This window comes from Myiozetetes cayanensis, unplaced genomic scaffold, assembly GCF_022539395.1.
Source record: "Myiozetetes cayanensis isolate MyiCay16 unplaced genomic scaffold, myiCay2020 scf4, whole genome shotgun sequence".
NCBI lineage: Eukaryota > Metazoa > Chordata > Aves > Passeriformes > Tyrannidae > Myiozetetes > Myiozetetes cayanensis.
The window spans coordinates 34,389,827-34,534,005 of record NW_026087631.1 but is presented as its reverse complement, the minus strand read 5'-3'; positions in this window follow the sequence as shown (position 1 = coordinate 34,534,005).

Below are 144,179 nucleotides of genomic sequence, written 5' to 3'. Positions count from 1 at the left end.
TCTTGCTCTGTGTTGGCCTTCAGGGCTGGGCCTACCCCCCTCCTGGGCTAAGACTGGAGGCTGGGGGTTACCCAGGCCCTGAAGGTTTTCTCTTCCATGGACTTGCAAAGGGACACTTGCTTACCATGAATCTTCACCACAGGGTCACAGGGGATAATGGTTTATGAGTCCACCCCTGTTTCCCTATGGAGGTCCCTCCCCACGGGAGAGGTCTTGAATAGACCTCTCCAACATGGGTCTAGCATGGATCCCACACATGGATTCCAACATCCCTACCCAAGCCATTTTTTGCTCCAGCGTAGGTCTTGTCTCTCTCAGAGTCACAAATCTTCAGCACTAGCAGCATGGATCTCTCACTGAGATCCCAAGCTTACCTGAGCTGTCTTTGCTCTGGCGTAAGCCTCATCCCTTTCAGTGTCATAAATCTTCAGCAGGGCTCTGCCTCATTTCAGTCCCTCTCATGAAGTCTCGGCTTCCTGGTACACCCACAAGCTCCTCTGTGAGCCTCATGGAGGTCTCCTCACTCCAACAATCTTCCAAAGGTAGCAGGGATTTATTTTTTCAGTCTTTTCCCTGCTGAAGGGAGAGAGCAAAAGGAGAAAGAAGCAGACCCCACCTCGGAGTTTCTCTTCTCTCTCCTCCAGCTGCCAGCGTTGACCTTGGACACTTTGTTATCTCCCTGCTGGAATTTTGCAGTGGTTTCTGTCTAAGCAGTCAGTCTTTTAAAGTTTTTTTCCTTCACTCTCTTATATGAGAGAAGGGGGGCTTCAGTGCCACACCTGCCCCCGGCCCAGGGCCGGGGGAGGAGGGGGCCTTGGCCCCCACTCCTACATGACTGCTGCTTCTAATTTCAACTGCGCCACCAACTTTCTCTTCCATTTTCTTAAATATGTAATTAGCAAAGGTGTTATTGGAATTTATGATTGGGTTTTTGTCTGGAAATCCACCTGGACAAAACCATCCTCAGTCCCAGGGGATGGTTGGCTGGGCAAAATCATGACATTTATCTTCTACTGCTACATATAACACCTTTTTTGTTAAGAGAAAAGAGCCCAAATAGTTGATTGAGAACAGTCTCTTCCTTCTCTGGCACCACTGTACAAGACTTTTCAAGTTACTTACACTTAATTTTTTTTCCCATGCTAGAAGTTTTGATACTTTCAAAGAGTACAATTGCATATATTTTCGTAGTGAGTCCTTTATGCTTTGCAATTCCTCTATTAATGAACAAAAATATCTTCAGAAAATGCACAGGGCATGGGAAAAAGTGACTTTATTCTTTGTTGTGGAACAACTTTTCCCTTTGATTATCACAGTGAACTTCCTGCCTCTGCACTGGGGTGTTAAGGAGCTCTTTTTGTAGAACCTCCGTTAGCTGGTAACCACATCATGCACAACACTGTGGATGTGCTAAATCTGCATTGCATTTATGGTTCACTTTGTAGTGTGACAAATACTGTAAGTGAAATCTAAAGCCTTTTCAGTCTTCTGCTACTGCTTCTGTCTTTGGTATGGAGTGTATTTATTGAAGACTCAGTTATGGTATTTGGGAATGGAAGTTAGTGAAGAGTGTGGGGTTTGCTATCCAAGCTCACATTCAAATGCTCTTGTGGCTCAGTTTTGTGTCTTTGCCCTCAAAACCCAAACCCTTGAAGGCACAGGTGAAGTTGGGTATGTATTTGGTAAAGTACTTTCTCAAAAAAGAGAGCTTAGAAAAGGATGGACAGCCCATGCTCAAAGGAAGGTTAACAGCTTCCTATTCCTACAAAAAGGGTAAAGTTTCCCCCTCCCACCTCACTGCTCCTGAACACCTCAAACTGGCAAATAATTCTGTAATAACTTGTGCAGAAATGAAACTTCCTCTTTACCACATGCAATAAATGGGCTGTTTTGGCCTAGTGCCTGAAGCTTTACATTTATTATTTAAAAGAAACTGTCCCATCTTAGGTAAGTGAGGGTGATTTCTATTGCCCATCTCTTTTGAATATTTTTAATTGCTGATGTTGTGTTGATGAATTTCACAATATGTTGCTTTGATGTGTCCACCTCTGGGGTCCCCAGCACAGGAAGGACATGAAGCTGTTGGCTGGAACTGGTTGAGCTTTAAGGTTCCTTCCAACCCAAATCATTCTATGATCCTATGATAAATATGAAAACACTTTTGTCTTTTTTAGCATTCAATAATCCCTTACTGTATTCTTTCTAACAGGTTTTGCAGAGATTGTTATGGTTCAGATTCCCCAAACTTGCTGTCTGCTTGGAATAGGACGTGCAGCATTCAAAATATTAAGCTTTGACTAATATTTGTCGACTGCATTTCAGAACATAACCCCTTTAAATTCTCAGAACTCTTTAGCACCTCGTAGTCCAAAATCAACAGGCTATTGGCCCTTCAATGCTTAATTTGAAAGCCAATGCTGTAAGTTCGTTAAAATCTGGGGAGATGCAATGAGTCACAAGAATAAGTAGTACTTGGAATTTGTTAAACGGTCATTAAAAGTTATTTGATATGAACATTAATATTTTCTTTGAGTTATTTAATATGCAGACTTCAGGATAATATCAACCAAGAAGTAAATGTGACACTGAAAGAGATTTATTCTTCCAATAATGGAAAAATCTTCTGGCAAGGTATATGTGGGGAACAGAGGCTTAGAATTGAGATAGATGGCAAAAAGAAAGAAGAGTAAAATATTTACTTTCTTTGGGGGTTTCCGTTAGCCAACCCTATGCCAGCTAAGTGCAATGACAGTAGGATCAGGTGCACTGTCTTTTAAACCAAGCTTCAACAATGTTGAAGTTCCAGGTGGATGATGCTTTTTCTCCTTTAATGAAAGGAAAGGTAGAATTTGTTGTGGAAGAAAAATAACTTTAACTCAAAGGAACTTGGAAAAAATTTTGAAAATCTTCAGGAACTTAGCATGACATTTTCAAAATAGTTTTTACCTTTTTCAGAGATACCAAGAAACTTTATTCCCCTTTCTGGGAATTTTTATTGCCCAGTATTATATTTGAAACTGATTTCAACCACCACAATAACAACTGATGATGAAAACTTTTATGCAGAACATGGCACAACTTGCCAGATTTTGAATGAAAGTGACTGTGGTGTGTAGAGTAATTTCAACCTAGTGGAGTAAATATATTCAGAAATTAAAGAAGATACAATAAAAAACCCAAAACCTGATTACAAGGCAACTTGTATTTTCATTTGGCTTCATTTTAGTGAGACCAAATTACTTGACCTTCTCAGTGATGAATGTCACTTCCTACACTTTCCCTCCTATCTCACAGTGTCCATCTGCACCATGTTAGGAGGAATTTCGTGTAGTTTTGGCAGTGTGCTTAGAAAAATTTTCAGCTATAAGTAGAGAATTCAACAGCATGTCAATAAACAAGGATAATACTTTTCCTGCACATGCTCTCTCTCCAGTGTAAAGGTGACATTTTTCTTTGCCGCTGTTTTTATGGATGGGAAAAGAAGATTTTGAATTAAAATGGGATGTGCTAATTTAATAAATCTGTCCTTATCTTCAAAAGATAGTATTTATGTTTCAGACAAGCTTGTGAAGATTAATTTAATCGAGTCTGCACATTACTTTAAGATTCTTGGGAAAGTGAGTGATAGAAATGCAGAAAAATACTAAATAATGTGGGGTTTATGCCAAGGTGAAAAAGAACTGTAGAAGTGACTTTAAAAGAAGAGTCTTTTTGTTTAATACTGTTGTATTTACTGACATTTAATCTATTTTTCTAGTGAGTTTGCAAGTCAGTCTCTGGCATAGGATGGTGGGGTAGGATTTCCTGAAGTTCAGTTTCCACTATCAACACATATATCAAAGTATAAATTACAGTTTAGGAAACTGCTTGGGCTGAGATATTTATCTTTAAAGCAGATAATCCTGGCCAGGATACTTTAAAAGTTTTCTCTGGCCTTCCAATGTGGGAAAAAGAAATTGAGAGTGAAATGAGAAGAGACAGACCTTACGGAGGTGGAGAGGCTGTCAGTGCATCATGGACCAGAAAATGATGACAGCTGAAAATCCCTTCTGAATATCTGAGGATGGTGAAAGTCTGGGTAAATGAGCCCCTTGTGGGACTCAATGTCATGATTTTTGAGCAGGAATCTGCAGTCAGTATCTGTACTATGTTCTGTATCTTTCCCCTGAGGTGGGCTGGACTCAGTACCTGATTATTAAGCATTATTAGGATTAATTTTTTGTTATGTTTCTGGAGATTTACAAATAAGTTTTCCTAATTTTCTAGTTTGAAAGGCCAGTTGATGTGACAGCATGAAGGGCATGGCACAGTTGCTACATGGCTGTGCAGGTTGAAGATGATTTAAGGTTCAGTGAGAGACTGCAGAACATCCCATTTTACTGCAAACTCCAGGGAATAATTTTGATTTCTACTTTGAAGGGGAGAAAAAATGACATTATCTGAGGCTAAAAGGTAATACCTAATAAGAATGGTGTACTACAGTAGTAGTTCTGAAAATGTACTCAAAGCAAACAAAAAAACCCCAAACCCAACCCAACTCAAAAAAAAAAAAAAAAAACCCAAACAAAAAACCCACCACCACAACCAAAACTCCCCCAAAACTCCCAAAGCAACAAAAAGGGGAAACTGGTAACGTTTTGTGTCTAGATAACAAGTTATATTAATGTTGGTAAAGAGTTTTTCTTCCTGCGTGCCACTATAATGGTCTTAAGAAAGTCTGAGAACCACTACTTGTTATTTAATAAACATCCCTTCTTCCTCTTTTCCACTGATTTAAATTAAATAATTCTGTTCCAAGACCTTTCCTCCTGATTTATGCTGGGCTAAGCAAGAAATAACGAAGTCAAGATTTTGGTGAAACATATGAAATGTAAACTGTTGACTGTTTTCTCCTAGATAAGCCTGAGAGGTCTGGAGGTTATCAAGGGGGTGGTTGGACTATGTAGAAGACAAGGCTGGGAGAGTCAGGGTTGACCTGGACCTTACCTGGAATTTTTTTTTTTTCTTGTTGTTGTTGTTTTATTTTATTTTTTAAAAAAATTTATTCTAATGAAATTAAATAATTTAAGTTTATTCCTTTTTTGGAGGCTGGACAAGACTGTTGAAGTCCAAGTGACCTGTAAGAAGTTACTTTCTGCAGTTCTATGGAGAGAATCAGCATATGCAGTATAAAAGGTGTAAAAGTTAAGGACTCTCTGCCAGATGCCTGCAGCCTCATCAGCCCTGAACGTACCTGAAATTGCTTTCCACTTTGTTGCAGGTGATTACTTTTACTTTTAAATATTAATAATTATTAAGAATCAATCTGACTGCAATATACTATCCTAACTTTGTATTGAGAGTATATTAAAATGATTTTTTTTCATTGTAAAGATATCCCCTGATCATTATTATCTAATCAATACTGAGTGAAAGTAAGTGAAAAATTATAACTGTTTTAAAACACATAAAGTATCTCTTTTAAATAAGAGATAAAAAAATATATACAATTACCATTTGTAAGGTTTGCCACCAGTTTATTCATCTGCAACTTGCATTTTTTATCTCTTTCTGAGGGTATAGAAGTAGAATAGTAAGTTTTTATTCTTCTCGGGCAGACTTACCTCTTTCAGAATTTAAAATAAAATATGATATAGTATTTATATAAAATATATAATATAACAATTATATATCAATATTTTATACAAATACATAATAAATTACTGTCTACTCTTTATATGGATCCGAATCATGGGTCATTCACTGCCATCACTTGCACCTCTTAGAATGCTTCCATCAGCACTGCCTCCATAAAATCCTAAACATCCACTGGATGGATTATGTGACCAACACGTCTGTCCTTGAACAGGCAGCAGTCACGAGCATTGAGGCCATGCTGCTGAGAACACAGCTGTGCTGGGCAGGGCACGTCTCCAGGATGCAGGACTACCGCCTCCCTAAGATTGTGCTCTATGGGGAACTTGCCACTGGCTGCCGCAAGAGAGGAGCCCCAAAGACGAGATCCAAGGACTGCCTGGAACAATCCCTCAGCCTTGGCCATATTGATCACCACCATTGGTCTACCCTGGCCTCCAGTCGGGAGGCCTGGAGACACACCATCTATAACGCTGCTGCTGCTTTTGAGAACACACACAGGATCACTCTCGAGGAGAAAAGACAACGCAGAAAGAATCGTGTCTTGTCGATATCACCTGGGGAGTCTTTCTGCTGTGCCTTCTGCAACCAGACTTGTCTATCTCGCATTGGCCTTTTTAGCCATCAGCGCACTTGTAGCAAGTGTGGGTAGAGCCCTTCTCAAATCTTCATTTGCGAAGCCTAGCCATGATGATGACGACATAATAAATAATATATAAAATATAAATATATTACACAAATAAATATATAAATACAATATAGTATTTAAAACATTAAAAAAATTAATTTGCGGAGTCTGTGCATCAGCAATAAGAATGATATGCCTGTGCTTTGCCATGCAACCTCCTCGACACCCTGCAATCCTAATTCTGCAATGATGTGTCTGTTGTGAAGACAAAAAGCAGGACTGTGCTACAGGGAGTGAGAAGAATCTGATGACCTGGAGCCAGTCAAATCTGCAGAGGCTTTGAGGATGAGCTCTGCATGAGCCAGGAGCACCACTTAACAAAGCATAAATTAAAGCTTGGGAGAGATCAGTTTATTAAATGTGTAAAGCGTCTGCAGTTCCTGTTTTAAAAAGCACTTTAACACCTATAAAAATGAGGCATGTCTCAAAGCAAGATCTGATGGCTTTTGAAGGTTCATAAATTTTGGTAACAATGCACCTTTGAGTGCAGATGAACTTAAACTGTACATACAGGATAAAGAATTCCATTAAAAATTCAGTACCCATAGATGGCAAAAGAGAACCATTTTTTTATAGGTAATTTGAATGTTTTGAATTCAAATTACCTATAAAATTGCAATTTCCCTGATCGTTGAGTTCAGTTTACTTCTACAAGCAATTGCAATTTTTTGACGTGCTAGAGGGAAGGCTGAGGCATCCTTCTCTGCCAGGGTGGTGAGGCCCTGGTTGCCCAGAGAAGCTGTGGCTGCCTCATCCCTGGAAGTGTCCAAGGCCAGGTTGGATGGGTCTTGCAGCACCTGGAGATAGTGGAAGGTGTCCCTGCCCAAGGCAGGGGGGTGGAATGGTCTTTTCCAACCCAAACTATTCTATGATATTAAGTGGAAAGTCATGTTTCCTATATAGTAGTATATTAGTGTGGCAGTAATCTTCAAAGACTGCTCTACCACTCTAATAAGAGCTTCTGACAGTCTACACTGGCATGTTGGCTTGCAGGTGAATCTCATGTAAGCAATCTAAAAATGGTGGTTACAATCATTTGGCCTGTGCTTTGCTTTTCAGTCCTGTGAAATTATCATGATTTCTGTTTTCTACTCATCAGTTTTGCTGATGTGAAAGTTACACTGATGCTATCTGAACTTGTGTGGTATAAAATTGGCCACATAAGAGCAGAATCAAGATTTGCTTATTATTATTTGGCACTCTTTGATGCAAATAGATGCAGTTTGAAAGGGCAGATATGTTCTGTCATCTAAATCTAAGGTATTTGAGCTATTGGCCCTGCAATAATACCTCTGGATAGCTTTCTTTACAGGGGTAATTATAAAATTCCTGTTGTGCATGGGTGGGAAATGACTTTTTTATTATTTTATAAGGTTACATGTGTACATATATGTAAATAAACATACAATACACGCACACAGTTTATCTACAGGTGGACAAGAAGCTCAAGGGTACTTTTTTGAGCAAACCCGCCAATAGTCTACCCTTTCCTTATGTACGTGAAGGAGACAGATAACATGCATGTCTTCTTTTGATTTGTTAGGAAAGGATTGTTTCTAATAGAAATAGAGGAGTGGGATATTAAATATTTTCCTTCAGCTACTCCCACCTAGCAGCTTATTTTGTTTACAACAAATAAATGAATTAATAATGAGAACACCTGGAATGAAAAATCAGCAGGTTTAAAACAAAACAAATAAATCAAAATCTGTTCTTTACTAAATGATATTCAGTTTGCTTGCTCTGTGAATAAGCTTTAGATCTCAGCAGTGCAAACAACTCAGTGTGAGTATGATTTTTCTTTCTACTGCAGGCTTTGGATTCACCTTCACTAATTTGCCTACTACTTGGGAAGAGAAAATGGTTTCAATGCATTGTTCCTGCTTGCTCAACATTTAGCTCTAGAATATACAAAACCCTGCAAAAAAATGGAGGAGGAGCTGGGGAAAAATCACTCTTTTCTGGATTTATAACTAAAAAGTAGCCTTAATGTTGGTTGTTGGTCATTGCTGGGTATTCCTCTGGATGCTAGACTTTATCACCTAAGATAAATCAGACTGAAACATAATTTGCAGTAATGTAATTTGCTATGTACATATAAATGCTGTCTGTGTGCAGCTCATGTGGATTATGCCAGAACCAGTCCAACTACAGTGATCCAGCCCAGCTGGGAAGTGCCATTTCCTGGCTGTGCAAATCCATTAAAACTGGAATGACTTGGAAGGGAGGGAGGTGATCCTTTCCTCTGCCCAGCTGCACAAGGGATAACGACTTCTCAGGGATGTGGTAAGAGTTAAATCATTACATTTCCACCAAGTTTCAAAATTTTTGGAATGAGACTCGGTGTAGGAGTGAAAACAGAGTCAGTGTCACAGTGTCCAAGTCCGACAGCTCAGAGAGAGCCAAACAGGAAAAATCTTTGGAGTCGGTCATTGTGAGTGTGCTCTGGACCCTGGAGATCCTGGTTTTAACATTAATGTGTTTACTTTGCGGTAGTTTATGTCTCAGGTACCAGTGGAGAATTAGCAAAGAGGAAAAGCAATGTACGTGTACCTTCCCTAATACATAGACACGTAATTAATCATTTTATACAAACTGAGGAAATCGCAGGCAGAAGGTGTACTTACAGCAACAGGAAATGGGCCATTTTGAGAGGTCTTAGTTGTGTTTTTTTCGGCGTGTGTGTGGTGGCTTTGAACGAGGAAGGGTTATTATATTAATAACTCAGGAAACAGTAAATAAATATAATAATGTGAGACAGTTAATCTGAATTTTAGTGCCAGGGCTTAAGTCCAGGTTCATTGAATAACACAGGAAATTCAACTCTTTGCAGAGAAAGCTTATTTCAGTGTTTCTGTCTGGAAGTGAAGGTTGATGGGCACACAGGGTTGCTGGTTTGGGCAACACAGAGGGGTTTAGTTGGCAGCTGAGAGGGGTCCCTGCCCTTCCACCCACCAAAGCTCCCACCAGGACCTGTGTAAGCCATGGAAGTGGTACAAAGACTAAGGGTTCTGTAGGAGTTTCTCAGCTGAGGGTTATTTCACTTTCCAGGAGGGGAAGACCAATGGGAAGAGAAATCTGGCCTCTGCTTCTCCCAAATGTGGCCTGGACCCTTCTCTGTTGCAGAAAAACTCATAAAATTACTCAGTTATTAAATGTTATTTATACAAATATTTTAAGGTCTGTGATAACAACACCTACTGTCAGCCACTCTTGTTCACACGCTTGCCACAAGAATGGTGAATGTTTGATGTACAAGCTCAAAACTGGGGTTTATCACACTTCGTTTCCTACGGGTGTGATGCTTTTATTGGTCATTTTCTATTGTACAACACAGCAGAAGATGGAACTTGTTGTAAGAGACCCACCTGTAATGTTCAACATGAATGAGTGTTAGCTAGAGCTAGTCAATTCTGAAAGCTGCTCACAAGTGCAATTAAACTCTTTAAAGCAATGACTTCCTAGGGAATAAGCTGATTTAAAGACCAAAATGATTTTACACTCCCTCCTCCTATTTAAGAAGTATCCTTCTTAAATGTGTGTATTTCCTTATCTTAAATGTGTGTATTTCATATCCTTTCCAGGCTGCTCCTTATCCAATGCTTCTTGTGTAATCTGTTACTCTTCAATGTCTTTACACTGAGATTTGTAGAGTAATTTGTGTGCATACTTCAAGGTGTTCTCAAGTATTTACCCAGTGAGGAACATTCAGATGTTTTATTATTTTGGCATGTTCTAAAGTTCCGTAATGTAATGAGGATCCTGAAAATAATAGGCATGACGTAGTAACTAAGAGTAGTAAAAAACCACTAGAGACTAATATGGCTCCCTTAATAAAATGGTGTGATAAAGATTTTGTGAAATATTTAATATCTTGCAAACATCTCATTAAAATACAGGTGCTAAAATGAGAAAGGCAATCGGCTTTAACCTTTAACCTTTAACCTTTTAGTATGCATTTACTGCAGTTTCATCAATATTTTCTCCTCATGGTTTTGTCAATAAATTACATATTTCTTTCTCCTCTGAATTCTTTTGAATCAACTGTCCTTATATCCAGTTTGAGTTTTTTGGTTGTTTTTATTGGGGTTTGTTTGTCTGTTTGTTTTATTTGATGCTTTTCTAAGAGCAAAAATTGCGTTTGCCTTCCCTCCTTTTTTGAAATTCTTGGTCATCTCAGAGTCCTTGTGTTTCCTGTGACAAAGTGCTGCAAAAAGAGTGGTGATGTGATGGTTTTGATCTAGGCCTTCCTGGTGACCAGTTTGTAACCAAGGAAGTGGCCAAGTACCCAGTATTCCATACGATTTTTACGTAAACCAAGGTATAAATAAGTTAGAGATTGAAGACCTCTTCTCTTCTGGCGAGGTTTGGGAACAGTGGGTCCTTGCGTTGGTCTCGTTTGTCTAAGGCTGAGGCCTGCAGCATCCACTGTCCTGCCACGTGGAGGTTTCGGGGAGTGCTGGTCGTGTCTGCCAATCCTTTCTAAGGGATGTGGTGAGATCTGTTTTGCTAGTTATTATTATAATTCTTGAGTTTGATAGCGTATACCTGTTTGGTGTCCCTTTTTGTCCCCTTTTGTCCCTCTTTTTTCCCCCTTTCCCTCTTTGGGGAGTGGATTCCCTTTTACTGAGTATATAGCATCTTAACTGTATATAACTGTAATTTACGTAAATATATATATTTTTATATAAGCAGCTTGACTTTGGGTTCTTTAATTTTTATGGGTTTGGGTTTTTTTTCCTTTGCCCTAAGGGAAGAAAGGAGGGGGGAAGGGGGCTACTGTCTTGACTTTCGGGCATTTGGCAGGGAGCCAGGTCCAAACTATCACAGATTTTTGATTGCCCGTATGGGGAGATTGTTCTGGTTATCCCGGTTTGTTTTGGAACAGTTACCGGGAAAACTGCCAAGAGAGGCTTGTTTATATAAACAAACCTATTGTTTAAGAACAGAGAGAAAGAATAATATAACAATGGCTATTCTAACTACTTGTTTCATTGTACTAGCTATATTTGTGCCTGTTTTGGGCTATCCTGTAGCAAAACACCCAACTGGGGATGAATGGGAGGAGTATGTCCCTTTCTTTGATTGGGATGAAGGGAAGGAGTATTTCACTTTCCTTGACTGGAATGAATGGGAGTAGTATTTCACTTTCCTCAATTTTGACATCAAAGGCCTGCTAAAGGAGATCCCTATCATTACAATTGGCTCCAATTTTTACTTAAATTGTTTAGTGACAATCCTAGTACTTGTGAAGGCGATGAAAGAGTTATTTAAAACTGGAAGAATGGTGGTGTGTTGCTTTCTGTGTTGTAAAAAAGGTCAGACTTCACTGGAACTTTGGGAAGGGTCTTGGGAAGGCCAGTTTCTGGATGGCAAGGAGCATGGGTAAATTTTGGCAAACTGGTAGGGCGTGTGACACCTCCCATTGTTTGGGACTTCACACCAGAACAAGTGCCTAATCCTGACGAGATGGCATGTTGTTTAGTTGAAGGGTGTCTTTCATACGATGACCCAAATACGCAGCTCCTTGCTTTATGCTGGGGTCTAGTGACAGCTTATGGAGCTGCCTTAGATCACTATCAAAAGCCTAGGGCAGAGGCAGAAAGTCAAACTATGTTTCCTGAAACAAATGATGCCCCTATTGAGTCCACAGACGTCGAGATCCAGACTCAACCTGAAGTCAGCACCATCTCTATTGAGTCAACTGAGTGTGGAACACAAACTCAACCTGAAATCAGCACCGTCTCTGTTAAACTGACTGAATGTGGAACACAAACGCAACCTGAAATCAGCACCGTCTCTGTTAAACTGACTGAATGTGGAACACAGACTCAATCCGAAGTCAGTGCCGTCTCTGTTAAACTGACTGAGTGTGGAACACAGACTCAATCCGAAGTCAGTGCCGTCTCTGTTAAACTGACTGAATGTGGAACACAGACTCAGACCGAAGTCAGTGCCGTTTCTGTTAAGCTGACTGAGTGTGGAACACAAACTCAACCTGAAGTCAGCGCCGTCTCCGTTAATTCAACTGAGCATGGAACACAGACCCAACCTGAAGTCAGCGCCATCTCTATTAAGTCGATTGAATGTGGGACTCAGACTCAATTTGAAGTCAGCATAGCTTCTGCTAAATCTATTGAAACTGGAGTCCATACCGTAGATCTCGTGGACACTGGAACTCAAACTATGACATCTAATGTTAAGGCTACAAAGGAGATGAAGACCCAAACTACCAACCTGAGAATCACTATTGCCCCCCTAACTAAGAAGAAGATATGGATAATGGATAATGCAGAAGCTACAGGCCTAGTTCCACAATTAAGGCATATAAAAGGAGAAGAAGAGGAAGGAGAAGAAGAAGAAGAAGAAGAGGGAGCAAAGGGACTTGCCATTCCCATGGAACCTGTCCCGTCCAGCTATGTAGTGGACGAATGGACGGTTGCAAAAGAGGAAGAAGCAGCAGCGAGAGAAGAAGTGCGCCCAAAAGAATTAAGAGCGCACCCAAAGGAAAAGGGAGCACACCTAAAGAAAGAAGGAGCGGCAGCACAGATGGCCAATAAAACACCAAAGACAAGGCTGACACCCAAATATTCTCTTCCTGACTTTCCAGCGAAGGATGCAGAAGAATGGTTGAGACCTTCATCCCTGAAGGGGATGTCTGAAGGACTACTCTCTACCTCCACCTCGTGGGCTTAGACGATGGAGTAGAAGTCGATCCCCACTACATGCTCAGTCTCTGCCTTCACATGAGAGAGGCAGGGAGAGAGAGAAAGTGGTTCCACGAAGAAGCGTCCGAAAGGAAGTGGAAATGGTTCCACGTAGGAAAGACCCTTATTCTGGAACAGCAGTTGTGTGAACGAGTGAGGTACTACGAACAATGAATGCAGCAGAGCTCTGAGATCTATGATGGGATTACAACCGCCGGTCTGGTGAACAAATTCTCACCTGGCTGGTATGATGTTAGGATAATGGAGCCAGAAGCCACTTGTTAGAGGGTCAAGAAGCACAGTAACTAGGATCCCTCGCTCAAGACCGTGAAATAGAACAAGAAATCTCAAGAGAGACATACAATCTCAATCTCTGGCTCCGAATCCTCCATGCTGTGAGGGAAAAATACCCATTTAAAGAATACTTAATGAGTTCTCCGAAAAAGTGGACGAGTGCAGAAGAAGGCGTCCAATACTTACGAGAATTAGCTATGCTGGAACTCATTTATTGCAACCCTGATTATTATGACTGTTTAGAACCAGAGAAAATTTCGTGTACAGAACCGATGTAGAGGCAAGGGATTAAAGGTGCCCCTGCATCATACTTCAACTGCTTAATAGCAGTATATAATACAAAAATGGATGAACCGACTGTGGACACCATGTGTTCATGGATACGGACCATAGCAGAAAATTTGGAAAAATCCTCCAATGCCTGACTCCGACCTACCCACCCTAGGGAAGCATTGGAGAGACCCTATGAATATTTCAGATATGAAGATGACTATAGGGATAGAAATGATAGAGTCTATGTAGACTATAAAGACTATAGAAATAGACTAATAAAATGGTTTTGACCAAGATTTTGACCTCGATCTTGGTCCCAGCCTCGTTCACGGTCTATTTTCTTAGCACACAGAAGGAGAGGAAACCCCAGACGGAGATCACATAATCAACTGTGGTCCTATCTGCTCAGCAAAGGAAAAAACATGAAGAAGTGGGATGGTGAACCCACTTCCAAACTCGAGGCCAGAGTAAGAGTTACAACAAAAGGAAAACAACAAAAAGGTTGTCTACGTGGTTGATGCAGATGCTCTGCAACCTCTGAAACACGAAAAGATGGAAATCCACTTTGACAATAACAAGAAGACCTCTAAGAAGGCAAAGTCAAAGTCGGACGATAAATACTCAGATCAAAACCAATAGAGGGGCCCTACCTTCTGCCAGGAGAAGGATAGGGACCAAGAAGATAATAAGGTTTACTGAGTTGTGTGGATTCAATGGCCTGGCACATCGGATCCTCAGAGATACCGAGCTTTAGTGGATATTGGTGCCCAGTGTACTTTAATGCCATCGAAGCATAAGAGTATGGAGACTGTTTCTATTTCTGGAGTGACCGGAGGGTCTCAAGAGTTGTCAGTAGTAGAGGCCGATATGAGCTTGTCAGGAAACCAATGGCAAAAGCATTCCATTGTGACGGGACCAGAAGCCCCTTGCATTCTTGGTATAGACTACCTAAAAAGAGGATACTTCAAAGACCCAAAAGGGTACCGATGGGCTTTCGGTATAGCCACAGTGATTGAAAAAAAGTCCAAGCAATTTTCTACCCTATCTGGCCTCTCAGAAAACCCTTCTGTTGTAGGACTACTCCGAGTCAAAGATCAGCAAGTGCCTATAGCCACTGCAACTGTACACAGGCAACAGTACAGGACAAACCGAGATGCTGTGATCCCCATTCACAAGATGATCAGGAAGTTAGAGAGTCAAGGGGTAGTCAGCAGAACACACTCACCCTTCAATAGCCCTATCTGGCCTATACATAAATCTGATGGAGAATAAAGACTGACAGTGGACTATCGTGGCTTGAATGAAGTCACACCACCATTGAGTGCTGCTGTACCAGAAATGTTGGAGCTCCAGTATGAGCTGGAGTCCAAGACAGCAAAGTGGTACGCCACTACTGATATTGCTAATGGGTTTTTCTCCATTCCCTTGGCAGCAGAGTGCAGGTCACAGTTTACTTTCACCTGGAGGGGTGTGCAGTTCACCTGGAATCGACTGCCCCAGGGGTGGAAGCACAGTCCAACCATTTGTCATGGGCTGATCCAGACCACCCTAGAAAAGAGTAAGACCCCAGAGCACCTGCAGTACATCAATGACATCATCTTATGGAGGAACACAGCAAAAGAAGGTTTTGAAAAAGGACAAAAGATCATCCAGATTCTCCTTGAGACCGGTTTTGCCATCAAGAGAAATAAAGTCGAGGGACCTGCCAGAGAAATCCAGTTCCTAGGGGTAAAATAGCAAGATGGACGTCGACAGATTCCAACAGACATCATCAATAAGATCATAGCAATGGCTCCACCGACAAACAAGAAAGAAACCCAAGCTTTTCTGGGAACCATAGGCTTCTGGAGGATGCACATCCCTGAGTACAACCAAATTGTAAGCCCTCTTTACTTTGTGACCTGTAAAAAGAACAACTTCCAGTAGAGTCCTGAATAATAACAGGCTTTCAGGCAAATCAAGCAAGAGATTGCACATGCCGTGACTCTTGGCCCAGTCGGGACGGGACCAGACGTAAAGAGTGTACTTTACTCTACAGTTGGAGATAAAAGTCCCTCCTGAAGCCTCTGGCAAAAAGTGCCTGGCGAGATGCGAGGGCGACCACTTGGTTTCTGGAGCCGAAACCACAAAAGTTCTGAGGCAAATTACACCCCTATGGAAAAAGAAATCTTAGCAACATATGAAGGTATACGAGCAGCCTCAGAAGTGATTGGTACCGAAACACAACTCTTCCTGGCACCTCGATTACCAGTGCTGAGCTGGATGTTCAAGAGTAAGGTGCCCTCTACACATCATGCCACTGATGCCACGTGGAGCAAGTGGATGGCTTTAATTTCGCAATATGTCTGAATGGGAAACTCGAATTGCCCTAGAATTTTGGAAATTATAACCAATTGGCCCGAAAGTGGGAACTTCAGTCTGGCGGACAAAGAGAAGGAAGAGAAAGTGAGTTGAGCTGAAGAAGCTCCGCCATATAATCAGTTGCCAGATGAAGAGACACGCTATGCCCTTTTCACTGAAGATTCTTACCGCATTGTAGGAAGGAGCCGGACGTGGAAAGCAGCTGTGTGGAGTCCCACCTGAGGGGTGGCAGAAGCCACTGAAGGTGAAGGCAAATCAAGTCAGTTTGCAGAACTCAAAGCTGTCCAATTGGCCCTAGACATTACGGAAAGAGAAGGATGGCCAAAACTCTACCTATACACTGATTCGTGGATAATAACCAATGCCCTGTGGAAATGGCTAGACAGGTGGAAGAGAATGAATTGAAGATGTAGAGGAAAACCCATCTGGGCTACTAATCTGTGGCAAAACTTCGCTGCCAGAGTGAAAAAACTGAATGTGAGAGTCCACCATGTAAATACCCATGTGCCCAAGGATCGAGCTAATGAGGAACACACTCACAACAGACAGGTAGACTGCGCTGCACAAGTTGAGATGTCACAAGTAGACCTAGACTTTCAGCAAAAGAGAAAATTATTCCTAGCTCGATGGGCCCATGATGCTTCAGGCCATCAGGGCCGAGATGCCACCTATAGATGGGCACGAGACTGAGGGGTGAATTTTACCGTGGACACTATTTCCCAGATTATCCATGACTGTGAAACTTGTGCTACCATTAAACAGGCCAAAAGGTTGAAACCCCTATGGTATGGTGGACGCTGGGACAAGTATAGATACGGAGAAACATGGCAGGTCGATTACATCACATTGCCACAGACACGCCAAAGTAAACACTATGTGCTTACCATGGTAGAAGCGACTACTGGATGGTTAGAGACATATTCGGTACCACATGCAACAGCCCAGAATACCATTCTAGGTCTCGAGAAACAGGTCCTGTGGAGACATGGTACTCCAGAACGAACTGAGTCAGACAACGGAACTCATTTCAAGAATAATCTGGTGGCCACTTGAGCACGGGAGCATGGTATTGAATGGGTATATCACATTCCATATCATGCACCTGCTGCCGGGAAAGTTGAAAGGTGTAATGGACTGTTAAAAACAACTCTGAAGGCACTAGGTGAGGGAACTTTCAAAAACTAGGACAAGCACTTAGCCAACGCCACCTGGCTAGTTAACACTAGAGGCTCTGTCAATCGAACTGGTCCTGTCCAAGCAGAATCCCTCCACGCTGTAGATGGAGACAAAGTTCCAGCGATCCATCTGAGAAGTATGTTAGGGAAAGCTGTTTAAATTACTCCTCTCTCAGGCCAAGACAAACCCATTAGTGGGATTGTTTTCACTCAAGGGCCCGGAAATAGCTGGTGGGTAAAGAGAAAGGATGGAGAAATCCACTGTATGCCTCAAGGAAATTTAACCTTGGGGAAAGACTAATCATGTGCTTTGTGTTTTACAGGAAACCAGTCACCAGATGTTAAAAACCTGAACAATTGATGCCGGTATCCAGTGATAAACCAGCCCAGACCAGAGAACCAGCCCTAAAACCAGAACTGTAATTGTCACCAAAGAGCCAAGAATCCAAAGCAAGCTAATCCTGATGCTGGTTCTTCTACAACAAGACGAATGCTCTAAAGAATGAACAAGGACTGTATACATATATGTATATATGTATATATGTGGAATATAAACGAACACAGAATATAGGTGTTACGTAAAAATAGTATGGAATAAGGAGTGGACAATGTGATGGTTTTGATCTAGGCCTTCCTGGTGACCAGTTTGTAACCAAGGAAGTGGCCAAGTACCCAGTATTCCATACGATTTTTACGTAAACCAAGGTATAAATAAGTTAGAGATTGAAGACCTCACTCTCTTCTCTTCTGGCGAGGTTCGGGAACAGTGGGTCCTTGCGTTGGTCTCGTTTGTCTAAGGCTGAGGCCTGCAGCATCCACTGTCCTGCCACGTGGAGGTTTCGGGGAGTGCTGTCGTTTGTCTAAGGCTGAGGCCTGCAGCATCCACTGTCCTGCCACGTGGAGGTTTCGGGGAGTGCTGGTCGTGTCTGCCAATCCTTTCTAAGGGATGTGGTGAGATCTGTTTTGCTAGTTATTATTATAATTCTTGAGTTTGATAGCGTATACCTGTTTGGTGTCCCTTTTTGTCCCCTTTTGTCCCTTTTTTTTCCCCCTTTCCCTATCCCTTTGGGGAGTGGATTCCCTTTTACTGAGTATATAGCATCTTAACTGTATATAACTGTAATTTACGTAAATATATATATTTTTATATAAGCAGCTTGACTTTGGGTTCTTTAATTTTTATAGGTTTGGGTTTTTTTTCCTTTGCCCTAAGGGAAAAAGGAGGAGAAAGAAGACTACTGCCTTGACTTTTGGGTATTTGGTAGGGAGCCAAGTCCAAACTATTGCAGGTGGAAAGCGGGACAGCAGATTTTCAAAATAAATATTTCCAATATGGTGCCATAAAGGCAAGTTTTTGGTCATTTTGCTGGTGCTGTTTCTACCTCTTAGGGAGCTGACCTTAATTTCCTTCCTTCTGCCCCTCATATTTGCGTTGGTGTTTTTGAATATGCAGATACAGAAATGAACACATATGTGTGTATTTACAAGCACCCCTCCATGTAAGTACACTGGGTATAAACACAACAAAATTGGTGCCATTTGTAGCATGTCACACATGTTCTTTAAAATTGTGATTCTACTTAAATTTTTTGGCCACTTTCTGTGTTGTACCTGCCTTGTACAGACATTTTTTATTCTCATTCTTGGAGCTAAGGTTGCTTTGGATGATGGTCCATCCCCTTCCACCCCAATGCTGAAAACTTCTTGGTCTTATAGTGATTTTATTCTCAAGCCACAGTAGTCACCAGGAGAAAAATATATTATTTTGCTTTACAGATTTGGAACTCTTTTTTATGCAGTACCTGCCAACACTTAATTTAAAAATATTTCAAACATCATATATTAAGTTTGTGGGAGTTTTCCAGCTGATGTTAATGTTTTTTCAGAATCATTGCTTCATATTTGGGATAGATTTCATTAGTTGCTATTATAGTAAGATTAAACAGAGTTGTAGCCATGAGCGATATGTCTCTGACATATCTCTTTGGCAGCAGCTGTGTAACATTAACACAAAATTTTATGTTGTGACTCCCTTCCTGCTTTTCATAGAATCGTAGAATTAACTGGGTTGGAAGAGACCTCCGAGATCATCAACTCCAACCCTTGATCCAACCGCACTGTGATTACTAGATCATGGCACTCAGTGCCACATCCAGCCTCTTCTTAAAAACCTCCAGGGACTGTGAATCCACCACGTCTCTGAGCAGGCCATTCCAATGCCTGATCACTCTCTCTGTAAAGAACTTCTTTCTAATACCCAACCTAAACCTCCCCTGGCAGAGCTTAAGACTGTGCCCTCTTGTCCTACTCCTGGTTGCCTGGGAGAAGAAATCAATCCCCACCTGGCTACAACCTCCTCTCAGGGAGTTGTAGAGAGTGATGAAGTCACCTCTGAGCCTCCTCTTCTCCAGGCTAAACAACCTCAGCTCCCTCAGCCTCTCCTCACAGGACTTGTGCTCAAGTCCCTTCACCAGCCTGGTTGCTCTTCTCTGGACCTGCTCCAGCACCTCAATATCCTTCCTGAGCTGAGGGGCCCAGAACTGGACACAGCACTCCAGGGGTGGCCTCACCAGCGCTGAGTACAGGGGAAGGATCACTTCCCTGCTCCTGCTGGCCACACCGTTCCTGATCCAGGCCAGGATGCCATTGGCCTTCTTGGCCACCTGGGCACACTGCTGGCTCATGTTCAGCTTCCTGTTGATCTAAACTCCCAGATCCCTTTCTGCCTGGCTGCTCTCCAGCCACTCTGTCTGTGCCCAGCCTGTAGTGCTGGAGGGGGTTGTTGTGGCCAAAGTGCAGGACTCATCACTTGGCCTTGTTGAACCTCATCCCATTGGAATCAGCCACACCCTCCAACCTATCCAGGTCCCTCTGCAGAGCCCTCCTGCCTTCCAGCTGATCGACACTTTCCTCCCAACTTGGTGTCATCTCCAAATTTGCTAATGATGGACTCCATGCCCTCATCTAAATCATCAATAAAGATGTTTAACAGGACTGGGCCCAGCACTGATCCCTGGGGGACACCACTGGTGACCGGTCACCAACTGGATGCAGCCCCGTTCACCAGCACTCCCTGGGCCCGACCCTCCAGCCAGTTCTTAACCCAGCACAGAGTGCCCCTGTCCAAGCCCTGGGCTGCAGCTTTTCCAGGAGTATATTATGGGAGACAGTGTCAAAGGTTTTGCTGAAGTCCAGACAGACACATTCACAGCCTTCCCCTCATCCACCAGGTGTGTCACCTGATCATAAAAGGAGATCAGGTTGGTCAGACAGGACCTACCCTTCCTAAACCTGTGCTGGCTGGCTTTGATCCCTTGTCCATCCTGTAGGTGCTGTGTGATTGCACTCAGGATGATCTGCTCCATAACCTTGCCAGGCACTGAGGTCAGGCTGACAGGCCTGGAGTTTCCTGGGTCCTCCTTGCAGCCCTTTTTGTGGATTGGCATGACATTTGCCAACTTCCAGTCATCTCCCCAGAGAGCCAGGACTGTTGGTAAATGATGGAGAGTGGCTTGGCAAGCTCTTCTGCCAGCTCCCTCATCATCCTAGGATGGGTCCCATCCAGTCCCATGGAGTTGTGTGGATCCAAGTGGCTAAGTAAGTCACTGACTATTTCTTCCTGGAACACTGTCTACCAGCTCCAGAGGACAGTTGTCCTGAGGGCCACCTGTCCTACTGGTGAATACTGAGGTAAATGCATGTTAGCCTTATCCTCATCCCTGTTAACTATGTTTCCCCCCCAAGTCCAACAAGGAATGGAGGTTTACCTTGCTCCTCCTTTTGTTATTAATGTATTTATAGAAGCACCTTTTGTCGTCTCTAACAGAAGTAGCCAAATTGACTTCAAATTGTGCTTTTCTCTCTAATTTTCTTTCTGCATGACCTAGTTATATTCCTTAACTCATCCTGAGTAGCCAGCCACATTTTGTCCACATCTGTAAGCTCTGTTTTTATCCCTGATTTCCTTTAGAATCTTCCTGTTTCACCAAGCTTTGCTTCACCCTGCCCTCTCCCCCCCAGAGAATGATTAATGAATTTTCTCATCTCCTGCATCAAATGCATTTCAGAGGAATGGAAGCCATTAAATACATTTTGTGCTCATATTGGGCAGACAAATGTTTCTGATTTTCTTTTCTGTGATGTGATATAGTCCTGAAAAGGGAAAGACTCATCTTATTAGAGTCAGTTTAATTCTTTCTTAAGATAGAAAAGAATCTAAAAGTGCTACTTGATATTGAATCTAGTTTTCTGCTGTTATTCTGACCCTCTCTTCATCCCTTGGGAATGTTACCTTTTTCTTGCCCCAGCTGTCCAGAGCAGAATAAGGTTGCACTACATGAGAGGGACCTGTCAATGCCAGAACTCTTTGCTTCCTAATTTTGGAGACACCCCAGTCTACATAATTCTGTGTCAGGAATACTGTTCATTATGAACCCTGTAGGAATATTCAGGCACAAAATAAAGCATCGAGACTACATCATGAATAACAGTTGTTTGTTTGTTTGTTGTTTTGGTTTGGTTTTATGGTTTTGTTTGTTTTGATTCAGTTTTGGTGTTTTTTTGGTGTCAATGTCAGGTCTTTCCTAAATGCACCATCTCCTCCCCACCCCCCCCCTTTTTTTTTTTTTTCCTGGGACCAAACTGAAAAAAAGGGAAAACAAAGGTCTTGGAAAAGAAGGTTTAATATCCACCCTCAGGATTTCATCAGTATCTTTGCAAGACCTGTGACTTGAACATGCAAAATGTTTTTAAATATGATGGTAGGACATTTGCAGCAAAAATAATTTCCTTGTGTGAATGGTCTAAGTTTATAAATTAGTTTAATATGCATTATTACTTAGCTCTAATAAATTAGAGAAATTTAGGCAGGTCTTGCTGGGCTAGCTCCTGAGAACTGCTGATGTTAAGTTTTCATTTGTTGTACAGACTTATTGCTTTTGTAGAATAGTAACTCTAAGTAATCAAAACAAACCTGCTAATAGGTGCATGCATCAGAGTGATTTTTAAAGATTTCTAAGTGCAGCGAATTTTTTAGTGGATACATGGTGCTTTCATGTAATACTAAGGATTTAAAGATTCTATAAAAATTTTTCTCAGAAGGACTGCACTCAACCATGAGGAAGTTACCACTTCTCTCTATTATTGTCATTATTTCCATCACTGATGACATGAAGCACAGAAATAGAGGAATATGACTAAAACCTCATGCAAAGTGAGATAAGGGTTTAGAAAGAATTTATGTGAGTCGTAGTCATCTCTTCATCCAAGATTTACAGTTTGAGCACAACGGACCTGAACAGAAGTTAAGTTACTTTTTAGTGCCAGTTTACAAATTTTTGTACAGACAACTGTATGCTGTTAAGGTATTTAGGATTATTTTGAACATATAAGAAAAATCAATGGTGGTAGATCATGTATATGGCATAGTGCTAACACAGGACCACTGACAGGTGATTTTTTAGGAATTCAGCCTAAGAAGACGTTCAAGGAATTTCATCTGATCCTTCTAATGGTGCTATTACTCTGTATGAGACACTTGAGAGTTGTCTTATGCCAAGATCCCAATAATATAGGCTTATTTTTTAAGTGTATTACAGCCAAAATCATAGAGTTTTTCATTTGGTTGTGCAGAATTTATGCATATTAATGAATCAATTTCTTGGGACCCAACAATAAGTTGACTTCTTCTTCTATGTCCTTTTAACACATTTATGTTTAAGAGTTTGGGAAGAAATGTGATTGCAATATTCAGATATAGGTATGTATTTTCTTTCACAGGTATATCCTTTGTCCAAGCTGCTTCTGAAAAGATAAGATACTTCTTTATAAAAAAGGTAAGACCAAATCAATTCTGTGTTTGTGTTGAAGGAGGCATCCAGAATGGATTTACAGACGTGGAGAAACGTGCTATTGATTTCTTCTCAGAATAGAGTCTTATAAATATACCTCCTTGCAAACCCAGACTACTGTTTTAAAAGCTGTTTACTAGGGAAAAAAAAAGAAAACAACCCTCTAAACCCCAGTATTTTTTTATATTTTCAAAAATATTGCTATTCACTCAAGAAATATCCCCTCAGAGAGCAAAGGTGCTTTTTGTTTAGGTTGAGAAAAATGTGCATGCTGGGAATTTTACCACACCTGTGTTATTTTTCTGACTGGAGGGAGAAAGAGGGAAAATGCTCAGAGCACCTGCATGGGCAAAGAATGTTCTATCAAATCTTTACATTTCATAACAAGAGAACTAATTCTTGCTGCATGTCATCTTAGATTTTTTAAATTGAACTACAATCTTTTGAAAGCTCCTTTATGTGCATCCATGATGGAAGGAAAGGTACATAGATGATGTGGCTGAAAACGCAGCTAAGGAGATTAACTCTGGGAAGGGCCTCTCCTTCAGAGAACTACAATCTCTTGATCCCTGTGTTTCCATAATGTGCTGCCTAAATATTGGCTCTTTCAGGATCTTTGTCTTCAGGTTTTTCTTTGGCTTAGGGAGGTTGGGTCAGAAATCAGTTGTAGCTCTTTGTGATGCAGTGGGACCATTCATCCAATCTGCAAATGACCTGGAAGAAGGAGAAAATTATTTTAATAAGCCTTTTCTAACAGTAGGGATGTTATTGTTGTAACATATAAACTATCAGTACTTCTAAGTTGTTGTTGTTCTTTGGTTTGTTGTTTTGTGTGTGTGTGTGTGTGTGTTTTGGGTTTGTTTTGGTTTGTTTTGGTTTGTTTTGGGTTTTTTTAATTTTTGATTAAATATGCTCAGGAATTTTTAGTTGAAAATGAGTGTATTCCATTTGCCTAACTTCTAACACACCTGAATAATAATGAAATTTAAAAGTTCAGTTAGAATTTAAATGTTCTTGTGCTTATATTTTTTACATGAATGATTACCTTAAAAAAAACCAACAAAAAACCCAAACCCTTACTGACAATACAATATACAAATAAAAAAATACTAGAAAGATAATTGGGAAGTAAAATGAAATGTGTGGATGATTCTCTACTTTCCCATAAAAACATGTAGAGATAGAAAAGAAAATAAATCCACATCTTAAAATAAATAGAATTCACTTTTACAGTAGTCCAGACATTTTGAAGTAATACATGCAGGATTACCTACATTATTTAAGCAAAATTATTGACAGAAAAGCCTCTGATTTTAAAATGGATTGTTCTTGGGAGAGAAAAATGGTTTAAAATAATGGAATGAAATTTTATAGATTCATACTACTTTGAAAACTCAAACAACTGTCTGAGAGGATTGCAAGCTCTGGACTTTGCAGCATTCATCCATTCTGGCTGTTAACAATTATCCTATAAGCCCTGTGGAATTCAGGGATGATCAGAAATGCTCAGGAAACTGAAGGTTTAACTCTATGGCTGCTAGAAAATAAAAAGAAACAGAAAATGACAACACGTTTTATATGTGATTTTATCATTCTGAAAACATTTGGAAGAAGAACCCATGGTGATTTTGGGTGGTTTTATTTTGTGTAGGTCTAATTTCATGTCCCTTTTCTACCTGCAACTGTTTATATATGGAGGCATTACTTCCTCTAAATGACCCAAAAGATAGTGTATTTTCCATCAAGATGGTACAAGATGGAAGGTCTCCTTAGTTCAACTTGTGTTCTGGACTCTCACCAACAGCACATGCAGCTCAATTTTTTCATAGTAAATTTGGCTTCTCTGCTAGTTGTGCCAGAAAGAAAGAATTGAACTGAGCAGTGATGTCTGGCTGTTGTTCATAACTTGAAGTTACCTCTGAAAGGAGGTATCCAAATTCATTACAACATGCCTGATAAAGAACTCAGTTTATCTACATGTAAATACCCTTTGAGTTCAACAACATGGTAAACCAATTTCTTTTGGGTGCTGTTCATTTTCCAATACAGCCAGAAGTGCTTACAGAGCTGTTTTTTAACAGGGAGAGTGGTGGGTATCACCTGTGCTAGGTGGGTGTAAAATACCAGCTGGAAAGTCACTGAAACAAAGAAAAGTCTTGTTTTATTTCCAGGGGATACGTTGCATTCTTTGTCTATGGATCTGGGAATGCTTGGCCCAGCACTGTGCTCAGTGCCCCACTCACTACTTCTACATCCTATTTTTTTTTTTATTTGAAAATATGTTGATTTTTGGCCATGGGAGGCACTTCGAAGAAACACTGCTTTCTAATTTTCCTCCCACAGTCCTATCTGCCTCTGCTCAGCAGTTATGTAGTTTCTCTCTCCTACACAAAGTGAACTACTCAGTTGTGAAGGGAGTGAGACACATTTCTAAGGGTTTTACCTTATTCTCTCTCCCTGATTACATTTGAATTCCTGGTACTCTTTCTGATAACATTTTCCTGCTTCAGAACTCTACCTGGAATTCGATTTGACAAGATAAATCAGCAAAGTGTGTATTTCCAGAGTTATAAATCCTATTTGAAACCTCAAAAAATACTTAATAAAGTATTGAATAAATAAAATAAAATCATCAATTGAGCGGTAAAAAGTGTTTTCTGGTGAATATTTTTTGTGAAGGTGAAGACAGGTGGAGAAAAATGTCAAAACATATCCAGGGAAAATAATTTCCAGGTTCAAAGAAGGAATGAGCAGATCTTCATGAAAATGTGTAATTCAGATCCACCTCAGCCATGAATAAAGAACGTAACAGGTTACCAGTAATTAACAATTATTATGTCATTTTTTTGTATTTTACAACAAGATTCTTGATTTAGAACCATTCCACCTACAGATTATACTTGATAATAGTATTTTCCCATAGGTCTAATAATTCTGTAAAATTAAGAAATATCAAATTATTTGTCTGCTTTGGATAAGTATTTACATGCTCCATATTTCATTCCCACATAATAAATTCAGAGGGATTCAAAGACACCCACTGACTGGTGAGAGTCCATGAAATATGAATGTAGTACAGTTCATACAATAGAATAAAGCCATATTCTCATGCTGCATGACCTGAATGCTGTGGTGTGTCTGGTAATATTTAGAGGAAAACACATTTTGCTTTGTGGAATGCAAGAATTATTAATCCATAATCTCCTTCTAATTGAATTTCCAAACCACATAGATTAACAATACGTTTATGGTACCTTGATTCATCACAGTGCAGCTAATTTTTCCAGCCTGTGCTTAGTAATTTTCAAAGGATCCTTCCTCCTGCTGAAGTTTCACAGGGGAGAAAAGAAAATAAGATTTAGACCATGAAAATTCTTAATAAGGTTGCAAACCTTTCCCCCACTTTTTTGAAATTACTTCAGCATGCTTGCTACACACTGAGGGATGTACTGGGGTTTGTTGCGTGGAAACGCATTTTTATGCTTCATTATTTTCTTTCCTAGTGGTTTTTCGTATTCCAGAAAATTAAATATATATGGGTCTTTTATTTTGGGGTAGGATGCAACGGGTAGGCAGGGGGGAGGAGGTCTGTTGCAGCATAAGGTAAATGCATGAGAGGTAAATGCATGCTTCTGATTTGGGTTCCACAAGTACGTCATATGTGGATACATGTTTTAAAGGGAATTTTAGTGGTTTTTCCTTGTAGATTTCCAAACATCCTCTGTTCAGAGGCTGCTGCTAAGCTGTGGCTGCTACAAGACAGACACAGCATTGTTTTCATACCCTGAGTATGAGTCAGTAAGTCAACTGCTGTAGTGCCTCTGTTTGTTTAATGTGAATATATTTACCCTTATCAGTCATAGTTATAATCTCAAAAAAACCAAAACAAAACATTTTTTCCTGGTAAGGTGCATTTCCCATAAAAACAACAGATCGGCATTTTCTTTAACTACACTGCTGCTTCCTAAGTAGATACCTCTCATATCAGTCTTTCACATGTTTTGTTTAGATCAAAATCTTTATAATTGGGCTGTGATTTGCCATGGTATGAAGAGTATGCATATTAAATTCTAGCCCAATATTCTGTTTTTCCTAGACCTTTGAAATTTTGTCGTCATTCAGAATTTTGTCAGAGGTAATTTTCTCTATATGTAAGGAACTCATTTGTTCTCTAGATGTTATTAATGTTTTGTTTTAAACATAATGATTGTTACTTTTACCTTAAAATCCTCCATGGTTGGAGGCCAAGGAACACAATGATATCACTTCAGAGTCCTACAAGAGGCTATTCTTTGCTACAGCCTGCTTTGGCTTTGGTGCATCCTTCCACCTGTGGTCCTTTTTCTTGTTAAAATTGATGACAGAGATGAATGGCAGGTATTTACAGTGATGAGTACAAAACCAATACCAGAGAACTTAAAAGTCAGTCTTCTGCAATTAAAAACAGTACACTGCACATTTTTTTCCATTAGAGTGAGTGTTATCACAAACCAGATTTGTTGACCAGAAGGGAATATCTTATTTTTTATTTAGTTATTTTTTTAAAAATAAATTTCTTAGTGCTAATAAAGCATGGACCATTAATTCACCTGTGGTTGAATTAATGTCACTGGCTTCAAATTTTGACTTTCTGACAGGTAGGCATTTTTTTTTTTTTTTAATCCCCTTAAATGAATTTATTCTAGTAGAGCAAATTACCCTCTTTCACTTCTTTGTTATCCAAATCCAAATGACAATTTTCCAGCCTAGTCATGGCTGGGTGAACTAAACTATTTGGAACTGTGTTCAGAACAATTTGCATTCAAATAAGAAAACATAGTGGTAACTCCTGAAAGTCCTATAGAAGTTCCTGAAGATGCAGATAACTCAAGAATCTTGTAACGTAGCAGGAATCTTCTCTGCTTTTCTGTTTCTGTCATGATGTTCTGACAGTTCAGCACCTCAGAGATGCCAGGTGGCTGGAAGAGAGACTTTGCACCAGTAGTTGTGGTATGATGGTAACTTGGTTAAATTTCTTTACATTCTGTGAAACTTGTTCACAGTATTTATTTATTTATTTTTAATTATTATTCTATTTTATTTAACCAGAAAATTTATTTACCAAAAGCTCTCAGATGCCCAAGACCAAACACAAAAAAACCCTGGTACTGCTGCAAATGGAGTTTCACAGAGGTAAAAATGGTTCTCTTTCAAACACATCTCTGTCTCTACTGTAGTCATCTCTTTCAGGAAAAGCCAATTCTGAGAGTGAAGACCAAGTCAACTTTAACTGAACATAGAAGAATTAATGTTCTAAAGATACATTTTATAAACTCATCTATTTTTTACAGCTTTATACCAATAACTACATAGATTTGGGGCAGGGTAGAAGGCTTGACAGTTTGGAAACTGAAGTGCAGAAAAATAAGGAGTGAAAAAGTTAGTTTTGTTTTTGTTTGGTTTATTTTATTTTATTTTGTTTTGTTTTGTTTTGCTTTTCCACAGAAAAGCAACATGGGATCATGTAGTGATTATATTTAAATGTCTGCTGCTTTATCAATAAAAATTATTATTCCTTCCTCCCATTTGAGATCCAGCTGGGAACAAGTGGGAAAAAACGATGCACCTTTGTGTTCCATATCAGTATTAAGTGCGTTTTGACTTAGGAAGAAGAATATCACAGGTCATAAGGCAGTGGTACTAACTGGCAGCTTTGTTAAGAATCTCTATTTGCTTACATGGACTTTAGCAGCCTCCAGAAGACCCTTCATAATCAGAAACCACACTAGAGTCATGGCTTCGGATTTTTCTCTTTCCTATCAGTACAAAGAGCTTTTCCATTCTCTGCTATAGTTAGTGAAAGGAATTGATTTATTTTAACATATTCCTTTCAAATAAAACGAGGAGTAATAATGATAATAAAAAAGAGACCACCCACAACCAAGGTTAGAGGTGATTTTATGCTGTATCTTTTGGGATGAAACCTCTGTCAGCAGTGTGGTTCTTACTTCCAAGTGGCTGGACAATCCTATCTGGGAATTAATGATCCACTGCTGTGAGGGGAAAGGTTATATAGGTGCAAATTCCTCCTCAAACCATCCATCAAGGTAGACGTGCTTGCATCAAGATTTTTCTCCTCTCTTGCTTGGCTTTGGGTCAGCTCTACCTTCTGGGGATGCCCACCTCCTCTCTGTCCAAACTCAGCCTTGCCAAGCAGGAGCAGACCTGGGACCACATGGACGGGAATGAGCAAACCCTACTGTGTGCATTGCAGGAAAAATTAGCAATGAGTAAATATTCAGAAAAATTAGCTGGATTATGGTACTGAAGAAAATGCAGAGTAAAGTAAAAAAAAAAAAAAAACCAACAAAAAACAACAAGCCAACCAATATAGCAGGATATAAATAAAAGCTGCAAGAACTGCAGGACAAAATCTCCAGAGATAAGCAGCATAAAGGGAGCCTTTAACAAGGAAAAAGCTTAAAAGTCAGAAACAAAGAAGATTTTTGAAAAACCTTACAGCTCTTCTGACTTTTCTTTTGAAAATCAGTTACCAGAGGTGACTGTATTTCTAATATGGTTTTATTTAAAAGCTTTTAAGCAATGTTGGGGGGAAAAAACCTGCTACTTGGCTTGACCTTAGCTTGGTGTTTTAGCAGTACACATGGTAGGAGGCCTTTTTGGTAACGAGAAGCAGCTGTTACTACCCTCAGCACATAATCTACGAAGTTATTCAGTGGAAGTGAATAACTATTTATTATCCCTATTCTTGCAAAACTTTTAGGACTAAACAGTAGGTTCATAGCCACACCAGAAATAGCACCTCATTTTCCATCAAATAAGGTCAAAACAAACCATTGGCAACTGATGATCACCTACTTTAGCAAATATGAAATGCATGAAATATCCAACGCAAATCAATCACACGGGGACATCTTGCTGTCTGGCACTGCAAAGAGGCTAGCTCCTGGTACCTAACTGCTCGGGTTTTTCCTGGATGACATCCTGAATTTACGGTACTGAATTTACAGTTTTGTAAATGTTCCTTGTCTCGAGGGAGACTTTCAAAAGAAAGGGAAAAGATCCCCAGGAAGATCAAAGACAACATTCAGTCTCTGGACATGCTTTATGTTCCCTTTTTCTTCATAGGGGCATTGAGAATGAAAAATCATTAGGATTTTTTTTTTTTTTTTTTTTTTTTTTTGGTCCACAAAAGAAGCTGGTTTATCCACAGAAATTCATAGGTCTGTGTGAAAATCCGGTTTCCCCTTAGCAAGGTGTAGCTGTTCTCTCAGGAAAGCCTCAAGCCAAAGTTTTCCTTGCTGTGACAGTCTAAGCAAGAAGAGGCTTCCTGAACCCATGTGTATGAAAATGATGAAATCTGGCGTATTAGCTGCTGATACCATTACGTAGAGATTAGACCAACCTGAACCACAAACATTAAATCATACAGACCCCGGAAATTATCAACTACAGCAACCTCCAGAATTTCTTAGCATGGCAAATTAAAAGTAAGGAATTCGTGTGATGTGAGAGAGTAACGAGGCTTGTATGGATCAGTTGCTGAGTACTAAATTCTCAAAAAAACACACATATATAGAGATTTAAACATAATTCACACTTTTTGCCTGATTTAATGGATATGTTTGTAAAACTGAAACAGGAAAGTATCCCTAATAACTATATTCTTCTTGATCTGTTATCACCGACATTTCTGTAACCATTAGAGGGTTTCAGGCTAAAATCTGTCATTCAGTGCTGACTGTTTTAGAAGTGGAGGTATGGACAGTGTGGCTTTGTGAGCAAGGGAGTAGGCAGTGGAAGTAACTGGGCAACCAGCTGAGAGGTTTGGGTGTTTCTCAAACACCTTGGAAAAAAGGCCACCAGTTAAAAGGTACAAACTACCAGAGAAGTTGGATAAAGCACAAAGATTTTGCATTGTACCATGTGATTTTCCTTTGTTTCAGTAAAGAAATAAACCCCCTAAACCAACAAGCAGAAAGAAAAATAGGTTTCTTAACAGCTGTACTGATTTCTCTGAAATAAAGGTGAACAGATGTGGGAAGGCAGTGTTGTAAGTGAATTTCTTCAACTGAAAATAAAGAACCTTAGAGCTTTGCATGGCAAGTCTTGAATTTCCTTTTCTGTTGATAACTGTGTTGTTTAAAAAAAAAAAGAGTCTTTTAACTCATGTTTCTCATGTTATGGGGGAACTAAGAAATGTGACTTTCTTTGAGGGACTCCTTATATGCTTTTCTCTTAGTTTTGCTGATAAGATTTGACTTGTATGACTCACTTAATCCTGCATTTGCAGTAAATAACTGCAAAAAATATATTGAAGTAGTCGTTTGAGGTGTTTTTATGCTATAAGTTTTAATTAATGTAAGACTATGGCACAATGAATTTTTTTCCGCAATAGTCTCTGCAGAAACATGACCCACCTCTAACCTTACATACTGCATAATAAATATGAAAATGGTTAATGAGAGAGCAGTATTTTCCATTTACTAGTTTTGATAAAATTAGAAGCATATGCTTAAGCTGTGTGTCATTTTTTCCCCCTTCATGTTTATCTGATAAAATACAAATGAAAGTAGGCTCATGCCTTATTAACTCCTTCAGGAACTGAAGGATTCCTATTTACACCTGGCTGCTTTGGGTTTCATATTTCCCTGGTTGCCTAATTAAGTATCAAAAAAAAAAAAAAAAAAAAAAATCCATGAGTTAAGTTTGTAAATACCGTACAGGGTACAACTGAACTTCGACTCCTTTCAGCAGGGGTGCTGAAGCTTTGCCTGAGACCTTCTGTTTCTCAGGAAGATTTTGGGGGACACTAATTTTGGTTAGTCACCAATGCTGTAGAGATACAAATAGTCTGTGATGTCCTTTGAGGAAAACACCAACCATTTTGCAGAAAGAACATGGAAGTTTGAATAATATCATGAGGTGGCTTCACCACCTTGTGTCTGCATCAGATGATGCTAACGAAAGGTCACCCTTCTCCTCTACTCCTTCTTGGTTTGTATTGAGTCATTAATATTGAGTGAAACACACACAGTGAGGAGCACTGGGTTGATATTAGAGTTATATAGAAAAGGGGCTGATATTAATGAGTCCTCGTCACCCTGATAGAAGCTCAAGAAGGAGCGAAGACACGTGGAGAGATGTTAGACATAGGCTGACATTTTTGCGTGTATTCTCCAGCTGTTTGTGACATCAGAAGAGGTTTTACTGGGATGTTGCAGCTGCAGGGTTTGTCTTAGCAAAAACAACAGTTGTCTTAGCAAAAACTCACCAGCAGACAACAGCACCTCTGCACTAGCTCTGATTGCAGAAAGTTCATCACACACATGCCTGTGCATGCTCTCATTAATAGATGTGTGCAGTGCAAAATCCACATTTTGCATATAGTGCTTGTTTCTAAGTCCTGGGCTGCAGTGCTGTCATCATATTCATTTGGCTTTCCCAGGCTGGTTTAGGGAATGTAGAGCTAAAAGCACCACCTTCCCACTTGTATTTCTGGGATGGCAGATTGCTTGTACAATATAATGCAGCAGAATGAGTTAAAAGTGTTTGAGGTTGTCTGTTTTTAGAAAATGGCTCTCTAGATGATAGTATTTTTTTAGTTGACACTGGAGGGAGTGGTATCTTAGAAATTAGGAGTGCTGAGTTTTGGGCACCATCTTGCATCCAAGATCTTTGACTGAGAGGGTGCTGGTACCTGTTTGTACCTGTTTGTGTGTGAGTGTGAGGCTAAGGGGCAAACAAAACATTCCGTCCATCAGAAACATACAAGTGAAGGACCTGATTTTGCAAGTCCTGAGTAGTGCTGTTGACATTTTCTGTGGAGGTGTAATATGGACTCATTATTTGTAGGTTTCCTGACTGTTTCTGCACTGCTGAACAGAACACAGAGACAACACAGTGTGTTGTAGTTTTGCCCACCAGCCAGGTCCCGGGGCTGAGGATGGTTTTGTAAAGGTAGATTTCTGGAGAAAAAACCAATCAGAAAGTTCAGTAATACGCCTTTGTTAATTACATATTTAAGAAAACGGAATAGAAGGTTGTGTTGCAGTTGAAATTAGTGGCAGTTGAAATTAGGTAGCCATGCAGGAAAGGCAGCAGGCCCCAAGTGGGGGCCAGGCCTCCCTCCTCCTCCGGCCCTGGGCCAGGGACAGGTGTGGCACTGAAACCCCCCTTCTCTCCTATAACAGAGTAGAGAAAGAAAAAGCTTTAGAGGACTGACTACTTGGATGAAAACCGCTGCAGAAGAATTCCAGTAGAGAGATAATGAACTGTTCAAGGCCAAAGCTGCAGCAGGGGAGAGAGAAGTTCGAAGGGGGGACTGCTTCTCCCCCCCCCCCCCTTCTGCTCTCTCCCTTCAACAGGAAAAAAAACCTGAAAAATAAAACCCTGCTGCCTGTGAAAGTTTTTTGGGGTGAGGAAACCCCCAAGCTGCTTGTAGAGGAGCCTACACTAGAGTAAGTTGACGTATGAGTAAGCTGAGACTTTATGAGAGACCTGAGGTGAGGCAGAGTCCTGTTGAAGATTTTGTGACCCTGAGGGAAACCTACTCTGGAGCGAGACGGCCCAGATGGGATGTTGGGATCCGTGTGTGGGATCCGTGCCAGACCCATGTCGGAGAGGTCTATCAAGGACTGTTCTCCCATGGGGAGGGACCTCCACAGGAAACAGGGGTGGACTCAAAAGCCATTATCCCCTGTGACTCTGTGGTGAAGACCCATGGTAGGCAAGTGTCCCCTTGAAAGCCATGGAAGAAAAACCTTCGAGCCTGGGTAACCTCCAGCCTCCAGTCATAGCCCAGGAGGGGGGTAGGCCCAGCCCTGGAGATGACAAAGAGAGATAGAGAAAGAGTTCCAGCTGCAACGAAAAGGAGCTGTTGTCCTGACATAACAGAAGAAGAGCTTTAGAGTACTGCAGAGTTATTGAAAAGACCTGGAGCTCTGAGAATAGAAAAGGAGACTGCTTCTCCTCCTTGAACTGATAAAATGGGTGGAGAGGTATTTCTGTAAATACATAGTACTTTTACCTGAGTAATACCTAGAATTATTGTAGATACAGTTCTTTAGTTTTTTTTTTTTATCTTGCTAGTAATAAATGTTAATATTATTTTCCCAAATCAAGTCTCTTTTGTCTGCATAAACCTCCTCTCAACTAATAGTAATTGTGTGGGGGGGTGTAAGAGCAAATTGACCCAGAGCAAAACCACGACACAGTGAGTGAGGAGGAGCTGCATGGGGGTATTGTACACATGTGGTGGGCACAGTAGTCTCAAAGACTTGTCTTTGTGGCTGTTCAGAGACCTGCAGTGCTCTGTCTAGTTTTTTTTTCTTTTAAAAAACTTACAAGCTCTAGATCTTACTTTTGAAATTTGATTGGCAGTCCAGGTCAGTGAGCCAACTCACAAATGCCTCATGCTGGTGTCTCCCTTTCAGGTATCAAACACATGCATGTTTAAGAAACAGAGCCCTTCAGGCTAGAAAAATAAACATTCAGATGAGACCCTTTTCCTATTGCTACTACAACCCTAACTCACAGACAAATGAAAACCTGATGAAGGATATATGACAGGACCTATTCCACTCCCCCTCGATGACCTCAATCTATCATGAGTGCAACTGGCCTGTATCATGGCAAGTAACCCAGGCAACTGTCAGTGCTGCCAATAAATCATCATAATCCTGGAGTTATGAGCTCCCCACGAGGGCTGCCATAATTGTTGATGTTCAAGTAGCCACACGCTTTGGGGTTGCTGAAGTTTTGAGCTGGGTTCTCTCCTGTTGGAGATCAGAAAGAAACATGTTCCCCCTTGCAGAGGGAGAAATGGGAGTTAGTTTATTGTTGCTTCATTCTTGGGGTAAAATGCCTCCTTTGTTCTGCTGCCAGTAATACTCTGAGGCACCCACCATCATGAGGAGCATATGACAGATGCTTTTTGTTCTTGGAAGAACAGAAGGTTTTCTAAAAGGAGTGGGGCTTCTTGTTCCTCTGAAGTAGTTGCCACATAAATAGCGGCTGGTAGGTAGGGCTGTGCTGGAGACAGCTTTGGGTCTGTTTTGCACAAGCTGCAGTGCCTACATGGGAGTTTGACTGAGCAGTGGTCCTTTTAATTGTTGTACCTACTCTATTTTTGTCTCTTTCATCCTCCCCACCGTGGAACACAGCAGTTATCAGTAGTGGAGAAACTTTCTTTTACACGTTTTAGCAACTGATTCTCCACACTGATACAATAATCATTATAACAACAACATGGTAATAATTCAACGTCACATCAATTTCTCCAGTGTAAATGTGATTCCAGTTGGTCTGGCATAGCTGAATTTCAACAGACCTGAGCCCAGAAAATATTCTGTGCAGTGATAACATCAGTATTCCCAATGGATGGCACTATGGTTAGTCCTTGCACCACAGCACAGAGCCTTCCAGCACTTTGTGCTATGTAACATTGGAAGCAATATGTTCCTACCTTTGCTCATTCCTGACAGGAGTTTGTTGTTCCACTGCAGAATTTTTAATTTTTTTTTTTTTTTTTAAAGTGAAACAATGCAGCAGTTGCTTCTGTGCTGAAAAGAGAGATTCTTGTGACTATTTGATATTTCAGTTCAATAACTTTTTTTCTTTTCCATTTCAGTGACATTATGCTCAAGGAACACAGAAGCTTTCTTGATATTCTCATCCTACTGTCACTTCTGTCTTTTGCTTCCTCCAGGATGACAGATACATTGCCTCTGAGCAAGCAGAGGCTTCATATCAGTCAGTCAAACGTAGTTCTGCTTACACTGAATAAACTACACATTTAGTGGCACACATCGGAATAAAAAGATGAGAGAAAATAAAACCTAGTTTTTTAAATAAAATGCCTTTCCAGGTGCACCAAATGATAAGAAAAGCATAATTCTTCTGTTGGAAACAGGAACTTAACAGCCATTTTATAAGTCTGCTTTGAAATATGGTAGTAATAGTGCTGCTGTGGGTAGGAAGATTAGAAATAAAAAGTTTATAGGAAGGAGCTGTAGTCCTCGTTACACCAACTGGCATAGTACTAAAAGAAACAAGCTTTAAGGCATGAAAAAAAGCCTTCTCCAGGTCTGAAATTCAAGTATGAAATACAAAACTAAGGAGAAACAAAACTTGCCTTGATTGTAGCAATAAATTATCAATTTGTGAGAAAAGAGAGCAGGAATATCTGACAACTGAGCAATGGAAATACTGGTGAACTATTCCTTATGTGATCCTATTAACCACAGAAATTAGTAAGGACCACTATATTTAAAGTACTTGGGAAAAAAAAAATGTTGAATAAGAGAAGATTCCTCAAGCTATTTAAAATGACAGAAAAAGCTCTTTTTACATCATATCCTGAAACAAACTTATACCACAGAATCTGAAATACCATCATAGAATTAACTGTGATGTGCTTAAGACTCAGACATCCTATTCCTAATTTTATTTTGCCTTTTCCTCTCACTTTGGCATTAGGTTAATTGTAATAGCTCTCCAACTATCTCCTCCCAAATTTCCTGGAAGACCCATGCATAGATTTAGACTCTTAATTATAAGAGTCCCTGACTGCCAACAAGGTCTCCCCAAGTGCTTTAACATCAAAAATGCCTGTGCGATTGCAGGTCAGTACATAAATTTGTAGATTTGGCCTGAAATTCATATTGTTTTGCCAAAAATACCTTGCTACTATTTTTATAGACTGGATTATTTCACTTTGCCTGGAGCATTCCTGCCCAGCAGCAGCATCTAGGGGCTGTCATAGGTTTTGGGAGGAATTAGACCAGGGATGAAAGGACTGATGGACACACATCACATCATCTGTGCAAACGCTCCATACCACTGGCGGAGCTGTGCCAGTGGGAAAATACTGCCCCTAAATCGCATGGCAGAAAAGGCCTTTGTGTGGGTCAGAGAAGGATATTCCTGACCCCCTCCCTTGTCCTGCTACAGCTGGACAAACAGGGTTAATTTTAATGTCCCTTGTTACTTAGATCCCATTCCATATGTCCTAATTAACCCTGCCTTATTCTGGCTAAAGGTTTCTGTTAACACCTTCTTTTAAGTGTCCCTGGCGTTCTGAATAAACAGTCTCGTGTACAAAGCTCCATTAACATGCAAATGTCCAAGTTACACTTTGTACTGGACTTCATTAGTATGGAAAGATGCATTTCCCAGTGGGAGGTCCCTTGGACAAGAATTAATGCAATTTTGCAGTTTTGGTGACAGCTCAATATCACGTGGGTGAATACCGCGACATTTTCATGGAGTGCTTCCTTTAGTGAAAAATGAATTTTCTTTGAGAATGTATTGTACCCATTTGTTCATGTTTTCTGCTGAATAAATACACTGGCAAATAACTTTGCCAAACGAATGAATTTGAAATCAATCTATGAGAAGGTCTGTGTAAGGTAACATTTGAATGTAAAAGAAGAGGTTTCTAGGACCAAATTGAAGAAATGCAGTTTCAAAATGATTTTTCACTAGTAAGCATGTGTAGTTATGCATGTCTAGTAGAAGAAAGTTTGCTTAGATTTTGCTAGAGATTTTCCAAAGAATCAAACAGAGTGCTTGCAAGCTATCTTCAGTTCAAATAAAAAGAAACAAAAAATACCCCAAAACAATCTCCAAAAAAATGAAAAAAAAAACCCCATCAAAAAGCCCCACCCAAACCTAACTATAATTGATTATGTAATTGTAGATTTTGAGATCTGGGCAGCCTTTAATTGATACACACAAAATGAGGATAAATTAATTAATCTTAACAATTTTGTTACTCAAACTCCTTTCCCTTTACAGAAGTCATTATAAATTATGCATTCTGCTGTGATGAATGTAGAGCATCAATATTTATTATTTTCAGTTTTAACTCGGAAGATAGGATGTTTTCATTATTGTATTCATTCTAATGTGTAAAATATTACATAAAAATGTAATATTTTGCCTGGAATGACATAATGGGCTCAGCTGTGCTCATAGCCATCCATCTAACCTGAAGTGCTTATATTATACATATAGGGATACACAATTAGCCGTACACCAATTAAAAATGTTATGAAAGTGCTCCTGATTCTGAGGAGACAGTGACTTAACTGCCTTTTATATCAGCTGAGATGTTTATAAAATTTGTAGGAAGCCAGAAGCATTTTGGACCTGTGGTATGTTTTGGGCTGCAGTACTGCCCTGTGACAAAGAGTTTCACAGCTTTATTATTATATTGTGTAAAGTAAATCTCCAATTTATTGCTGCCAGGTTATTCAATAGTCTGTTGTTTTATAACTATTTTGAGAAAACACAAGGCAACGACTCTATCAGTCAACGCAGTCTTGAATTGTGTCTGCCATTTTTCTCGTCTGAGTACCTTCTCTGAAAAAAACTGCACCAGATATTTCCAGTTTCTTTATTTAGGGAAGCCTTTTCATTGCTGTTATGGCACTCTTTTGAGATCCATCTTTTATTACAATATCTTTTACAATAGCCAGTGTTGCAGATAAGTAGTCAATGGACTTACTGAGGGACTCCATAATCCCTTTCCTATTATTTTATGCACATTTGCTTTGTATATACTTAAAATCATATATCTCTCCCTGCATATTTCAAAAGATATTTGCACAGATCTCTCCATAGCATCGCCAGACATTTTTTTTATGAATGATTTTCTTGCTGTAGAAGATATTATTTCCTGCAGTACCTGTTGTTTTGTGCGTCTTTCATCTGCCAGGTTGGGCTATAACTGTAGCTTTTTCAAATCTTCTAAAATTCTTCGTAGCGTTCTCTCATTTCAGCAAATTGAAATAATGTTGGTTCCATTTATAATATTATAATGAATATATATATTTTAAAATAAATATATAATATATATTTATAAGAAATCTCTTCTTATGATTCTTTCTACCATTCTTCAATTAATTCTTGAAAGATGTTCTTGAAAACCTCTTTACTGCCAAATATAGCGCCTTTACAGCATAACATCTACTTCTCTTGTAAGTGGTCTCTGACTTTGTCTGAGAAAATTTTCCTATGAAATATTATCCATTGAAACCTTAAATATATATTACATGGAAAAAACCAGACTAATAAATTTTCCTCAAAGTGTTTCTTTGTTTTATGCCATTGAATTTGGGGTCCATCAGAAAGCTGTGGTCTGTGCAACTCCATAAGCATCTTCAAGAAAAGAAGAGAGTATATTGCTCTCCAGATGAAATATTGACTTTCTAAGCAATGTGAAGAGAGGTATAACTTTACCTCTTTTAAGTAGGCTTATAACTCTACCTGCTCTAATTGTCTAAATTCTTCTAGATAACTTCAGAAGAGACAGATCTAAATTAAAATCTAAGTGACATTATAGATAATAATATCTATAATATAAATAATCTGCTTCTACAACTCATTGCAAAAGACAACACATTCCACTCTACAGCCCTTCCCTCTCTGACAAGAATAGCAGTATAGAAGACCAAAATACAATTTGCAATATCTCTCTTCTTTATCTTAAAAGACTCTGGTTTTTTAACTTGTAGGGTTAATGTGCTTGTAGCAGTTTACTGTGCAGCAGTATTTTTCTGAGGTATGCAATCTTGCAAAGACTCTAAATTTCTGAAAGATTAAAAATTCAATTTTCTTTGTTCCTTAAAAGTTCAGCAGCTGACTTGAGACAAAATATCCTTCTCTTCTTTTTTTTCCCCTAAAAATTTGAAATTTTCAACCTGAATTTTAATGAAATTGAAAGCAAAATCATAATTAATATTCAGGAAAGGGACATTACAATTTAATAGGTTTCAATGTTCACCTAAGGAAGCATTCTGGCACACCATGTACAACTGTCTATGCATTTCAGAAGGGTAAAGAATTCATCACTACTTTTTAACTTTAATTTATTTTTTTGTAATTTTGTAATAGTTGCTAGGAATATCTTCATTGACAAATTATTAACATAGGAATCTGAGGTTTGCCCACTCCCCATTGTTCCAGTACTTTTCAACACAAAATTATTTTTTGCTATGGAAAATTTTTATAGGGAATTGATGTAACAGAGAAAGCTCAAAAAGCATCCTGTTTCAGAGAAAAAAAAGAAAAACTGTCCGTATCGGTTTTATAAGGAAGGGACTCTTCCACGGCCATGTCATTTTCTTTTAAAAAAATCCCATTTCAACAACTGTTTTTTGGTGAGGTGGTAATTTGATAACTGGGATAAAGGTAGTACAGAGGCAGACTAGAATTTGGAGTCACAGTCAAACATATCCTCCATATTCAGAAGTAAAAACATCTGTTTTCTTCTGCCCATATTGCTCAGCGTCTTGGTGCTCACATCAAGACGTTACTATTTAGGAAGCAAAGTCTCATCATTTGCATATTGTTTTGAATTCCTTGTTGAGAGAAGGGTTGGGGTTTTCTTGTTAGCTCCCAGCATATGTAGAAACAACTGCAATAGAAATGTCTGCCAAGATCCTCATTTTGGGTGGGGGGAGAACCCCCCCTCATACCTTTCCAATTCACAGCAACAGTTCATTTTTGGCATTTAAATCACAGTAAGTGCATGTTACATGTGCACTCTGCGTGAACTGCATTTTGAAGTAAATGAAGTTACAAACTCTGTTCTTTAAATTCATTTGACTCCCAGCAGAGCATATGTAGTATCTCATAACAGACTGCAGACAGGATAATATTTCTGCCATTTGAGTTACCCACAAATCTTTAAATTTATGAGTTTTACTCCATTTTTAGAAGAGTGGTTGGCCAAGTAGTTTTGTTTTCTTGTTAAATACTATGCACAGCATTTTTTCCTTGAAAAGTTACTGAGGTCACCTTAATAAAAACTTACCTTTTAAAAGCTTTATTTCAACTGTATGATATGAAAATATGTAAGATTTTCAAGCAGTTTGAAAAAAACTAAACCACTACAAACTTGTTAGGATGTAGAGTATTATAAGACATTTGTAAATAATTCAGTATATGAAAGTCTGATTTCTGCACTGTAGCAGCACCCAAAGCTCTTGGCCTGTTGCAATTTGGGCATGCTGTATCTTTACTCTAGAGGAGTTTCCAAGTGTGCAATCAGTCAATACCGGAATCTGAATCATGTGTCAAGTTTTGGGCTCAGTTTAGGTTTTCCTGTCACCTGCACTTGTTCATAGTTGTAGACTTGGAACAGTACAACCAAACTCTGTCCATTCCTATGATGCAGCATGTGCTGTGCTGAGCTACATCACTGATGCAAGGATTTGAAAGGATCAGCTGGGACAATCCTGTAATTCTGAGTGTGTACCAAACTCTCGATATTAACCATGGCTGTGAGACAGGACTACAGTTCAGGCCAGATTTTGCGGTGAAGAATTTTAACAATGGTTGGTTTTCATCTCTACAGATGGGCTGAGAAGCTGAAAACACGATTTCTTAGGGGTTGTGAGACAGGATATATTTGAATTTTTCAAGTGAAATGAAAGAAAATATATTTGTTTTAGCTAAAACAGCAGTTTTATGCACATTTACTGTAATCTCCTCTTCCTCCCCCCCCAAAAAAGAAAAATAAAAAGAACAGCAAACAAGCATTTAAAAGTGAAACCTTCAGATGTGCTGTTAGGAAAAAAAAATCGAAAAAATTGACATGAAAATGTGACTTTTTCTTACTTGGCTAAAAGCATTTTTCAGCATTTAATCATGGTGTTTAGTCTGGTCTTGCATTTTAGATTAGGAGTTTTAATGTAGGTTTCTGCCCACAACTGCAAAAATAAGGGCTCAAGGGTGGGTTTGGGTCCATATTTTGCATAGGATTGGAGGCAGAGAGAGAAGCCAGTTCAGAAAGACCCTTTGTAGCACAGAAATTATGGAAACATTACTTGTTTGAACAACCTAAGATAGCTAGAAATACGTGATTTTATAACCCTAATAAGTCTACTGATTGGAGGCAGAGAAGGGTCTTGAATCTCTGAGCTGTGGTGGAGTTTAGAACCAGTGATGTCAAGTAAACTCTTAGATAACTTTGAATCCTACTGAATATCGAACAATTGACAGCAATCTTTGGTGTTCACGAGGTTTTAATTTCAGTGTGATTTCCACAAGTACATTCTTTATTTGCACATTTGACACAATGGCTGGAAGTTATTGGTAAAATACCATTCTGCTGCAGGCATCAAATCTTGGGTAACTGACCTCAGTTATGACTTTTGCCCTTCAATTGGCTTATTAAAAACCTTTAAATGACAATGCTATCCCACAAACTGCAGTAGCACAGCTCAAGCATTACACTGTGCTTTGAAACTTTACCCCTTCCTGTGGAAGCTGTTGCACTAAAGAAACATCTTTTTCAGCCTTAATGATCCTATGATTCCATGAAATCTTTCTCAAGATCTTATTCTCTATTAGTTGAGGGGGTGAGGAAACAGAGGATATAGCAAAATTTTATCATTAATTTGTTACTTGAGTATCTTTAGGAAATTAATTTATTGTTTTAACAGTATCAGGGAGTAAAAAGAGCTACAAGTTTGTGCTTTATTGTGCTTTGTGGGCCTTTATTCAATGTTACAACCTATATGCTTTCTCACAGGCTTTCATCCAAGCATCTGCCTAGGGATAATTAGACAAGTATTCATTTTGAATATACATTATGAGGCAATTAAATGAGAGCTGTGCTCCTCAGAGAGGAGATGAAGTGAGATCTGGGACATTAATTACTGGGATGTCATGAGAAACTGCAGTGAAGTAACTCATCTGGTTCCAGCCTGAGCTCACAGCCAAAGCTGCAAACTCACTGAAATTCAATACTGAGGCAGCAGCAGCCCCTTGACCAGCCCCATGTACTGGGCACTGGATGGAAAAGGGAAGCAGAAGCAAGTAAAAGAAACACCCTTTCCTGGTGCCAACCCCCCATGGTGCCAGCATATCACTGTCAGCAGAGAAATACCACAAGAATCATAAAATTACAGAATGGTTTGGACTGGAAGGGATCTTAAAGCCCATCCAGTTCCACCCCGTACCATGGGCAGGGACAGCTTCCACTATCCCAGGTTTCACCAAACCCTGTCCAACTTGGCCTTGGAAGCTTCCAGGGATGGAGCAGCCACTGCTTCTCTGGGCAACCTGTGCCAGGCAGGGCCTCACCACCCTCACAGGGAAGGATTTCTTCCTAAGATCTAGTCTAAATCTCTCCTCTTTTAGTTTAAAGCCATTCCTCCTTGTCCTTTCACTATCTGCTCATGCACAGAAAGCTGAATGTGGCCCAAATTTTGCCTGGAAGTTTGGTCAGCTGACATTGGTAACAGAGCCAAGTCTTATAGGGAAGAATTTAAATACCCTGTTTTTTACTGTCTGGAAGCTGATTTCCGTAAAAAGCAGCAAAACATCACAGAAGAATGGGTAAATTTAACAGGTCCTGTGAGGAAGTGTCTTTCAATGCAGCACGAGGGCTCTGTGCCTTACAGCAGGGAAGTCACAGCTAATTGGGGCATAGGAAGCCAGATTTGCTCCCTGGGCTCTCTGTGATTGCACCCTGAGGAGCTTTGGAGCAGAGAAGCCTGAAAACACCCTGGTTTAGACACTTTGTTCTGCCCACACAACCCCAGTGGAGCCTTTGGCCAACTCTCGAGCCCAGCTGATCTGTGTTTTCCCTTTGGCAGGGCAGGGACAAATGCAGCCTTGGATGGAAGTCAAGTTTCCCCCAAACTGTTCTCACTCACATCCAGCTGTTTGCTGACCACTAGGGCTCTTGTGGTGAGTCAGGACGACCGCGGACAACAATGATCTGTGAGCAATGGCTTTTCCTCTGGTTGTGCTGAGACAAGGTGAGGGAGACATGAGATCTGCCGTGGTGGCTCCTAAAGACAGGAATATTTCCCATGGGAAGGGATATGGCTCTGAGGAATGTGGAGGAACACAGATAGGAAATAAATTAATGTTAGGGGACATTAGGTGTGGTGGAACTCAACACCCTAAATTTGCCATTAGAAACATTTTTTCTATGTGACTCACTCAGATCTGGTTTTCAGAAACTTTAGCTATGGGCAGATGCTTACAGTTGAGTCTTTACATTTTTTGGAGGTTAACAGAAAAAAAAAGGAAAGGAAAAAGGAAATTTTGCCAACTCATTGCTCAGCTTTCTCTTCTGTTGAGTTTGGAGGAAAAAAGAAAAGAATCTTGAAAGCCCACAAATATTTGTATTTAGCAATTCAGTGGTTTTATCTCTGCATGAGACCAGCCTAGGATAGAGAATGCCTTGGAAATACAGATTGAAACATCTCTTTAAATAGTGGCTCCTAACCCCCTCCATGAAATTTCTCATGGCAATTTAATTAAAATTAGAGAATGAGTCTGACTAACACCTCTGAAACTCATGGATTGAAATATCTAATTGGAACTTCACTCCATTTATGCAACGTGCCTGAGTACAAATACTGAGCAGAGTTTTAGTATGGACCCCATCTCTACATGTCATACTACTTAAAAATGTGTCTTCCATTAGTATTAGTATTGTTATTTCTGAATTCTCCATCTAGGAAAGCCATTGGGAAACAAAATATATTTGTTTAAAGTAGTCCAGAAAATCCAGTCTGTGAACAAGCTGTCTTCAAACCAATCCTGAAACTAATCCGACAAGTCTTCGAAATAATTTTACCTTCTCTTTGCTAGCAAATGAGAAGCTTTCAAACTCCAATTTCTACTTGCTGAGTGATTTTCTGAAGTTTTCATAGTGCACTGCTGCAGAATATTGTGATTTTCAAGATGCAATAAGAGATTGCCAAGGTTTATGATAGAATCAGCTGGTTTGGAAAGGACCTCTGAGATCATCGTAAAAACCTCCAGGGACAGAGAATCCACCACTTCCCTGGGCAGCCCATTCCAGTGTCTGATTACCCTCTCTGTAAAGAATTTCTTCCTTCTTGGAAGGAATTTCATTCTTCTTAGAATGATTAGCATCAGTCAGGATCAACTGTACTCAGTTTGCTGGCACAAATTCCCTGCCCGTGGTGAGCTTTGCTGTGGGGTTAGGGCAGTTGGCAGCTCACATGTGACACACACTGGGCAGTGGCAGTGGGAGAACAATATAGAGGGGATAGGTAGGAATGTGCTAAGAGAAGGTACCTAGTTTCAATGCCACAACTTTCCATACAGCTGGAATACAGGACAAGGTACCTCGCCCACTGCTACATTTTCAAGACATTTCTGGGGGTGATAAGGGTCATGAGAGAAAATATTTCCCTCTGAGCTCATTCCTCCTCTTTCCTTATACTTTCTGGTCAGTCTTTTCTCCCAGGTATCAAATGACAAGACAAGAGGAAACAGCCTCAAGCTGAGCCAGAGGTGGTTTAGACAGGATATTTTCTTCACTGAAATTGTGGTAAAGCATTAGAACTGGCTGCCCAGGGCAGTGGTGGAGACAACATCCTTGGAAGTGTCCAAAAAACATGCAGAAGTGGCACCTGGGAACGTGGGTTAGTGTTGGTGGCCTTGACAGTGCTGGGGGAGTGGTTGATCTCTATGATCTTTGAGGGTTTTTCCAAACAGAATGATTTTGTGATTCCATGCTTCCCATGTGGCATTTCTGGTATGCAAGGGGAGGTCATAGAGCTGAACTGCAGTGTCTGGGAGCTGGGTGTCTTGTGTCTGTTCATCAAAGCTCCTATCACACCCTATGAATAGAAACAGACAATTCCAGGATGGGATTTATGGAAGGCCTGGCTTAGGATAGGAAAAATCAGTCATGAGAAAGGAAAGTCGCTTTCCTATGACCACAGAGGGAGAAGAGGCTGCTGGTTCAGCCAAGCCTGTGAGTTTTCAGTGGGTTAAATTAGGTGGGGTGAAACCTGCCCTCAGAAACTAAGTGCATGTAGAGAGACAGCTTAGCATGACAGCTGCCACAGCAAATAGGGAACTGGCAGCAGAGTCAGCCTGAACTGGAAGCAAGGAAGACACCAGGATTTCTCTTGAAGCCTGGCAATGCCTAAAGCAATTCTTGTTTCAGGGTGCAAGTCATCTTGCAAATTCCTTTGTTCTCCCACAGCATCCACAGGAATAACTGTGGTTCTCTGAGACCTGGGCACAGCTTTTACAGGCCCAAAATGTGCTTTCAGACTCTACCTAAATTCAATAGGCACCCTCCTGCTACAGGACCCATCTGCTGCCACCTCTGGAGTCACTACTGGCGCAGCCAGTTCCAGTAGCAGGTCATCTGGACCTCAGACTGGGAAAATACCAAACCGGACACAGGCTGAAGAAACTGGGATAAATAATTTACCTTGTCTGCCATGTTCATGGCTTGTGAAAACTTCAGTTGGAAATCCATAGCCCAGTATGACTTTTCTCAATACCACACACTTTTATTTTTCTGATTTTCCTCTATTGAAGGGTCCTTAATTAGTGAACATCTGAAGCAGACAGGTTTTGCCTTGCCGGAGTAATGTTATACTTTTTCATGCTCTGATGATGTGCCTGAATTTCAATGTGAAAAATATGAAAACCCTTTTGGCCAGACGTATTAAGAATGCTTTAAAATTAAATTATCTTATTCTGAGCATTGATTGTCCTGTGGGTTTTTTTGAGCCTAAAGTTCTTGGAAGTACGAAAGTCACTGATCTAGAAATGAGAGAAATAATATATTTGGTGATCTATCTTGATATAAGAAGGAGTTTTCTAATGGCGTCTCATGAATAGTCCTTAATGCAGTACATACAAAATGGAGACATGAGAGAAAAGGCTCATGAATTCCTAATCCTGGTGGAAAACAGCAGTGCAAACCTATATAAAACCCAAACCTGAAACCAGACATCCCCATGAACTGGCACGGAAAGCCAGTGGCACTGAAAGCCAGTGGCATAGATTCAAGCTTGACTAATCTTGTTTAAAGGATCTGACTTAAAAAGAGAAAAAGGAGTCTAATAATAAAAGCATCCAAGGATTTTGAAATCCAGCAAAAAATTGCTGATGTGAGGGAAACTGTGAAATAATGTCAGCATAGTTCTGTAAAGAAGTGCATTCAAAGGACCTGAACAATAGCAAATGCTTTTCACACATCCAGTGTGAGGAATAATTAACAATATTAACTGAGGAGTGGAAGTTGAACACACATAAAAAATGGGCACCAGCATGAAATGTCTTACTGCTTGCAGTGGAACCTCATTCATTAAGAGCTAAAATGTGTCACCTCACAATACTTTGCTGATATAATATGTAAATTTTGGTACTCTGAATGCTGAGTTGCCTGCACAGGGGATGAAGAGAAGACGTTCACAGAGGCTTGAACCCACAACTTCTATTTTTGACTTCTGTAGTTACTACCGGAGCCCCTGGTGGTCTAGTGGTAAAGGCGCGGCGCTATCACTGCCGAGGCCCGGGTTCGATTCCTGGTCAGGGCCACTCCCGGGCAGATGGAGCTCGTTAGCCCTTAAAGGCAACCCATCTACGTCCTGAGGACCTCGCTGCCACCGTCCAAGCTCGCTTGGCCCCGGCAGATGAACCTTAGGATTAAAGGGTGGGCTCAGTTCCGCGCACACTGTGTCTCACCTAAAAAATCCAATGCGCAGGCTGGAAGGTGTAAAGACCTTCCCCGGATCTTCGCTCGCGAAGACTGGCCATTATTATAGTTACTACCAGATTTTTTGTATATTTATCTTATTGAACCTGGTAGGAATTTTTCTTTCAAAATGAGTGAAAAGCTCCTTATTTGAGCCACACAGTCTAAAAAAAACAGGTGCCACTATTCAAACCCAGTGTAAAATCACTAAATTGTAAATTCTTAAAGTAAACATATTAAAACTCCTACTTTTTCTAGTTGAGGTCTACTCTTCTGCTTCTAAACATATATGTTTATGATAAATATCAAGTTTTGACCATCTTTAATGGACTTTATTAATATTGTCATACTGTCATGGTCTTCTTTTCTACTAAAGAAACCAGGAATTAGGAAAACCTTTCCAAAAACATAGAATTTTATCCAAACATAACTGATGTCAAAATTAATTGCTTTGCTTCATGAAAAAAAAAGGTTTGGAGCTATCATTTTGTTTAATCTTGAGTTGGAAGAGAATAATATTTTCTTTGCACTTATATTTGTTATTTATTTATGTCTGGTCATAGCAAAACGTACACCAAAGACATAATTTCCCTGTATCTCTGTTATAGAATTATAACTATTTAATTGTTTTCATTTGTGTAGCTGTAGTGGCCAGAGGTAAACCCACTTTTGAGCTGGGTGCTCTCCAACCCAATATTGAAAAGATGATCCCTCCTTCTAAAATCTTGCATCAAGGAAAAAAAAAGGCTTGTATTATTTGGCAGGAATCACTATAATCACAGTGTTTCAGCAACTAGATATTGTGCTTATATCAAGTGACTTTTATGTCACTGTCTTAGGAGAACAAAGTGCATTTACCTGACACCCATGAGAGTTTATGAACATTTCTAGTTCTTTTAGAAAGATCAGAGTAAGACATTTTTTTGATTTTGATGTTTTAAACAATTCCTAGGCTTAAGGAAAATTCCTACCTCCAGAAAAAAATTACATTGTGAGGTGAACTAGGTTCCTCTAATGAAAAAAAAACAAAAAAACCAAAAAAACCAAAACTCCAAAAAAATCTCCAAACTGTCATTGTTGTCTCTTTTAGGCAGCTCTGCCTGGAGAGGAAACCAAGCTACTTTCTACATGGAAGGTGTAGTTGTGCATATGCACACACAATTTCTCTCTCACTTTTGCATCATATTTTGACTTACAGGAGAAGACCACCAAATAAATAAGCATTAATCTTGTCTCCAGAGATTTCTCCTCTCTCTGTCCAAAGGCTCTGCTGAACAGTAAATCTGATTAGTGATATGGCAAAACCCCTAGGAATGGAAAAATACAGAGCACCCATTGCTCTATTTCAAAGCAACTTTAACAATATACCATTAATAGACCATTTTTAGCCTATAAACCCCTTCCTGTGGCTTGAAACACTGACATTTCCACACCTACCTCGAAGATCAGCTTTAGCCACTTCAGGCTAAAATAAAGATAAATAATAAGAATTTTCACAGGTATAAAAATGCAGTTAAATTATGAGCTCTCTGAGCTTATGTGGGCATGTGTATAACTGGTGCATCGTTGTCCTCTTTAAATGTCTGATCTGTTTGTGAAATTGCCTTTCTTTTTGCAATACAGGTCCTGAATCTTTGACGTTGAGCCCTCTTGGGGTAAGCAAAGAAAGGGTTGCTGGGTGGGTAACTCTTTAAAGCTTTAAAACTGTCTCTCCTCACTCAGATACAGCTTGGCTGAAGTGAGACTTTCTGGGCTTGCTTGAAATCCGCTTTATTTTTCTGGGATGTTAGGGAATTCATGGGAGAGAACTGTGGCTGAAGATGCAGGAGAGAGCAGCAAGTGATCTGAAATCACTACCCTATTTCAGGCTTGGTGAAAGCTATTTGGTGTGTGTGTGTAACTGAGCACTCCTCTAGAGTGATTCTAGGAACCAAAACTGTGGAATTAAATCTGTATGTATTTAACTGTTAAACTGCAAACCAAGCCTATCTCTTGTCCTTCAGCAACCACAGTTACTTTATCTCTCCTCTGTTATGAGCTGATGTTCCCTCAAGCAAGAAGCAGAAATCCACACCATTCTCAAATGTGATTACAAATTAGAGGAATGATATGACTAAGCCAAGAGTTCAGGCTGATCTAATGCCTTATTTTAACTAAGTTATCTAAACGGGTCAATTAAATGACTATAAAGCAATTTAAGACTTGGTTTCCTATGGTTCTTTAAATTCTCTCAAGTGAACACATTTAGAAATAGTTTATGAAAATGCAGTGCAGTGGCAAAAACATTCACCCGCTTCTTTCCTAAGCTGTGCTATTTTGCAGTTTGCAGCAAATTGGTATTACTCTTCCGTGTTTCTGCAAAATGCTCAACGAATTCAAATGACTCTCAAATCTACTGAGACAGTTGAATTATTGCAAAAATCTGTCTAGGGTTGTAGACATGTGTTCTTTTGACTCCCCCTCCATCCTACTGAAAAATAAACTACTGTTCTTCATGGCTTGTTTTGTCTCTGTCAGGGAAACTTTCTGCTCTTTTCTCAGGAGAATTGTACAAGAGCAATTTGATCCTGACCTTTCTACCTCTTCCTTGAATAACAGATGAAAATTGGACAGTGAGAAGTGGTGTACACTCCATAACTTGTATCCCAGGCACAGTCTAATGACACTCTCCTTCTAGTAAAAACAATAGTTGCATCAAAGGTTAAGGTAAACAGGTTTAGCTAATTACCTCTTAATCAAATCCAGTTATAATTTACTGCTGTCCTCTGAAGCTCTGTGCCTGCTAAACCATTGACTTTGGTTAGATTAACTTATCTCTGAAAATGCAGTGTGATTAATTTCTCCCACAGTACAGCAGCATGTAAATATCAAACAGGAATAATATATAACCAAATAAACTCAACTCACACACCATCACAGCAGAGCCCTCGAGGGAACCAGGGTATCAGGTACCAGACCCCCGGGTACCAGGAACTGAAATCAAATCCCTGTTTTTTACAGAAAGTGACAGTAGGGAAGCAATCATTTTTGTGTTATTCAAAACAAAAAAAGAAAACATCAGAAGCCAAATGGACCACAGCTTTCAGGGTGAAAAAAGTCACACGGCATGCATATAGTGTGCATTTTTGCATGTGAAAATCCTTGCTACAAGTAAATCAGGTGTACACATGCGAAAGAAACACGTTTTTTTCTTGTCAAGTTTTGAAAATGTGGCTGTGAATACCTCGAGTGCCTTATTGTTTTTCAGTTGTCTTTCTGAAGTATGAAATAGTCTGTTTCTCAAAGAAGTGAGGGAAAATAGAGAGCTCAATTAAAAATCCATTTGACATGTTTATATGAGATCTCTGAAGCTACATATACTTTTTGAGTTTACACTCTGGTTTCAAGCTCAGACTGGTTTAATCAAAACATTTGTTGCTGCTTGAGCAAACTTTAGACTATTTTTTAAAGAAGCTGCTCGAAGGTAGAGTTCTGTGTCAAAATAGAACGGAAGCTGTAATTCCCAGAGCTTTCTTAGTATCTGTGTGAAATGCAGCAGTTTTGATTCAGTTGCAGTTTGTTTTTTTAACTTTATACAAATCCAAAACCCAAGGTTTACTGAGGAAAATATCTGCGTGAAGCCCTTATTGCAGCAGGAAGCAGCAGAGTTGGATATATCTCTGTCCGCTGGCAATTCTCCATCATCCTCAATGAGATAGAAGCAATTTACCTGGCCTGAGTGACCTCAAATACAAATCTCACCTTGCTTTGGCATTAAATTTAATTCAGTGCCATTTACTTACTGCAAAGCAGCAGGTTGTCCAAACAATGATTTCACCAAAACATTGCCCTCAATCTCAACACTGTACGTTTAGAGTATATATTAAGACAAATTTCCTCATGGAAAAAGTTGTCAAATTTTGACACAGGGTTCCCAGGGCAGTGTTGGAGTCACCATGCCTGGAAGTATTCAAAAACATATGGGTGTGGCACTTGAGGCCATGGTTTGGTGGTGAATAGGGTGGTGGTGATGAGCTGGTGGTTGGACTCAATAACCTCAGAGGTCTTTTCCAGTTTTAATGGTTGTGTGATTCTGTGTTCTTCTCCAAGCTACTGAAGAGTTTTGAACACTAATTTGCATGTCTTCATTGCCAACCAGAGAGTGATTGCTGTTTTTTTTCTCTTCCAAAAGCACAGACAAATTGTTTCCCAGATCTCAACACTAGCCTACATTTAGTTTGTTGGGCAGCCCCAATTGCTGGGATGTTTGAGGAAAAATTCCTCTAAATGCAGAGCATAGAACCGTAGAATGATTTGAGTTTGGAGAGACCTTAAATCTGATCCTGTTTCACTCCTCGACATGGACAGGGACAAAGAGACAACTAGACCAGGTTGCTCCAAGCCTTGTCCAACCTGGCCGGGGACACTTCCAGGGGTGGAGCAGCCAGAGCTTCTCCAGGCAATTCATGCTTTGTGACTGTTACTCTGAGCAATGCTGTTCTATTGACACTGGGAACTGAGAAATCCAAGCTGGGCACAGCAGCTTGGAATGTGCTAAACCCCTGCTGATTACTGCTCTACATCTTAGAACCAAATACAACATGTCTTCAGCACAGTTGAATTGCCCAACCTGTTGAAGGAAGATGAAATTTAAATGAGAAGAGCTGGATATAAAAGCATTCGTGAAGTAGTTATGGTAGAAAATTACTTTGAAACTGATCCATATCCTTTCACAGAAATTAATAAATCCCTTCATTGGGATTGTGCTTTAGTGACATGCACACTATAAATAGATGATGGACCAAATTATAGGAGGCTCCAAGGCTTCCCTCTGTTGTACAGATTTGCAGTTGTCATTGCTCTTTGGTTTTCTCCCTTTTACATGTATTTTCGCTAGCTCTTCTGTTGTGTACCTTATGAACAGAGAGCTCAAGTTCAAGGCTGTGTGGGATTTTTCTCAAGCCATTGGAGTTCCAACCAGTAAGCCAGCATCCCAACACACAGGCCAAATTAATTCCATCATCATCAAATAGAAACAAAGTGCCTGAGACAAAGTGACTGAGAGGCCAGGGAAATCTGCAGCTGAGAATCAGACCAGGGCAGGTCAGGAATTCAGTACATTAAAGGTGAACTAGGGGTCATTTGTAGAGCTTGGGGTACACTCCAGCGATTGCACACAATCCTTCATGCCTCTTGTGGCTTTATCTCAGATTTATTGTTGACTGATGCACAAGATGAAACAACAAGCATTATTCTGGTTTGTGAATTTCCTTCTTTTAGTTAGTTTGTAAGGGCTGATCATTGTACGAAGAGACTTTTTAGGAAATGTTGTTAAACTCTACGCCAGTTCAAGAAAGCTTTAGTGTGTCTGACAGGTCTGGAGCTGCCTGGTCAGAAGACAGGTCGGGGGTCAACCTATTAAACTTTTGGTAACTGTGAGATGTGACATGAGCTGAATTGCCCATCCACCAATACAGGCCTGATTGCTGCACCCATTCCCTTATACAGAGAGGGAGAAAGCATGAAAGAAATTAATGCACACGTTCTATCCCTGGCAGGGCTGACATCTTTCTGGCTGACTGACAAAAACCTTCAGATGATCAGACAGAAGAACTGTATCAGCTACATAGTCAGCATGCCTCAGAGCAGAACTGTTCTTTTAGGCGCACTCCCATTCAATGGTAGGTCTGGGAAAACAAGGGAAAAAGCTTTTGGGTGAAAACAGCTGTGAGTTTTCAGTGCAATTGTAATCTTGCACCTTAAATTCATGACCCTTTAAATTTGGTGTCATGTGAACCCTGATTACTCACCCCTTGGGGGGAAGGAAGCCTATCTGAGAAGCTCTCAAACCTCAAAACTGTCCCACTCTTTGTGGCCTTAGGCCACATAAAAGTAATAACCCTTCCACAAGGCATTGTTTAGTGGCTCTCGGAAATGCATTGGAATCAGAGTTATTCAGCAGATTTGAATAAAACTCAGTCTCTTGGTTTTACAGTGTCTGAGGATTAAAGTGTGAAATGTAACCATTCTGAATAAAATCTGTGCCTTTCCGCAGTGATGTTTCGTAGCAAACCTTTTGGTTTGCTATGCTTTGTGGTTGGTTGTTATGGGATGCCATCTGGCTCTGTTCTGCCAGAACAGGGCAGTAGAAGATTGTGAACACTGTTTGTGTTTCAAAGAAGTATCTTCTCTATCTTTCCCTGCCCAAACTGCCCAATAGAGACAGGTCAACCTTGAGTGTTCTCCTCTTGCCCTTGGAGTCCTTCTTGCCTCCTTAATCCTTTTTATTTTAGCTCCTCTCTGCAGACCCTCACACAGCAGTGAGCTCATAATTTACTTAGTCTTATCTCCATCAAAATCTTCTACTAAGCTTTGTATCTTGCCCTGAACTCCTCCTTCAGACAATGTGTAGAGGAAACTATATGGAGAGAATTATTCAACCTAAGATCTTCATCGCCATCTAGACATTGAGTTAATTATCCTGGAAGGCTCCAGAACACAGGACACTACAACTTTTCACTGCTCCGTTATGGTCTTGTGTGTCTGGTCTAATCACCTTAGATATCCTCCAGAGCTAAGGAAGAGAAAAAAAGGTGTGTTAAGGTTTTCATTTATCTCACAAACAAAGGTAGGGAGATAAATCCCTCCACTGTATTCCCAGGGGGCAGTGGGATTGTAGGATGATATGGATCTAAGGGGAACTGTGGCATCTGGCTGCACTTGAGGTCCCCTCTGTGTCAACGAATTCCATCCTGGAGTGACTGAGTTTTAAAGTCAGAAGCCTCCATTAGAATTCTGTGAGCTTCTTAGGATGAACCTGAGCAATGGAACCTGTTTTTTCAGATCAGGTTCTCTGTGGGACAATTAACTCTGTTAAGCTGTGCAAAGACTCTAAAACAGATAATTCTTGATGGATGTTAAGAGACTGAGGTGCAAGTTATTTGCATTAAATTGTTGAATCGTATTGATTTAAGTAAATTATATATATATATATATTTTTTTTCCCTTCTCACTAATGCACAGAAATAAATACTTCCTTTCCACACAATGTGGTTTGTTTTGTCTTGGGGGGTTTTAAAACCTATTTATAAGGTTTGGAAAAACTGTCAGCTAACTGTAAAACTGATGAATTTGGAGGCATTAGTACATATAACGTGCACTGTGGAGACTGCATCAACTGGAAGTTCAAAAGCTCATTTGCAGTGACATGAGCTCTGAACAGCATTTTACTTCTGAACAATGGTGGAATTCTTCTTTTGGCATCTCCAGTAAAAAGCACAGATTAAAATAAATGTGTGCTTTCCCCTCCTATTATTACACTGGGGAATTGTCTGTGTATATTTATGGCAGCCCCAGCCATACAACACAGGTCTCTGCTGTTCATTTGTCAAAAGCCACAGGTTTATTGGTCAGTAAGGGTCAGGGCACTAAGAAAAGGGTTTAACTAATACACAGGTTTTATCTCACTGTGTGTGGTGGTCACCAGCTCCTCCTCTGTTACGTGAGAGCACCAGATCCAGATCTATGGGTTCTGGTAGGAGTGAGCTGCTGAAAAGCCGATTCGAAATCCCCTTTGTGAATCCAGCCCCTTTGTAGATGCCAGCTATGCTTGGAAATTTGGCTTAGGATCTTAAAACCACTTTGTAGATCCAGCCCTCAGGCACCTTTGAAAATCCCTCCATAGGAAATGGGAGTTTTTTTACCATAAGTGTGAAATAGGGTATAACTCCTACTGGTCTTAGTGCAGCTAAGATCATGTAGCACTTTTTATAGACTACCAAAGGGTCTAAATATGGTCAGTAAACCAGAAAGTGTTTTAAGGGGAGCAGACAGAAAAGGGTTAGGTCTGCATAGACTCATTGACATCTATATTTAAAGCATGAGGGGCACAGTGATACCTTTGGGGAGGAATGCAGCTACTTGAATTTTATTTTATTCCTGCAATTTCAGTGCCAAGTTGCTGGACTTGAGGAGAGATGATTCTTTTTCTTTTTCTTGCCTCTGAACATACAGGTAAGTAAAAAATGAAACATTGTATGCTGGTCCACTATACAGAAGATTAATTAATTGAAGAACTTGATCTTTCAATTATTACTTTTATTTCAGTTTAGTTATTTTAAGCTGGTTGGATTTTCAGCACTCAACTTCCCCAAGGAAAAAAAAAAAAGGAGAAACAGAATATTTTTATACCCTAAGATGTGCACATGAATTTTCAAGCAAAATTGACTGTGAACCATTGAATACTGCAGGCTGAAAAAAACTCCTGAACTCTGTAGCTGCATTGATTCATGTTTTGCTGTAGTGAAGGGCTCTTACAATCAAGCTTCTGTCATCTACCTCTTGATGCCTGAGGTGAATGTTGTGGGTCTTGTGGAGACAGCAATCACTTTTGTTTTGTGAAGGAAAAATATGTAATAGTGCATTTGCTTTAACAAAAAAAAAAGGTATCCTGTGAAGTGGACTCCTGGGGAACCGAAGCTTTACCATACTGACTCCAGGCTGAAACCCTTGGAAGTTTGGGGATGGTTTGTGGTCTACAAACGCACTGATAAATGTGTGATTTAATGTGGAGAAACACCAGCACAATGATCCTTTCATAGACCTCTTAAAACATTATTGTTCCTGTCTTCCAGCAGTCACTTCTGGAAAACTTGAATGTAGTGCTGAACCCTTCAGTGGTTTTAGTGTCACCTTTGCATAACTGCTCCCTTTTGGGAAGAGATGCACAGGTGTTAATCTACTTATGCTTTTCATCTGCCTCAAAGAGGGCTGTGAAAAAATGTTCCCTGTGTTTCACATTGACCAACCTTCTTTTCCTTACCTTACAAGGAGGCCTTGTCAAAACATCCAAGGGGTTTTCTTTTGAAAACTCTGGAATCTTCTGAGGAAATACTCCTTAAGTTTTATTTTGTGTAGCAAAGTTGTGGGAAAGCATTGTCAAAACCATTAGCTCCAAGTTTTTTTGCTTTGAATTAAACCAGTGTCTTCCAGAAGAGAGTTTTGGATACTGGAGTTTGGGGCATAGCAAAATTTTCTTCTTGTGTTCACACAAAATCCCATTCTTGACATTCAGTTACATTTCACTTGCAATCCCTGGTTGTTCAGTTCCTTAGATGACATAGTATATTAAAATCAACTTTTACTAGCTACTTAAACCATAATTTACCTACACCAGATAAAGAGATACCTTTAAGGTTTTTGACTGAAATTTTCATTTCAGCAGGTAGGTGCATCAAAACTTTAGCTCTTTATGTTGTGAGTTTTCTTGCCATCTTTTTTTGCTGCCCAAAAGGGATTTAGCTGCTTAAAAGAGAGATGGTTATGTTAATAATTGGACTTGTTAATCTTAGAGGCATTTTCCAGCCTTAATGATTCTATGATTCTGTATGAATATGGACATGTGAAATTGTTAAACTAAACAAGCTTCATTCGGGGGAAAAAACTAATAAAATAGACATTTCTTTGCTGACAGAGCCATCACTGCAGTTTTCACCATCCTTCCTTGCAGCAGAACAATTTATTCCCTCACAACCTCCTTGCTCAGCTCCTCCTCAGTTCTGCACCAGCCCAACCCGGAGAGAGTCGGTGTACTCTGTGTATCTGAGATTGCACCAAACACACACTTCATAGCATAACCAGATGTCCATGGTCTGAAGAGTGACCCCACATTTGCACATGGTTGGAGTGCTGTGGGCTGTCCAGCAGGCTTTGGTGGTGCAGCGTCACTCATGTGTGAAGGCAGGTGGTGGCGGGGGACTACCGGAGTCTGAGCCTGTGCCTGTGCAGCACTACCACACCAGGATCTCCCAGCTCCACCTTGTGTGAGATGCTCCCACTCCTGTGGTGCCTGATGGATGAGCTGCCTGCAGATGCCAGGTTGCTTGCACATTGTTCTTTTTGCCCACCAGCTTGGCTTCTCAGAGATTTTTCCACGTCATGTTCACCATTTGTTTCTCTGCAGCCTCTCTTTTTGTAACATCTGTCTGATTTGCCAGGAACTGGGCAGATAAATGAGGTGTGACTGCTGCTGAGCACTTTGCAGCAGAGAGGCTTGTCAACGATGTCATGCTGCAGTTTTGAGATCCTGGTTATCAGACCTGGACTTTCCAGGTTTGCATCTTGATTTCAGCCTATCATAACGTCCCCTTGATTTGTCTGTGTGGATTACACTGGCACACATGTAGTGCTTTTATTTAGAGTACAAATGAAGTTGGTAACTTTAAGGTCACTGAAGGAATTAAGCAGAACAAGATGTACCATTCTTTTCGATGCAAGTTTTCTATTCCTCTGCTTTCTGCTGACTCAAAATATTTACCTAAAAAGAAACATTTCAAAAATTAAAATAAAAATCCCCTGCCTTCCCGCAGCTCTTTGACTGTTTTGTCAAGAAAGCACAGTGGAACAGAGCCAAACCTGATACAGGGTTCATCAATGATGAATTATGACTTTGAAGTTGTGTTTCTTGAAAAACCAGGAAAGTTCCATTTGAATGGCTTTAACAAATGTTTTCCCTTAATGTTTAAATTCAGGAAGAGAATCTGAGGGTGAGGAGACCCAAACAACTGCTTCACAAATGAAAAAGTCAGTGTATTTTGTCACTGGCAGCTGAAAAGGTCTCCTCTCTCTCCCCCTCTCTCTCTCTCTCTCTCTAATTTGTGTACAATGATTAAATATGGGTGTTAATATACATGTGGAAAAGAAGACAGGATAAGACAGTCAGTGACCAAACTCAGCCTAAAATAATGGATCTGGTTGCAAGAGAGAAGGAAAAGCAGCAGCATCTTGTAAAGGATGGGAAAGCAATGGGATGCAGGAATGATTCCCACAGGTCAGCATGGACATCTCTGATGGGGAAGTAAGAACACTGAAATCTCCTGTCCCAGGAAAACATCACCCAAGACTAAGGAGAAAAACATTTGGGTAAACTGAGAAATGGTTTGCCAGCCATAACCTCAGCACCAAAACCTCATCACCAAAGGAAGTAGGAGGTTGTCTGACTTGGAGATTCCAGCCTGAAAATTTTCAGGATGACCAGGGGATTGGAGAGTAAAGATGGGCTGAGGGAGAGGACAGAGCGTTGCTGGAGGTGGGAACTGGGGTTGTACAAGGAGGTGTCAAAGAGGCAGCCCAAGATGAGAAAAACCAGTTTAGACTTGTCAAATTAGGCAAAAGGAGACAAACTATAGGAGAGAATATGTACAAGGAGCCTGCATAGAGATGGCAGTTGAATTCATGGGAATGTTGGAGGTTCAAGAGAGACACGGAGGTCCCTGAGCTGCAAGTAAGGATTTTTAACACAGGGAAAAAAAAATGTGTAATGTTCATATATATATATATATGTATATATGAATTGTGTAATGTTCTCGTGCAAGCCTTCCCTCCTTTCCCAAAGCACATAAAAATGAGTGCTGTGGCACTAGTCACCATAATGGAGATTTACTCAGGGTGTAAAGGAATTTTGCAGTCAACTGTGCTTCATGATTTATCAAAGAGGAACTCCTTATATATGAAATATGAAATATTGCTGTACCTGGCCACAGGAAAAATCACATAACTCTTTTCTGACAAATAAAATAACACAGTCTTCCCATTATTACAAATAGTTCTACCTTGCAACTGGAAACCTAGGAGATAGTTAATCTTTTGTCATAATCTGCACAAATAGAGACAAAACTGAATATATTTCCAGTACTGAATTACTTACCCATTTATCTCAAGTTAAAGATGCTGATTACTATCTGTATTTTCACAGCCTTATCTGATTCTATTAACCTGACAAAAGGGCAACCAAAATTCAAGATTAAGTTTCAAGATAATGCTAATAGATTCCTTTCCCCTCATCTTTTCTGTCTTTTGGCTCATTTTGTTTAGTTCATTTACAAGGCTGCTATTAGCCCTGTGGTTATTTCAACACAGTGTGCAACATAGATGGGGAATTTGATCTTGATTTTATTCTCCACTATTTAAAATCTGACTTCAGATGTGCCTGTCACCCAAGGAAAGCTGGAGAATGCAAATAATGAGCCAAGATTCAACAAAACAAATAGGCAGAGGAGTGGAAAGGTCTGCTTTGAAAATGCCTCCTGGAAATGAGGCATAGAGGGATGGTGACAAGCAGTCACAGAGATGTGTTTTACTTACTTTCAGGATGAGAGAACCAGTCAGCAACATGCTTTGAAAATTTTCTAAAGTACCGCTTAAGTCAGTGGCCTTAATACTATCTACGGGATGTGTGATGTATAAAAAGGGAGAAGAAGACAGTAGTTTTGTTGGTGTTTTTAGAATTACTGTCAATTTGAGGATTAAAGACTCAGCTTCCAGATTTTATGCTGAGGTCAGAAACACAGTTTGTGTTAAAGGAAGGGAACATTCCTGGCCCTCTTGGTTGTACAAACCCCAGTGAAAGTATGTCTTCCAAGGCTACAACAAAAAGAAAACGTTATTTCTAAAATCCTCATGGATCTCCAGGCAATGCTCTGAGGTCCTAAATCAAGATTTTTAGATGCTTAGTGTTGGTGCTGGGGAAATGTCAGATTTAGTGGTAAGTGATATTTGGAATCAGCTTATATTAGAAGATGATTGGATTTTTGACCATTTTGACCATTCATTCAGTGAGTATCCCATTCAGCTGTTTGGGATACTCAACATTGGGAAGATGTTGGTGTCCTGCAGATGCCTTCATACCCCCAGAGCTCAGAAGCTCAATGACGTTTGTGTAGGTCTGAAAAGAAAGATGGTAGGAGTTTCTGTGGGAACAAAATTAAAAACATGGGTTGCACAAACATCCAAAGGGAAAAGAACAGTAGGAATCAGTGGGCTATCAGTGTCAGTCCTGTGAGAATGAAGTTTGCACATAGTGGGTGGGACCATCCCCAGGTTTTCCAGCTCTTGGTAGTATTTTCCACAGTTGTGTAAGTGACCAACAGGGAGTTTGTGCCTCTCCAGGAGGACCAACAGCACAAGCCGTGTGTGCACACATAGGAGGCTTTTATGTGGTTTTGCCATGTATGTATAATCCTTCCTCACAAGGGCCCAAGTTCTGACTTTCACTGACACTACAGGAGATATTTAAGAAGAAGGATAATGAAAACCCTTATTTTTCTGCTGCTTAGACACAGTGGGAACACCAAATTACATATCATGTCTAGTACTTGCTGTATCTCCAACACTGTATCTTGGCTGTAGTAAATGGAAGCATGATTGAGGAAATCAGTGTTTCCTATGGAAGAGCTGCAACAACTTAAGTACCCAGAAAACCTGCATCTTGTCTACAGAGGGTTCATTTATCTGGCTTGTCCTTAATGAAAAAAATGATGAATCCATTCCCATAGGGAAACTCTTACATATGGGGTAACACACAGCTCCCACCTCCTGGTATTTTCCGCCCTACCTTGTTGTGGCAGAAGAGGATTCGCTGAGCAACAGCTGACATGTGTAAGCACAGGTGTTGTGAAGTGACATTCATTTCCCTAAGCCAGGTTAGATGAAGTTATGTTACAATAACTTATTTGTTCCCATGGATGAAGAAGAGATTCAGGTGATGGAGCCAGATGTGGATTTTTTCTTTTGGTCTGTATCCCTTCTGTTCTGTGTCCCGGCCATGCCAAATTCTCCTGCTGTGGTTGTGTTGAGTGAAGGCTGTGCTTCACTGCTGCTGGGGCTGTTCTTCTCTCTTTTCCTCAAACTTGCATTTCTGGCCATCCCTAAACCCATTTCAGCTAAAAGGAGTTTGCAAAGAAATGTGTAGCCCCACTTTGATTGCCCCAAAGTCATTTTAGGGGTTGTATGAACTGATTTGCACACAGGGTGTGAGAACACCCTGGGACCTACTTAATGGGACAGTGCTGGGACACCGTGGGTGGTCTGGGGTCACAGTGGATCCTCGTGGAAGAGAACCTGTGCCTGGGACACCTGAGTCAGGTCCTGCCCATGGCCCCCCATCTGCCAAAGACACAGAGGATAGACCAAAGTTGGTCTTCTCTTTTGAATTATTTCATTTCTTGGATAAGAACAAGGTCAGATAGAGGTTTCTGGTGTGTGTTTCACTGGTCTGGCTGGTAAAAAGGAGAAATAGTTGTTGTTGATCTTGAAACAGGAGCAGAGGAGCTGGAGCAGGCAGAGTCCCTTGAATGAGAGACTACGTGTACTCGTTTGCTTCCCTGGCAAAAACTGGAGACAATTTGTCCTCCTTTAGATGGTCCAAAACCCTACTTAAAAAATCAAACACTGAAGCTGCTTTAGTTCAGATTCTTTGCAGTGGATTCAGTTTATATTTTCAGAGGGATTTGATGTCTATATACATATGTATGGCTTTATATTAAATATGATATAAAAAGAATGAAAACACTAGTGAAACCACCACTGAACTGATCACAGAGTTCATTAGTTTACTGAAAGTACATTTTTCATTATATTAAAAAGACCAACAATCAGGACTTGGCAACAATATGTTTATTTAAATAATATCTTAAAGTACTGATAAGGAAAGAATAAAATGAAATATGTCCATAACTCAGTGTAAATGATTTCACAAACCAGAAATGAAGGGCCAGTTTTTGGGAGAAGCATTTTTCACCTGAGCTGATCCCCTGCAAATTTTACTGATTAATTTATCAATGGGTGTGGTTTTGCCTCCAGGTTTTAGAAGTTTTCCCCCACCACCTATCCAGTGTTATTATCATTCTAGTCTCTGCCATACCTGCAGATCTGTTTGCTGCTACACTCACAATCTTGGCACTGAAAACTCGAGATACTGTAGATCAAAATCTTCTTTTCATTAATATGTATTCTGGCTGAATCATATGTAAGATTTTTAGCACTATCTTTTTTTTTTTTTGGTGCACAAATGTTTAGGCATCCTTGACATAAGGGTAGGGGGCAAATTATATATTTGTGTTTGCATTAAGCAAACAGGGGCCACATCTGTAATTTCTGTAGAGAGTCATCTTGCAAAACCATGACTTATTAAAAGATGAGAGCCTGGTTCCTCTAAATCATGCCCCTGTATTTACAGGCAATGTTTCTACCACTCCAGATAAATTTAAATTCTATTTAAATAATGATATGACACTGCAAGGCATTGATTAGGGCATCTTTGACAGGCTGCTTCTCATACAACACCCAAAACACTCTGCCTATAACACCATGTACCCACTGAGTACCAGAATTCCTGCTGGGAGCTGGATTCACGCAGCACTAGAGGGCAGGCTAGACTCGAGTTCCATTCCCACCCCCCCCAAGTCAGGAATAAAAGGGATTAAATCCACGATTCTACTCAAAAATACAGTTAAAGTAAGCTTCACATCACACCTAAAGCCTTTAACAGGAATCAGACCACTTCACGGGGATTATTTTACTCTTATTGGCATGTTTTGTTTGAGAGTGCAGATGATGAGTGGTTCTGCAAGGAAGCAGATGTGAGTTGCCGTTTGATGCAGCTACGGTTCCCTGAGCGATGTCTGCTTTCCGCTTCCCACCACAAAGGATGCTGAGGGCCGTGTTCCTCCATACTCAGAGGAGGCAGTTTGCTTGTAGCAACCTGGTCTAGTGGAAGGTATCCCTGCCCATGGCAGGGGTGGGACTGGATCAATTTTAAGGTCCCTCCAAACCCCAAACACTATAATTCTGTGATTCCAGGGATGCTGGGATGCAGAGCTGATCTCTCCAACCCCTCCTGTGTAGGGAGTTTCTCAGTTCTGCATAACCTAAACTGAACTGACCCATCCTGATGTCGCTCCTGATGTTGGGATGGGATTTCTTTCTTCTCCACATATTCAGGTGTCAGAGGGCTCTGAGCTGAGCAGGGTGTATTTTGTTTTCACCCCTTATCACTTTCAACCCAAATTGCCAAGGAAACTTTAAGCCTGTTAATGATAAGTTTTAAGTGTACTGTCAAAAAATGAACACTAACTGTGAAGGAAATGTCTAAGGTAATTTGTCCATTCCTCAGTCAAAATGTATTATTTTTTTATAGTATGTTTCTTACCACTTTGTCTAGTTGGAAAGTGCCTTTAATCTAAGAGTTTATTCCAGGAATTTTGAGGCTAATGTTCCCCTGTATCCCTCGTATAACATAAATTATTGAAACAATCTGATCCTTGGTTAGAGTGAAAGTGCTCAGCATCAAGTATTTTATTATTTTCAAGGTATATTTCCTGATTTCTTATAATGTCTGTAGGAGAATTAGAGACTTTTTGGGTTAAGGTAGGAGTGAACCAGCTGGTGGGAATTTGAGGAGTCTCAAGGACTAAGTGTTTTGAGAACATGACAAGGACTGGACATCTGCAGGAATGAGAAAAACAGCACCTGCAGGAGGGAGTTTGAGCTGGACCTGCCAGGAGGCATGTGAATAAAGTATTGTGGTTAGATTTAAAAGGCGAAGATTTTAGAAAATAAGATATGTTGGCTAGCCAATAATAATCGTGTGAACAGTGTGTGTTTTATGTGTGTGACCAATGGCAAGTTAAGTAGTCAAATATGTAGTAGTTATTTAATTGTATAAAAGTAATTGTAATTTCCAATAAAGATGAAGCTTCCAAAACATCATATTGGTGCGTGTGAAGTTTCCACTGGGTCTCGCATGTGGTTAAGATGTCCTTCCCAGATTTCAGGCTAGCCTAATCTGCCCAGCCTATGTAGGCTATCAGTTCCCCTTTGACTTTTGTAATACCAAACTGCAATAATTTACATGGGTGACAAATGAAATTAACAAATTTGCATAAGGCTACCAAGCACACACAATTTGAGGAGTACATTGCTTTACATTTTCTTTCTTGACACAGTAGTGATGGACAGAATGAGATTAAAGGAATTACTGTCTCTGCTCCTAGTTCTTGAGATTTTTCTTTGCGAGTAAAACAAATCTTGAGTTCCCAAGATAAACAGGAATTTGGCTGAGCACCAGCCAAATAAAACTTCCCTTAACACCTTAGGATTGTGCCCTGACTGAACAAACATCCTGGAGGGAGTTTTCTGAAGCTTTCTGCCTTCACTTGACCTCATGTCATGGGAACTGAAGGAGGTTTGGTATTGATTTGGGATGAATAGGTTTGCACCAGTGCTGCTGTCTTGGTGGACCATAGCATGGGTTTGTAATATGACATCCTGAGCTGGTGGGTAAGCTGGCCCGAGGTGTGGCCTCAGAGGGAGGGTTAGAGCACAAGGCTCTCCTTAGTAAGGAGAGATAAAGGTGAAAACACCAAAAAGTTCCATTTTTCCTTGTTAAATTTGGCTGCTGACCTGCTGTGTGTGCTCCACAAGGCACTAGGTGCAAAAGTGATGAAGTGAGGCTGCAAAAGCAGATGAAGAGTGGAGATCATGTACTAAAGTCCACTGAAGATGATGGACAGATCCCCTTTGAGGGGTTGGAGTGTGTCCCGGGAAGGAAGTGGAGCTGGGGAAGAGTCTGGAGCACCAGGAGCAGCTGAGGGATCTGCAGGGACTCAGCCTGGAGAAAAGAAGGCACAGGAGGACCTTCTTACTCTCTGAAACTCCCTGACAGGAGGATGGAGGCAGGGGGTGGTCGGGCTGTGTTCCCAGGGAACAAGGAATAGGATGAGAGGAAGCAGCTTCAAGCTGTGCCAGGGGAGGGTCAGGTTGGTTAAGGAAGAGTTTCTTCACTGGAAGGGCCATCAGACATTTGAAGGGGAGGCCCAGGGGTCTGTCACTGCCCCTGAAGTATTAGAAAACTGTGAAGATCTGGTGTTTACAGACATGTTTTAGTGGTGGAACTGGTAGTGCTTGGTTAAGGGTTGGACTTGATGATCTGAGAGGGCCTTTCCAACATAAATAATTCTACAAATGCGTGAGTCCAGCCTCAGAGGTGCAAGAGCAGGACATTCCCTCACTCGTATGCTGCCTCTGCCCAGGCCTGCTCAGTTTTGAGTTAAAGAACCCTCCATGATCAGAGTGCCTTTACTTTCTGTGCTACACAGTTCCATGGAGCACCAGAAAGAGAGGTCTTTTGTGAGCCAAATGTCTTCTGTCTCTGAGGGAATATGCGCTGTAGTGTCTTGAAATTCTGCACAAACACAGCTGATCTGTGTGATTTTATAGCATAAATGGTGGTGCTTCCTTGTGTTATTTTCCAGTCTTTCTGAAATTCCTCTGCAGAACCCCACATTCAAGTTTAACAGCATTATTCCCTCCCAGGGAAAAATATCAACAAAACATTTCAACATGAGCTCAACTTGACATCTTTGATGAAGTTCCATTTCATCCTTGCGCTTCTGAACTGTAATTTAGATTATTTTCACTACAGAATGGGTTCCATGGATTATCAGAGAACTTGTGACCTCCAGGCTACATTGAACAATCCCATTATTTATATAATATATAACACATAATACATAATAAATAATATAGATTATATTACATGCAATATAAATTATATAATAGCGCATACTATATAATATAATACCATATAGGACTACAATTATTACAATGGAATATAATGCAATAGATTTTATATTCCCTATTATATTTTACATATTATGTATTAAATATTAATTACTAATATACTACTATTATTACAGTATAATACTATGTATTTAAATAACATATGCAATATGTAGCTATTATATTTGTATATTCATTGATTCATATTTATGTTACATGAAATTTATAACTATATGTATATGGTATAACTATATATAGTATGTACAACTATACATACTATAGGAGATAACTTTTAGCGTACAATACATAGTATATGTAATAGTACATAATTTATACACTGTGTATATATTTTATAGAAAGGTGGTAAAAATTACATCATCTGCATTTTACCCCTGCATTTGAAGATTTGAACATTGTATCTTCAGGTTAGTTTTGCAACTTGTCTAATTAAATGCATATAAAGGTTTCATTAAATCCCAGTTTTTGCATGTTTAGAACATTGAGTCAATATTCTTCCTCCCTCTGGAAGGAGGTATAAGAGCAATAATGTGTGAATGAGGTTGTGGTGAATAAGTTTGGTGGGTTTTAGTTACTATTCAGTTATTCAATTTCCTGTGGTTTCTTGGTTGCTTTTTGTTTGTTTGTTTGGGCTGGTTTTGTTTTTTTTTTTTTTTAATTGATTTTTTGGTTTCAATCTGAATAAAATCTTCTTCTGGATGAAGAAATGGGAAATTCAAAATAATGGACAGAAGTGATACGTGAATGATATTCATAGTAACCCATTCTCCTTTTGAGAGCCTAATTTCTCTATTAATGAAGTCATAATTGTATGTTTGAAGTAACAACTAATCTTGAAGTCAAACTAGGAGTCTTTTAATTCTATTCCTTAAAACATGTATTTACATAACATCATGTTACATAGTCTGCTATATGTGCTCTGTTTTGTGTACATTTCCATATAGGAAAAGCAGGTAATGTCCTTGCTATTTAATTGCAAGTTTGATCCTTGTTCTCAGAAACAAGCATAAACTATGTAGCTGAACAACTTGTAGCACACTGAGTAAATGGAATATAATCTTGTATAAATATTTAAAAAGTTTTCTGTATTTATAGGGATGATTCCCTGGAGGGAACAGAGTCTCTCAGGGCAGGAGTTAATTTAAAGCCAAAGCAGAGCAGCTGACTGCTCATATCCCCCACTCTGCTGAAATGTTGATTGATTAAGGAGATGCTCTGGAAAGTGACGACATTGATGTTAAAAATATATAAAATTACTTACCCTCAGCAAAATACACAGAGAAGGAACCCCATAGCAAGGTCTGATCCCAGCAGACATGCTGCAGAGAAGACGAGCCGTTGTTGAGGAGTGAAGTGTGTGTTTCATGGTTTTATGGTGGATTTTTGCCGTTTATTCTCATCCTGAAAAAGTCAGGGTTCGTCAGCCAGGAAGGAAGAGCATGGAGACCTCCTGCTAAGCATAATGTTATCAAGGTAAAATCACCCTCTCAGAGACACACTCTGTGGTGAAAACCTAAGAGATGAGTGATTTAACCAACAAGAATTGTAATTAAATAGAAGTTTTCTATCCATAGCTTGCTTGACCAGTATAAAATTTCAAGCACAGTCTAGGCAAGGCAATTTGCATACTTTTTGTTTAATACTATAGCACTGGTCCAGACGTCTCAGTGATGACATAATAGAACATCAGAAATGCAATTGTCTTGAAGAAAATTCAATTTTAATCTTCTTGAGTGACACTTTCACTGTTAAAAAGAAGTTTGATAATAAAAAAAGACTCTTCAAGTGCTGAGGAAACCTGCTTACACTCTTTAATTAAAAATACTCTTTCCTAAATAATATTGTTTTCAGACTTTAATATATATATTTTCAAAATATTAACCATATTTGTTACACTCTACCGAAACGGAGGGTTAATAATTTTCGCAATAATTTTAACACAATAACGTGCATAAAGATTTAGAAGAATCAAAATTGTGTGTCATTTATAACATCGATGTTTTGTAATTTAAGTTTTAGAGGAAGTGACAACACTATTTAAAAAATATAGAAAATACAGAAAGGAAAATGCATAGAAAGGAAAAATACAGAAAGAAAAACGTAACAAGAAAAGACATACTTTTTTTTCCCAAGAGAAAACAGCAAATGCAAACCTTCCCTGCCATAAGTTCTACCCCCGGCAATAGTATTTGGTTTTTCTCCTTAATGTGTTGGTGTCCCTGGGTAGAAATATCAAGAATTATCATCATTATCATAAGGAAACTGTAGCATCTTTTAATTCTCTTAATTATTTTTGCAGTGTTCTAGGATTGTTCTAGGAAATACCTATGCTTCGCAATATATATACAAAGAAACTCTTTAGCAAAATGTTCTCAGCAGAAATCCTGCCTAAATTTTTCATGTTTTGCTGGTTTTGTAGTGATTCAATTTTTTAACTTTAAGCGTTTAAGTCTTGAGCACAGGGGTGGAGGCACTACTGGTAAAATGCACAACTCTCTGTTGAATTCCCTTCTGGAGGGCTCACCTGAGATGGGAACACCACTGTGCTGACAACTGCGAAAACATTTTGGGATGAGTTTTGGCCCATTAAATCTAGTGGACAAAAAAACCCATGGTGCCAAAACCAGCTTTCACTTGCAGTGAAACTCTGTGTTGCATCCCATTTGTGGGACTGTGAAGTTTTAGAAGAATGGATTATTGAAAGTCTTAAAAAGTGGTTTTTATCAATCCAGGTTCTTACCTGGAAATTCTAGACCTCACCACTCTTGTGCTTCGACAGCTTGGTCAGGACACCTCTCTGGCCACACTTACACTGTAGATGCTCCAAGAGATTCCTACTAAGGACTCAAATACAGACAAAACCCAGGGACATGGCCTGTGCACGGCACAAGTCCCTTTGTCTTATTTCTGAAGCTCTTTGTGGGCCCCTCGATCTCTAATTGGAGTCTGCAAAAATGACAAATTCATTGTTGTTTCCCCATTGTGCTTCTGGGCAGAGGCAGAGGCTGTTGTGTGTCACTGCTGGTACGGGCAGCTCACAGACACATCGACGCAGACTTCATCTGCTGTTGGACTCTCTTCTTCCTGGAGTTTATTGTTTGTTTGGTTGTGGGGTTTGGGTTTTATCTTCCTTCTTTTTTTCTTTAATAATAGTCTCATACCATAACTCTCTGCATCTTTTATCTCCTTTTTTGGAAATACCTTCACTCCCAAATTCTCAGTGTCTATGGTGTTCTCAGCTTGTCAGGTTTTCCACATATCTTGTATTTTAAGGCTGGATAATTCTACTGAGGGAGAAAAGTCACAGCTGGGCTCATCTTCTGTCACTCGCTTGTGGTGGGAATACTGGGCTTCTAGAACAGAAGGGGAAAAGAGAATCAAGGCTTGGTCAAAGAAACAGAGTATTTATGTATTTTCCCTTCAAAGTGCCTCTTATTTCTCCTGAAAAGACACATTTCAGGGGAACCAGACTAACTCTGCTGCATTTATGGGTTTGGTGTGGCAGTCTTCATCTGAGTGAAATCATCTAGACATGAGATACAAACAAATCATTGTGTTAATCTACCCTGCCCCTGTTCTTCTGGCAAGATCTTTCGGTGACTGAGATAAATGTACATCTGCAGTGGGTTTTTGTGAAGAGTTAATATTAACAATTGCAATAAGCAAATAAAGGAGTAAAACTTTAGGTTATGTAAGTTAATTGGCCATCTTAGCTATATTAAGACATTACACTGCTCTTCCCTACAAATGTTGTCTCATTTATAACCTAGGGGCATCACACCTAGCAATTAAAGCATCTTTACTGTATTTCTTCTGTCCATGTATGCAGTCTTTCTTGTAAATTTCTTTGAGAAGCAATGAGAAACTTGTAAACTCAGCATTTCATGGTGTTTGAACCATGTTGTACTGTAGAATGCAAACAGGTGAGGCTCTAATCCACTTCCAAAAGCAATCCAGTTTCTCTCTTGACTGATCTTTTTCAGATAATCTATGTTGCATCCCATTTGTGGGACTCTGAACTTTTAGAAGAATGGATTATTGAAAGACTTAAAAACTGGGTTTTATCACATCTTATTCTGTCACCAGATTTCACATTTCATTAGGCTTCTCAACATTTCGGTTCCATCATTGTTCCCAGAGTTCAAGGGAAAAAAGCCAGGGAAGACTGAGAAACATAAAAGGAAAATATGAACAAAATAACCATCTCAAGCCAAGTGTTGGTGGGAGATGCTATGCCTAATGGGGCAATCCCATGTTCTTACAATAAAACAATCATATGATAGAGGATAAAGGAGACTCACAAATAATGATGGGAAAGTCTTCTATAAAGAACTTAAAATATAGTTACTAAAGGCATTATTAATTGTGGGCAAAAGCACTTTGACCAGTGTTTCCTATGATTTAGAATGTTTACCGAAGGTGCCCACACAACTTGCCAGGCCAGTAAAAATCAAAGGCTATAAAAACGTTGGCCCAGGGAGGAAGGAGCCTGTGTGTTGTGCCTCTAGGGGCATTTTGTTAGTGCTGAACAATCTTCTTAATTTACCCAAGTGTGATTCATTCTTGTGCCTAATGCAACATCTGATGTAACCTCTTGCCAGGCTGCACTGTTAGTGATGTCCATAGTATACTTTTTTTCTGCGTCTTAAAGCTGTCTGTCTGCAGTGCCATGTCTCCAGCTGGTGTTTCCTCCCTGTTCCCAGCATCATAATCCATGAAACATCCTCACAGGGTGAAGTTCAGTGCTTTCTTTCCTTTTTCTGCACCAAATCTCTTTGTGGATGTGGAAGACAAGTATTCCTGAACTGTTCTAGCTGGCACAAGAAACCACAGAAAGGTCAGAGCTGTTGCCCCATGGAGAGATCCAGACTAGAATTAGAGACTGAGAAGCCAAGTTAAGCACCACACACTTGCATGGCGACTGCTTTGGCATGGAATGCTAAATATCAGGATTATCGTCTATGAAAATTATCTATCTGCTACTGTCAAGGGAGTCCTGTAAAGATACAGAAGGAAAATTCTCTTCAGGGTTGTTTTCAGACTACAAAAGCTCCAGACACCTACAAGGACATTAACACAGTGTCCAAGGCCAGGTTGGATAGGGTTTGGAACAACCTGGTCTAGTGGAAGGTGTCCCTGCCCATGGCACGGGGTTGGAATGAGATGAGCTTCAAGGTTAGTTAGTTGCAACCAGCTGTAAATTATATTTTTGTTTATGTCATAGTGTCACAATGATGTATGGCTCTTTGCAAGTCGAAAGATATATCAAAGGATTTCTTATTTTTATTTTTAGCTGTAACAGTCTAAAATATTCCCTGTCATAACTTAGCAAGAACCAAAGTGAAGTCACAAAAAAATTATAAGCCAAATGAAAGGGAATCTAAGAAAGATCTCATTGAAGAAATATATACTAATTGAACAGCAAAATATTGTCCCTAGTTCCAGTTACTAGAAATTTGGAAGATTTATCGTATATGGCTCTCCAGATTCTTTCAAAGGTAGTATCCAATCCCTATTTAAATGGATAAAATCTATGTCATATTTGAAGGGATAAGGTCAGTATTTTGTACCATATAGTCTGGGACCCATTTCTGTGCTAAACTTCATATCCTTTTACAGTCCTATCACAGGACTGACTGTACAGAAAGCTCACTGTTTTCAAGTTACAGACAGATGCCTCCTCCTTCATGAAACAGAATAGTTTTTAACTGTTGCACATGCTTTGACAGAACCATGTCCTCAGAACCAGTTTACGACTGCAAAATGGTGTGTGGACCTTGGGACTGTCATCACTGCCCTCTAGAAAGACCCAGCTCAAAAGTTTTTGCTTTCTTAGCTATAAGTAGGTTAAAAAAGCCCCTCGTAGTTCCTTGCAAGGGACTGTGCCCACCAGACTGAGCCTCCAGATAGCTACCAGGATTTATCTAGCTGAGTCCATTATTTCAACTTGCTATGCAATCAGACAAAGTAGAAGAAAAAGACACTCACATAACTTTACGAGTGCTGAGCCCACATGAGGCACATTTGATATTTTGGCATGGAACTTTCTATTTTCCAGCTGTGCCAAGTCAAGAAACATGCCAGGAAAAGAAACTAGTGCATAATTAAGTCCTCTCTTTTCTTTTTTTTCTCCTTGGAGACTTCTCAGTTGACTTTAATTATTCTCTCTTTCTCCTTTTTTGTCTCACAGCTTGAGAATTTTCTTTGCTTTTATTTATTTTTTTTTTTAAATGAGCTTTCTCGCCAAACAGGTTTGTTTAAGTTTTCACCATTCTACTGGTTACTAGCAAAACAACTCAACTTTCAAATACCAAGCCAGAAGAAGAGTTATACTGTGAGGAAAGGGAAACGGGGGTGCAGCACTAACTTTTTTTTTATTACTATTGATGTTAGATTGTCAGTGCTGTTAAATGACTCCTGCTGCCATATCAGTCGTGGGTCCTCCCTCTTTGCTTCCTGCTCCTGGTCATGTCCTGCATCTTTTTCCCTGTCCCTTATGTGAGATTATCCTCCTGTCATCTTAACACTCATCTTCTTTATGAATTGATCACTGTGGTTCCCTGGACAGATGAAAGGAATTACTGCAGGAAAGAAAAGAAGATGTTAATGACAAAAGTTCTTGGGTTTGACTGAGACATCTTTTCTTGCAAACAGTGCTGAATCTAGATCAAGGGGCATTGTAAATTATAATTATTAGTAAAGAAGATTATTAGTGAATTGATTATTAATGAAGAAACTTCTCATGCATGTTTGCAAAACCCTCAGTGAAAGATCCAACGTGACTGTGATCCCTAAGATCCTAGAGCAGACAACATACATTATTTTCCTTTCCCATGTGTCATGTTTTTTATGTTTCTTCTTATTTAAATGAAAGCACCAATTTCCACTACCTGAGTGTAGTTCCTCATTTAAAATATAGGTCCTTGCTGGTAAAATCTAGGACAGTGAAAGCCAAGCTGTGCTGCTGCAGCTCTGCAGCTGCTTGTGGGATTGTGCTAGTTTTAGCTGAGGTAGAGCTGATTTTCTTCCCAGTGGCTGGTATGAGGTTGTGTTTTGAGTTTGTGCTGAACACAGGGTTGATAATATAGAGATGTTTTTGTTGTTTCTGAGCAGAGCGTTACACAGAGCCAGGGCCTTTTCTGCTTTTTGTACTGCCATATTGTTGAAGGAGTTAAGAGCTGCATGGGAAGCTGTAGAGGGACACAGCTAGGACAGGGGGCCCCAACTGACCCAAGGGATATTCCAGACCATGTGATATCATGCTCATCATAGAAACTGGGGGGAAAAATGAAGAGGGAGGACATTTGGATGTTGTTTGACTTCCCAAGTAATCCTTGCACATGATGGGGCCCGGCTCTCCAGGAGATGGCTGAACACCTGCTGGCCATTGGAAAACAGTGAATTAATTCCCTGTTTTGCTTTGCTTGTATGTGTGTGTCTTTTTCTTTCTCTAATAATGTGTCTTTATCTCCATCCATGAGTTTCTCAGCTCTCACCCTTCCAGTTCTCTCCTTGATCCCTCTGGTAGGGGTTAAACCATGACAGGGATTAAAGATACACACAGAATTATAAACTATTTATAGAAATAAAACCTAAAAATTATTTCTAAAGTGAGGACTATGGCACCATGGTCTTTCTACTAGTGGGAATAGAATAATGTGATCATATATGTGCCAAAAGTTGATTTTCACAGGCAAATCCAGTTGATACTTTACCTAAATGAAGGATTGGATTTTTAAATTTTGAAATATGTTAAAAGAATATTTTTGAACTATCAAAGCATATTGTCCTTCATAAAGAAAACTTTTGGATTTGCTTATTTTTTTCCAATTTTTTTTCTAATTGACTAAGTTCAAAAATGAAAAAACCTGAGTTAAATGAAAGAGGTAGCTTGTCTCAAAATGTAAAGTTTTCACAGTGTTCTTTAAAAAACAAAACCCCCTTGAAGATCTGTCGTTTCAACCTAAACATATTTAATTTCTCTTTTAAAAAATTTTGTTCATCCAAAGACAGGAACTGTTTTTCCCCCAGGTGTAATTACGATCTCCTATGCTGTCACTCACACTAAAAGCTGTCTTTATCTTTTATCTTCCTGAACACAAAGCCAAGAGATTAAAAAGAGAATCTATGCAAAACAAATAAGTGCTATGTTGAACTAAACCATCTAATGCTTAGAAAAAATGTGAGAGAAATTATATTTTGTACTGTATCCTGAAAGTTTTTGAGGAGAACATTGAAATTTCCCTACTTTGAAAAATTTATCTGTAAACATTCAGCAAGTTGCTCTTTTAGTGCCTTCTAACTCCTGCCCTCAGATTCAGATAAGACTTTTCTTGGGATTTCAGGAAGAAAGGATTGCCAAGCACTCAGATTTGATTTTTACAACTGCATTTAAACAGAGGTTAAGTTTTGCAGCAATGCTTAGGGAACCCAGACACATCTTTTCAGGAAAAATAAATGTTAATTTGGAATTGCCAGATAAAATTTTTTCACTCCATTCAAAAAATAGCTTTTTGCATATACAAAGTATTAGGGAAGTGTCCCGTGCTGGTAATTAATTTTTCTTCACTTGTTTTTATAAGTTTTATAGAAGGAAGAGTAATGTGAAGCTCACACCACAGATCGTAGAGACAGCTCGAGTTGACCCAGACAACGAACAATAGGGATCCATGAAATTAGTCAGGAGGGACATTTCTGCCCACCAGAGAAGAATTCCTCTTCACCAGCTGTGATATCATTTAGCAGTGACAGCATGTGTTTTCAATGCCTTGTTTGCAACTGCTCCATGAAATGATGATTTAGGGTCACATCCTGCTCGCTGGAGCTGCTCCTGGCTTCTGTTGTGACCAGACAACTGCCATGGGGAAGGTGCAAAGGGTTGTGTTCTCCATGAGGGAATTCCCAGTGCTCCAAACCCTGGGCCCATCGTTCACCAGTGAGAGTTAGGGAAAAACTTCCCTGTGGGTGGTCTGGGCCAGCCACGCCTGCCTTCGAAGTGTCAGCAGCGGTCAGAGTGGGTGACAGTGGGTAGGAGATGGGGCAGCAGTTCCTGTGTTCATGAATGTTTTGCTCCAAAAGTATCGCAAATACCTTGTTAACAACATTTTGCAGGAACTGCTTGGGGAACGGAAGGGGTTGGAGATGTTCCCATGAACTTTGTTACCCCTCCTTTTACCCACCCCCCTAGAATCTCAGCCTTGGAGCAGCCAGCACGCGTCTGATGAAAAGCCACTCATGTATATGCTCATGTTGCACTAAGAGATGTAGCTGGATATTTACATGGCTCCAGGAATGCTTGGTCTTTCTCAGGGCCAAGAAAAATAAAGTCACCAGCCACCCCCCATAATGAAAAATGAGGTGCTGCTCCCAGCCATCTGCAGTAAGCTTTGCTTGATTGTTTGTTTGTTTTATTTTTTTAATAACCTTCTAAGACTTGGTTCAAATTATTTTGCTTCCAGAGCCTTTGCCCCTAAAGAAGCAAATAACCTTTTTTTTCCATGTTTTTCAAGGAAATATATGTACAGAGGGACATCTCTGCATGATTTCTGAAGATCATGGCACAGGATGAAATAGGTTAGCTTGGGACAGGCTGGCACTACAGGCTGACAGCAGGAGATGCAAAGAGGGATATTGTCTTTGTTAAAATTAAATGAAAGCTGGAAGAAATCTGTTCATTAAATTGAAAATAGCATTATCCAAGGAGTTTGCAGTATTAATTAAACATGTATCTCTAAAATACAGTTTTTGCTTTTCATCTGAAATCTCAGGCAAGAGATACCAGCACATGTCTGACTCTTGCCCTCAGCATGAGCAGGTGAGGATGTGTTTGAACAAAGGATTACCTTTTATGAAAGCCTTGGACAAGGCTGAGGGGAAGGAAGAGAAAAAATACTTATCACCACAAACCAAGCTTTGCTGGGGGTTAGCCTGCAGGAGAGGAAGCCCACTGGTCAAATATGTAGTGACCTGTAAGCAACAGGATAAGCCACTGCTGGCTGTGCTCACAGGGGGCAGATATTTCTGTTTGAGATAAAACCGTTTCTCTTTCAGCTTAGTGACTGGTATTGGCAGGATCACATTATTCAAAAATGGCTACAAAAATGTCTGTTGCAAACAATAATGAGAAATCGTGGATGTCAGAGATTCTGATTTTATTTTTTTTTTAATATGTATATAGGTTATATATTATCTTGTCGTAGGACAAATCATGCTGAAGAAAATTGTTTTCTCAGTTCCAAAAGAGCTCGTTAGAAAGGAAAGGTTCTCAAGAAATTAAATTTACATTTAGAAAAGCCAAGTGTTCTGCTGCAAGTTTAATCCACATCTGCACATGCAGCCACATTGTTTGTTGCTTTCATGAGCTGGACACCACAACCTACTGAACCTCATATCACTTAAGTCCCTGTGTAACAGGAGGAAAAACTGTGGTTTTGAAATATGTACATGCATAGAAGCCCAGGACATGAGAGAGATGCCAGTTCCCAAGATGACTCCAGGGATGTTCACACTATTTGTGAAGGAAAGTTGATTTGGGAAGTCTCTGCTCTGGGCTCCATCAATCACACAGTAATAAGAATTTTAATTGTAACATTTTACTTTAAAGCTCCTCCATAACTTACTATAAAATAGTGTGTTTCTCCCAATATTATGCCATGAGAGGGTTAAATTATAAATAACAATGCTCTTCTTTTTGCAAAATTAAGTTTGTTGTCAATGATTGGCTAAACTGGTGCAAAGTACAGGTCCGGGGGAGCATTTTTTGGTTCAGTATGAGCAGACCAGCTACATATTATAAAATACACTGTATCAGATACTAAATAAATTGAATTATTTTAATCAATTGATATAGAAGGTGATGGTAATGGGTTGCCAGGCTTAAAACAGATGAACTCTGTCCTTCTGTTTGGTGAGGGCTCCTCCATAATGGGAGTTGGGGAAGAAAGGCAGTAGGTAGAATGTGAAGTGTGCAGAAGGCATTAAAATGATGATATTTCCTTTATCCCAGATCTGCTCAATAATACTTACCCACTTTTCTCCTTGTTCAAAAACTGAAAATAATGGAGTAAAGGAAAATTAAATATACCATGTTTCTGAATGTCCTGATCAGTAATACATGAAATTAAGGGCAATAATGACTCTGGTTGTGTGAAATGAGGGTATAATTCCTAGTGGATTAGTTCAGAGGCATAGGAGCAGAGTGCTTGTTTTAATTATTGTTAACAGAGCTATGGAGTGGTAAATTCCACTTTTCAATGTTCTTAATATTCTAATGGTCTGTTCACAGAAGACACAGAATCACAGAATGGTTTGGATTAGGAGGCACCTTAGACACCATCTAGTTCCAACCCAATATAGAGGAAAGACTGTGAACTCTTATTCATCTGTGTAGTATCTTGGCACTGGAGGAGTTGCTACACAATCCAGGGGCTATGTGGGGTGGTTGGCAAAGTGCTGAGGACCCATTAGGGCAGCCAAGCTGCAAATGCTGCTGTACACAATAAACAGCGGTGTAACAGCACTGGCAATTCAGGGAACTTCAGCCACACAGCAGCTGATTGTGTCTGCTGGACTGCAGGGGAGACATCCCAATTCTTTACACAATTAACATCAGGATTTCACCTTTTCCTTGTTAATTAGCAGAATTCATTTTTTGTTTTAGGGCAATGCCTGCTGAATAAAATTATCCAAATAGAGCCTGAATGGACATTTGGTTACACTCAATATTGTGTTTTCTCTCTTCTGTTTTTTTTTTTTTTTCCCTCAAGTGAGAATGGCTCTTCCAGCAGTTTATGGAGGGAAATACTCTTGACTGTGAGTTGGTTGGCTGATATCTCCAAGCTCCAGCTCCTGTCCCTACCCCACCAGCCTTTCCTCACCATCATAGTCATCCTCACCTTTTGTCACAGCCAGGTTCTGCCATAGCATCTGTCAGCTTGCAAATAAAATGAGGCATTTCTTTTCCTGTTAGCCTTCCTATAACTTTTTCACCCAGACTTTTCCCAGGCCTGCCTCTTCCCCAAATATGAGTCTTTCATAATGCTCTGTGCTAGTATGAAATGAGATAAATCCCCATTTATGTGGAACAAAAACAATAAATGGATGTCACATTCTGTGTAATACTTAAGGCTTTAATTTTATCCCCTCTCCTAAAAGGGAGGAGAGGTGGTTGTGATAACAAGCTGTTTATCTTATAGTTGTAAGCAATTAGCCTGGGAAGGTGCTTGTCCTGACAACTTTCTGATCGGGAGGCAGGGTGCAATGAAAAGTCTTTTGTTGGGGTGCATTTTCTTGCTGCTGGTAATCTACTCCCTTTGACTGATTATTGCCCACATGGATTGTTACCAGAGGAGGATTATCCACGGCACTGATAATGAAAGGCAGAGGGGGCCTGGTTTATTTCTTGCTTGATTTACAGAGGAGAGTAAAGCCAGAAGGGAAGGAAGAGTATGTGGGTGTGTTTCTTTTGGAGTATTCAGTCCCAGGCTCAGCTGCTCTGTTTGTGACTAACACAACCAGGTAGGGAGGATGTACCCAGCACCCAGAGTAATCCTTGCTTTGGCCACATGCAACCACAGGAGGAAAGGCCACTGCAGAAAGGTTGACATCAGTTTTTTTCCTAAATTCCTTAATTGTCCTGTGGATTTGGCTGACTGGGAAGCTGACAGGTTATAGAGGGCTTTCAAAAGCAAATAAAGCTGGAGGGAGACAGGTGATGTTTTGAAGATGAGGTATTTTGAGTTCTCTCACACTACTAGATCATAAGGGCACTGTCTCCCCTGTCTAAGTTTTAGACTGAAAGAACTTCTCTGATGGGTGACACGGGGTGTTTTCCCGACTTGCTTTAAAAGTTACTTGTCTGACATGGTTGAAAATATTTACAAGTCTAAGGACACAGTGTCTTAAGTCAACTGATGACTTAAGACACTCAGTTGACATCAGTGTAAATCTGACTTGACCATGGAGGGGCCCAAAAAAACCAATGTGAAACTGTGTTGTACTAAAGCTTTGAATGAGTCAAGGTAAAGCTGCCAAAAGTTTCAAGTGCTTTCATTCTTTCCAAAACCAATTCTGAAAAGAAGCTCACCAGCCCTAAGGTTTCGGTTAACTATTTTCAAGGAAATAAAGAGTAAACTTGATTAATGCTAATGAAAATATTTATGCTGAGCAAAAGCACTAAAGAATAATGTAAGAACAGATTGGGTTTTTTTTTTAATATATCATTTAGTTAAGGTGATATCAAGCTTATGACAATTTTTTTTGGAGTTTATTCCTAACACCTGTTTATCCGTTGTTTTCTGAAACAGTTAATTTTAAAAGGGCAACACTGGGTTAAATGGTTCAGCTTTAGAAATTGACATTGTAAAACAGTGGGAATCACCCTTTTGATAGTGCATTTGCAGATCATAATCATTCCGGCTTAACATTTGTTTTGTGAATTTATTCCATTGATGCTTTATGTTCACATGCCCCAGACTCTGAAATTAAAGTTGTCACTTTGACAAGGTTTAGTGATGCCTTCTGTCACAAGTGAGTGAGAAGCTGAGACATATACAAGTGTTTAAGAGAGTCTAATTTGAAAACTTTGGGGACAAATCAGTTGACAAAAGCTTCCTACTTAATGTATGGTTTATGTAGGGAAATCTGTTTTCTTTGGTTGAATTCGTGCCAGTAGCAGAGTGCATCAGGTTCGCAAGGATACATGTCCGGAAAAAGACAAGTACAACAGTCATTCAAACACTACAAAATATCTTTTATTGCAGTGAGAGTTAAAAAAAACTATTAACAAAGAGAATCAAAAGTTAAAAAGAATACAAAACCCCCTACTTTATCTATTGGCATTCATACAATACTATGAACAACTTCTATTAAAGTATTAGTTAGTACAAGGGGAATTAAAGGGATACAATATTAGTTAGTAAAAAGGGAATTAAAGGGATACAAGAAAAAGGATATAAAATGTTTACTTTCTTGGTTGCTTCCTATCAATAAACTGTGCTTACCTGCACAGACAGGCCAGGGCTACCAGGATCTGCAGCGACTGGTCGGCACTCATGCTTAGCGGCCGTCCCCGCGGAGCAACACAGTCTCGATGGAAGGATGAGTATCACTCAACCCAGCAATCCTGACACCCCATTTTATCAGCTCTACATTACACTACGTAGGGCCAGTACGTAGTATAAGGTGATGCTTGAGTGGCAGCCAAACACCGCCTGTTCATTACCTCATGGCAACAGTCTGCACATGCCCTTCTGTAGGGAAAGGGGAGAACGACCAATGCCCACATAACCTTCCTCTCTCCATCACCTTTCTTACCCCTGTGTATGACCTCTACCACTGTGTTTCAAGGGTATTTGTATCTATCTTGCAGAATGTAACCAAGCTAAGGAGGAACTCAGCTATGATAATAGGGGACATCTAGTTGACTTTGCTAAAAGTACAATGGGCCTTACAGTCAACTTGTGCAATAAAGTTACATTGTACAATACTCTGCTAGTTTCACATGCTAATACAATCCCTTTCTCAACCCTCTATGCTCCACTGATCATCAGAATCAAAAGTATCCCCCTTACACAGAGGTGAGGAAACCTTTTTTTTTTCTTCATGTAAATACTCTTATGTTGTGAAATTTGACAGGATAACAATACTGCAGCTCTCAGAAATTGCTGCTCACTTGAATAAATCCATAAATGAATTAAACTGGGCTGCAAATAATTTCCAAGTAAATTAGTGTGGTGTTTTTTTTTTTTTTTTTAAATGTCATTGCAAACTCCAAAAAATTCTTATTTTCAACTTGATTCTGTTCGCAGTTGCTGTCACAGGACCTTCTCTTTGTCAGAGCTTTAGGTCGTTTTTATATCCCCCTATCCCTGTGGTACAACCTAAAGCATTCTGTGGGTTAAAAGGTGTTTTCCAGAAGTAAAAAAAAAAGTTAAGTGAATATGTATGAAACTGGTATCTGAACACGTGGATTTGAGGCAGGGAACAAAAGATTGCTTATGCAGGGGGGATAAGTAGGCATAGTGGGGTGAAAATAGGAAATGAAGGCTTTGGGATGTACATCAAGAAAAAAAGCTTCCTAATGAGATAGAATAGGTAGAAAATAATTATTCATAGGAGGTTTTGCTCAAGATAATTTAAGCTGATGGGACAAAAGGAGACAAGAAATGACTGAGTGAAGTCAACTGAGCTTTTTTTTCTCTTAAAAGACATCACTGAAGACGGCAAAAAGAGAAATGAGAGGCAAAGGTTTTTGAGTGAAAACACTGTAACCAGTACTTGTGCTCCCAGGGAGTCCAAGATGCAGCTTCAAAAAGGGATTTGCATGCAGGCATGAGGCCTCTGGCCTCCAGCATTGGTGTGAAATTATGGGTTTTATATCGTGAGACTGCAAATTTTAACATCATCCTTGTTATAAGTTACTTTTTCTCTGGAATTTTGAAGACGGCAAAAATACCTGCAGGACAAAGAAATATAGCAAGAGATTTTTATTGCAGTGCTGGGTACCCATTTCCAGCACTGGGTGCACCCCTGAATCATGCAAAGAGCACACCGCTGTTTGAAAACCGCGCTTTTTGTACCCTTTGAAATCAGTTGTTGAATATTCATTTTACTGTCCGCTTGTTGCCTTAAAAGGTAATTTCTCTGCCTTGGAAGTGGGTGTTATCTTTTGGCTGGTTGCAACATACTTCCCCTGGGCTCGTACAGGGGGGTCTTGCATCATCCTCACATTGCAAGGCATGGAGGGTCTCTCTGTGTATCCACATGGCACAGAGGAATACATTTTTATTCATAATTTGTTCCCTGTTCCCGGCCGCAAAAGATTCCCTGGTGAGAGGTCCAGATAGGACCCTTCACCTTACAGTCTCCATGATACGCCTATAAGTTAGTAAATATACAGAAATAGTTCTTTTGTTAGTACCCCCTGTTCATTTTAATTTGCTTGGAATAAAATCAGTTCCTCAATTTTTCACAATCCTGATGGACAGACTTTCTCCAGGGGGAGGCTCAAACTGCATCCTCCCCCACCAGTATGGTAAGTAATAACACACTTATTTCTGCATCCTTTCCTGGCCCAGGGCTGCTGATCTCCTGGTTAATGCAGTAGCCCAGTTTCAGAGGTGAGAGTGGAGAGTGCTTTCCGTCCTGGGCAGCGCAATTGTTGGTGTAGGCTCCCAATAGGACCACCAGTGGAGCCTCCTGTTGGACATGGAATCCAGATCCTTCAGCTCCAGATGGACAACTGCTCCTTTATTTATACTTGTGCCACCCAAAAAGTAGCTCGGGCATCGTAAGTATTTAGTAGTAATAAAACAGTAGCCAGATCAGGCTGCAGAGGGAATGTAAAGCTGCAGTGGAGTGTCTGAACAGAAATAGGACTCTCAGCACAGAAAATCCCATAGGCTGAGACTGGAAGCACATCGCAAGGTTGGCTGCTGCCAGGCCTCAACAACAGCCAAGTGTGAGAGGGTCTTTTTGGCTGGGTATTCTTAGAGTCAACCGTTAAGTTCTGATGGGGAGTGTTTTTGTTTCTCTCCATGAGGGACATGGAAAATGAGAAAGGTCCATCTCAGTGCATGGGTTCCCCTGAGCTGTCCAGTCTGAGCAAACCCACAAAGGTTTGGGTTTCAGATGAAGTTTATCCTAAAGTTTGATTGACTGTGTGAAATGACCCATATAGTGCCTGATGAACATTTTTCCAGGCCAGAAGGGAAATGAAGCATCTGCTGTCTGTCCTAGTTACAGGGGCTAGGACCAATTTATCACTATATTTTTATAACCTAAACTGTGTGTTCTACACCCTATATGTCGTTTCTCATGGACTGTTAATAAATGCATTGTTTGCAGCAGCTGCCCAAGGCACACCTGACACCTCAGGCTACAAGCTCGGTGTTAAAGAAACCCTGTGAGGCAGAGGAGTGTTCTTTTGTTTTCACACCAATGACTCAGCTGTGATAACTCCTCTCTGAAAAGGCATTAACACCTTCACACCCAGCCTGAGGGGTCATCTCTGCTAATGGGCCACCTTAGACTGGCATGATAGGCAGCTGCAACACCTAGACCATCAAAGACTGCAAAAATATCCCATGATTCACAGAATTAAATCACCCATTGTGAAACTCCCCATCCCCGGAGAGATGCTGGGTATTCCCATCTGAATTTGAGCACATGTAGTCTTGGGGCTTTGGAGCTTCTGGTACCACTTGTCGGATCCAGAGGATGACCAGAAATCCAACAGGACTGCGACTGCTGCTCTCAACAAGACTGCGATCATGACTTCAACAGAACTGCTATCATCGTCTGGATCAACAGGTTTTCCTTTCCTTTTACTTTTCACCCAGGGAGGCCACATGGTGCTTAGCACAGGAAACGAACACCGTTCTGTTCTTGTCCCAGGGTACAGGGTAATACATCTGTCTTTGGGGGTTAAAACTAGTTTTTCTCTCTATCATTGTATTTATGGTAATCTCTCTAGTAAATTGTTACTCTGACTTGTAATTTCTCTTGAGCTGGGTTCATTTCTCCCACTGGTTTTCTTTTAAATGAGCACACTGTCATATATATATATAATTTGCAAGTATCTGTATTTCCTGACTGACACACCTGTATCCACATCAACAATTGATCTACCTGGGTACAGAAGTCCCTGTGGAAGTCAGACAGAGAATCCAGTGGGATTTGGCCACGTTATCATCCTTCCTTCATGGATTTGGAACAATTTGCGAAAGCAAATAACAACAAAGAAAAAAAACCTATCATAAATGAATCTCTTCCTCATCTCTTCTTGAATATCCTTGATTAGTCTTTTTTATGGATCACATTTCACTTCCCCACAAAGCCTGCAATGATAGTTTTCCCCTCATGTTTAAAACAAACGGGAGTTGTGCAGACATAGACACACAAAATGAGCTGGATAATTTTGTGCCCAACTCTTCTGAGCTGAATTACAATGGGCTTGTTAGAACAAAGAAGTAGAGGCACAGATAAAGCCTGAGCACTGGAGTGTTCTAGAGCTGCACCAATTTTCCCTCAACCCAGCATTTTCAGTGTTCCGGATAAACCATGCACGGAAATGTAAGCGGAGAGCAATACCTAGATGTTCTCCTGAGTGTTTTAAGCCTCAGGCACTGAAAGGGTGAGCCGTGGGAGATCTTGTTAATTAGGAAACAACTGCAAAACCAAAACCCAACCCAAACCCTGTCATTTCCAGCTGGAGGAGACTGTACCTTGCCACTGTTTTTCCTTCTCTGCACATTCTTAAAAGAAAAGTGATATATTCTTATCAATTACTATTGATTGAAAAAGATTCAGGGAAGATGCTAAAAAGTAGTTTTAGAACCAGTTTTGACATTTTATTACAGTGTATTTTCAAAATATGTTTCAGTGTCACTAATTAGAGAGGAACATTTATTTCTACCCGTTGACCTTTTTTTGATGTGTAAATGAATTTCCAGTTTTGGCTATTTTGGCTCTTTATTTGAACTAGGAAAAAAAAAAACCAAACCAAATGGTATTAATTTTTGTTGGCATAGTTGCTCAGCTTTTAAAGCCCATCTGCTTAAGGCATTTGTTGTATAAAGAGATGAAGGGGGAAATGTTACTGTTTAACCTGAAAGAAAGTGAGAAAGACAAGAAGGTTTGTTTCTCCATCCTGAAATAATTTAAAATGCCTGTGGGGAGGGGTGTAACAGGAAAGGAATATGTCAGGGCATCCTCATCTTCATGTTTATATTGAGAAGAAAGATAGGGGTAGAACCAACGACTCCTGAAAAAAACAGTTGTGAAGGAAAAGAGATTACTCAACCTTGGTTTTCTCCATGTGCCATCATCACTTCTCCAACAGAGATTACCAGTGAAATCTGGTTCTTCAAATCTGGAAAATCCATTGTAAGATTATTCCTTAAATCACTTTAGAAAAACTTGGGTTAGACAGATTGTGTTGAGTAGTATATACATTTTAGTAGCTTTGATATTCTAATGGTTAAACAAATTCAGCTGACATAGCCCAAAACTTCCTACAGCGTAAGGGAGATATTTTTTCTTAAATACCAGTATTAAATTCAAATTGACCTTCCTTAAGCCTTCACATTTATTTCCAGAAATTTAGTTGTCCTGAAATGGTACCAACTGTGTTGCATGACAAAATTATAAGAAATAGTTTAATGACAACAATGCATTGGAGGCAAAGTCACCTCAAAATCTGAATATATAACTCTTCAAATCAACAACAATACGATATCCTCCCTCTCTGCCATTTTTTTTTTTCCTCTTTTTTTTAAAGGCATTTGATCAGGAGTTCTTCACCTATTTCCCTTCACTGGTGATTATGACCTTCTAGTATCATACCTTTCAGACATATTTCTGCTATTTTTTAAAGGATTTTAGAAATTAATCATGTATTCACAACTGTTCTGTCTCAGTGAGGCTCTTTTCTAGCATTGATAGTGGGATAATGTAAAATCAGGACCTTGGAAGAACCTCGTCAGTCATCCCTGGGCAGCCATTTTTGACAGGAAATGTGGGAGGTTTAGTCAAACCCATTAGACACACAGAGCACAAGCGAGGACTTTAAAATTTGCCATTTCTCTACCAAATCTGGACTGAACAGGGAGAAGAGACTGATTTAAAAGGTCAGAAAGAACTTCTATGACCATCCCGAGCTAAGCAAACAAATGGTAATGAAGAAAATTAATTATTTATTCAATAGCACTAATTAATTTTAAAAATGCTAATAATGAAAAAAAAGGTTAAGATTTATGAAAGTAAAAAATCACTACAAACACAATGTTTCTCTCTACCATAGGACAATCATATTTTAGTAGAAGGTGAGTGGGTTTTATCCCTTTTTGTGAGAAGGGAATGTGTTTAAATAGCTTATGCCATTTGGTCCAACAAGCTGCTTCAACTGCATTTTCTAAAAGTCGTCTATTTTACCTCTCTAACTTCAGTAAAGATTACACACTACCTATACTGGGGGGACAAATCTGTCTTTTTTTGACTGGAAATACTGAGAGAGAGATTATTGCAACATCTGCAATGACTTAAGGAGTCCCATCTACAGTGTTCTCAGATTGGGCTGGAACAGGAAATAAGATAAGTTTTTGGGATGCAAAACCAATTCTCTCACTTTGGAGGGGGAAAGAAACTGCAGGACTATTGTGCCAGCCCAAGAATAATAATGCTCTTATACCTCTTCCAGAAGAATCTCACAAAGTTTCCAAGTGCTTTAGTCATTCTGGGAGAGCTTGTAAAGTTTTGGAAGAAACAGAGAAAAGAAATCAGGAAGTGCCAACTTGATGCAACTGTTTTTCCCCTGCTGGTAGGTAGGTGCAACCACAAATAAACAACCTGCTAATAAAACACAGGTTACACTATTCTGCATTTATTTGGAGCTAGATTGGGGCACACAGAGAGAAGGTTTTGAGGAGACATGGGCATATTGTACTGGGAAGGACATAAGGACACCTCCCTCTGGTTCTCCTCTGAATCATGATCCCTGTCCAGGTTCCCTGAAGGGGAGGAAAAATTATGCTGTTACCTTCACAGGTGAAATATTCTTGAATTTAGGATTTTTTTCATAGGAATATATTTTAAACTTATGACAAAAAAGCCACACTAGAATTTGTAAATTATCAAGGCTTTACATAAGCCATTCTGCCTGGGTTTAATCCCAAACACAGCTTTCAGTTTGTATGTAAGCAAATGCAGAGCAAAGTTCTTTTGAAATTCCTCAGTTTGGTACATTTTTTTGGTGACACCATAACAAAATGTAAATGTTGTGTGTGTTTTCTGCAGCTCTGCATCTGACCCCAGTTACTCCACGCATTTGTCTTGAACGTACCCTGAGGGTTTCTGACTGTAGCCATCCTTTGGCTTTGCTGCTCTGAGCTTCAGGTCTGCAACAAAAGGCAAACAGTGACAAATTTTGTTCAGTAAATGCCTGAAGAATTACTATAGCCACTGCCAGATAAAAGAATCCTACCTTTGAAGGATAAATATTCAGTTACATCACATGAATTAGGTATCTATCAGAGAAATAATTGAAAATTCTCTCTGAGCTAAATCTGGAGCTTAGAAATACATCTCCTGTTCCACTATATTTGCAATGCTTGTAGAGAAGTTAACATACTGGTTATCTGCTTTCAATTACCAAATAAAAATACAATTAAGTAGTCCAAGTGAACAAACAATGATTTCTTTAAAATCTGATTTTAAAAAAATGTAAAAATGTTTGTGGGAATCAGATTTCCATGGTTAGGAGGTTTTCACTTAAGGAAATACTGTGCATTAACACCTGGAACAGGCAACAGCCTCCCTTTTCCCTTTTCCCTTTTCCCTTTTCCCTTTTCCCTTTTCCCTTTTCCCTTTTCCCCTCTTTTTCCCTTTTATCTTTTCCCTCCCCTCCCTTTTTTTACCTGCCTTCCTCCCTTCCTTGTTACTACATTTCCACTTCTGCCATGAGTCATTTCAGTTAAGTGGAAGTAATCTTTATTTTAAAGTAATGTTAAGGGCAGATCCCCAGCTAAATTAAATGACCACAGAAATCAATGTTTGAGCAGACACAAAATGGGAGGGACCACAGTGGCAACTGTTTGACAAAATATGCATTTTATTTGTAAATCTGAGATGGAAACTGCATTAAAACAGCAATAAAATTCCACAATTAAACACTTCATGTTTGAGTAGTCTGAAAGTAAAGGCAATCTACAGATTAAAATATATCTCTATGCCTCCTGAAACTGAAGCAGGATTTTTCTGTCTAGGAAAGCAGTCAATTTTCCTGCACTCACAATATTTGAACTCATCCAGGGTGATTAACACACGTGCTCTGAGCTTGGCTCAGTGGGAATTCATGGCTTCAACTCCTGACTGCTGCTCTATGGCTTGTGTGATGTGGGATGTCAAATAAAGCTGAAACAGAATGACAGCAAAAAAGGAAGGATCAGGGTGCCAGAAACCCCCTTGACATCCCAAGTGTTGTTCGTGCAGCTGAACTGAGACTCTGGTGGTCTTTCCAGTCCCTCTGCCTCCCCATTCACTGTGGTGGTCTCTGCTCCTTCTATTCCAATGTTACAGGGAACTGGATCCCCCTCCTTTGCTCCTGCCTTGTAATCAGCTGAAGATCCTTTTGAGTACTTCCCTTCCCCTTTAAAAAGATCTTGCCTGTTCTCTTCCAAAACAATCCCTTCCAGCTTTAATATACAATTATACTTCTCTTTGAAGCAGTAACAGATACTTGTGGGGTACTAATGAGCTGTTTCACTGCAGGCTTGAACCGATATTTCCATACTGTGCATACCCCATGGGGATATTTCTATGCATATTACTATGACAAATGGGAAATTAAAAACCCCACACAATTCTAGTACCAGCATCACTGCCTCTTCTTCTCTCTCCATCCTGCTCACTATTCCCTCAAATGTGATTTTTTGAAAACTTGTCTGTTTTCAACCACTTTGAGGTATTAGCACTGCATGAGAACCTTAAATTGATCTAAAATACAGAATGGACTCACAGAGCTGAGAAGATATCAAGCATTTACATGTGTCTCTCTGAGATAGCTGGTCCTTTGGAGTAGCACACAATCAGCACTGAAAGTATTATTGACCTGTCTTATATTCTGGTTATTATAGGCTATGATGTAAACTGGAAAATGGACAAGTAGCTGGGCTTTAATTCCTGGTTAAATGGCAAGGTGAATAATAATTAAGTTTTGGGTGTTTGGCTAAGTGGGACTACTCAAATTCAGGTTACTGTCGTGGTTTTGCTCACCAGCCCATCCCTGGGGCTGAGGATGGTTTTGTCCAGGTGATTTCTGGACAAAAAACCAATCAAAAAGTTCAGTGACGCCTTTGCTAATTACATCTTTAAGAAAACGGAAGAGAAGGTTGTGGCGCAGTTGAAATTAGGAGCAGCAGCCATGTAGGAGAGACGTGGTGGGCCCGAGGAGGGCCAAGGCCCCCTCCTCCCCGGCTTGGGCCGGGGGGGGCAGGTGAGGCACTGAAGCCCCCCCTCTCTCTTGTGAGAGAGTAAAGGAAAAAAAAAAGTTTAAAAGATGAACTGCTTAGACGAGAAACCGCTGCAGAAGAATTCCAGCCATGAGATAACAGAATTTCCAAGGTCGACGCTGGCAGCTGAAGCTGCAACAGGAGAGAGAAGAAAAGTTCGAAGGGGGGAGAGCTGCTTTTTCTCCTTTTCACTCTCCCTCCCTTCAGCAGGGTAAAGACTGAAAAATAAAACCCTGCCACCTGTGAAAGTTTGTTGGGGTGAAGAGACCCCAGTGCGGCTCACAGAGGAGCTTGTGGATGCACCAGAGATTTGTGACTTTAACAGAGAAAGCCTTGTGCTGGAGTAAAAGCGGCTCAGATGAGGCAGAGTCCTGTTAAAGACTTTGTGACCCTCGAAGGGATCGATGCTTATGCTGGAGCGAGACGGCTCAGATAAGCTTGGGATCTCAGTGAAAGATCCATGCTGCTGCTGTTGAAGATTTATGACCCTGACGGGTATTAGAACCTACGCTGGAACACAAAACGGTTCAGGTAGGGATGTTGGGATCCATGTGTGGGATCCGTGCTGCTGGTGCTAGAGAGAACCTACGCTGGAGCAGAAAATGGCTCAGGTGGGATATTGGGATCCGAGTAAGGGATCCAGACTGGACCCATGCCGAGAAGTCAATCAAGGACTGTTCTCCCATGGGGAGGGACCTCCATAGGGAAACAGGGGTGAACTCTTAAACCATTATCCCCTGTGACCCTGTGGAAGAAGATCCATAGTAAGCAAGTGTCCCCTTGCAAGTCTATGGAAGGAGACCCTTCAGGACCTGAGTAACCCCCAGCCTTCGGTTTTAACCCAGGAGGGGGGTAGGCCCAGCCCTGGAGGCCAACACAGAATGAGAGAAAGATAAAGAAGTTCCAACTGCGATGAAAGTGCTACAGAGTTACTGGAGAGAGAGAGAACTGGAATTCTGAGAACAGAAAAGGACTGCTTCTCCTCCTTGGACTAATATAAAGGGAGGTGGGGGGAGAAGTATCTTCTGTAAATACATAATACCTTTTACTTAAGTAAAATTATTGTAGATATAATTCTTTAGTTTTAGTTTGTTAATAATAAATACTCATACTTTTTTTAATTCAGTCTCTTTTTGTCTGCATAAACCTTCTCTCAGCTAATAGTAATTGTATGGGGGGTATAAAAGTAAATTGACCCAGGGCAAAACCACGACATTTTTTGGTGGAGAATGCGGGCAAAGGCTGCCCAGAAAGGCAGTGACTGAATCAAACCCCACCATTTTTAGTACCTAATGTGAGGAATTGGCCATAATGATTTTAAGATAACTGAGAGAAAGGTCTGCAAACAAAAGTGGACTGACCATGTGTACTGCGGTTGTAGTAAAAAGAGAATAATAGAGTTAAAATATTATAGTGATGTTGTTTTAAGTTTTAATAGAGTAATTTTTAGTTATAGTTTGTCTATTTATAATTGTATGTTTATTGTAGAATTTAAGATTTCTTAAAATGTAATTCGCAAAGGCGAAGGGGGGAAGATGTCGTGGTTTTGCTCACCAGCCCATCCCTGGGGCTGAGGATGGTTTTGTCCAGGTGATTTCTGGACAAAAAACCAATCAAAAAGTTCAGTGACGCCTTTGCTAATTACATCTTTAAGAAAACGGAAGAGAAGGTTGTGGCGCAGTTGAAATTAGGAGCAGCAGCCATGTAGGAGAGACGTGGTGGGCCCGAGGAGGGCCAAGGCCCCCTCCTCCCCGGCTTGGGCCGGGAGGGCAGGTGAGCACTGAAGCCTCCCTCTCTCTTGTGAGAGAGTAAAGGAAAAAAAAGTTTAAAAGATGAACTGCTTAGACGAGAAACCGCTGCAGAAGAATTCCAGCCATGAGATAACAGAATTTCCAAGGTCGACGCTGGCAGCTGAAGCTGCAACAGGAGAGAGAAGAAAAGTTCGAAGGGGGGAGAGCTGCTTTTTCTCCTTTTCACTCTCCCTCCCTTCAGCAGGGTAAAGACTGAAAAATAAAACCCTGCCACCTGTGAAAGTTTGTTGGGGTGAAGAGACCCCAGTGCGGCTCACAGAGGAGCTTGTGGATGCACCAGAGATTTGTGACTTTAACAGAGAAAGCCTTGTGCTGGAGTAAAAGCGGCTCAGATGAGGCAGAGTCCTGTTAAAGACTTTGTGACCCTCGAAGGGATCGATGCTTATGCTGGAGCGAGACGGCTCAGATAAGCTTGGGATCTCAGTGAAAGATCCATGCTGCTGCTGTTGAAGATTTATGACCCTGACGGGTATTAGAACCTACGCTGGAACACAAAACGGTTCAGGTAGGGATGTTGGGATCCATGTGTGGGATCCGTGCTGCTGGTGCTAGAGAGAACCTACGCTGGAGCAGAAAATGGCTCAGGTGGGATATTGGGATCCGAGTAAGGGATCCAGACTGGACCCATGCCGAGAAGTCAATCAAGGACTGTTCTCCCATGGGGAGGGACCTCCATAGGGAAACAGGGGTGAACTCTTAAACCATTATCCCCTGTGACCCTGTGGAAGAAGATCCATAGTAAGCAAGTGTCCCCTTGCAAGTCTATGGAAGGAGACCCTTCAGGACCTGAGTAACCCCCAGCCTTCGGTTTTAACCCAGGAGGGGGGTAGGCCCAGCCCTGGAGGCCAACACAGAATGAGAGAAAGATAAAGAAGTTCCAACTGCGATGAAAGTGCTGCAGAGTTACTGGAGAGAGAGAGAGTTGGAATTCTGAGAACAGAAAAGGACTGCTTCTCCTCCTTGGACTGATATAAAGGGAAGTGGGGGGAGAAGTATCTTCTGTAAATACATAATACCTTTTACTTAAGTAAAATTATTGTAGATATAATTCTTTAGTTTTAGTTTGTTAATAATAAATACTCATACCTTTTTTAATTCAGTCTCTTTTTGTCTGCATAAACCTTCTCTCAACTAATAGTAATTGTATGGGGGGTATAAAAGTAAATTGACCCAGGGCAAAACCACGACAGGTTACTGTCAAACATTTCGGTGTACTGATCTATTTGAAAAAGACAATTTTTATCACACTCCCCATGAAATGAAGGAGAGGCTGCGGATATTACTGTGCCTCTGCTTGTGTTTTCTGTGATCCTCTGGAGCGACTCTCAAGCTGTACCCACAGTGAGTTACACTTCCAGCCATGGGAATTTGACCTATATGAAGAAACTTGACAGGGTGTTATCTCTTATAATTTCTTATAGAGTTTATCACTGTATTGACCCAAAAGAATGGGTCATTCAGTTTCTGAGAAGTATGACTGGAGAGGCAGATGTAATATGAATTTCCAGGCATTCCTGTGCACTCTTCAAGTCTGCACGAGGAGAATCACCATCAGACTGGCTCAGTCACTTTTATTTGAAAAGACAACGATGCTTTACAGACACTCAGGGACACATTTCCAAGCCCTTCCTGGGGTTTTAGCTGCATGAGTCCCATCAACATCAATGGGACTCATGCAGCCAAATCCACACACGTCATGCTGAAAATGTACCCCTGAGAACCCAATTCACAGCAGCAGAAACAACACAAGCGGTTTTTACCCCCAGGACTTTTGCTCCTGTGATCCATGAAGAGAGCAAAACATACTTTGTGGCTCATTAAACCCTTTCATAGTGCACAAATGGAGAGAGCAGCTGGGGAGTGGTTGGTGCTCTCTGGTCCCTGCATGAGGAGCTGGGGAAGCTCATGCATTTAAATGTTACTGTGAGATTTTCACCATTAAAAAAAAAAAAAAAAAAGATACATTAGTTATCTTGAAACCCTGGTGCTTTTAAAGTGTTTGCACTTTTTTCTGGAGAGATGTACCTAATGAGTCTTTTAGCTTCATGTCTGAGTGTTCCACAGATTGGCAAATCTATCATTTCTTACCTTCTTAGTTTGATCATTATTTGGTGTCCTGTGTAAAAGTCTCAATCCTAATTTCTACTGACACTGAAAAAAAACTCAATTAAGCATGAAGATTCCATATAAAACATGTGTCTGCTTCTCTTTTTTTGATATTTATTGCCTTGAACATATTAATTATCCTGCAGGGAGTATGAATCCTAAACTAGCATATACGACTAACACAGAGGTAGGAAAGGTCTCCAAAATAAAGATGAAATATAGAGAAAAATAATTACTTTTCTCCTGGCTTCCAGTTGCTCCTATTTCTGCTTGTTACAGCTGGGAAAAAAAATTTCAACATTCAAACACGGAGTTAACATTTATTCTTGCTTCATGTTAGACCTTTCACATGAAAAAACATCTGTCTTTTTGCTGTTCTATGCCAATTTTTATTGGGATAACTTGATATCAGGTAATTCTGGAGTGTAATAGCTGTGTTTAGCTTGTCTAACAAAGCAGAGAATTGGGTTTAAAAGTTCACTTGTAAATTAACTACTACACAGTGTATTCTTGGGTATCTCTGCCTATTGTGCATTGTCACTAGTGGAAAAACATATGTTATTTGGGCTGTTATCCATAGATTCTGGGGGTAGGGTAAGTTATCTGAGTTTTCTAAACAGCTGAATTTTATAAAGCTGTTGTAAGCCATTCTTCTTCTTTGGGAACCTGCTGGTAAGAGGATATATATTAGGACCTAAAGCTCGGGTTTGGAACAAGTCCATGAGGAAAAAAAAAGGCATTTCTATCTGTATCTGTCTGGTCCTGGCCCAAATTTTAATGAGTAGTGATCCATATAATAAAACCCATTGCCAGAGTTGTCAGGCACAGTGGAATTTTCCCATGGTGCTTCTGCTCCCAGTGCTGAGTCAGTGCGGGGAGGTCTCTTCCCCTCTGTGTTTTCCCAGATTGATGGACAGGTGTCAAACACTAGAATGGTGCTTTGGGACAGGTCATCCACAACAGCTCAGCTGGGACCTGCCAAGCACCTTCTCTGCCCTCTGGGAAACATGAACGGGGAGGCAGCTTCATAATTAATAATGGAAGCTTTTTCAGGTTAAAATCTTGAATTAATGGTCAGGATATTCGCTCTTTATTTCTTTACTTTTTCACTCTGATGGAGGATTTTTTTGGTGAAAGGTCCACACAGGTTATCTGTCTTTTCACCTTGCTTGAAGAAAGGGTGCCACACTGTGTTGGGACTCTGTACAATCAGACTGGTACAACACGGCCTTGGCACACATCAGAGCCTCCAGCATAAAGGCAAGTGAGGTTTCATTTGTCACTCAGTCCCAAGGGCACTTAGGTCCCCTCAGACATATGTAACAGGTAGGATGAAGTACATTAATAACCAGCCGAGAACTTCCTTCTGCTCTCTTTCCTGAGATATCTGAGCAATACAGGATCTCTTTTCCTAACCTGAATGAAACAACCTCAAATGATTTTTTTTGTGACACAGCCCATGGTCAGGATGTCCAGCAGGATGGCAGCATGGTCAAAACCAGTGACAGAGACACAGGGCTCTGAAACCACTCTGCTTTCATACCTTTTCTTCTTTTTTTAGTGGCTGTGACACAGTTAATGCTGCACTTCCCAGCATTTTATTGCTGTATGTCAACTCTGAGTCTCAGATGGTTGACCCCTCATTTCACCAAAAATCACAGGAGTGTCAGGGATTGAGGCTGGCTCCGTGCTCAGGGTTCCAGCAGAAGGGTTTGTGGCTGCTGAGGCAGGAGTGGCCCTGGCTGTGTCCCATTGGTGCGTTGTGTGTGGTCTGGGGTGGATGATAGAGCTCCAAACCTGCCTTCCACATGCAGTGCCCTCCAACAGTGAGGGAATCAGCCAGAGCACACAATGCACCCTAGAACTGCTCCCTAAATCAAAGCTGCTCTGCCCGGAACACTGCCTGTGAATACCTAACTGCAGCCCAACAGCAAAAAACCACAAGCGTTTGCCCAAAGTGGAGGGAATCGGCTGTGCCCTGTCAGCTCTTGTCACTGCAAGAATGAGCTCAACCTTTGCAGTTTGCTCTGCAGCAGAACCAGTGCCTGGCCCTTTGCGAACACATGTACACCTGGTTTCCGTAAGACAATCAGAGCACAGAGTGACTGTAGGTTTGTTTTGATTACGGCCTTGATACTTAGTTTACCCCATAAACCAGAGATTTGTCTGCAGTCAAAATACCCCAGAATCTCAAGAAACCACAGTAAATAAAAAGGGAGGCAAAACATCAGCATTTAATTAAGAGATGCTATTGTTGGGTTTTTTTCCACTGGAGGAAAAAAAAAAGAAATTTATCTTGTTACATATTTTGTTTGAGACTCCTGCTTTAGGATTCAAGACAAAACTTTTAGTTAATCTTGGGCTTTTTCTCAGTAACTTCTCCGCTCCATTTACCAAGAAAGAGAGAACTGTCTCCCTCTCTGGGGAAACAGGAAAACAAGCTTCCCTGAGTGATAGTTCTTATATTCACCACCTCCTGTTCTTTTAGGTGCTCATTTTCAGCTACGTGCATGAAGATGGGGATCTCCATTTGTGACAGAGACTCCCTGGAGGCAGTAAGATGAAGCAACACTCCAGAAGAGAGTAAAGCAAATTCCTGCACAGAAGCAGGAAGGAGAAATTATAGAAAGTAGGCCTCAGAGATAGAAAAGAACAACTTTCTCCTTTGCTGAGACTCAGCAGAGCACACTTCTCAGGCAGCTGTAAGCATTTGTTAGTTGAATTTTTCTTGTGTGTTTTATTATCCTGGTTCTCTAAAGCAACATCTAAAACTGAGAGTATTTCCTCAGTTGCAGGTACTGTAATTGTGAACGCTGTTACTGGTGTAGTTAGAGACTATAGGTCTATGAAAATATTCAGTTTAAACAATTTATCAGTGACTGCAAGGCTATTACTCATTCTAATGGATTCTGTGGCTTCAAATATGATACAAAAATATATGCTTAGCATCACTTTTTCTCCACAGCATGACCAGCTCTTCTTTGGTGTTTGGTTTTTATGTCTCTCCAGGTAGCGTTGTGTCTCTGTGCACAGTCATAGCACAATGACTCTTTCCAGAGTGGGTCACCTTTTGAGCCAGTCCCAACACCCATATGCTGATCTTGTCTTTCCTGGGCTTCAACCTCTGTTGATAAGAAACTATCAAATATAGCGCTTCAAGGGACTGAGAAATACTCTTTTCTGCCTTAGTCTTCCAAGTTCTCTATTGACAAAAGAGCTACTTTAGCTCTTTTACAACTTGTAGTATCTATTACTTAGTTTTTCCCCCACTCTGTTTCAACCCTTAGCAAATCTGTTGTTTCTTTTCCAATTCAGAAGCCTGCCCCATTTCATAACTATCAGCCTAGGGACTAGAATTTGGTTTATGTGGTTTATGTTATGCTCTCATTAATTCATTGTTCTCTTAATTCATATCTTGGGGTAGAATGGCTTGAGCTACTGAAAACTCTTGTTTTTATGAGCCAACTTATTTGCAACATCATGAGCTGTGCTATTACCATGTGCTGTGCAAAGAGTGATGAGACAATGCAACATTCAGGCTTTGCTTCTCCACCCAAATAGAGGATGAAGACTGGATGGATGGGTGATGAAACACTAGCTACCTCTAGAAGGTAAAACAATATAAACATCTGAATATTAATTTTGCACCAGTGCCATTTATGAATAACACCTAAGGTGAATACTTGTTAGAACTATCTGCTTTTTGCAATCTTGGGGCAGAGACCAGGAGAAAAAAAGACAATGGTTTTAGAAGTGTAAAGGTGCAGTGTAAAGGGCTGTGGTAGCTTCCTTGTGACACTGGCTCACAGCACAGCTTGCCAGTCGAAATTTGGTGGAAAAAAACAGAGAGAGGTGGCATGCAAGCTGGAGGTTAGACCCTCATCTGGGACAGGTCAGCCCCAGCCTCATTTTACATCCACCAGTAATTAATTAATGAATTAATTCAACGACCAAGACTCCCTCATGCTCCTTCTCATTAAGCCATGCATCCTCCTGTTGTACTTCACTCTATTTATTTTTCAAACTAATGTTAATCGTGCCCATACTTCATATTTTATCTCAAGAGGAAAGGCAGATTTCCAGTTTTGTAGGGAGTAACATTCTCTGTGGGGCACTTTTTATAGTACCTCTGCCTCACTCCATTCCTGACACAGTACCCTCATTTTAATTTTTTTTAAATAAGTGTCTTAAGGGCATTGTTCTAAGATGTGACTATACTCCTTGGAGTGGTCTGACAAGTGTGCAAAGCCCTCCTAAAGGAATGGTTCCTATTTAGGGAGCCATCCATGTGCGTGTGCACTTCCTATCCACAAAGAGAGTATGAACTCACTCTTCCATATGTAATAACAACTTTAATATTCCAGTATTCATCTCCAAGTGGAAATAATTGTTTTATTGATTGAGTGTGGTAAGACCATTCCCATCACTGCCGCACAATTTCAGCCCAGGGCTACTGGAGTGTGGAGCAAGAGAGGAAGGTGCAGAATGAAGTAATTCTCAATTTAAAACAGTCAAATGTACTATGTTTTGAATTCTTTCCCTGGCAGAGATAAACTCTTCAAATAGGAAAACATGTAAAGGGTGTTCAGTTTAAGCTGATGTTCAGAAACCAGAGATAGCTGAAGGATATGGCAATTAGCATAGCAAAGAAGTGACAGAGGAGTGAAATGATAGGAGAAGGATCGATCAGGACTGTGAAAGGAGATGGTTGGATTCATGTTGCCATTGTTTTCCCTTGGTACTCCAGCTACTACCTCTGTATCGTGAGTTTAAAGATACATGAAGCTTGTATTTATAATGGGCAGATTTCTGCTTTTCATTTATTTGAGACACAGTTTCAGCCAGGTTCAACAAAAGGGAGATAATTGCTTTTGCTCATTAGGATCTTCTTTGGATCAGCTGTGAGTCTGCATTCCTTGCATGGCATCTGTGGCTTGAGATCGTTCTTCTTAGAGCATTTCCTTGCATAAAGGTCCCTGAAAAAAAAAAAGGCTTTTAAGAACAAAGTGGCAAGGTTTATTTGAATTTAAAAATAAAAGAAAAAAAGGTAACACCATCGATCTTTTTAAGCAGTGTTAATCTGGGAGCAGCTGTGGAAGACAGTGCAGTAGTAAAAAGGTTTGTAGAAGGTTTGTAAACAAGGTTGCCATCACCCTCTCAGCTGTCTGTTGAACCTGGCTGTGAGCCAGCTCTGTGACTTCCTCAGTGGATTTACTTTTTTCTTCCTTTTGTCCTACAACTATGTTTTTAAAAGGACCCCAAACCCAACACTGCACATGCAAACTCTTGCTGTTAAGTGGGAATGAGAACTTGGTGTCCATCCTTCTTTCACTAGAGGTGATCCCACCCTGCCAGATGTGCCAACCTCCCTGAAGGACCACAAATGAGAGGTTTTGGTACCAGGTATCTTGCAATACCAGTAAAAAAGGTAAAAGCCCAGGTACCTCCCCTCTTTGGTAGACCAAGAGTAAGCACATGGTCAGGTACTCAGCTCACTGTGCTGCCACAGTTCCATGGTGTGTTCTGTGACCCTTGTCAAGGATGACTCAGATGCTCTTTAACAGAAGAATTCAAGAAGCCAAACATAAAGGATTTTTGTTTTTTTCCCCTCAGTCATAATAGATGTAGGACAGCCTAATACTGCAGCTCCCGTACAGAGTTACATGAACTATTTGATACCATATGTGTTTAATACCTCAGATTTATGTTCCTCGTGAAAGACTAAACTTCCAATAATGTATGTCCCTTCTTATAAGTAGATTTTATCATTCAAAGCAAACTCAAGGAATAAAAATATGCTTCTATTACCTCCCCTTACAGAACCAAAATTTTCTTGGCTCCCTCTCCTGGATAATGTAAATCTCCAAACCCATTTACTTTGAGTACTTAAAGCCACAAAGAAACATGAACTAATGCCAAGTGTAGAAACGTAAAGGCTTAAAAATTAATTCTACAAAATAGGATAATTCTTTCTCCTTATGAGTTTTTATCACTTCTGTCTTCAGGTTCCTTACAGATAATCAGACAGCCCACCATCCAAAAGGTCTCTCAGCATGATGTGGACACTAAGATATCAGAAGGATTTTAAAGTTGTTTTAAAGAACTGCACAGAGCTATTTTTTACTAGTTGTGTTGCCCTGAATAACTGCAGTTTATGTGTAGTTTTTGCCATAATGGTCCCATCATTGTCATCCTCAGTTACACTCTATCCCCATGAGGAATTAAAAAAATATTTAATGATTAAGATAGTTCACTTTAATCAGTGTTAGGATTTATGCTTCACACTGTGCACTGGTTTTAATATGAAACAGCACCTCCCTATATGTTAAGTGATTTATTTGCAGGTGATGGAAGTTCAAGGTTTAATTTTATTCTGAAGTGTGAGGGGACCCTCCTGGTGTTTCTTAGAAGTTATTTGCCTGTGCCTGCAGCACAGCATGAAAAGCTATTCAATTAATATGATTTTTTTATGTCTTAAAAGGGATGTTCTGTGAGAACCAGGGTAAGAGGCAAATATCAATATTATTATGAGGCTGAAAACAAGTAAAAGATTAATCTGTCAGAAAAAAACCAGCCTTCCTTCTCCTCACTCCTCTCTGATGTTGGAAGAGTATTGAAATATAGAGTATTAGAAAAGCTATAACTGCAATCACTTTGTTGATACCATCCTTAGAGAATTCTGCAATATGTTCACACTAATCTTAAAATGGAATAACTGTGGAAGTTGAGTCCCATTCTGAGGCCTGACAGACCTTCCAGAGTTATCAGAGGGGTCCAGAGACCTCTTCAAAAATAAAGAAGTGATTCAGCATAAACCCCTCCCCAAACTGGGGAGGTAATCCAGAATGTCATCACTCAGGAAACCTTCCATGAGCTGAGAGCCTGCACATGCCCCAGAGGCTGAGCCTGAAGGTTTTGTCCCAGCTCACTGAACTTCATGTGCTTCCTCAAAATTCTACTTCCTAAATGGAAATAGAATTTAGGAAATTTCCTAAATGGAAATAGAATTTAGGAAATTTCCTAAATGGAAATGGAATTTAGGAAATTTCCTACAATATCATTTCTGAGGCACCATTTTGGTTAAAATGGCCACTCCTTAACATGAGAGGAGAGGTTGAACCCTCAGTCTTTTGGGAGATGGAAGTGTGAAATGTAAAAAACGTGGAAGGATCTGGTTGTCTTGACGTGAGGAGAAAGGCACCTTCTCATGAGTTTTCAGAAAATCATTAATTCAGTTATTTTGGGGTCTGTAACTGTTACTATGGGCACTGGAACAACAGCTAACAGCTCTTGAACCAGATGCTTCATGGATGCATAATCAGTTAACTGTTTGAAAGTGTGTTAAGATATAACCTGTCATTTAAGAGTGGGACATGCCATGCCAGCTGTGCTGCTGTATTTCTCTTCTATCCACTCAAACAGCTGGAACAGCCTGAAAAAACAAGGATTTCCCTCAGGATTGACAGCAGGGAATTGGAAGATTCAGGGAGCTAGTTTGTACTTTAAAACCTCCACTTTAAATGTTGCAGTGTTTCAGGATTGTAATCTCAAGGGCAGATACTCAGATAAGCTATGATCTTAAAAGAGGTCTGTGCATAACTGACTTAGGACAAGAAATAGGGCAGTATGTGTTCATGGGGGGGTTAAGTTTTTTTACCAGAACAACATTATGTTATGGTGTTTCCTGAACACTGACTTAACATCTCTATGTGTCTGAATATTGGATATGACAGATAGGCATCTATATCTACAGTGATATCAACTAGTTCAGGGTGCTGATTTATTGATAAAGAGATCATGAAAACCCACCGCTTAATGACATCTTTTTTTCTGCTGCAAAGTCTGGTGCCTTCATGACTCACTAACACGGATAACAGGATCACTGAAAACCAACAATATTTTGGTTTAGTTAGTGGTTAATCAAGTATTTATTAAAATAAATAATTAACATATTATTTATTAATAATTTATGACTAGTCAAATAATTGATCAGGTATTAGTAACAATGGTTTTCTCTTTCCATAGCAGTTACTTTGGAAGTCTTGCAATCAGACAAGAACTGTATAGATTAACCTTCCAACAGAATTTCTTCCACTTGACTCATAGCTCATTTTACCTTAAATCATCACTTTGTTCCTTGTCCATGCTTCTTCCTTGCTCTCTATTTTTGTGTGTGTTGTTTTTTTTTTTTTTTTTTTTTGGTCATATTATGGTATTGGATGTAAGAGTACAAAGTGCATCTGACCCAGAATTATTAGTACCTATTTTAATAAAGTGTGAAAATTAACAAAGAAGTTCAGTCTGTGGAGGGATTTTTCCCTCTTCAGCTGCAAAATCGACTTAATTGTGTAGGTCTGGGTATCCTCTTCAAGAGGGATGAGGTCAGCAGTCAGAAGGCTGAGGAGAAGGATACTGAGAGGATGTGATGGGAAGAGCTAATCTGACCAGTTGGTGGCAAATTTCTGAGGGTTAGGGTAGGATCCCTGCCTGGTGATGTGCTGGAACACAACCCATGAGTTTCTTTGGAGACATCTCAGGAGTAATAGATAAAGCCTTAGGCTTGTGGCAGACATGAATGTTTCTGGGGCTGCAGTTGGGCATTAATTGGGATTCACAAAATACCCATTTAAATATGTCATTTATGAATATGGGGGAGCCCCTGGTGGTCTAGTGGTAAGGGCGCGGCGCTGTCACCGCTGAGGCCCGGGTTCAATTCCCGGTCAGGGACACTCCCCGGGCAGGTGGAGCTCGTTAGCCCTGTAAAGGCAACCCACCTACGTCCTGAGGACCTCGCTTCCACCGCCCAAGCTCGCTTGGCCCCGGCAGATGAACCTTAGGATTAAAGGGTGGGCTCAGTTCCGCGCACACTGTGTCTCACCTAAAAAATCCAATGCGCAGGCTGGAAGGTGTAAAGACCTTCCCCGGATCTTCGCTCGCGAAGACTGGCCATTATGAATATGGTTAATTAATGACAACTTAAATCAAGTTTTATTGGAATTTACCTGCTAATGACAGCTATGAAATCTGTTAACTAATTCTTATCACTACATTTAAGAGCTAATGTTTAATTCCTGGAACCCATTCCTGACTATGGAGCTTTTGAAGCTTGTGCAAAAGAGGTTTGAATAATGCAATAATAAGTGAATTTACTGAAATGCATAGTTGTGTTTTCTTCATGGGCAGAAGAGAATTACATTGAATTCATAATTTAGAAAAACAAGAGTTTGGTTCAGATGTGCCATGGTTCACCCTAAATACGGATCTTATCTTCACATGGTGTGATAATTTCTTGGTTTGATCCTTGAAGTTTAACTCATTTCAAAAAGCCTTGCTTGGGGTTGCATGCAGTTCTTCAAGCTGAAATCATTCCTTTCTTTCACTAGGTGTGTTTTTGATTAAACCCCAGATTTACTGTTGGTGTGTGTTTGCTGTTTTCCACCTATCTTAATTCCCACATGTCACATAAGAAAGTCCTAATGGATGGATTTACAGAGAGACCTGTTAACATGGCAATAACCACAGCTTCCCTCTCAGCTACTACCTGTCAGCACACACCCCAGAGTGAGCTCAGAGGTGTCCCCTTCTCCTTGTTTTTTGTGCATCCAGGCTTTTCCACAGGAATGGTTGAGATCCATCAGTCTGCTGTGGATAAACTGAGCTGTTTGCTATGTGTGACCAGAGAGCATTGGATGGACAGGCATTAGGGGGTAATATCAGCACAACAAAGCAGTTTGGATGAAGATTTTCTCTTGACTTCAGAATCCCTGGCCAGGGAAAGACAGCGCTGCAAAAATCTCATAAAAGGAACAGTAGTCTTCAATAATAATATTAAGGATAATAAAAATTAATCACTGGTTGATATAAGTCTGTGGTTTCTGTGCTGGTGTTAACATAAAGGAAGCTTTATAAATTTAAGTTTTTTGGCTTTTCTAACGCATGAACTGAGTGGATTGGATGCTAGGAAAAAATTCTTAACTGAAAGAGTGGTTAAACATTGGAACTGGCTGCCCAGGGCAGTGTTGGAGTCACCATCTCTGGAAAACAAGCAGACACTACACTTAGTGCTATGGTTTAGTGGCATGGTGGTGTTCTGTTTAGGGTTGGACTTGATTAGGGTTGGAGATGATTGCCAACCCTAATGATTCATGTGCTCGTCCTGAATGCCAGCCTTTCTGAGTTCAGAATCCAGTTTGGGAGAGAAAAGGAAAAAAAAATTGAGATATGACAGAATAAAACCATTTAGTGTGAACCACAGGTACAGGTGATATGAAAAAAAGTAGAAAGGGACAAGAAGAAAACTAGAAATGGGTCTGTGGTGGAGACCCATTGATTTGAAAAAAAACATCTGTCAGCTTCATTTTAAAGGAATTCCTTATCCCACCCCTTTGCTTTTACCATATATTGAACACATGACTGTACTGGGAGAAAAAACTTCCACAGAAAACAGGTCAGATTCTGAAATTCTGTGTATGAGCTCTTGCAGTCAACCTCTTTTCACATATTCAAACCAGGATCTTGAGAGCAAACATCAGCCTGCTTCAAGGTCAAATTCAGCAGAGGGTAGCTCATTAATAATCCCTCTGTATCAGTATTGCTAGAAAGTCTGTACTGCCTGTGTCACATTGCTCTTCCTCACCTTGATTCTGACCATGCTAAATAGATCAGTAATGCCTCTGAGTGGTACCTGATGTTCCCTAGCACATAATAAGCAGCATTATTAATTTCGTGGAGGACATGTAATCACCTCTCTGGAAGAGAGGTGCCACTTGAAAAGCTGTCTTCCCCATCTCCACGTTTCCCTCCTTCGTACTGGTGTTATTAATCATTAGGTTGTCACTGGAGGAAAGCTGCCAGAGGCACAGGTATGCCCAGCTAAGAGGATAAATGCTCCTTGCCACTCCAGCATGGGAGTGGGGGTTTTTTTTGTCATTCTTTCCTACTCAGGCTCCATCCAGACGTGGGTTTCAGGGGTGGTGTTTGGAAAAGCCTCTTGTTTGTGAACCTCTGTGCTGTGCCTGCAATTCAGACCAACCTGGCATAGCAGGAGGTGGGGTAGTGTAATTTATCTCTACGTGGCTGAGAGGCAGGGACCAGATAGAGAAGGATTTCATCATCACATTCCTCCAGAGATAGCCTAAGATCATTCCTCTGCCAAGGAAACAGAGTGAATGAATAACTGGATAATGCTTCACAGTTTGGAGATTGCTTCTGCATGAATGACTTGCTTGTCTGCAAGTGTGAGCACAGGGCTGCTTCTGCAACACTTGATAAGAATAGGGAATTTATTTCTTCAAAAAGGATCTTTCATTTGATGGTATCTGGCATGTGCACACATTTGGAAAGTGTTCTCCCTTACAACTCTCTTTCACCATTAATTAAAATTAAATCCAAAGGTACAATGTACACTCAACACATCCAGTTTTGCTCTTTCTCCTATTTTACAAGGAAACTTGATATTTTTATTTGAGAATTTTATTATTATATTCCAACAAATCCAGCAAATTATTAGTAGGAGCATGTCATAGCCTGTGGCCCCTCAGCCTGTTTGTTAGGTTGGTTCATTTGCAGTTCCTAATTTGTTAATGTTTCTCAGTAATCACCACTAGTTCACCTGCTACTCTTTTACACCCTGTGCCCATGTTTTCCCAGACCTGAGCAGGTGGGTGCAAGCTACACAAACCTTCCCGTAACATCTTTTTGTATGTCAGTATTGAACAGGTATTCATACAGCTGCTCATGAAAATTATTTATGGGATCTGATCTGCTCATTAAGTGCTGCATTACAGCATTATTGTACAAAAAAATTATATGTAGCAAAAGAGAAAAAACCCAGAAAACTGCTGGTTGTGTAGCTGGGAAGAGACTTTGAACACACACTTTGTCTTGCCTGAAGGACAGTAAAACCATCAGACACAGGAGGAATCCATTTCCCTGCTGTCAGAGATGGAGTTTACACCAAATAATGCTAATAATATTCATTTATCAAATATGTTATCATTTTTTACCTTCTACCACTGGTGAAGGGGATATGCCCTTTTTCTGCTGAGTGCCCGTTCAGCTGAGGCTTCTGAGCTCATCCAAAACCTTGAGATAAGGTGCTCTGCAAGGGAGGTAAAAGTGGCTCCTGACCTCTGAAAGTCGTCTGCTGCCTCAGAGGTTGGACTTTTTGGGGTGGAGCTGTGAGTGAACAGTGGCTCACTGTACAGAGAGAAATAACAGATGTGGACATTTGAGTGAGGTTCCCTTGGAGGCTTCCTGATGCCTCATCTGGACGTTTACTTTTGCTCATCATGATGCTTTTCTGTGTGCATTTTTTTCCATCTTTCCTTTTATTTGGTGTGCTAGTGTTTAAAAGAGGCACATTTGGAAGCTCCTTAATTGCACGTGCCATGATCCAGTTTTTTCACACTGGCATGAATACCCATGCTGCTAATGAAGCTCGGCATAGTTTAGGAAATATTAGGCATGCTGACCAGCCTGCCCTCAGCTACCAGCTCAGTAGCTCTGGACTTTTTTGTAAGGCTTACTAGTTAATTAGAATGCATTAAAAATGACAGTTGCTGTTGATTGTGGGGCTGGAAACCAGAGATTATGGTGTCATACAACACCACGCAATCTGTGAGTCAGTCGGCGCCCTTTGAATGCTCCTCACATCTGGCTGGCTGTGAATGGGCCCACTGTCCGAGGGGCTGCTGCTGCAGTACCTGGTTCCTTATGTACTAATTACAAGCCCTGAACGCAGGAGTTAGGAGAGTCTGGGGACTTGTGGCTGGAGTTCACATGGGCTGGTGAAACAAAGGATGCCCTGTTCCTCATTACGCTTCTACACTTAATTAGGAAGTGAGTTTGTTGATCACCGGCTGCGCTAAGAATTACTCATTTATAGCAGGGCACTTTCTGATTTTTGTGAAAGTTTATTTAAATGACATCTTACACTCTGGCCATAAGGGACATGCTTTTATTTTATCTGACTTTAAATATGTCTCTTGTAGTCTCTCAGTCTGATGGAAAGAGAAACAGGGGTGTTTTGTTTCACGGGGCAAGGGGGGATGGGTCAGCAGGAGCATTTCTTTGCAGGGCTGGGGTGATTGTTTGGGATTGGCACTTGGCTGTGTGAGCACCGGCAAAGCCATTTAGAGCTTTGTGCCTTGAATTTAGAAAGGGTTGGCAATGCCACTCTCCTACCTTCTGGTATGGGGCTCAAGGTCAAAGCATTTTATGGATCTGACAGCTTGTCAGGCTGAGCCTGGACATGGACCCCTGCCAGGTCTGGGGTCTGGAGCAGCGTTTTCCCCACTGTCTTGTCCGGAGGTGGGTGAGACAGAGGTGGAGGCTGCGTGGAGGCCATTGACATTCAGGGATGTTTCATCCTTTGAGGAGTGAATGCTGCAGCAGCCCTTTCAATGCAGCCTGTGTTGGGAGCCAGTTGCTTCCCCTTCTCTATTACAAAGGTGCCATTAATATCCAGTGCCACTGTAGGAACTAGCAATTCTTCACTGCTGTAGCCAGTGCAGATGAATGATAGACTGTTTCCCTTGCGCAGAAAGCAGAGTTCCTGGGCTCTGACACACAGTGGCAGGGGAGTTGCGACAAAGCAGAGTGCAGAAAAGCTTTAAGAGAGAAACCAAGACTGAGATATAATGGGAAAAACAGAGGCCCATCTGATTTTTCTATAGTAACTCTAACAGGGATTAATCAACCTTTTATGGAAAGAAATTTATTGTCACCTCTGCTCAGATACCACATACCGTTGTTACTTAATTGTAGACACTTACCTTGGTGCTGCCTGCTGTCCACAATGATTCCTCAAGCATAAAATGCCTCTCATCTCAAAGCTATTATGTAAATTATCTCTGCAAGCCTTCAGGAAAACCACTGAGCAGTGGTGCAGGGGAGCCAGTAGGTGTTTCTTGGAGGTCTCTTTGTAAGACAGCTTGGTTTTAGTGTATATGAACTCAGTTCTCTAGGCTGAGCACACAGTTTGGAGAATGGAGGAAGGGGAAACCCCCATTTGGTAAAACCTTTTCCCTAAATTTAAGTAAATTAGAACAGTTATCTACAGTGGTTTGTAGATTATCTCTGACTTTTACACTCACCTGATGACAAAGACCATTTCAGCCTCTATTTTTTGAGGTGTGCATGTTTTTTCCTCCCTGACCTGAAAGAATAAAAATCAACTCATAACAGTTTCAGCCCTGGCAGGTAATAGTTGACCCTGAGCTTTTGCTCACATAATATTTTCCAGATGAGAGCCTGAAAGTTTGCCTTGCTTAGAGGAAACCATTCATTCAATCCACAAGGAGTGCTTGGACCGCACCCAGAAATGTGAGTGGATTCCTTGTTGTTACTGTTGTTGTTTTCAAACAGTGCTTGTCTGTTAGTGAAGGAAAAATATGAGATTAAAAACCCAAACCAATCATGTTAGTGTGAATGGGTTGCACAAAGGTTATTTTCAGTAATAAAGCACTGCAGTGCTCATGTGAACTAAGCAGGTAATAGGGTGTTTCAGTATGTTCAGATGCATGAAGCATTTGCAGATTATCACAAGGAATTATTCATAACTCACAATCCATCAGGAAAAAATAGCGGAGTATATGTTGCAACTTATGTTGCAAAAGTCTTGCTTCCAAAAAAATTAAGTCCGGCCTGGAGTCTATAAACATTTACATGTGCATTTAACTTCATTAAATGGCAAACAGCTGTAACTTCCTTTACAGTTATCCACTGTTCTTCCTTTTGAAAAAGTTCTTTTGATCTCTTGGGCACATGGGATTTAGACCTTCCTCGTGTCTGGTGCTGACCAGTAGAGAAGAGGAAATTCTCTTTGATTAAAGAAGTGGAGGGCTGGATAATCCAAACACAGACTTGTATGTGAGCTCCACTTAACAGCATGTCCCATTTCTTCTGCAGGACTTGTCTCCAGTACTAAGACAACATAAAACACAGAAAGAAATTGAAGAAAAACAAGAGTAAAAAAAATCATGGAGGGATGGGAGGCAAAATCTTCTCCCTGTACAATTTCATATGATCTTTAAGTATGTAGATGTAACTTATTATTCTGTGATGAACATTTACTCAAGTTGCTACAGTGATCAATTGCCAATGATTACTGAGCTTATACTCACCCTCGTGATAATCACTGCCTTCAGAGTGTTTTGAGCATTGTCCTGCTTCAGCACAAACACCTCCACTGCTTTACCTGTCTGTAGAATCAGGGGTGGGGTCAATTACCACCCGAACCAACACCTATCAAACCTCCAAGTCACTCACTGTGGTGTTTTCTTAAGCCAGCTGAGACATGAGACTCCTATAACTGACTAAGATCACATAATCAGGAATTATTTAGGTTGGAAAAGACCTCCAAGCCCATTGAGTCCAACCTGTGACCAATCCCTACCTTGTCAACCAGATCAAAACACTGAGTGCCATGTCCAGTGATTCCTTGAACACCTCCTGGCATGGTGACAAAAAATCCTCTTGATTTGAGCCCTCAGTCCAGTATAAATGTCATTGAGAAGACCAGCTGCTATCACTGTTGGGTTCCACTACCTCTCTGAACCAAAGAAAATGGCTTGGTTTGCATCTAGTTCTGAGCTGAACAACTCAAGACATAGGCCATTTAAAGCAGGTCCCTGCTTACATAGTGTTATAGTGTTATAAGAGCCCTTTAATTAGTACTGTTGCCAAGGAAATCATGCCCGGAACCAAGGTTTCAATCACAAACCCATTGCGTTTCCATTTTTTTGGTATGCTGTTTAAAAATACATCTTTTCTTTTTGTGTGGAAAACAGTACCACTCAGCTTCCCCTGCTCTCATTTAGCCTCTTTCATGGGATTTGACCCATTTTGTCTGTAAGTTTTTGTGAGATACAACAATAAGACAAGAATAGGCCAAAATGCAAATAGTGAGGGACTGTGGCATTTGCCTTTAAAAAGGGATCTTGAAACAACCCTGTGAGAGTACTCTGAGAGCCAGTTGCTGCTCTGCAGTTAATCTCTCTGACTCAGTAAAAAATACCCTCCTTGCATTCTTCTGCAAAGCAAAATCTAACATCTGAAGCACTTGTTTGCCATCAGATCCTTATTCTTCATGCAGTGTCCAGCTACCAACAACAGTACAATTCTGATATGACTGTTTTCTATGTCATTTTTTTTCCATGGCTCGCTATGATTCAGATTTCTGGAGGAAAAATAACCCTTGTATATCATGTAGGACCATTATTCTAATTTCTCTCAGCTACCCACTAACTCTAAACCTTGTCAGGTCTTGCCTTTGTTGTTGCTTTGAATTTCCAGTTCTGGATTTAACAGAGGGCTCTGAGAAAAGGTTGTGGGTAAAATGCTGTGTCACAACAACAGAGTTTCTATTGCATGAGGGCCTTGACTACTCTCTTGGAGATATTTTTGGGCAATGTCTTCACATACTCATCTTGTACACGTGCTTCAGTGAACTCTTCCTGGTATATTTACCATGCTGCCGGTGGATGTTGTCATCACAGAGTCAATCTTGACATCATCCAAGGAATACAGTTCCTTTCCTGCAGGAGAATGGTGTAAGGTTGCATTTCCTCACCTATAAAAGAAGAAGGAGCAGCATTTCCAAAGTGCTGTGGGGTATGAACTGACAGTGACTTCGAATGGGTGGCTGCTCTGCATGGAGATGTGAGTTAAACCTTCAATGAGAAGCAGCTTCACCAGAGAAGCCTTGCCTTTCCATCTGTTCTTTGGCTTTGGATTTCTCATGTTTTATTGTGTCAGTATTATCATCTAGCACTGTGTCTGGCATAGGTATTAAAATGTCTGGTTGTGCAGGTTCCTTAATCCTACTGCTGGCTTCGTCTTTCATGGGCTACAAGACTTGGTTTGCTGTGTTTTTATTGTTACCACTTTAATTGTATTGTGAGGGCCCTCAGTCCAGCTCTGGCTTGTTAAATAAACAGAACATATCTTGTGTCTCATGCCTCTGTGCCTGGAAGGGGTTTAAACCTCTTCTTTTGTCTGCGTGTTTTGGCTGAGCTCAGATTTTCTCTTGAAAGACCCTGAGAGTTTCAGGGTCTCTGTGTATTAGAGAGAGTTTGCTTTCATTAAGTTGTGAGTTATTACAGCTTTGTTTGTGCTTGGGGTGTTGAGAATCACAGAGGCCAGTTCCTTTTAAACGCTGAGGAGTACAAATAACCCAGGAATAAGAGTCTTGATTGATGTAGCTGCTGCTGAGGCTCACATGTGGAGTAGCTCTACATTGTTGTGTTTCCTAAACAGTGGGTTTCATAGACTGTATCATCCCATGGTGGCACCCGGTAAAAGGTCAAGAAGTACAAAAAAAGAAAGAGAGTCACTCAAACACTGCAAAATAATGAAGAATATTTTTCTAAACTCCTACTATCGTTATTCAGCCATGTTCTTGCCTGTTTATTCCATCCCGTTTTTTCTATCACTCACTCAGAAAAAACCTGAAAGGCTGTTTTATTTATGTGAATATATTAGAAGTATTAATTCTTCACAGAAATGCTGATATTCAACACAGAGAAGGCAAGTTTTCTGTGAAACCTGATTTTGGAAGATGCCTTGGACCTTCCAAAAGATCTCTAACTTGTCCCTCCAACCTCAGCCAGAGGAAGAAGGAATACGTTATTTCTTCATGAAGTCTGGATGGGAAAAATCAGCTATCTAAACAATATTTATACTCTTTCCAGGAATATTAGTCTAAACAGTATCCTTAGTGAATTTATGTTGGGGCTTAGTCAACCTACTTCTTGTTGTGTTTCCCATTGCCTACTCTGTATTTTCTGCAGTTGGATATAATTGTATTTCCTACATATAAGGGGAAATGGTAGAGATTTACACTGTAGAAGCCATTTTACTTTATTTGTAGAATCTCCGTCTACAGCAGTGATCTCCAACCACTCACCCCTGTCTCCTCTTTACACAGTCAATTTGTTTTTTTAATCTATATCTGATACTTTTGCCATTTATTTCAATTGTTTTGTCTTCTACTTATTTCAGACAATCACCATAGCTGTAGAAGATTTGAGTCGTCATCATCATGGCTAGGCTTTGCGAACGAAAATTTGAGAAGGGCTCTACCCACACTTGCTACAAGCGTGCTGATGGCTAAAAAGGCCAATGCGAGATAGACAAGTCCGGTTGCAGAAGGCACAGCAGAAAGACTCCCCAGGTGATATCGACGAGACGCGATTCTTTCTGCGTTGTCTTTTCTCCTCGAGAGTGATCCTGCGTGTGTTCTCAAAAGCAGCAGCAGCGTTATAGATGCTGTGTCTCCAGGCCTCCGATTGGAGGCCAGGGTAGACCAATGGTGGTGATCAATAGGGCCAAGGCTGAGGGATTGTTCCAGGCAGTCCTTGGATCTCCTCTTTGGGGCTCCTCTCTTGCGGCAGCCAGTGGCAAGTTCCCCACAGAGCACGATCTTAGGGAGGTGGTAGTCCTGCATCCTGGAGACGTGCCCTGCCCAGCGCAGCTGTGTTCTCAGCAGCATGGCCTCAATGCTCATGACTGCTGCCTGTTCAAGGACAGACGTGTTGGTCATATAATCCATCCAGTGGATATTTAGGATTGTACGGAGGCAGCGCTGATGGAAGCGTTCTAAGAGACACAAGCGGTGCCAGTAACTGACCCCTGATTCAGATCCATATAAAAGAGTAGACAGTACAATGGCTCTGTAAACACTGATCTTAGTACTTTTCTTCAGGTGTTTGTTTTGCCACACTCTTTTATGGAGTTTACCAAAAGCTCTGTATGCCTTTGCTAACCTGTTGTCTATTTCTGCATCAATCTTACTGTCTGAGGAGACGATGCTTCCCAGGTAATTAAACTGCTGGACCGATTTGAGCTCTGATTTGCCAATGGTGATATGGGGATGATGGGAGACTTCCTGAGGTGCAGGCTGATATAAAAGTTCTGTTTTCTTCAAGCTGACTTCCAGTCCAAAAAGCTCAGCAGCCTCTGCAAAGCAGGATGTTAAACTCTGCAGAGCTACTTCTGTGTGGGTGACGAGGGCGGCATCATCAGCGTAAAGCAGCTCACGGATGAGATGATTTAAGGTCTTAGTGTGGGCCTTCAGTCACCTTAGGTTGAAAAGGCTTCCATCAGTACGATATTGAATGTAGACACCGTTTTCATCATCAAGGTCTGCTGTGGTCCTTTGGAGCATCATGCTGAAGAAGATTGTGAATAAAGTTGGTGCGAGGACGCAGCCTTGCTTCACACCACTGGCTATTGGAAATGGTTCAGAAAGTGCATCACCATACCTGACTTGGCCACGCTGATCCTCATGAAGCGAGATGATCATTTTGAGGAACTTGAGGGGACATCCTAAATGTTCCAAAATCTACCACAGAACCTTTTCTGCTCACAGTATTGAAAACCTTGGTGAGATCAACAAAGGTAACATAGAGTCCTTTGTTCTGTTCCCTGCACTTCTCCTGCAGTTGTCTGAGAACAAATACCAGGTCTGTGGTACCTCTGTTGGCTTGGAAACCACACTGGCTTTCAGGTAGAAGATCTTCTGCTATGGCGGGTATTAATCTGTTCAAAAGAATTCTCGCAAGGATTTTACCAGCAATGGAGAGCAGAGTAAGACAGACAGAAGATTTGAGTACTTTCTTACAAACCGGCCAAGTTACAGCCTGATATAATCTGTAAATGTAACTGAGATATCTTTTTCCACAGGTTAAGACACATTACAATGCCAAATTTTGCCAAATCCCAGCCAGACTCTTTAATGTTGTGCATGTTTGTTTACGAGTTGTAAAGCCTTTGTAACTCTTGGGATGAAAGACACACATGGTATATCATGATTTACTATTGGGTTTGCAAACATGTTTATGTTTAATTTATCAATAGAATTTATTTACCAAACTCAACTTCTCCAAAATACCCACATATGTTTTTTCTTTCCTTTAATTGATTTCTCTTTCCCTGTCCCAATGTAGACCAACATTTCTTTGCCCCCTCTGTGTGTTCTGTAGTCCTGTGAAGACAATAGAGATTTTTAAAATTTTCTTTCTTTTCCTTTTAGTTTTATGGACTGAGTGAATTATACAGGTGGAGGAAATTTTCCAGCCTCTTAAAATGAGGAGGATCTGCACAGGCTGCAGATAGGTCATTCTTCAGCAGAGGGAAAAGCTGTGTGCTGGGATAGATAATTATTTACTGAGTTTTGCTCCTTCCCAAGCCCTTAGATCGGACTGTACACCAAGTTGCTTCCATTCCTTCCCCAGTCTCTGCTTTGGGGTGAGCTGGGATCTTGTGGGACTCACCTTATGGGAGCCACAGAGAGTTCCTGGAGCACAGCTGCAGGAACAACTCCATCTGCACACAAAGACACACAGAGACAGTTCAAGGCCCCTCTGCACCATGGGTGCAAATGAACTTTGCTGACTCAGGGCTGTGAGGCTGGAGCAGGGACAAACCTGTTGCTTGTGCAGCTGCAGAGGCTAGGCTGGCTCGTCGAGGTGGGCTTCCCTTCCCTCAGCACAGCCCTTGGTCACCTCTTGCCTTGGTGACAGAGACCAGCTGGTGACATTGGCCTCACAACATGGTGTTCTGCACCCCCCTTTTTTCAGCACTCTGCTGTGCTGAGCTTGCTCTGCTGGCACATGAAAGTCAGCCCTGAGCTGACACAGGATCTGGTGTGAGGGATATAATTCTTCAAGTCCATATTTCAGATTAAATCACTCAAGAGTTTATATTATTCTGCCTGGTTGCAGTTTAGAGGTTGATCAGAATTATTAAGAGTGCTGCCTTATAATCTGAGTTTTGCATTTTCACATTTGAGTTGTTTTGCTGGATATATCTCCTGTCAGAGTGATCTGTGCTGTTAGAAGAGTATCGGCTTTGTTTGAGACAGTGATCATTACGTTTTACTGTGTGGAGAACCAGCCTGAGATTAAAAAAAGGCAGTCTGAAAAACTTTACGAAAAAGCTTCTACCTTACAAGAAACCATGCATCATATTAATATGGTGAACTGGGCAAATACAGAGCAATGTCTATGTTTGGAGTCCTTATCTAATGGCTTCACTGATTTCCACCTCAGATAGAATATGTCTTAATGATGCAGCTGAAATCTGTTCTCAGTTACCAGAACAGCTCTAGATTTAACATATGTGAGAGAGACTAGTTTGGAACCAATCTTTTTGAGGAAACTTCCATTATTTCTCATGTAGACTGTGTAGCCTTATCATCAAGCGTGTAATTGAAAACACTCTGGAGATGAGATAAGCTGAAGTAAACTTTAATATGGATTTGCAGTCATTTAGCATTCTCCTAAAGGCCAGCAATGATCAGCAGACAACAGTTTGGAAATGTCTTAATCTGTTTACTGAATTGCATACTTATCTCATTGCTTTTTGTTGTTTCCTCTGTTGTATGTCAGCTTTTTTCCCCAAGTATCTCAAAACCTTCCAGATGCTGCAGTGCTTGGAAGATCTCTCCTCAGATCCCATTTCTGCAGAATTTTGAGTCTAATAAAAATGACTCATATAGACACTAAAAAGACAAATGACACAACAGTTTGAAATTTCCAAAACTGTTTCACTTTGACAAAGGTGGTTTTTGCCTGTCAGTTAAAAAAAATATCAATCTTTTAAAATACATTCAACTTCATTGAGGAAGGAAATGTTTAACTTTTGCTCCCTGAACGAAATATCTTTATGAAATGGATATAAAGGCATAAATCTTCTTGAGGAATTGGAAGACAGGAAAAAAACATTGTCTCTCAATGTCAGTGCTGGGATTCAGGCTTTTCAGTATATTCATAAATAACATAACTTGCTAATATGTTATTGTTTCAGGAAAGCTGAATTTATACATATTTGCAAAAATTTTTGAGAATATTTTTGAAGATTGGTTAGTAGGTAACTTGATGAAATTCAACTTATAGAAAAACCCCTCACTATACACATCCTAAAGACAAACTCTTAATTTAGTTATTACCACTCAGGTTCAAAAGCTTTGGCAGTTTTTTTGGGTGGTTCCCTAAAAACTGAGCTCATTGGTGCAGGATTTTATGGAAGACAGATGTAGAAATGAATTGTCTAAGGGCTGAGATGTATTCATGGAACAAATATAGTTTAAAGGCGGTTTAAGAGTACTACACTTGGGCAGCAGTTATCTCAGTCCTACAGCACTGATTGCTGGAGACAACAGAGGAAAATCCAAGAAAAAGTAATGCTCAGTACTGACAATTTTTTATATATACTGTTCTTCATATTTCTTATGTGTGCATGTTACTGAGACATACACAACCCACCATCCTGACAAGATCTTTTCCAAAGGGAGAATGGCCATTTTGTGCTTTTGTGGGCATTATCTGGGATATCCTCCTGTGACATGTCCCTGCTGGGCTGTTGCAGCCACAGCTGGAGCAGGTCTGGCAGGGAGAGCGTTGTACAATTGGATAATTCCCATTTTGGGTCTGCCTCAGGAAATGTGACCCAAAGTGTAAGTCTGTCAAGTTTAAAATCCACTTGAATGCAAATCATCACTAACTAGGCAAATTCTACAATGACTTTGAGAGCTATCTGAGATAATACGTAAATATCTTTGTCTTTCTTTCCAGCTGAGTTATGCAGAGGCAATCAGGAGAAACAGAAGTTGGTGTAAATTCAAGACCTACTGATTTTGGCTGGTTTCTTTATTTTCTATTGCTGGTGATCAAGAAAATTTTGGATTTACTCACTTTCTAAACACTACATCCTTTGAGATGCTTTGAAAGGTTTCTGTTTTCCATGTGTTTGAAACTGAGTTGGATTAGCTGCAGTGTATAAATACAAACAGAATGGAATCCCTTCCAGCCTAAAAATTAATGATAAACGTAACACAATAATGCAGAATTGATTGATGTGGAAACAATATTTCTTCAGGTATGGGTAATCAAACATACAGACATATTAAAATATGAGTATTACTGAGAAGTAATACGTTATTTTTCCAAAATTGTTTGTAGTTTGTTTGTTTTTTAATATCTTGACCTTCTCCACTTTATTTCTTCTCCTTTTTTCCTCATTAGTGACACTTAAGAGCAGTGATGGAAAGGGATAATCATAATCTGGAAATTTAGGAAATCTTAGGAAATCTTTAAATTTGAAATATAGAGAGAGAGAAAGAAAGGAAGAAAGAGAAAGAGAGAAAGAAAGAAAGAACGAAGGAAAGACAGAAGGGAAGAGAGAAAGGAAGAAAGAAAGAGAAAGAAAGAGAAAGAAAGAGAAAAAAAGAAAGAAAGAGAAAGAAAGGAAGGAAGGAGGGAGGGGGGGAGGGAGGGAGTGAAAGGAGGAGGAAGGAAGGAAGGAAGGAAGGAGGGAAGGAGGGAAGAAAGAAAGGAAGAAAGGAAGAAAAGAAGAAAGAAAAGAAAGAAAGAAAGAAAGAAAGAAAGAAAGAAAGAAAGAAAGAAAGAAAGAAAGAAAGAAAGAAAGAAAGAAAGAAAGAAAGAAAGAAAGAAAGAAAGAAAGAAAGAAAGAAAGAAAAGAAAGAAAAAGAAAGAAAGGAAGAAAGAAAGAAAGAAAGAAAAAGAAAGAAAGAAAGAAAGAAAGAAAGAAAGAAAGAAAGAAAGAAAGAAAGAAAGAAAGAAAGAAAGAAAGAAAGAAAGAAAGAAAGAAAGAAAAAGAAAGAAAGAAAGGAAGAAAGAAAGAAAGAAAAGAAAAGAAAATTCTGGCACAACATTGATTATTAATGTCTCTTTTGTTGAAACTATAGCTCACCTTTAAAATGGGAATAGTTAAACAAGCTGCATATGGTCCAGTCTCCACGTCCTCACTTAGTTCCAACTGCCCCTCTGAGAGTTGAAGATGAAGCAACTGCTTACATGGGCTTTTCCCTCCTGCAAAGGAGTAGCACCAGCACAGCCATGGCAACCATTCCCAAACTTTCCTCACACAAGACTCCTCCAAGAAAAGTTTCAGGTGGATTGGGAACATGTGACCAGAAAAGGTCGCAGTTTGCAGACTGTGGGGCTGCCCCTCATTTCACATTACCCTGTTCAACTCATATTACCAGAAACAAAGCTTTGTGTAGGTCAATGGATTCCACTTTTGTCTGGGAGATCATCCTCCTCCTTCATTGGATAACCTGGTGGTAAAGTTCAGTACTGTAGTGGGTCTCAGTTGACTGATCCAGGAAGTAGAAGATTCTCAGTAAAAATTTGTGTTCCTCACTTAGAAGGGGGCAAAAAATGATGCCTTGTATTTTACTCAAGGCTTAGTCAAGAAAGTACTCTATGGACAAGGCATGAAGGAGAACATCAGAAATGTGACATTTATTCTACACAAGTGGCAGCAAAACCTTGGATGGTGGGTTGAGTCTCAGTCAGCAACGTGTGTGTAGGTACCTGGATCTAGTTTTCCTGCCCTCAGACTAATATGATGGTGGGATTACAGGATTGTTCCCTGAAGCAGGTGTTAGTAAGAGGCTAGAAAACTGGTTTCTCCCCTCTAATATCTTTGTAGTGCACCAATACAAACCCTGAGGTATCTTCAACCTCTACCATGGGGAGAGAGGCAGGAAAGCTCTGTGATGTGCTTCTTCATCAAGTTACAGTTTGCTTTTACAGCAGTTCAAAATAATTGACTGCTTTTGGAAGTAATAATTTCTTAACAAATTCTAATAAAAGCTTTAGCTTAACTATATAGAAGTAGATCCTTAAGGTAAGATGAAATGCAAGCTTTTTTTTCTTTAACGGGGAATATGTTCTGAACTTAATTCCCATTAGTATATGTCAGAATGACCTTTAGGCTTGGTTGACGTCCAATAATTTGTGAAGATACAGCTGCTTTTGGTCATTTTTATGAGTGAAAACCTAAATAATGTTTTATATCTATTAGACTAAATAGAAAAGAAATTTGGAAGCAATTCAGGGATGCCAAAAAATAGAAGGATATCTGCAGGAATGTAAATTACATGCAGAGATGCTATGGTTTTAAGAATAAGTGAGAGCAGCTGCTAAAGGACTGGGAAAGGGGTGTTGGGCTTTATTTGAAGGCTTTAGGCCGGCTTTCCCTCGGTGTGACTGAACCACATCTGAGTGATGGTGACACATAGGTCTGGTGGGTCCTGGTAGCACCACAGGATTTGTAGCATCTGGACAACCAACCCAGCAGGGCTTTTTGTCTCAGGAAGGCATGGTGCAAAACTGGCCATCCCCTCCGGGGACTGCAGCTGGTGTCGCTTCACCTCACCTCAGGGATATGTGGGTCCCAGATTCTAAATGCTGGGGAAGCAGAAAACACCTTCTCTTTATCCATGCACTGATGCTGCATAAGCAGATTCCAGTGTGGTTTGGCCTCTCCTCTTCCTCATCCCCTGTCTCCACCTCATCACAAGAACATCCAGAGGAGCTGGAGGCGAGGTGGTCCTGGGTAAGGCAGAAGCTCATGGCAGAGTCTTTTTTGTGTTAGATAAACTCTTATGAATGGTTTCCATCCTGAAAGTGAGACACTAATTACAGCAGCTTCTCAGAAAGACAACAAATGTGAAATAAAGTGGTCTAAAACCTTCCCCAGTTTGTCTTCTGCTCTGTAACAAACAGAATGTTTTCTGGGAGGTGTTATGTGACTTCAACTGACTTATCTAGTTTTTAGCCTTTAGTAGAATTATTTGCGAAGGAGGGGAGTAAGGATGCTCATTTATTAAATAACAGTTCATTGAATCAACTTTTTATAAATTTTAATTTAATGGACATAAAAAAATCCTATTTGAAGACTGAAATCAAACACAAGTACTGCTTCAGCCAAAAATCTGTCTTGACTGCTTTGCCTATGGTAAACTATGAAGTACAAAATACTTTACAAGGAACTCAGACTTCCCAGAGGATGATATAAGAAGAGCCCTGATTTTCCGTCCTATTGTTGCATGCTTGATCTTCCTTCCACTTTTGTTGCTGCAAAATTATCTTAACTCCACTGTTGGCAGGGCAGCTGGAGAGCTGCGACTCTGGCAGAAAGGGTCAGAGTGTCCATCTCTGACTGAAATGATCATTCAATGGAATTTATTGTTTGTGACATGTTTATTGCTGATGCTGATTAACCATCAGTACTTGGGAGGGAGTGAGCAGGGAGCTCACTGCTCACTTAATTGAACACTACCATGTCAGTCGAATGAGTTCTAGCTCTGCAGCAACCCCGCACTCCATGCATGAAGGAATGCCAGACTAAAGATCTATTTCCTCCTTTCAGGCACAAGCACTATTCCCAGTAACCCAATTATATGGTTTTCTTCACACTTTATCCATAAAATACTACTAACACATCAGAACCAAGTGAATCCTTACATCCTGCCATTTTATGGTTCATAAAGCCAACTTCACCCATTTTACCCAAAGGACCGTGCAGCCCAAACCAGGACAAAGCCAGTGAAAAATAAAAAAGGGTGTGTGTGTGTGTGTGTGTCTGGCTCTGTATATGAATTATGACTGCTCAAAGGAAAAAAAAATTGAATGATTGCCAGAAAGCCAAGTGTGTAAAGGGACAGCTGGAGTTTTATGCTGGAGTTTACAATGCATTACTGTTCAATTAAAAAAAAAAAAAGAGTCCTTTGCAACAGCAGCTCATGCACTGCATGGGACATGAGCTACCTCTGAACACGGAGCACCTTCTTCAAAGGAAAGACCATTTCATACTGGATTTTCTTTTAAAGGTGACCCAGCTAGAGGTGTGTCATGACATGGAAAAGATCTGATTGTAATGGTTATTTATAATGGTATGGTAGTGAACCTATGAGCTTCACCAGTCCTTCCCTTCCCATTGCACCACTGCTGTCTCAGCACTGGACCTTTTTTCCTTGCAAGGGTAATAGGCTTTAAAACCCAGGCCAAAGTTTTCAGATTTAGAAATAGCTAAGAGCTGATTGGTTGCTCACAATGAGGGAAAGAAGAGAAAGCATGAAAAGATTGGAGAAAAACTGAATTCTTGTAAAAAGGAAAGCTGGCACTGATCAGGTCCAAATTGTTTGAGAGCCTTGAGTTTTCAGAGAAAGTTTCATCCCTAACCAGCTTTTCTCTGTAAAACCCAATCGAGCTTTGTTGGGTGCTTTATAAACTATTCCTCCCCTTGTGATATTACAAGTACTTTCTTGTATTATTCCTGATACTTAATCTTTCAGTGGTTTCACAGGTCCTTGAGCCTTCTCATTATAAGAACTGCTCAGCATTGGTACATGCAAAAAGCACTAAATGGTAGAGAAACTCTGAACAAGTGGATTCTGAAATAAGGAATGGAAAATCTCCTAAATGATAAATGTCACAGCAAAACATGATGGAGAAACCTAGATGCAAGACATGATAGCTTCCTGAAACCAACCACTAGTGTTAGCTAAAACCAAATAAAATGGGGAAAAAAATGGAAAAAAGTGGCCAAAAGAATAAACAAAATACTTGCAGGCCTAGTATAATACAACTCTATAAATAAATCAAATAAAACTACTTTGGACGGAAAAAAACAATTCAATAATGGTGTAAACAAGGCTGTTTGGTAAGGGAGTCTATCAGGGATAAAAAGAAACTTTATGCAACAAAAAACCAGGGAAACTAGAAAAGATTGTAAGTTAAGTGAGGTTAACTGGAAACCTCCATCGAAATAGAAAGAGAAAAAGGAGTACAGAGGTCTCAAGGAAGAACTTTTAAAGGAAAGAAAATTAATAATAACCCCTTTCTATAAACTCATATATCTTCCAAAGAGCAATGGAAGATGAAAGGATAATTGGGGTGTTTGGGATAAGGACTGGCAGAAAGTTAAATTAATTGTATCAGTGCTCACAGAGGAAACACTCTGAGAGTTTCTTGCAGTGAATGAGTTACAGCAGCTTCCTTCAATTGTGATTTTGGGATTGTCTTGAGTGGCCATTCTGGTTCTAAAGGAGACAGTCCTGTTTCCGCGTCACTGACTCTGCCCACGCCATCCCTTGCACCAGCATTAATACCAAGACACTAATACCATTAATTATCAGGCAGGGAGTTTAAGACAAAAGAAATGAGTGTTTATATGTCTTTTTCCTGTAGTGCTCAGTTACATGATGCTATGGGATGTTATGGGCATCCGAAGGACAATTAGGTTCCAAATGTACCTGGTGAATTTGTGCAAGCCTCCATCCAGGGAGAACAGAATTTCCTGTCAACAACCAACCAAGTCAATGAACTTCACTGTGCTGGGCAATGTAAGGGAGATATGCTTGCTCTGACTTTATGCCCTTCCCAAACATTTCCTATTGGATTCGGTCTCAGTAGCAAGCTAAGTTGACTTCTGGCCTAAGAACATGTCATTATACTCTTTATGGCACCATAAGAAAACTAGCAGCAGCCAAAGGCCACCTCTCTTTACATTTCATGGATTTAGGCCAGCCTCAGGAGAGCTGGAGATGTAGCACTTTCTCTGTTAACATGCAGTTGAATGTGCCTTGTACACAAAGAAAGTATGGTCTTGATTACAGTTGATTTTTCCAATATAAATTGTTAACAATAGCATGTTTTGATAGCATTTTCAGGGAATCAGGAAGAAAGAAACAAGTCTTTCTTTTTAATCCACTCTCCTCTTCCAGTGTAAAAAAAAATCAAAAAACATGTCTTTTCCTCTGTTCAGGAAGGCAGAAGGGTATCACTGCACTCTCACAGGGACCATGATTAACAAGACCTGTCCTTTCCCCCTGCAAAATAAATCTTTTGATCCACACTGAGACTAAACAAAGATTTCTCTGTTTACTTTTGGAAGCACTAGGCATCAAGACACAAACACTAGGGGATAATCTATTAAAGAAACTTTCTTTGTGCTGAAGTCCAGCCTTTGTAGAAGATTTTGTCAACAAATCTTACCAAAATATTGATATGTTACCTTAGTTTCCTGGTGGCAGAGATATATTTGCAACTGTTCATTGGTCCTTAATTGTCTTTAAAACACAGGAGTAAAAAACATGGTTCTTGAAGCATTTTGAGTTTTATCAGCAGCTCACTCACAGTTAAGGAATCTAGATTTCTGTATCCCTTGTGATTGGTTACTACATGTTGCAAAATCTTCATCACAGTGTACAAACACCCCAAGTGTAATTAATTTCATTTCGTGACTCACAGCTTCCACAACCAATGAAAATTTACTATTAACCTAAAAAAATTAAGCCTGCCACACACTTCCAGGCCTGGGGCTGCAGCACATCAGCTGCAACCAACAGGCTAAATAGTAGCAGAGAAAGAACACAATTGATTTCAACTACTGGATCTCTGCAAGAGACCAAGACTTATTAGAGGGCAGAAGAATGAAAGCAGATGGGAGATTTAAACTGCATCAAGTGATTTAAAGATGCATGGATGAACCTTTTATTACAAGGGATGATTGATGATTCACCAGCAACTAATGCTGGCCACATTGGTAAGAATTAATTTGGAGGCCCAATTAGAGTTGAACTGTTACTTAGGAAAAGAAAATCCAGCCATTTGTCCTGGGGTATCTGAAGGTTTGGACTGTTACCCAAAGAAGGAAACATGGTTATGCCTGGCTTTATTGTGTTGTTTTCAATGTGTCTGCCCCTCATTTGGTCCTACATGTTTATTTTTCTTCCTTTTTAATGTAAACTGTGCCACCTGACTCAGCCTGAGGGTCAGAATGGGATGCTCCATAAAAGCCTGTATCAACATCAATTGCGACTTTAAAAATCAACCATTTTATGAATATTCTCTGACTGGGCTGTAATCTGCCTCTAGATGGACAAGATAGCTTTGTGTTGATGCTGTGTGCTCCTGCTTATTGTCAGCAGCCTTGACCCTTTGAGCCTGCACCAACAAGCCAAAAGCTTCCAGCAGTGCCTGCACTCAGGTCTTTCATTCGTATCTCCATCAAGACCCCCAGGGGCTAGGAATTTACTGCATGTAAATGTGTTGGCTTGTTTTGATTAAACACACTGTGAAAAATCCAAACTCAACACCTATACAGCCACAGGCAAATGGCAGTTTTATTTCCACCATGAATGGTATAATTTGCTGAAGGCCTTTATTAACCATACATGGACCTATTGTGGGCTGAATGAAAATTAAGCATGATGTTGCTTCACGCACTAAAAAAGTTGTCAAAGCTGGTTTTGGTTCATAGCCTGTGCCTGTGTCAAAGATCTAGTGTTCTGCTAGAGAGTGTTGGACATTTTCCTCCCATGGCTAAGCCACTGTGTTGAGATGAGGTTTTTGAAATTCCATGAAATCGTGGTTTAAAACTGTCATCCAGTGAATCTGACACTGATGTCTCCAGTGATTGTTCCCAGGGCTTTGGTCTGAATTTTCCTTTTGCTCTGCCTCTGAAAACTCACAACTATTCACCACAGTGAGTGGGTGATGCCTAAGAACATGTTTTTGGACACCAGATCCTGAAGAACAGCTCCAGGAAAGTGCTCTCAAGCTTTTGTGAAGCATTAGCTACCCAGGGACTGCCTCCTTCTGCTCCTCTGACAACAATCTGAGTTTGCAACTCTGATGCTGCTGATCCCCGTCAGGATATTCACAACTGAAGCTGCCTTAGTTCATGATTCAGTCCCAAATTTGTTCCAAATGTGTGACAGCTGAGTGATAGTAATGTTTAATTTGTTGCTGTGGTTATTCTAAGGGCTGTGGCTGGAGCAGCCACCCTGCACATACACCCTGTAATATTCCACAGACCAAACCTCTCCGTCATCCCAGTGCCACGGGGGTTCCTGCCATCCCCAAAGAAATGTTGAAAAATCATCCTTGGAAGTGAGTTAAGGGTTTTGGAGATGCATGTGATTCCTGAGAGTCAGCGAAACAAACACATGGAGCATGCAGAGAACAGTAACATGGGGGAGAAATCCTCTGAACACCGATTTGGGCAGACTGTAACTGCTGCTACTCCACATACATCAACTAACCAGCTCTGCATCCAGGCATTCAGCTTTTCTACTTCAGCCTCTCATCCTGTACTACGCTCTGGTTGATAGGAGATAGCCCCGGTACTTTTATTGCAGTGCTAACATCAGCTCTTCACATCTACACAGGACAGTATTAAGGAAAATAAAAGTTTAGGAGGACAGAAGAAGGAGGAGAAAGATAATTATTTTGCTGTGCCAGCTCTTCACTGATGTCTTAAAGAGGTCACACTGCTGACATAGGTACCTGGACAAAGGACTAAGGACTATTGGGACAGCTTGTTTAACCAGCTTCTTGGTGCTTCCCCCACTTCCCCTTCATCTCTACTGAGCTCTTGGATGAAAGAGGGTCAACTGAGTCAAGACTAATCAGCAATTAATTGCAACCAAGTTTCTCCCGTAAGCTGACTCTTGCTTTTTACTGGACTTTTTAATGGCAGAGTGATAAACTGGGGTTTGCTTCCTTTTTATTTATTTTATTTTATTTTATTATTATTATTATTTCCTTTTTCCAGAGAGACTGCCCAACAACAGCTTGGAATTGACTCAACAAAGTGTTTAGCTGCAGGAGAGTTAATGTACTTTATAGCCAGGATGAAGGCTTTTGAACTCATAAAGAGTGAGAGTGTGCCATAAATTCTAAAAACCCCTAATGATGTTTAGAGACTGTGCAGCCAGTGTGGAACAAAGAGGTAAATTTTTGAATGCATCCCACTTGCACCATGTGGATACATCCAATAATAGAGGAGGTTCCTTGTGAGATGCATTCTCCCTCCATAAAATTTGTTTGTGGAGCAATGAGGTACCTGCACTGAACCAACTTTAGAGGCTTTGTACAGTAAAAGTGCCCTTATCACAAATCTTGAAGGCTGTCTCTGTTTACCAAAAAACATTTCCCTGCATGAAACAACTGTGTATTTTGTTTCCACGAACCAGAACAGGAAAACACTCTTCTCTCCAAGATTCCTGTGCACTTCAGAGTATTTTCCTGCAATCTAAACCTCTGTGCCCCTTCCCTGCTTAAGGAGACATGTGAGGGATGAGAAGCAGGAAGAAAAGTGATACTCCATATAGGGAAACCAACATTTAAAAAATTGGTACATTTTTAAACCAACATTTAAACATTTAATGTTTGGTTTAAATGTTTACCAACCGTTTACCACTGGACTGTAAATTTTATAAAACTGGGACCAACTGCTCTTTCTCCATCCCAGGTGAGTGTCCCAGCTGCTCCAGGTGTTGCCTGTGATGAGGTTCCTCTCATCCATCATGCTCGTTGATTGAAAGCTCAGAGGTGCTTCTTCTCATCCCCACCTTCTGCATCTCTTCTTGGTCATCACTACCCTTCCCCTGGACCTGGGGTATGTTCACTCTTACGGTAATAATTTCTTAGCCTCCTTACAGCCCAAAGAGATGAAAAGAGTTTCATTTACCATTTTAATATTTGAGAATCCTAAGATTGATGTGAAATGATAGGTAGAGATTTGTGTAAATTATTTATATCATTTCTTATGAATTTCTAACTCATTTTTGAGGGGGAGAGAACCCATTGGATCTCTAACTAGAGTTGTAGAAATTCTCTAAACTTATTTTTCTATCAAGAGAGCTAAGCCTATACAATGGTACTTATTACATTTGCATTCTACTTTAACTTCCACATTGAATTTCATGGATGAAGTAAAATGAGCAAGTTTTGCTCTTGTGTTTTTGTTATGTTGTTTTTTAGTTCAAACAGGAGACACCAAGCATTGCTCCTGCTGTCTTCAGAGGAAGTTCAGGCTATTGCCTTTGTCAGGCTGCTCAGATGAACTTGCTGCCCCACACAAACACAACGGAGCACATGCTGAACAGTGTTCACAGTTCCTGAAGAAGCCTCTTATGTACCAGGATCAGCATGAACCCGAAAGTGGATATGGAGGTTTGTTTATTCTCCTTTCTCTTCTTGGATGGCAGGGGGGAAGATATTTCTTTCTTTTTCTCTTTTTTTTTCTTTTCTTTTTTAAGCTGTAAACAAATCAAGATATTCACGTTCACCTTAGCAAATGGACGGATGTTTCCCTTGTTGTAAAAATAAGCATCAGTCAATGGCTGAATGTGTGGCCGTAATAAGATATATCTACATGTCTTTTCAGACAAAAGGAAAGAGAATAAAAGCCTGGTCCAAATCACAAGTTCTCAGAACATTCTCCTTCTTCTTTCTGCCATCAGCATCTCATGCTTACATGGTGCTTCCCTTGCCAGAAGACCACAGTTTTGTTTTGTTTTTTTTTTTTTACTATGACGTACCAAAATCTAAGTAGTAACTGTGTTCTCATGTGCTGTGCCTGATTTCTGTCATACAAATAATTTTGCTATTGTTTCCTTCCCTCTTGCCTTTTGGTACCTCTTTTGGGACAGATTGCGGGCACAAAACATACACAGGGTGATGAGCTTGTGCTCCCTGGTGCTGAAGTCATGAAAAAAATCCTCTGTTTTAAGTCTTACATTAGATCATAATCCAAGGACTGTATTGCCAACTCTTGGAGGGAAACATATGGGCACGGAGGAGGGATGAAGTGTTTTCTCCTGTGATTTTTCTTCATGGAAGGAGAGTTTCATTATATATATATGCACATGGATGGGTCATGATTTGGTGGTTTTGGTGGTATTGTCTCAATGAACTTCAGTTGTCCAAAATGTAAGTATCTAATGTAAACTAAATTTGTTGAGATCTCTACTGTTGTTGGTAGAGAACATCATGTTCTTTCAGGAAGTGTTTCAGCTTCTATATCTTGAAATGGAATATATTATCCATCTGTCCTCTCTGGTAACTACTATTGTCGAGACTATTGAGCCTCGACAAGTAGTTTAGACTAGAAAATGAACTTATAAATAGCAAAAATTGGACTAAAAAAATCCCAGCCCAAATCTGTGGTAATTGTATTGCTTGGATCTGTGTCAGACTTGAGAGTTTTGTTGTCAGGGACAGAAAAATCAAGTCTGAAATGAGACATTTGGGTGAATATCAGAGGCAAATGCACAACCAATTGCCTTGAGGTTATTATTCTATAACCAGGCAAGAAAGAAACTGGAGTTAGCATCTTCCAAGAAACATTTATAAGGTTTATAACCTGCAATAAAAAGTTCCTAAGATTAAAATTGTTCTTTTTTTCTATTACAAGGGTTGATATTGTAGCAAGAAAGTAAGTTGAGTAACAGTTTTGTGAGAGAATAAAAATAATGTATAATTTTATGTCCAGGACATTGTTGCTCTACATTCTTCTGGTAAACAGGCACCTCAGCAGCATCAAACTCCAGGAACAGTGTCCAAAGTATAGAATGCAATTTCCTGGACTTCGTTCACCCATTAATTGTCTTCTTTGATATAGTGCTTTGTCATTAATTTCCAAGTCTATTTCAGATTCTTTGGTCCATGTGCAAAACACCCTAAACTCTGCTTTGGATTCCAGGCTGCATTTGTTTATCACTGGTACTGTACTCATAACACCTCTGGCAGTAGATAATACTCTTTTTCCATAAGAAATAATATTACATGACATTTCATCAGCTTGGATGCCTAATTGCATTTATTGATCTAATTAATTGTTATTCTCTTTAGTATCTTGACTTCACTCAAGGTCACATTTGCAGAGTTTTCCAGTAGCTGTTCTATAGTCCTTTCCTACAGTGTGTGACAACTTTCAGTATTCCATAATTTTCCATATTCCTGAGGTACTTCATGTTTAGAAGGTACTATCAGCATATTTTATTTACCAGAGAAATAGATTATTAAGGGGGCTGAGCACATAATTTATTGCTTGGGGAAAAGACACACTGAGTTTGAGAAAAAGAGAGACACATGGGAAAGGAGTTATTAATCTCCCATGTGTATTTTGTACTCAGGAAGCTTTAACAAAAACACTCCACAGAGGGTACCTGTCTCCAGCAATGATAAACTGTATTTTCTAATCAAAAAGCTTTATTTTTAGTACTTGCTGGAGAGAGAACCTGCTTTTAGCATACATGGGAATTGTGTCTAGAAAGTTAATAATCTTCATGGATGTAGTTGGAAAGGTATCCATAGGAGTAGGTGGCAAAATATTCACAGTAGTAAGTAGCAGTATCTTCTGTTTTTCTCACTGGTACATCTTTTAAAGAGGTTTACTGAGAGTGCAGTGAGGAAGAAAATGCAATTTTGTTCTTTTTATGCTCTAAATACAATTTGCAAAAATGTGGAAGAGTCACAGGCTTCCAGTTACCTCCTGTAACTGTGAAATTCTAGTGCCAGAGACAACTTAGTGAGGCAGAAAATGTCTCATCTTCTCAAGAAAAGAGGTAAAAGCAAAAAAAAACCTCTTTCAAAACCACATATTGTTAATGTGGTAAACAGAAAGGGCAAACATTCTTCATTTTATCAATCTGATGCCTTAGTCTAAGAATATAAATAATATTGATCATTTTCATATGTAAGGCAATAAAATCATAATAGATGTAATGTTTTCTTTGTAAGACATACAGGGTAGACTTCCTTTATAAGACTGAACTATGCAAAGTGTCGATTTGCACTCCTACAGGTACTTCGGGATTTTCTTAAGAAGAGAAGCGAATCTGTAGTTAGCAGACCCTGTAGCAAAAACCCAGAGTTTTGGAGTTCTTGGTGATGTTTCGTTTGTTTGGTTGGTTGATTTTTTTGTTTGTTTGGTTTGGTTTTTTTTTCTTTTTTTTCTTTTTCAGCTAATACTAAGGTCTTGAGCAACACATTTTCAGGGCTTTAGACTTCTGAATATTCAGCCTTAGGATTTGGGGTATATTTTGGTCTTTTTTGTATTTGTCATGATGTGGTACTGTCACCTTCTTTTTCCACAATTTCTGGTATTTGCTGTCTTATCACCCTTGTGACTATGTGTGAAAATACATTTCTGAGTGTGTATGTGGGTCTCTGAGCAGCTGCTCTTCTTGATGGGCAGAGTAATGGAAGATTGCCCATTGCTTAGTAAAATATTGCTGAATTTTTTGCAAGATGTATATATAGGTTTTAGTTATGGAAACTATTTTGTTTCTGGTCAATGTTAGCTCATCTGGGTGTGTGACTTTTACAACATGTCAGACATTTCCAAGAGGTGGTGTTTGGAGCTATCTTCAAATAAGCAACATACTTTGAAGTTGTATGGATTGTGCCTTTCCCTTCCCAATCTCAGGAAAGACCACATCCCATGAGCTGCCATTTTGAGGTGAACATGGTTGTGTGCAGAGAGACCTGGATAACAATGAGTACCAGCAGGGATGTGTGTGCAACATGGTGTGCACAGAGAGTAGGGGGGAGGAAACTCCAGCGAAAATTAAAAAAAGGCTCACAAATAACACAAAACAGTGTATTAATGAGATACATGACTGTGATTCTGAAGACTTTGTCCCTAAGGCTGTTCTCTTACATGCTTTGTCACCCTCCTTTCTGAACATGAGTTCTTCAAGGACGGATTCTGTCAGTGCTTGGACAGCTTTTTGTCTGCTTGAGAAGACATTTTTGTCAAAGGTTCCCTGGAGATGAAGGCAGAAACTGGGACAGAATGAGATAAATTACAGTTCATTATACTACCTCATGTCAGACCTGGTAGCTGAGCATTGCCCAGTTCTGAGCCCAGTGCAATGACAAAGATATTGTTTAATCATATTTTCTCTTTTAAAGAGCAAGCTATTAAAAGACACAATTTTATTGTTGTTGTTGTTGTTCAGGGGTAACTATCACACACCAGGCTGAAGGTATTAAATATTTCCTGCTCTTCCTGCTACCTTTGTGACCACATCCAAATGCCAGGAGTATTCATCAAGCTGGAGGAAATTTGCTGTCAGTTTCACATCCTAAAGAAACCGAGTTGAGAGCAGACTTAATCCAGCTGTTTTCTGGGTACTCTTCTATGTAGTCTGATGATGGTAGAACAGTTGCAGATGCACAGTGTAATTATGTCTGAATGATCCTAATTATTTTACCAGCTGCCATTACTTTAGATTTTTCCAAGAATGGGTAGATTGTGAGTAGATTGTGGAGTGAACTATTTTGCCATTGTAAGACAGTGAATTTATAACCAGACAGGGGACTGCTTTGGATTCTTATCAAATCTTTCAAGATTTGTAGCATATTATTTCCTCTGCAAATGGATTTCTAACATACAATGTGTTTATGTTGTAATCCCACCAGCTTTTTTTTTTTTTTTAAATAAACCTTTAAAATGAAAAACTACCTTTGAAGTACAAACTGAAAGCAGTCAGTTCAGCAGTTTAAGGGGGTAGAAATGATGAAAGCTTCTGTAAATTATTATTTGGGGAATGTCATGCTCATATTTGTGGCATGTTTATGTCTGTATCAGTTGGGTCAACTAATGAAACTCAGATAGGAGGACAGGCGTTATCCCATTGGCAGCAATGTGGAGTTATTCTAGATCTAGGCAGAGATGTTTCAAAACAGTGGGTCTGTGTGGGGCAGAGCAGCCACAGATGCTCCTGGAAGATGTGCTGTAATGGGTGAAAAATGTTAGTTAATAAGTGTAAGATCAAGCTTTTGGCTAAAGCACTGTCTGATAAGCCACAGGAGCATCAGGCTACTGACTCTGTGTGCCTCATCTGCTCATCTAGTCACCACTTATTGTCACTGTTCACACTGCTGGCTGCTCATTAAGGAGCTTGTTATGTCAAGGAGTTGGTAACAAGATAAATATTTATTAATTAAAAATCAGTGTAGTCAGTCTAGTCATGCCCTGTTTCAGAAAAGCCTGAAGACTTGTGTTTAAATCCAGTCCTATTCAGAGGAGTGGTTGCAGCCAGAAACTATAGATTTAAAAAAATCAGGCTCACCTGAGAGCCTTGTAATCTTTATATGATTGCAACTGTGGGGGGAAAAAAAAGGTTGTAGGTGTTCACCAGACACAAATATCCAAACGACATTTGTCAAACCCAAATAATCCTAAAGTGGGGGGGAACAACCTGAAACTGAAAGCAAGTGAACAAGTGTAATTCTTCCTTCAGTTTAAAAAAAAAAAAAAAAAAAAAAAAAGCAAAACTGTGAAAATATTATGAACCATTTCCAAGTGGGAAACTTCCACAAGCACTTTGCTTGGACACAAACAATTGGCTCAGTTGGCTGAGCCAGCTTGGTGCCACAAATTTGACATTTTACTTTCAAATGATCAGTTACAGCACCAACAGCTTTAGTAACAAAAATATTGTCAAAAGTACAAGTCCCAGAAAATAAGGGTACTGAGTGTGCCATGTTTCCTTGGATAGTGAACGTGGTGAAAACAAACCTGAAGGATACAGGATCTGTGACTAAGAAGAGCTGTGTGCAGGATGGTACTTCACAACTTTTAGGTTTTAACATATATCACATTGAAGCAGTTTCTCAGAGCACTGCTCATTCCTGTTTCCATAAATCCTTTTTGCTATGAAGAAAGCTCAGATCCCAAAGCCCAGGAAATAAAGCCTGAATTGTTTCTGCCTCTTCCAGCAGCCTCTGCTCCTCGTTTCCATTTCCCGTCCACTCTTTCCCATCCCCATTGCTCCTGTTGTTTCAGCTGCTGCCTCCTTTCCCTTTCATCTGGTGGATCCCTGCCAGCAGGGACAGTCCAGGTTCTCCTTCCCCTGGCGTTGGGGGCAGCTTTCCCCTGCTTTGCCTCCACTGCTGAGATGAAAAGGCCATTGCACTTCTTGTCTTCTGTGTCTCACTGCCTTTCTGGTGCTTCTCCCACTTGCACAATGCCCACCTCTTTCCATTTGGGAGCCTTTCCCATCCTCAGACAGGGACTACAGACTAGGATGTTCAGGATATTCACCTGTTGGAGCTCTATCAGGATGAGGATCCTACTGTCCAGGAAAGATGCCCTGGAGGATTTCACCTTCCTAAGACTGGAGCATCCAGAGAGAGATGACTAAGACTGTTTATTAAGAGGGTGCTGTTGCAGAGGAAGCCACCTCCAAGGGAGCCTGCAGGTGGACACCTTTTGCACCCTGAGACCCCAGCTCAGGGGTCTCACCCCTTGCTAAGTTGTTCCCCACCACCCCTTTGACCAAATTTATGTGATTCTTGAGTTCATGGTTCACATATGTGCTTCTAGACATAATTCCACAGGCTTTCCATTCAGCTTTTCAGCCTTCAGCTGCAACTAATATTGTGAGATCGCTGCCAGCACTGAGCTTTGCTGTGGCTCAGAGGACCCCATAGAGCAGCAGAAGGTGGAACATGTTTTCTCTACATCACTTTCTCTTTTTTTTCTTTTTTAAAACCACCAATATGCTTATTAGCACATTTTTATTATATTATCAAACATTTTAGTAATTATCAATTATTACTATATAATAATTTTATTACATTTTAAAACATAGAAATATCAGCTGATCAAGTCAGAGTTTTTATTAAAATTGGGGACTATGAGTTCAGACAGAAGAAAGTTTTCAGTGGAAATCAAAGGTGCAAAGAGCCTGTACTTATTATCACAGATGGTCTCTATGGTTAGGAAAACTAGAGACTTATTTCCTACTAGAGAAACTGTGTAGAAACTGGTAAAAAGAAAATGACACAAGTAAATGGCAAGGTGGGTAGTGTTTTTTTCTGGAAGGACTCAACCAAACATGAACAAATCCAAGTGTTTGTTTCTTGGTCTACTCACTAAATAGGCAAAAATATAAAAATATACTAAAAAATATTGACAATATAGTGAGTGCATTAGTGGAAAATGTGATGCTCTCTTGCTTAGTGTTATTTAAACACAAATGGAAAAAGAACAGCTTTTTTACCTAGGCTTTTTGGCAGAAGTATGAGAGAGGCCTGTGTGGGAAACCAAATAAAGAAATTGACCAAATTGAAAGTAAGGAGAAATAAATATTAGCAGAGAAATAAAATGAAAGGCCAAATAAAAGCTGGCTGTGAATGAAAAATAGCACCTTGAATGAAGTCCCAATTCTTGTCTGTGATTTATTGATATAGTCTCTGGGCACTTGTGGCTTATTTAAACAGGAAAAGAAGTTGCTATGTACAACTACCACTGCAACTCAGCAACCTGTGGAGTCACTGAGCACTGTGACAGACTTCTGAAAGCAGATTTACCACTGTGCAATTAGTGGCTTCTGGTTGTGGCAATATCCTCTGTTGACAGTCCTTGCCTCTGATTCTGCTCCTGATACACTTCATTGCTACAAATCAAATTGCGTTGTTTGCTGAAGGATCTGGAAGAATGATTTGTGGTACGAGGGCAAAAGGTTTCTTTGTTGATCTCTCCTGGGCATCAAGATGTGCTGAGCCGGAATAGCTGAGTAGTCTGACCTGCAGTTTTAGGGAACATTGTGGAAGAACTTCCGCACTCTTAAAATCAACAGCGATTATTCAACCAAGATAATGAACCATGGGAAATAATTCAGTGGCTATCAGCCGGAAAGAGTAAGAACAGGAGATATTTACAACCCATCCTACAAAGAATTAGAGGATGCTTGTATGTCCTCAAGAATGTAACACTGAGTCTCAGGGTTTCAGCTTTGTGTGAGGGCTTACCAGCCTCACAACATCAAGAAACATAACATTGAGATAGATTATAGATATTCAGTGACTGTTTGGATGTCTGTGTAATCTAAAACTCCTCAAGAGAAAGCACAAGTCAGTGATCCCTTTAGAATCGAGGATCATATAAGGAGTAGAGGAGGGAGAGCACTTATGTGTCATTAAAGGAAGACATGAATTGTTTAAAAGCATCCTCGTGGCTGACCTTGGGCAATATCATCTTGAATAATCACTTTCTTTAGTGTCCTCATCTGAACATGACTTACTCATCTGCATGTCCTTTCCAAAATCCTTAAACCGTGGATTATTCTTGGTGACTTGTCAAAAAGTTAATTACTGTACTTTCCTCTGGGGGCAAAAAAGGCCCTGTGGTGACTTCTCATGATGCTATTTGCAATACGTGTGTAACCTATGACAGGAGATGCAACCACTTAATAAACACAAGCATAAAACCAGTTGCTGAGCCCCAGTAGGAGACTGAAAGCATCAGTTTGAGACATCAGGCAATGGGTGTAGCAAACACGAACTATTAAAAGAGGAGGAGCATGCGCTCTGCTGAGCAAGACTTACTTTGGATTGAATCCACTTGCTCATTGTTGCTTGGCGTGTGCCAGCTCATAAAGTTACAAGTGACACTGAGTGACCAGTGGTACCCTCAGGGGTCTGTACTGGGACCAGTGTGATTTAACATCTTCATTAATGACACAGGCAGAGGGACTGAGGGACCCTCAGTAGGTTTGCAGGTGACACCAAACTGAGGGTGCAGCGACACACCTGAAAGACAGGGCCATCCAGAGGGACCTGGACAAACTTCAGAAATGGCCTCTGGGAATCTCCTGAGGTTTAACAAGGCCAATAGCTAGTGCTGCACCTGAATCAGTACAATCCCTGTGATCAATCCCGGTTGGGAATGAGCAGATGGAGAAACCCTGGGGACAAACCCTGGGCGTGCTTGTGGAGGAGAGGCTGGGCATGGCCCAGCACAGAAACCCCACGTGCCCTGAGCTGATCCCACAGTGAGAGCAGCAGGGTAGTGGGGGGTTCTGCCCCTCTGCCCCCTCAGGTGAGACTCCACCTCCAGCCCTGGGTTCCCAGAACAACAAGGAGATGGAGCTGCTGGAGCGAGTCCAGATGAGGTACCAAGATGATCAGAAGGATGGAGCAGCTCTGCTGTGAGGAAAGGCTGGGAGAGTTGGGATTATTCAGCCTGGATGAGAGAGTCATAGAATCATAGAATCATACAAACATAGAATCAACCAGGTTAGTAAAAACCTCCGAGATCATCAAGTCCAACCCTTGGTCCTACACCGCTGTGGTGACCGTGTCACTAAGCGCCACATCCAGTCTCATCCTTAAAACCTCCAGGGAAGATGAATCCACCACTTCCCTGGGCAGCCCATTCCAATGTCTGACTACTCTTTCTTAAAAAATTTCTTCCTAATATCCAATCTAAAACTCCCCTGGCAGAGCTTAAGACTGTACCCTCTTGTCCTGCTGCTGATTGCCTAGGAGAAGAGACTGACCCCCACCTGGCTACAACCTCCTCTCAGGGAGTTGTAGAGTGTGATGAGGTCTCCCCTGAGCCTCCTCTTCTCCAGACTAAACAACCCCAGCTCCCTCAGCCTCTCCTCATAGGACCTGTGTTCAAGTCCCTTCACCAGCCTCGTTGCTCTTCTCTGGACCTGCTCCAGCACCTCAATATCCTTCCTGAACTGAGGGGCCCAGAGCTGAACACAATACTCAAGGTGTGGCCTCACCAGTGCTGAGTACAGGGGAAGGATCATTTCCCTGCTCCTGCTGGCCACACTGTTCCTGATCCAGGCCAGGATGCCATTGGCCTTCTTGGCCACCTGGGCACACTGCTGGCTCATGTTCAGCCTCCTGTCAATCCAAACTCACAGGTCCCTTTCTGCCTGGCTGCTCTCCAGCCACTCTGTCCCCAGCCTGTAGCGCTGCAGGGGTTGTTGTGGCCAAAGTGCAGGACCCGGCACTTGGCCTTGTTGAACCTCATCCTATTGGAATCAGCCCAACTCTCCAGCCTATCCAGGTCCCTCTGCAGAGCCCTCCTGCCTTCCAGCTGACCAACACTTCCCCCCAACTAGGTGTAACCTGCAGATTTGCTAATGGTGGACTCAATCCCCTCATCCAGATCATCAATAAAGATATTAAACAGGACTGAAGGCTCCAGGGTGGCCTTGCAGCCCCTGAAGGGGCCACAGGGAACATGGAGAGAGACTATTTAGAAGGCCTGGGGAGACAGGACAAGGGGGAATGGCTTCACACTAACAGAGAGTAGGTTTAGATGGGATATTGAGAAGAAATTCTTGGCTATGAGGGTAATGAGATCCTGACACTGCCCAGAGAAGCTGTGACTGCCTCATCCCTGGAAGTATCCAAGACCAGGTTGGATGGGGCTTGGAGCAACCTGGTCTAGTGGAAGGTGTCCCTGCCCATGGCAGAGGGGTTGCAGGAAGATGGTCTTTAAGGTCCCTTCTAACCCAAACTTTTGCATGATTTCTGATATATCTACCCAAACTTGTACTGTGCAGATCTGAGGAATATGAACAGTTGCTGAAATTTCCCTCATCTGTGAGAGAGACTTCCATGAAGGGTGTTTTGTGTTATTGCTCTGTGCTATTGTGATACATTTATTACAAACAATAATGTGCATAATGGAGATTTCATTAAATTATCATGGATTTGTTGGGTGGGGTTTTTTATTTGTTTGGCGGTTTTGTTGGGTTTTTTATTTGTTTGTTTTAATGAGATGTAAATAAAATTAAGAGACTTAAATAAAACTCTTCCTTAGCTAAAAATGTGTTAACAATAAGATTATTCAGGTACCTAATTCTCTCCCTCCAGTACTGTTTTAGACACTTCTGAGTGTCAAGACGCATTTGGTTGAAGCAGAGAAATACATAACAGGACCTATGAGACACCTATTTTCTTCTGAGCATCTGTGGAGGAGAGCTGGCATATCTGTGGATATACATACGCTTTTGAATACTTTTAAATGTTAGATGTCTTTGTGTAGGCACATGAATCTACCCACAGAATCAGTGGAAAGATGAAAATGAAAAGAAGATTTTGCTCTGTGAAATTAAAAGTAGCAGAAGCACATGGGGATGAGTATTCAAAACCTGTAGTCTCTGTTGGGAGGGGTCTTCTAAATGGTTAATTGCCTGACTGCCTTTTCTTGGATTTGGGCTGATCATGATGTTCCAAGGTGAAAATATGACAATAGAGAGTGCAAGTTCCACACCGGAATGCAGAAAAGGAACTAAAATAAATGGGGGAAAAAAAAAAAGGTAAAAAACATTGTTACATGTGTGTAACATACCTATTCTTCATATTTATTCCCATGTATACATGCCTATTCTACATATTTATTCCCATTTGTTCCATGATAAGGCATTGTGAAAATATATTAATGTTCATTTGCTAAAAAATACCTGTATTTTAAAAAAAATTGTAAAGTGAAATAATTAATTGCAAGGCAGAGTGGTAGCATGTGATGATGTGAAAAACTCTGAAAAGCTACAGGTTGCTACTTATAAGGCAAGCAATCAATGCATAATCCCAATAAAAATAACACAGCTTCTTCTTTGGATGTAGCACCACATGGAGATTGTGATCACAATCTTTCACTTCTTTAGCAATGAACTCAAAAGAAAATTCTTGGTGTTTTGTCTTCAGACCTTCCCAAGTCTTGGCTTTACCCAAGATATTATGTCTATGAAAGATTTCAAACAAATTATTTAGAATTTCAGTCCTTCCTTTCAAGTTACACTTTTTTGAACTCTGATTGTTCTATTTTTTTCCTTATTCTCTTTAGTTGAGCCACTTCTTGAAGTTCTGTGCAAAAAAGTGGGAACAAAATTCCAACTGAGGGCATCCAGTAGAGCAGTAAGACTATTTCACTTGTTTTTCAGGGTGAAAGCCATTTTTAGGTGACCCAGGACAGTGTTAACACTTTTTTGCTACCGAACGTTCCTCTTGTGAGCTACCGTCCAATCCCACACTCCTTCATCTCCAACCACAAACTCTATTCCTTTATTTGTACAGTTGATCATTCCTGCCAAAGACAAGTATAAGCTCTACTTTTTACTTTCAAAATACTAAAAAAGTTTTCATCTTACTTCATTTCACCAACAATCATTTGAGGATTATTTTGTGCAAATTTCATTTGTGTACTTTGTACCTTCATCCATTTTCTTCTGGGAAATACTTTCAACCAAATGAAAATTATTGCAATCAAATTATTAAAACATTGAAAAACGTGTACAAAATTTATTTGAGAGATTCTTTCAGTTTAAGAGGGGTTACCAATAGCAACCCAGCAGGATAATATCTCTGGCAGATTTTTCTTATGGAGTTTGCTTAGAATCTTATATGACGTGGCATTAAAATCTATAATTAAGTCATGACCTTTTCTAAGAGTAGCAAAGTTCATGGAATCATGACAAGAGCTAGTTTATTTGATTTGTCTTGGTTTCCTCTAGACACAACTGTTTTCTGTTTATTAACTTGTTGGGTTTTTTTCTGGCATCCAGGTTGTACATGTAGCATGACTGTTTTACCTGGTTCCTTTCTTTTCCTGTCCCACTCTTCAATTTTATTCAGTTACACTTGCCCTTTTCACCTCTTCTGGTTCTTTGCCCACATAATGTGAATTTTCTGGGAAATAAAGGTTCAGAAGGTTCCTCATACAATCTCTCAGCCCCCTTGAAGAACCCATCAGATTAAGGCTGCTTGAAAAAATAAATTATCTATATGCTCTGTTACCTTAATGTAACATCTTACTTCCTTGTCCTATGTGTTAAACAGTCTGTCATGATGCTGAATGGTCCAAATTAGTTATTAAAAGTACAGTCAAGTGAGAGTGGTTTGATATTAGCAATGAATCCACTTTGTACTGTAGTGCAAACACTGGAGCACAAATAACTGTGTTTAAAAGAGAAAAACTTAGTTCCTTCACAGAGCTTCTTTCTTGAAAGAAGGTTGTAAAAACCAATTAAAAGATGTTCGCAGTAGGTTGATGTTAAAAACTACTTTGGTCAACATAGTGCTGACTAAAGAGGGAACTCAAAAGGGGAAAATTTAACCCAAAGATTTAGGCTCCCTTTGCCAGGTCAGCTATTGGAAGGACAGTCTCTGCAGTAAGCATGTAAAAATGGTGACACAGAAACACAAGCCAAGGCACACAGAGTGTCATTTTGCTGTGATAAGGAGTTTTTACCTTCAGATGAAGAAATTAACAGTGATAGATCCTTAACAACTTTTTGTAGCAGGATGGGACAGTGGAAGCTGGAGGTGTGGGACAGGACTCTGCTGAAATCTCTTTTACATGGGTCTTAGGAAATGGAGAGCATTTTTGGAAGGAGGTGAATTTGCACAGCTCCAAAAACTTCTGCAAATGGAGTAAAGAAAGATCACTGTGAAGAGAGCACCGTATCTCACCAGCAACAAATGACGTAATTCCTGCACTGAATGGTGCCATTGTGTTCCTAAAGCTTGATCTCATCAAAGGATATTACCAGTTGCAACAAGCTTCTGTTTTTATCTGACAAATGTTTCAGCACATACTTGTCTGAGATTGTATGAACAGCTAACATCTGGAGTTTATTCAGCCACAGATATTTGTCAAGATGCTTCCATTATTTTAGCACACCTCCAACATCTTCAGTGGCACTGATGACTTCATAGAATATGACATAATCCATACGGTCATGCGTCACTGTCTTACAGTATGAAAATTCCCCTCAGACTAAATAGAAGAGCTTCTTGAACAAAGCCATTCTTTATTTTTGGTCATATTTCTTCACCCAAGTGATTACCTTTTAACCTGAAGAAGGTAACAGCAACTGACACAGCAATAGATCTCAGAGGTGCAAGGCAAGGTCAGGTTTTTCTCATGGATAGTCTGCAGACACCCATGATATTTCATCATTAATGCCTCTCTTTGAGGCAACTTGATATTCATATCTCATAGATCACTGAGGATGGAGAAGACCTCACTGAGTCCAGACAATAAACCAGCACTGCCATGTTCAGCGATGAAACATGTCCCCAAGTGCCAGATCCACACTTTTTTTAATACTTCCAGGAATTGTGATTCCACCACTGTCCTGGACATCCTCTTCCAATGCATGATCGCACTTTCTATTAGGACATTTTTCCTTATATCCAACCTGACTCTCCACTGATACAGCTCAAGGTCATTTCCTCTCATCCTGTTCCTTGTTCCCTGGGAGCACAGCCCAACCACCCCCTAAGCTCACCCCTCCTGTCAGGGAGTTGCAGAGAGCAAGAATCATAGAATCATAGAATCAGATGGGTTGGAAGGCACCTCTGAGATCATCAAGTCCAACCCTTGATCTACTACCCCACAAGGTCCCCCCTGAGCCTCCTTTTCTCTGGGCTGAGCCCCCCCCAGCTCCCTCAGCCACTCCTGGTGCTCCAGACCCTTCCCCAGCTCTGTTCCCTCCCCTGGACACGCTCCAGCCCCTCAATGTCTCTCTTGTCTAAGGGGCCCAGAACTGTCCCCAGCACTGGAGGTGTGGCCCCAGCAGTCCCAGCACAGGGCCGGGCACTGCCCTGGGCCTGTGACACCCCATGGCTGGGACAGCGCAGGGGCCATCGGCCTCTTGACCACCTGGGCTCACCTGGGCTCATGTCCAGCCACTATCATCAGAAGTATCTTACCATGGCTTTTGGAAGATTCCCTATCATTTGGGATGTTAAGCTTAGGGTGGACACTTTCCAAAAGATACTTGTTTAGTCTAACCACAGGTCATGCACTCTGTGCCTAAATCGCTGGGCTTACTCTCCAGTCACAAGGGCTTTGTTTGTGTGCCTTGATGTTGCATGAGAGAGGAGTAATGCTGGTGAAGTGCCTCCTGCTGAAAAGATTTTCATTCGAAAGCTGGAAATATGCAGGGTGGCACTGTGACCTTGAAAACTCATAAAAATCACTGAGTATCCACCACTACCTGTGGTGGTGGTAATGCCTGAGATAAACTGACAATGTGCAGATATCTTGTGTTTCAAGGGCTTCAGCTGAGCATATCTGCATTGCCAAGGGCTATTATCCTGACTACTTATCTTGTCACTTGATGTTCTTTTGATCATGTCATTTTATTGAAGCTGCAAGTGTCTGTGTCTTGCAGAACCATCAAAAAGACATTCAAGGACCATGAGCAGCCTGACACCAAAAATTTAGAGTAATCAGATCCAGTGACTTGTTAGACACAGCAATGGGAATGGGGTAGGGTAATTAAATTCACGGGATGGCTTTGCAGAGGTGGCACACTCTGAACTGTAGCTTCATACACGACTACAGGGGGATTTTTCTCTCAGGCTTTCCAACACTGTCTGCATTAATGCCTGTCTGACCATCACACTATTTCTTTTCAGCTGCAAGGGTCTGACTCAATGATCAAATATTGTGCCAAATGTTCAAATTCTTTCAAAACTCAGAATTAACATTAGGACAGCATTGTTAGAACTTGCTGAAAGACCCGTGGTGCTCAAGATGATCAGTGTTTGTCAGGCCACTTCATAATGGGGTCTGGCTGACAGCATGAGAAGGATAAAGTATCAGAAATTTTTATTTAAGGTCCCTTTTTCTTCTCCCCACTCCCCCTCCCCCGATTTTCAGTCCACATCAGTGGTAAACTAAAGCATTGTTTTGTCAACAAAATGCCTGTCTGTTTCTATTCTTCCTGTCCTGACTGTTTGAGGTTTTTGAAGGGCCATTACAGAATCACAGGAAACTCGGGATGGAAGGACTCCAGGAAGTTCCTCCAGGGCTGTTCTCTGTGACCAATTTAATCAGAACTCCAGCAAATGGGATCAATCAGGTAACCTTGACATGGAGGGCTGGAAGGACACCTGATATCCATCCTGAATGCTCACAACAGGGCTTTTACTCTGTGCCTGGAGTAATCCAAGCTGAGGGGCCGTTCCACCCACTGAGCTGTTCCGTGCTCTGACCTTGTAAACAAGCTCTTTTCTTTGCTGTACTTCTTGTGGGTTTTGTGGTTGCCTTCTTTATATTTGAAAGCGCTAGAACACATTAAAGTGCAGCTCTGCCTTGACATCTAATTCCAACTGGAAGCAGGATCTTGTACCCTATTACTGACCTACCCTGCGGGGACAATTGCAGAGACAATGCAATAAACCAAGGAAAAGATCACTTACCAGCCAGGCAATAGACGCATGAGTTACCAGAGACAAGTAGAGAATGAGGTTATTCTATGTGATCTAGTTGGTGATTTTTCTCATTTCTCCAGATGCAGCAGGGACTGCAGAAAGTGACCATAAAACCCCATTAGTCAACAACCTCTCTTTTTTCTTTGAACCTTTTCACTAAGGGAACTGAAGAGGTGCTCAAAACCTAAAAAAAAAAAAAAAAATCAGATTAAAGCCAGAGACTGGTTTCTTAAAGTTCAATGTGGTCCTTTTCTTTTGATAGCTGTCTCTGTTTCCCATAAACAGGCAGAAAGGATAAATGGTACATCATTAATGTTGTATTCCCTTTTGAAATAATTCCTCGTAAAGGGTTGACTGGTTAGTGTGCCTTTGCCTCAATGTGTTGTTGTTGTGGTCGTGGTGTTTTTTACATTTTCATTTTGATCATTTGAAAGTAACCCCCAGAGTCCGGGTGGACTTTCCACTATCTTTGCATTTATCAGAGAACATTTCTCTTCCTGATTTGTGTGACAGCAGTTCTCATGCAATCTAGCACAGCTTCAATATAGTTATTCTTGTTTGTTCTGATTCTCCAGGGATGGACTTTTTCTCTGTCCATCTGCCTTGCTGAGAGTGTGTTTTTCACAGGCTGCTTAACTGGGAAGTTGGATTCCATGTGCTTTCTCAGGTTGCATTCATTAGCAAGAACCTTTCAAATGTAATTTGTTGTAAGCAACTGAAACATGCCTTTTCTTCCAGTCTCTAGCCTGTGTTTCTATGAACTATTGTAACCATGTTGTTTATTTTATAGACTGCAAATTATTATAAACATATTTATGTAGTGTAACACACAAGTGCAAATACTCATTAGGTTTTAGTGTTAGCCTGTCTTACTAGCTTCAAGTTAACTGGCTGACAAGAAGTTAACTTCATTCAAAGAATCAGTAAGTTACACAGTGCTGTAAGAGGAGTGGAGAGGAATAAAAAGCAGTGATTTGCTGTATCGGTTTGTTCAGATACATGCCTGGGACAAAAGACAAGTACAACAGTCATTCAAACACTACAGAAATCTTTTATTGCAGTGAGAGTAAAAAACTACAATCAAAGAGAATCAAAAACTAAAAAAGAATACAAAACCTCTACTTTATCAGTTGGGATTCTTATGATACTACGAACAACTTTTATTACAGTATTTACTGGTAAAAAGGGAATTAAAGGGATACAAAAAAAGGATATAACATGCTTGTTTTCTCAGTTGCTTCCTATCAATAAACTGTGCTTACCTGCACAGACAGGCCAGGGCTACCAGGATCTGCAGCAACTGGTCGGCACTCATGCTTAGGGGCTGTCCCCGCGGAGCAACACAGTCTCGATGGAAGGATGAGTATCACTCAACCCAGCAATCCTGACACCCTGTTTTATCAGCTCTACATTACACTACGTAGGGCCAGTACGTAGTACAAGGTGATGCTTGAGTGGCAGCCAAACACCGCCCGTTCATTGCCTCATGGCAACAGTCTGCACATGCCCTTCTGTAGGGAAAGGGGAGAACGACCAATGCCCACATCATCTTCCTCTCTCCATCACCTTTCTTACCCCTGTGTATGACCTCTACCACTGTGTTTCAAGGGTATTTGTATCTATCTTGCAGAATGTAACCAAGCCAAGAAGGAACTCAGCTATGATAATAGGGGACGTCTAGTTGACTTTGGTAAATACACAATGGCCCTTGCAGTTAACTTGTGCAATAAAGTTACATTGTACAATACTCTGGCTGGCTTCACATCCTAATATAATCACTTTCTCACCCCTTTATGCTCCACTGATCATCTGAATCAAAAGTACCCCCGTTACATTTGCCCTTGCTCAGGACACTCGTCTAGGGTGGGGATTGTTCTAGGTCTTGGGTTCAAGTTTGTTTCATGCTCAGTTTTAATTAAGACTTTGAGTGTCACCTTTCATATCTTCAGTGGTGTGAAAAGTCAGCTTCTGGCACTACGCGAATATTGCAACTGATGTCTTCACTTTCAAAGTTTGTCATTACTGTTACTTTTAAATCTCATCAGCACTTTCCTTTGGTCTAGTGGTTTTGTTTGTTGGTTCGGTTTTAAAAATTATTTCTCTGTGGCACTGGAGCCCCCTTAAAGTCTTTAACTAATAAATCTAAGCACCAAATCATCAAATCTGAATTAGAGGAAGAGTCAGCAGTTGAAAATACATCCTTTGATCTTTAACATCACCTTCTACTGTCTTCCATTATAAAGAAATGCTTTTCTCAGTGAAATACATTCTTATTGAAAACTTTGAATCTGAACATAGCAGAAAGGAGAAGTTCACTGGCTTCACCTTGGCAATTTTTTGTTTATTTTATATGCTGGGACATTTCTGATGGGATATGATGGCTGTTAAAAAAGTAAAAAGTCACTTCCTTAAAAATGTAAAATATAATAAATGTACACTGCTGGGGAGAGACATATAAGGAAATAACATGATTTACTTTAAAACTATTCTCTAATTAAAAATATATTTTAAACTTTTTTAGTGATAAGACAGTAGTCTAAACAGGACAGTAATACAAGATTGGAATGACAGTGAGAGAAGACATATTCAGCTTCATTAGTCCTGTAAAATTAAGTGGTGTCATTAAGACTTCTGTACAGACCAAAATATGTGTTGTTACCCATTACCTTTTCCCAAGTGCATTACTGGAGATTCGGAGGATACCTAGGTAGTATTTACATATATATGCCAGTTTTTAAATGAAATTATGCTGGCCAGGGGAACTCATCATGCCAATGTAAAACACAT